The sequence below is a fragment of the Mirounga angustirostris genome, unplaced genomic scaffold (assembly GCF_029215605.1).
Source record: "Mirounga angustirostris isolate CCGP_5_RB_7025 unplaced genomic scaffold, mMirAng1.0.hap1 SCAF_6, whole genome shotgun sequence".
In the NCBI taxonomy this organism is placed as follows: domain Eukaryota; kingdom Metazoa; phylum Chordata; class Mammalia; order Carnivora; family Phocidae; genus Mirounga; species Mirounga angustirostris.
This window is the reverse complement of record NW_026991714.1, coordinates 47,457,124-47,579,019: the sequence shown is the minus strand read 5'-3', so window position 1 is coordinate 47,579,019 and position 121,896 is coordinate 47,457,124. Positions and strand designations below refer to the sequence as shown.

The window sequence follows — 121,896 nt, the reverse complement described above, 5'->3', positions numbered from 1 at the left end:
CCCACCCCCCGCCCCCAACTTCAATAAGCTCCACAGGTGATTCTGAGGCACACCCAAGTTCAGAACCTCGAGGACCCCTTCCCCCCTCCTCCTGCCTGCGCATCGCTAGGGCGGACGGCCCCCTGTCCTGCCCCCTACCCGGCCGGGGAGGTGGTCGGAGAGGTTCTCGAACCGCAGCCCCACCTCGCGTCTCCCAGCCACGTCGGAGGAGGTAGGCGCCGGCGATCCCCGGAGGGAGCCAACGCTGCCCGAGAGACCGGTCTGGCGGCCCCGCGCCGCCCGGTCCCCCAGCCCCGACCCCCGAGCGACCGGCCTGCCCAACCGTCCCACCGGCCGCGCGCCCCCGGGGCTGGGCCGCGGCGCCGGTCGCCCGCCGCCCGCCCTCGGGCACTGGTGCGCAGGCGCGCGGGCGCCTTGGCGCTGCTCCTCGTCGGCGGCTGGGCGGGAGAACCCCTTTGACTGTCCCGGCCCGCAACGGCAGCGCCCGCGCTGTGGGCGACACGGGTGAGGGGCGGCGCGCCACCTGCCTGCCGCCCGCCGGCCTTCCACCCCGCGGCGTGGGCAGTCGGGGTCGCGGGAAGGAGAGCTGCTCACACCTCCTGGGGCGGGGAGAGACGTTGGGGGCGGGGAGGGGACCCCTTGGCCCCGGCAAAGAGGAGGTCGTTGACCTGGGTAAGAGGAAGCGGGCGGCCTCCCAGTCGGTCTGGGCCGGAGCAGGTACGCTGGTGCGAGGTCTTCACCTGGAGCCCTCTCCGTGGGCTGGGGAAGGCGGTATTGCGTTTGCCTCCTTCCCGGGCCTTTTCCCAGCGTCGACGAGGGATGCTGTCTGATGCGAAGTTTGCGGTGTAGACTAAGACCCCAAACAAACCCTTGTTAATGCTTCAGCAAAACAAAGCAAAACACAAAACCCAACGAGCCCGGAACTTGGGACTTCGCACACATTAGCCAGGGGCGGTGATTTCTCAGGCGTGCAGCTCAACACAGGTTGAGATTTAGAGTTTGAATTGTGCGAGGGCTTTGCGAAATGCAGCGTTTCAGAGAACCCTCACGGTTTTGCTTCTGCTTTATCACCTTTAGAACTCGCTTCTTGGTTGTTTATATTCCACTATTGATCCTTTTAACACCCCCCGCCCAACTTGGGTTTGTTTGCTTTTCTCATGAGCCATGTTTCTATCTTAAATCCGGTAAGGTGCAATGTCTGAACAAGAGCGTGTACAGGAATGCCTGAGGAAAGAAATAAGGTCACTTCTCATTTCCGCCAAAGATGGTTTGACCCCACAGCAGTTGGAAAAGGAGTACCTTTGGATGGTTGGCAGCCATTTGCCATTCCGAATCCTTGGCTATCGGTCAACTATGGAGCTGGTGTTGGACATGCCTGATGTTGTCACTGTCTGCCTCAGTGGGGATGGTACTGTAATACTGAAAGGTAAGCTTAAGATTTAAGATCTATAAGCTAAGCAATAATGATTACTTAGGAAGGAATTATTCTAGCAAATAAATAGGTGATAGGGATTAAGGGGTGCACTTGTGATGAGCACCGGGTGATGCATGGTGTTGAATCACTATACTGTACACCTGAAACTAATATAACACTGGATTTAACTGGAATTGAAATAAAAACAGGAATTGTTATGGCAGTTATCCTGCATATAGCAATTATCCTGCATCCCAGTGAGGGGATTTTAATATTTTGAGGGGGAGAGGGTTCATGGTTACCTTTGAGGTTGTGGGAAGAGTGAAAGCTTTAGCAAAATCAAGAAATCTTTCCCCAGAAAAAGGTGCATTCACAAAAACTACAGCTTACATATGATTTCAGATTGCACCTTAAATTGGCAGAAGCATAACAGTGGGAATTTTAAATTATGAACTCATGTTTTAAATTTCATGAAACAAACATTGCAGGGAAGTTTGTTCATCTTGAGAGCTTCAGGTATTTCAGCAGTCAGCGGTAATGCTAAATACTGGGATTTATCTTTCTGTTTTCATTCTCTGGTAGAGGAGCTAACAAGTGGTTGTAAAGTACAAGAAATGGAGGAACCAAGGGTTCATGTTTATAATGCTACCTAGATACACAGCTCCTTGGAGAGTTAAGAATTGTCTATATAACCACAGATGCAAAGGATAAAGAAAGGAGTTAAGTTTTCACCTAAATATGATTTCTTTTTTCACACCTCCTTAGCCATTCCAGATGAATCCACCAAAGGAATAGCAAGTTTGGTTGCAAAACAGAAGAGCAGCCATAAGGTTCGAAACTCCGAGCAGAAGGGAAGGGCCAGTGTTTGCTCTGGGCCAAGCTCCCGTCGGCGAGTACCTTACCGAGGAAGGGTGCCCCCCATTCTTCCAGCTGTTGTGAAGAGTGAGTTGAAAGACCTCTTGGCGTTATCTCCTGTTCTCCTTTCTGATTTTGAGAAGGCATTTGTCAGACGATTTGGACGTTCATTCCAGTATGTGCAGTATGGATTCCTCTCTATGTTTGAAGTGCTTAATGCTGCTTCGGATGTCATTTCTGTAGAGCAGACCAGAGCAGGTTCTTTGCTGATGCTAAAGAAGAGCGTATCAGAGGAAAAGCAGAGAGGATGGCCAACAGGTAAGCATGCGAGCATTAGTCACTGTATTGTGGGTTAGCAGAATTTGGAGCAGTCCTGGCAGCTGTGGAAGTGGGTCATGTCTCAGCTCCCAGAGTTTGTCAAAAGGTGCATCCTGGCGCTCCCCCTTGCTGGCTGAGTGATTTCGAGCAAGTTACTTAGAACATCGAAGTCTTAGGTTCCTCCTCTAGAATAGGAATAATAATACTTGCCTCTTGGAGTTGTGCTGAGGATTAAATGAGATGAACTCAGACAAGTGCCTCGCATTTAGTAAGCTTATGATAAGTGGTAGCTATTACTATAAAAACACAAGATCTGCTTTCTCTGGAGCACTGTAAATGAACGTGAGTCCTGTGTGTTCATGTAAAGCTATAACGTGGGAAATGAAGAGATTAAAAAAAAATACTGGTCACATTTGCCATCTAATTTTTGCTGGCACAGATCTTTGATAACCTAGCAAGCACTGCAGTAATTTATGTAGTGTAACGGTAACCACCTTATTTAGCGTTTTACCTTGGATTCTCATTGCCACACCATAGAAGGGTGAATAACCCAATCTTAGAGATAAAGAAAAGAAAGCTCAGGAAAGTTAAATGACTTTTCCAAAGTTGCATGACTAGGAAAGTGTTACAGCCAGGGTTTGATACTCAGCTTTTAATACTGTTCAGTGCTTTTCTTACCCAATCGTTGTCCCTCTTGTTTTTGTTTTTTTAATGTATATATTTATTGAAGTATAGTTGACACACAATGATCCATTATTTTCAGGTGTACAACATAGTGATTTGACAACTTTGTACGTATGCTGTGCTCACCACAGTGTAGCTACCACATTATTACAATACCATTGACTGTAGTCCCTATGCTGTGCCTTTCGTCCCTGAATCACTGTCTCAAAGTCTCAGAAGACCAATGTGATCATTTGTATCGTGCCTCACTAGATCCTTGACAGTACAGAATCTATACACTGAGCGTATTTGAAGAATTTCTATGCCTATTTCAGTGATTTTTCTTTTTCTCTAAAATCTGTATTTCGAGTAATGTAGGTGAAACCATGAGAAAGTCCCAAGTGTAGAAACCAATACTTAAACTATGATAGGAAGTATAATTTGATGAAGATATCCTAGGGTGTTTACATGCTCTGGTCAGGGAAGACTGCAGGGGCCAGTGAGTATTCTTGAGTTGCTCAAACTTAGGGAGACAAACTCATCATGCTGTTAAACTTATAAGAGGTTGACTTGTATAAAGCAGTTTGCCAACTTATTGAATGGGGGGAGCGATATTCCTTCCCAGTGATTGGATTGTTCATGTTTCCCATCTGTGGACCCTTCATCCTGTCATCAGGATACATTGGAAACAATTTGTGTGTGTGTGTGTGTGCGCGCGCGCTTGATCTTATGGTAAAGAGCTAGGCTATAATGAAGTCTAGTGATAAATCGTTTGTGTTGTACATCAACATATATCTCTCCAGTGGTATTTTCCTCCTACAAATCTTGAAGAAAAAAATCTGTACTCTAGAATATCCTTTATTCTGTAGCTTTTTTATCCCCCTTTCTTCCTCCCATACTACTAGGTGATTGTCTGGTTTGAGAAGCATAATTTTAAGCAGACTCCTTATTTGGAGGCTTTTTGACCTCCTAATAAACAGGATACAGCTTTTTAGGTTTTTACCTATTGAAACCTGCCTCTTTGTAATTATATTCAGGTGGCCTTAAGTGGAGTTTTTTAGGTAGCCCCAACCTTTTCAGTAACACACTTAATGATCTCTTGGTTTTCGTCTATAGATGACGAGAATCTCTTCCATTGTATGTAGATTTTATTTGGCAATATGAAACCATAAGCTTACTTTCCTTAATTGTTATTTCAGAGTTGAGGGCAGTTAGGTCACAGTAGCCTCTATAGATAACCACCGGAAAATAAAGTAGAAATCGTTAGTGACAACTTTTCTCTGTTCTTTTATTCACAGAAGGAGGGAAGATGTTTACTCAGCCTTTTAGAATGAAGCAGGGGTCGTACTCCACAGGCTCCCCAGTTGCAAAGGCCCGTTTTTCACAACCCACTTCAAACATGGAACTACCGAGGCAAATATTGAACGTGGAAAAGACTTTTAAGTCAAATGCAGTAGAGACTTCAAGGCTGAATCACACTGAAAAATTAAACCAGGTAAGAGATCAGATTTTGGAGATATAAATACACCAAAAATGTGTTTAAATTTAGTATTTATTACTTAGAACTGATGGAAAAGCTTACCTTTTAAAATTATAAAGTCATTTCGTATTTGAGCATTTTCTATGGTTGTGTTGATTACTAGCTAGTAAGAGGTGGCACAGGGAAAAAAAGTACAATTTTATCAGTTCCTATGGTTTCTTTGACAGGTTTCCCCTGCTATTCGAAAGTAAAGTGTTCCTAGGAAAGCTTTCTTAAGTTGAACTGGTATAAAGCAAGGAAACAGTTACCATTAATTTATATGGAAATTATTTTGAACATTCCCAGACCCTCAAAATAATCTCTAGTGGGCATTTCTGATACCTTAAGACACATCTTGCTAATGGTTTTTCTGATACCTTAGGACTTATCTTGGTAATTGACGCACAAAATAAATAAATGGAGATAAAGCACAGCATCAAGCCACCATAGCTTGATGCTGAATGAAGTTCTTGGGGAAGGAGGTTGGCGGTGCCTCTCCGGCTGCTCAGAGTGCACATAGCCCCTGTAACCACTCATTGCAAAACAAATGCTGGATGCTGTTTTCACTTCTGAAAATCCTCTTTCGATTTCTTTGAATTAGCAAAACAAGAACTAACCCTAGATCCTTCATAAAAGCAAAGGGGCATAGCGTGAACTTTTGAAAAGCAAGGGGTACCTGTACTTTCTGCAGATGACCCTCACATCTCTCTCTAGTTCCAGCTTCTCACCAAAGTCCTAGAAGTATATTTGCAACTTACCTCATGGATATCTTCACTGGAATGGCTGGCCTGAGCACTACAGTGCTGGTATTTTTTTGACTATGTATACACTGAAGGATTTTTCAACAAAAGCTACTAGAATATAACCAAGAAAGGCCTGGTTAAATTAGCAAGATAACAACCTTTTTTTTGCATTAAAAATTAATTATATTTTATTTAAATTCAATTAACACAGTGTATTAGTTTCAGAGATAGAGTTCAGTGACTCATCAGTTGTATATAACAGCCAGTGCTCATTACATCACGTGCCCTCCTTAATGCCCATCACCCAGTTACCCCATCCCCCAACCACTCCCCTCCAGCAACCCTCAGTTTGTTTTCTATAGTTAAGAGTCTCTTAAGGTTTGTCTCCCTCTCTGATTTCGATTTGTTCTATTTTTCCCTCCCTTCCTCTATGCTCCTCTGTCTTGTTTCTCAAATTCCACATATGAGTGAAATCATAGGATAATTGTCTTTCTCTGACTGACTTATTTCGCCTACCATAATACCCTCTAGTTCCATCCACGTCCTTGCAAATAGCAAGATTTCATTTTTGTGATGGCTGAGTAATAGTCCATTGTATATATATACCACATCATCTTTATCAGTTTTTCTGTTGTTGGACATCTGGGCTCTTTCCATAGTTTGGCTATTGTGGACACTGCTGCTATAAACATTGGGGTACAGGTGACCCTTCGGTCACTATGTTTGTATCTTTGGGGTAAATACTCAATTAGTGCAATTGCTGGGTCATAGGGTAGCTCTATTTTCAACTTTTTGAGGAACCTCCATACTGTTTTCTAGATTGGTTTCACCAGCTTGCATTCCCATCAACAGTGTAAGAGGGTTCCCCTTTTTCCACCCTCTTGCCAACATCTGTCATTTCCTGACTTGTTAATTTTAGCCATTCTGAATGGTGTGAGGTGGTATCTCATTGAGGTTTTGATTTGTATTTCCCTGATGCCAAGTGATGTTGAGCACTTTTTCATGTGTCTGTTGGCCATTTGTGTGTCTTCTTTGGAGAAATGCCCATTTCTTAACTGGATTATTTTTTGGGTGTTGAGTTTGATAAGTTCTTCATAGATTTTGGATACTAACCCTTTATCTGATGAGACATTTGCAGATATCTTCTCCCATCCTGTCAGTTGTCTTTTTTTTTTTTTTTTTTTTTAAAGATTTTATTTGTTTGACAGAGACACAGTGAGAGAGAGAACACAGCAGAGGGAATGGGAGAGGGAGAAACAGGCCTCCCGCCGAGCAGGGAGCCCGATGCGGGGCTTGATCCCAGGACCCAGGGATCATGACCTGAGCCGAAAGCAGATGCTTAATGACAGCCACCCAGGCGCCCGTCAGTTGTCTTTTGTTTTTGTTGACTGTTTCCTTTGCCTTGCAAAAGTTTTTTATCTTGATGAAGTCCCAGTAGTTCATTTTTGCCCTTGTTTCCCTTGCCTTTGGAGACCTATCTAGCCAGAAGTTGCTGTGGCTGAGGTCACAGAGTTTGCTGCCTGTGTTCTCCACTAGGATTTTGATGGACTCCTGTCTCACACTGAGGTCTTTATCCATTTTGAGTCTTTGTATATGATGTAAGAGAATGGTCCAGTTTCATTCTTCTGCATATGGCTCTCTAATTTTTCCAGCACCGTTTATTGAAGAGACTGTCTTTTTTCCATTGGACATTCTTTCCTGCTTTGTCAAAGATAAGTTGACTATAGAGTTGAGGGTCCATTTCTGGGCTCTCTATTCTTTTCTATTGATCTATGTGCCTGTTTTTGTGCCAGTACCATACTGTCTTGGTGATGACAGCTTTGTAATAGAGCTTGAAGTCTGGAATTGTGATGCCACCAGTTTTTTTTTTTTTTTTTCCAACATTCCTTTGGCTATTTGGGGTCTTTTCTGGTTCCATACAAATTTTAGGATTATTTGTTCCAGCTCTGTGAAAAAAGCCAATGGTATTTTGATAGGGATTGCGTTGAATGAGTAGATTGCTTTAGGTAGCATAGACATTTTAACAATATTTGTTCTTCCAATTCATGAGCATAGAACGTTTTTTCATTTCTTTGTGTCTTCCTCAATTTCTTTCATGAGTATTTTATAGTTTTCTGAGTACAGATCCTTTGCCTCTTTGGTAAGGTTTATTCCTCAGTGTCTACGGCTTTGGGTGCAGTTGTAAATGGGATCGATTCCTTAATTTTTCTTTCTTCTGTCTCACTGTTAGTGTATAGAAGTGCAACTGATTTCTGTGCATTGATTTTATATCCTGCCACTTTGCTGAGTTCCTGTATGAGTTCTAGCAATTTTGGGGTGGAGTCTTTGGGTTTTCCATATAGAGTATCATGTCATCTGCAAAGAGTAAGAGTTTGACGACTTCTTTGCCTATTCACATACCTTTTATTTCTTTTTTTTTTTTTAAAGATTTTATTTATTTGAGAGAGAGAGAATGAGAGACAGAGAGCAGGAGAGGGAGGAGGGTCAGAGGGAGAAGCAGACTCCCTGCTGAGCAGGGAGCCTGATGCGGGACTTGATCCCAGGACTCCAGGATCATGACCTGAGCCGAAGGCAGTCGCTTAACCAACTGAGCCACCCAGGCGCCCCCTTTTATTTCTTTTTATTGTCTGTTTGTGAGGCTAGGACTTCTATGTTGAACAACAGTGGTGATAGTGGACATCCCTGCCGTGTTCCTGACCTTAGGGGAAAAGCTCTCAGTTTTCCCCCAATGAGAATGATGTTTGCTGTGGGCTTTTTGTAGATGGCTTTTATGCTATTGATATATGTTCCTTCTATCCCTACACTGTGGAGAGTTTTAATCAAGAAAGGATGCTGTACTTTGTCAAATGCTTTTTCTGCATCTGTTGAGAGGATCATATGGTTCTTGTCCTTTCTTTTATTAATGTGGGGTGTGTAACATTGATTGATTTGCAAATGTTGAACCACCCTTGCAGCCCAGTAATAACTTTCATTTAGTCGTGGTGAATAATCCTTTTAATGTACTGTTGGATCCTGTTGGCTAGTATCTTGGTGAGAATTTTGGCATCCCATGTTAATCAGGGATATTGGTCTGTAATTCTCCTTTTTGGTGGGGTCTTTGGTTTTGGAATCAAGGTCATGCTGGCCTCATAGAAGGAATTTGGAAGTTTTCTTCCCTTTTTAGTTTTTGAAACAGCTTCAGAGAATAGGTATTAATTCTTCGTTAAATGTTTGGTAGAATTGCCCTGGGAAGCCATCGGCCCTGGACTCTTCTTTGTTGGTAGATTTTTGGTTACTGCTTTGGTTTTCTTGCTGGTTATGGGTCTGTTCAGATTTTCTGTTTCTTCCTGGTTCAGTTTTGGTAGTTTATATGTTTCTAGGAATGCATCCATTTCTTCCAGATTGCCTAATTTGTTGGCATGTAGTTGCTCATAATATGTTCTTATAATTGTTTGCATTTCTTTGGTGTTGGTTGTGATCTCTGCTTTTTCTTTCATGATTTTATTAATTTGGGTCCTTTCCTCTTTTCTTTTTGATAAGCCTGGCCAGGGGTTTATTGATCTTACTAATTCTTTCATAGAACCAGCTCCTAGTTTCGTTGATTAGTTCTGTTCTTTTGGTTTCTATTTCATGGATTTCTGCTCTAATCTTTATTAATTCTCTTCTCCTGCTGGGATTAGGCTTTATTTGCTCTTCTTTCTCCAGCTACTTTAGGTGTAGGGTTAGGTTGTGTATTTGAGACCTTTCTTGTTTCTTGAGAAAGGCTTGTATTGCTATGTACTTCCCTCTTAGGACCGCCTTTGCAGCATCCCAAAGGTTTTGAACAGTTGTGTTTTCATTTTCATTTGTTTCCATGAATATTTTAATTCTTCATTAATTTCCTGGTTGACCCATTCATTCATTTAGTAGGATGCTCCCTAGCCTCATGTATTTGAGTTCTTTCCGACTTTCCTCTTGTGATTGAGTTCCAGTTTCAAAACACTGTGGTCTGAAAATATGCAGGGAATAATTTCACTCTTTTGGTACCGATTGAGACCTGATTTGTGACCCAGTATGTTTTCCATTCTGGAGAATGTTCTATGTGCACTCGAGAAGAATGTGTATTCTGTTGCTTTAGGATAGAATGCTTTGAATGTATCTGTGAAGTCCATCTGGTCCAGTGTGTCATTCAAAGCCATTGTTTCCTTGTTGATTTTCTGCTTAGATGATCTGTCCATTGCAGTGAATGGGGTGTTAAAGTCCTCTACTATTTTTGTTATTATTATCAATGTGTTTCTTTAATTTTGTTATTAATTGGCTTATATAATTGGCTCCTCCCATGTTAGGTGCATAAATATTTATAATTGTTAGATCTTCTTGTTGGATAGACCCTTTAATTATGATATAGTGACCGTCTTCATCTCTTATTACAGTCTTTGGTTTAAAACCTAATTTGTCTGATATAAGGATTCCCACCCCAGCTTTATTTTTATATCCATTAGCTTGATAAATGGTTCTCCACCCCTTCACTTTCAATCTGGAGGTATCTTTGGGTCTAAAATGAGCCTCTTGCAGACAGCATATGGATGGGTCTTGCTTTTTTACCCAATCTGATACCCTTGTTTTTTGATTGGAGCATTTAGCCCATTTACATTCAGAGTAACTATTGAAAGATATGAATTTAGTGCCATTGTATTACCTGTTAAGTCACTGTTTCTGTATATTGTCTCTGTTCTTTTCTGGTCTAAGTTGTTTAAATGAAGCTCTCTCTTCATTTAAAGGATCCCCTTTAATATTTGTTGCAGGGCTGGTTTAGTGATCACAAATTCTTTCAGTTTGTTTGTCCTGGAAGATTTTTCTCTCTCCTATTTTGAGTGACAGCCTTGCTGGATAAAGTATTCTTGGCTGCATGTTTTTCTCATTTAGCACCCTGACTATATCATTCCAGTCCTTTCTGGCCTGCCAGGTGTCTGTGGCTAGGTCTGCTTTCAGCCTTATATTTCTTCCTTTGTAGGTTAAGGACCTCTTGTCCTGAGCTGCTGTCAGGATTTTCTCTTTGTCTCTGAGATTTGTAACCGTCACTATTATATGTCCAGGTGTTGACCTATTTGTATTGATTTTGAGGGAGATTCTCTGTGCCTTCTGGACTTGAAAGCCTGTTTTTTCCCCCAGATTAGGGAAGTTCTCAACTATAATTTGTTCCAATATACGTTTTGCCTCCCCTTTCTCCTCTTCCTCTGGTACCCCAATTATTCAATATTGTTTCGCTTTATGGTATCACTTATCTCTCAAATTCTCCCCTCATGATCCAGTAGTTCTTTATCTCTTTTTCTCAGTGTCTTTATTCTCCATCGTTTTATCTTCTCTATCACCAATTTTCTCTTCCTCATTTATCTTAGCAGTTAGACACTCCATTTTTGATTGCATCTCAGTAATACCCTTTTTGATTTCAACCTGATTAGATTTTAGTTCTTTTATTTCTCCAGAAAGAGATTCCCTAGTGTCTTCTGTGCTTTTTTCAAGCCCAGCTAGTATCTTTATAATTGTTATTCTGAATTCTAGCTCTGACATCTTATAACCATATTGATTAATTCCCTGGCAGTTAATACTGCCACTTGTTTTCTTTTCTGGGGTAAGTTTTTCCATCTTGTCATTCTATCTAGAGAAGAATAGATGAACAAGAGAACAAAATACAAATATAGCAACCATGACCCCATCAAAATATATACTAAAAAATCAGAAGAGATCAGAAACCAAAAAAAGAAAGAAGAGAGAATATAATCCAACAGGTGGACTGAACAGAGCAATACCCTTGGTCCTGGGTGTATTTTGGTCTGTTAGAAGAATCTAGATCCCAAAATTGTCAGGAAAGAGAAATATATATATATATACATATATATATATGTGTATATATATATATATGTATATATATATATGTGTATATATATATGTGTATATATATATATATGTGTATATATATATATATACACACACACACACACACACACAAAAACAAAGTTGAATACAATGAAAGGAAGCCAAAAATAAAGAATATATATAAAAATGTAACTGTAAAATTGAAAATTAAACAAGACTTAAAGAGTTCATAAAATAATAAACAGTTGAAAAGGACAAAAAGAAAAAAAATTGAAATTAAATACTAAGGAATCATGAGAAGAAACCCCAAATCTACATACTATTTTATCCTAGTGCTGGAGTTTTGCAGTTCTGTGTGATCGGTAAACTTGGTATTAGCCAGATGTTCCTCCTGGTCTTCTGGGGGAGGAGCCTGTTGCACTGATTCTCAGGTGTCTTTGCCCCCTGGCAGAATTGCACCACCCTTGCCAGGGGGCCAAGCTCAGTGTAAGCTGCTTCACATTGCTCTATGTGGCTTTTGTTTCTGAAGGCTTTCTGCCCCACTTTGGGGATGGAAATGAACATGAAAATGGTGGTGCCCCGATCTCCAGCCCCGGAGCTGAAAATTTGCACACTCCAGTGTTTAGTGCACCCAAAAGGAATCACTCACTCTTGTGTCCCTGGTTTCTGTGGGCACTGTGTTCACCCAGCCTGTGACCGAGTGTTTATCTCAGGCACATGACCCTTATTGAGTTTCCAAACTTACAGACTCCTGCAGTGTGCACTGGGACTGCTCCTCCCATGGCAGGGATGGGGTCTCGCTGTGGTTCTGCCTCTTGATAGGCCCCTGCTTGGAGAGCAGTTGCTCTACCATGCCCCCGCTCAGGGTTAATGGCAACACCGAGCTGAAAGCCCACTCCTGGGCCCGAGGATAGCAGCCGGCTTCCCTGCTCTGATGCTTGGGAACTCTGCTGCACTCAGGCACCCCTGTTCCTTCTGTGACCCCGGGGATCCTGAGACCACACTGTTCCACCTAGGATTCTGCCCATTTGGCCACCTGAGCACCTTTCAGGCAGGGACTTCCCTCACTGGAACACATTTCTAAAAGTTCTAATTTTGCACTCTGCTGCTATATCACTTTCTGGGTAGCTGGCTCCCTCCCTCCAGGGTTTATCTTCTGATATATCTTCTTGGGTTCACTTCTCCACACCTCCTACCTTGCAAAAAGTGGTCGCTTTTCTATTTGTAGAATTGCAGCAATTCTTTCCTTAGATCTCCAGTTGAGTTCGCAGGTGTTCAGAATGATTTGATAGCTATCTAGCTGAATTCCAGGAACCAGATGAAATTAGGGTCCCCTACTCCTCCGCTGTCTTCCTTCTCAATCCATGCAAGATGACCGCTTAAGTAGAGTTCAGAATAAGCACATGGAAATTAAATTCAAGACATAAAAGTGCCTTACCTGTGTAACTTTAAAAAAAAAGCTTTAGTAACAATTTACGTACAGTAAAATTTGCCCATTTAAAATGTACAATTTGAGTTTTGACAATGTAGCCAAGTCATGTAATCACCATGAAAATCAAGAAACCATTTCCATCATTTTCAAAAAGTTCCATTATGCTGCTTTGTAATTGATCTCTTTTCCCAGCTATAGCCACAGATATAAAAATCACTGCTTTCTGTGAGTTTGACTTTTTAAGAGTTTCATCTAAATGGAATTAAATAGCATCTAGCTTTTGTGTTTAGCTTCTTAGCATGATGCTTTTGTTACTTTTTTTGTTGCATATCATTCCACTGTATTGATATACTTCAATTTGTTATCTACTCCCATTAGATGATACTTGGGTTGTTTCCTTTTTGGGGTATTTACATATAAAGCTACTTTGAACATTTGCATACGCCTTGTATGACTGTGGACTTCAGTTCTCTTAGGTAAATACCTAGGAGTAGGGTTGTTGGGTCATTCAGTAAGTATATGTTTCACTTTATAAGAAATTGCTGAACTGTTTTCTAAAGTGGCTGTACGATTTTACATTCCTGTGAACTACATAAGAGAGTTCTAGCTGCATCTTTGTTAACATTTGGTATTGTTAATTTAAAAAATACCAGTCATTTGAGTGGGTGTGTGGTGGTATTTCATTATGGTTTTAATTGGAATTTCTCTAATGATGAATAATGTTGGGTATCTTTTCATATGCATATTTGCCTTTTGTAAATCTTCCTTAAAGTATCTCTTCACATCCTTTGCTCATTCTTAAGAATTGAGATTTGTGTTGAGTTGGAAGAATTATATATGAATGGGTACAAGTCCTTTACCAGAGACATGTTATGCTTGTCTCATTTCCTTAGTTCTGTCTTTCATGAAGCAGAAGCCATTAACTTTGTTGAAATCTAATTTACTTATATTTTTCTTTTGATTCTTGCCTACCTAAACTTTGTTGAATATATAAGTCACAAAAATGTTCTGTGTTTTCTTCTAGAAGTTTTATGATTTTAATTCTTAGGTCTATTATCCATTTATTTTTCTTTCTTTCTTTTTTTTTAAAGATTTTATTTATTTTTTTGACAGAGACACAGCGAGAGAGGGAACCACAAGCAGGGGGAGTGGGAGAGGGAGAAGCAGGCTTCCCGCGGAGCAGGGAGCCCGATGCGGGGCTTGATCCCAGGACCCTGGGATCATGACCTGAGCCGAAGGCAGACGCTTAATGACTGAGCCACCCAGGCACCCCTCTATTATCCATTTCAAGTTAATTTTTATGTAAGGTACCAATATGGATCAAAGTTTTATGCAATGGCTAGCTAATTCCTTTAGCACTATTTTTTGTAAAACACTGTTTTTCTCACTGAACTACCTTATTACTTGGCACCTCTGTTAAATCTGTTGACCTCTTGTATATGTAGGTTTTAGGACTCTCTTCTGGTCATTGATTTACATGTTCTTTTGTCAATACCACACTATCTTATTACTCTAGTTTTATAACATCTTGAAATTATATAGTTAAGTCTTACAACTTTTTTTTTTAAATTGCTTTGTCTACTCTAGGTTCTTTGCATTTTCATATAAACTTAATTTGATATAAATCAGCTTGTTAATTTCTACCAAAAATAAATATGCCTCTTGTGATTTTCATCAGAATTACATTGGGTCTATAGATAAGTTTGTGGAGAATTGACATCTTAACAATATTGATCCATGGGCATAGTATATTTCTCCATTTGGGTCTTTTAAGTTTTCAGTACTGTTTTATAGTTTAAGTACCCAAGGCCTGCATATATTTTGTTAAATTTTACCCCCACATTTTTCATATTTTTGATATCATAAAGGATGTTTTCAATTTATTTTCTAGTTAATTGTTTCTAATATATAGAAAATTAATTGGACTTTTTTGTATATTGACCTTTATCTTGTGACCTTAAATCAAGTTACTTGATAAACTTATTTCTGTAGTTCAGATCATTCTAGTAGCTATTTTGTAGAGTTGGGATTTTTTAAAAAAAAGATTTATTTACTTATTCATAGAGAGAGAGAGGGGAGGGGCACAGGGAGAGGGAGAGAAATCCTTAAGCAGACTCCTGACCCTGAGCATGGAACCTGATGTGATTGGGGGAGTGGTGATTGATCCCAGGACCCTGAGATCGTGACCTGAGCCAGAATCAAGAGTCAGACGCTTAACCGACTGAGACACTCAGGTGCCCCAGAATTGAGATTTTCTGCATAGATCATCATACCATCTGGGAGTAGACAGTTTTACTTCCTTTTCAATCTGTATGCCTTTTTTTCCTTCTTAGATAGGCTGGGCTCTCTGGTATAATAATGCATAGAAGTGGTGAGAGTGGAAATTCTTGCCTTGTTCCTGACTGTGGGGGAAAAATATTCAGTTTTTCATCATTAACTCTGGTTTTAACTGTACCATTTTTATAAATGCCATAAACCAGGTTGAGGAAATTCCCTTCTGTTCCTAGATTCTGAGATTTTTTTCCTTGGATGTATATAGAAATATTCTCCATCCATTAAGATGATTATAGGATGTGATACTGTGATTTACTATATAAAAAATACATTCTTTTCTCTTTTCTGGCACAGAGCTCCTAAAACCCTTGGAATTTTTAAAGCGATGAGAGCTTTAAAGGTGTCTTTTATTGTTAATGATGTGACTTTTGGAAATCACCTAAGATGGGGGCTGGTTGCCAGTTGGAGCCAACAATGTGATTAGAGGGTTGGAACCTTTTAGTCCTACCCCCAATCTCCTGAGAGAGGAAAGGGGCTGGAGGTTGACTCATTGGCCCCTGGTGAATGAAGTCAATCAGTTATGCTGTTGGGACAAAACCCTCAAAAACCCCCCAATATGTTGGATTTGGAGAGCTTCCAGGCTAGTGAACAGTAGACATTTGGGGGGAGAGTGGCATGCCTGGTGAGGGTGTGGAGCTCCATGCCTCTTCCCACATACCTGACTGTATTAATCTCCTCCATTTGTTTCTGAGTTATATCTTTTAAAAAATTTTTTTATTGATTGTTTTAAAAAATTGAGATATATTTAACATATTAGTTTCAGATATTCAACATTGATGCATTGATATCATGTGTATAATATGAAATGATTGCAGTAGGTCTACTTAACATCCATCACAACACATAGTTAAAATTTTTTCTTGTGATAACTTTTAAGATTTACTCTCTTAGCAATTTTCAATTATACAATACAGTATTATTAATACTGTATTAACTATTATATAATGTTACTATAATTATATAATGTATGTTATGTAATATTTATTATTCTATATCATTAATACATATAGTATTAAATATATTTGCCATGCCGTACATTACATCTCTAGGACTTTTTTTAAAAGATTTAAAAAATATTTATTTGACAGAGAGCAAGCGCACATAAGCAGGGGGAGTGGCAGAGGGAGAGGGAGAAGCAGGCTGCCTGCTGAGCAGGGAGCCACACACGGGGCTCCGTCCCAGGACCCTGGGATCATGACCTGAGCCAAAGGCAGACACTTAACAACTGAGCCACCCAAGCGCCCCCCAGGACTTTTTATAACTGGAATTTGGTACTTTTTTACTCTCTCCACCTATTTTACCCACTCCCAAACTCCTGCCTCTGGATACCACCATCTGTTCTTGTATCTGTGAGCTCAAGTTTTTGTTTTTGTTTTGTTTTTTAGATTCTGTGTATAAGTGAGATCATACAGTGGTTGTCTTTCTCTGAGTTATTTCCCTTAGCATAATGCCCTCAAGGTCCATCCATGTTGTCACAAATGGTAGGATTTCTTTCCTTTTTTACGGCTGAATAATATTCCTGTGTGTGTGTGTGTTTGTATGTATGTGTGTGTATACCGTACTCACCCTCAGACCCCATCACAAAAAACATCACATTGGGTGTTAGGGCTTCAACATACGAATTTTAGGAAACAAAATTCAGTTAGTATAGTACCCACCCTAACAAAGCAAAGCTCAAAATGATTGAGTCCAAATAAATTAACTGTGTAAATCTCAATAATGAAAGATAAGTTTGCTTTGTTTTTTTCCAATGTTTGAAGTTCTTCTATCTTCCAAATTTATTGTACTAACTAAAAATTCCAGAAAAAATGTTAATAATAGTACAATTTTTTTTGCAACGACTTTAAACTCCATAGAATTTGGTGGGAAGACTCTGCCTGTAACTGTCAGAACCAGGCGATAACAAATGCACAGGACCTTTGATCCTGGCATGGCTCCACGGAGGGGATGAGAGGGATGCACAGACACTTTTTCTGTAACTGTTTTCCTTTGAGTTTCATGCAGCTCCAAGAATTCCTCATATATACAATCTAGTAACCACATTTCACTGCAAGTTGAAGTTTTTGCCACGGGAGCTGTTTGAATCTTGTTCCAAAGAGTGGGCTCTAATTCCTAAACTATGTATTTTAATTTGCTAGCAGGACAGACTCCACATAATTATCAGATCCTACATAATCGTATTTATAAATGTACAACTTGACATTTCTTCAGAATTACAGATGTAACAGTTTGCTCTGTGGTCCTACTCAGAACTCTACAAGTGTATGTATTAGTGTAGAAAAAGAACAGATCTATAACAAATTTAAATTATACATTTACAGACTTTTTGATACTCTATTTTGTTTTTCCACAGTGAACATATGCTATTTTGTCATAAGAAAATCATGTTATTAAAAAGAATAAAAATAAATTTCTCCTTTGTCAAGTGAGTATTAGTATTTTTTCATCTTTCACCTCTGAGAGTAACAGCCAGGCATGGTCTTTGGTCTGCTGCCCTTTGCTCATTGCCATGCTTTGTTTCACAAAGCAAATGGCTAGAACAGTTTAAACTCTGTTTTGCAAGATGTGAATAATCTTTATACCAAATTCTATTAAATTCCCTTTATATTGACTGAGAGGATGTTTACATGGAGAATGAAAATGTGAATGGATGAGTATGGATTAGCCATATTTTCTAGGGAATGAAACCTCAGATGCTCTGTCTGCGTGTAGTCTTAGATCACAGCTTACCATGGTGTTACTTTGCTTCCATTAATAGGTCATTGCCTGTAAGAATGTTTGATCAAGGAATAGGGATCTGGCATTTCTGGGTTCTCTAGCCTTCATACTGTATCTAAGAGTACCCCATCCTACTCCACTCCCATCTTACACATCAGAAAACTTCATTGTAACATTCAGCGTGAGGTTTAAAGTAGGTAAACCTGGAATTATAAAAGAAGATCTGATCTTAAATGAATTAAAAATCAGGGATGGGTGTTAGTTTGCACCTAACTTTTAATTTGCAACCAAAGAGTTGATAGTTTTTATGTGCATTATGTGGTGTGCTTGGTATTGGATATAAGAAAAGATGCTTTTTCATTTTCCTTGATTGACCTGGCCCAACTGTCTTTTAAGAGTATCCTGGACAAGCAACTGGGTATATTAAACAGTTACTGTCAGCAGGAGCTGTTTGATGGGTTCATTAATTCAATTTTTGGAAGTTGTGTTCCCTGGCCAACTAAAAGTAGCTGTTCCCTGTATGTTTTCTTGTGAGTTTGGATGAAATTTTCAGTACGGCAAGTCACATTCCATACTGCCCGGCTTCTTGTCAGATGAGGTACCTAGTAAATATTTCAGCAGTTGAAAACTTTGCTTCTATATGTGTCTGTGCCAGTTTTGTGATCTTTATCAGAAATGTATTTATGTTTCACCATATGGCCACGGGGCTGTAGTATATTCCTCTAAGGATGTCACTTCTGTTCATTTCTGCTTTTAGCTTCATGCATTTTCTTTCCAAAATGCTCCCACCCTCATGTTTCCAAATATCACCCAGGTGTCTGTTTTTTTTAAAACTTTTTATTACAAAGTAATAGAGATTGATTGTAGAAGATTTGAAATACAGGAAAGCACAGATGAAAAGAAAAAATCACCTATGCTTTTCTCACTCAGAAAAGTTGACTTTTTCTTTTAAAGTTTTTATTTAAATTCCAGTTAGTTAACATACAGTATTACATTGGTTTTGGGTGCGTAGTGTAGTGATTCAGCACTTCATACATCGCCCGGCGCGCATCACAAGTGCACACCTTCATCCCTATCGCCTATTTCAACCCATGGCCCCCGCCTCCCCTGTGGGAGCCATCAGTTTGTTCTCTACAGTGAAGAGTCCCTTTCTTGGTTTGCCCCCCCCCCCCCCCGTCTCCCTCTCTGTCTCTTTTTTCCCCCTTTGCTCATTTATTTTGTTTCTTAAATTCCACATATGAGTAAAATCATATATTTGTCTTTCTGACTGACTTATTTTGAAAGGTGTACTTGTACCCCAGTGTTTATAGCAGCATTTTCTACAGTAGACAAATTATGGGGAAACAGCCCAAGTATCCATCAACTGATAAATGGGTAAAGAAGATGTGGTAGACACACACACACACATGCAATGTAATATTAACCATAAAAAAATGAAATCTTGCCATTTGCAACAACATGGATGGAACTAGAGAGTATTATGCTAAGTGACTTTTTTTTTTTTTTTTTTTTTACTTTTAAATAAAGTTGGAATCATTCTGGCCCAGGTTTGTGACCTGCTTTTTTTTAGTCATAACTGTAAGTTGTGAACATCCCACATTATTAAGTATTGTGATGCAACATAATTTTTAATGGCAGTAGGATGCATCATAATTTATTTAACTTGTAACCTTGGTTAGGCATTAAGGCTCTTTCTAATGTTTGTTATTAAAAATAACTTTGTGATGAAAATCTTGCTCAAATTTGCATATATCTCCATTACTTCACAGGATAAATTTCTGGAGCGACAATCACTGCATCAAAAAGAATGTGTATTTTTATGTAGTTAGGTTGTCCTCCAGAAAAGTTGTTTCAGTTAGCACTCAGATAAGGTGTGTATGGAGTGTGCGTCTTTCCTGTACCTTTGTTAATACACAGTGTAGATGACCTCTCCCTCCCCACCAACCCAGTCTGTTAGATCTCCCATTTCTTTCCTAATGCCTTTGGGCATATTATTTCTTCATGACACTCTGTGAGTCTTTTCATGATATTTATCATAATTGCAGTTATATATTATATTTATGATTATTTCATGTCTGTCTCCCCGCACTAGACTACCAGGTTCCAGGAAGGCAGTGACCATATTGAGTTTATTTACCCCTGTATATCCACTGTGAAGCACATAGTATGTGTTCAGGACATTTTTGTTGAATAAATGGGCATTATTGTGAAAATAATTTTCCAATTTGATAGGCAAGTTACTATATTTGACTAATGTCTGTTTATTAGAGGTTAAGCGTCATGCTTCTATTGCTTAATTTACTATTAATTGCCTATTCATGTTTTGTCCGTTTTTTTGAGGAGTATCATCTTTTGATTCAAAGCTCTTCTCTGCCTCTTCTCTGATCCTAGAGGCTCCTATCTGAATATGGTATTTTTTTCCCCATCACTTTCCATCTCTGCTTATGCCCCTATAATATTTTTGTTCACTTGATTTATTATCCATTCTTTGTGTTTGCTAGGTAGGCATCTGAGACAAGCATTATTGAAGTCAGGGTCCCCTCTTATTTCCTGGTGTCAATCACTGATTACCTTCCTCTCTTACTGCCCTTCCCCTCATTATAACTTCTACCCTCCAGTTATAGATACCCCCAAGATTAGCTGAACTTTAAGAAATCTTCCCTACCCCATTCAGCTTAAAGTCAGCTTAATTTAGTGCTCTAGCTTGAGGCAAAAAAAATTTTTTTTTTCCTCCTCGAGAAGCATTCTGTCCCTAGCTAAGAGCCTATCATTTTGACATCTTAAGCCCAGGCCTGGCGACTATTTTCTTTAAAGGGCCACACAGTAAATATTTGAGGCTTGAGGTCCAAATGGTCTCTGTTGTAAACACACAATTCTGCCCTTGTGGGGTGAAACACAATCATGTAGATAATGTATAAATGAGTGAGTGTGGCATGTTCCAGTAAAATTTTTTTTATGAATACTGAAATTTGAATATCATATAATTTTCATGTGTCACAAAATATTCATTTTATGTTTTCCTCCCCAACTATTTAAAAATGTTGAGACTATTCCAAGCTTATGGGCAGTACAAAGACAGATGGTGGGCCAGATTTGGCCCCTGGCTTTCGTTTGCTGACCTTGTCACAAGCCACACTCCAGAGAGAAAAATCACATTTGTAATTCTCATCCTGTCATTTACCTCCCAGTTCCCCAAACTTTTGGAATTTGTTAAAAACCAGCAAAAACCTACCTCTGTGTTCCAAGGTCCTTTAGATTTCCTCCTAAAACTTGCCGTCTTTGAGGCTGTTTCCCTGGGTCTCTTATTATTCATCCCTTTCGAATCAGCCCCTGCACTGGATTCTTTCCTAATTTCTATGCATTCCGCATTCCACCTTTATAATGTCCCCTCTTTCTAGTCTTACTCCCTAGTCTAAGACTCCCATCCAGAGAGTTGCACTGGGCTCCCCGTTGGTTGTCCACCTCTAATATCATTTTCTGCTGACAGATTAAAATTCTGATAGTGTCTCTCCCTTGCTGAAAATCTCAAGGTTTTGTCTACATAACCAAGTAAAACTCATTAGTTTGGCGCCTAAGGTATTCTGTAGTAACTTCCTTCTCCTTCGGTGTTCTCTTCCACTACTTCCTTAGTGCCTTCAGGCAAGTTATTTTTTTCCCCTTTTCCTGTGCTTATGATGTTCCTTATGACTTCATTGCCGTCTCTACCACCCTTCTTTGCAGTGTCCCCCCACCCTTCAGGGTCCTTCAAAAAGGAAACTTTCCCTATATTTATAACCTAATGTGATAATAGGTCCTTCTCTGCTTCTGTCCCTCTTTGGTGATGCCCAAAGTCACCCGTAGGTTATAGCAGTTTATGCTTTTATCTCATTTCCCTACTTAGTTTTAAGTGGCTTGAGAGGGATGACACTGCCGTGACCTTTTTTGGTCCCCTGAAACAGTGATAATACAAGAAGTTGTACTGACTCTTCTAATGAGGGGAGCATGTCGGGATGTGAAGAATCAGTTCTCTTTTGATTCTCTTAACTGTTCACTGGGAGAGCTTTGGCAAGTTCTCTGATGGCAGATGCAGAAGAAGTATGAAGAACATAAGCCCCAGGGCTGAGGCTTTTTGTGAAAGCTAGCGATATAATCCTAGGAATCTAATCTCCCTCCCCCCAGCCCCTTTTCCTATAATCTTACAAGATACTGAAATCGTCTTCATTTTCCAGGTGAAGAAACTGAGACTTAAGAGGTTATACAGTTTGTAAGTAATGACAGGCCAAGTGAAAACAAGAAGAAAGATGAAAAAATACAAAGTTTAGAAGGAAAAAATATTCATAGTGATTCTGTCTATGTGATAGGATTTTAGGTAATGTGTCTTTCCTAGCCTCTATTTTTCCTGCTTACTATCTTTAAACATACATTATGACTCTTAATGCTTTAAATCATCCCATTTCAGATGTTGTGGTTTTACTGGGAGAAATGCGAATCCATGGTCTTTGATTCACTTAGGCCTCCCCTGACGTGGCTGTTCGCCTGGTGGGGTTGTCTGCATGTTCGTCATGCTTCTCTGACCATAACTGCCTGAGCTTCTGGCTTATTTTTCCAAATAGTCCTGTACATCATCTTCTACCTTATTGGGATCTCTTTGCCTTTGGCTTGTCTCAGCTAAAATCCTTAGAGCTCTGTTGTCTTAGCTTATGCCTCTCCTGTCTTTACTCCCTGCCTGTTGCTTTTGGATAATCCTCCATCGTTTTCTCACCTTACTTTTCTGCTTTCTCAACTGCCTGAACTGTCTCCCCTTTCCCTCTAAGTCTTAGGAGTGGGCCTTGCTGCTGAACTCAGGATACTGAAGCCATTAGTCACTCTACCTTCTGACCCCACATTCTGTATCCCACCTGGTTCTTTCTCCCTTCTTTTCTGTTACAACAGAAGAGCTTTTCCTTCCTACCCTGGCTCACATTCCTTCCTGCCTCCTAGGACCTTCCACCATTCAGTCCCTTCCTTGCATTTGGCATTCACTAAGCATATGTTTAATAAACATCTAATTTTTATAAACAGAAGAAAATTAGTAACAAAAACCCTGTCTGGGTAAGAGTAGGAGATTGAGTAGGAGTTTGAAAAATGGAATACTCTAGAATCTAATTGTTTCAGAGAATGTTAATTATCCTGGAAAATTGCAGTGTTGTTTTATAGATTCCATCTACTCTAAATATATTTTATATGGTATGAAATGTTATAGTGCCTCTTAAGAATTTACCCATTTGATTGAAAGACATTTCCTGTGGTAGAGGTTTCCTTTTACATATTGTTCAGATTTACCTTTGATCTTTTTCTTTTTGGATTATAACTTGAACTTTTTTTTTTTCCCCATAGTTGGAGAACACATTCAAATCAGTTATTGCACAAATTGGACCTGGAGGGACTATCAATCCAGAACTAAAGCATAAGATAAGATTTGTAAGTATTTTCTGTTTCTGGGAAATGAATATGAAAATTAATTATACATTTAGATCTCATTTGTGGTTAAATTTACTTTGCTTATGAGTGTTTATTTTATAATTATACCTGATCTTTTCAAATATATTGCAAATGGAGTGGCTATTCTTTTAAGATCAGGAAAAAAAAATTACTCCTAATAATTTTTTTTTTTTTAAAGATTTTATTTATTTGACAGAGAGAGATATAGCGGAACACAAGCAGGGGGAGTGGGAGAGGGAGAAGCAGGCTTCCCGCCGAGCAGGGTGCCGGATGCGGGGCTCGATCCCAGGACCCTGGGATCATGACCTGAGCCGAAGGCAGACGCCTAACGACTGAGCCACCCAGGCGCCCCACTCCTAATAATTTTTAATGTTCTCAAAATTATTTAGAAAATGGAATTCTTCCATAAATGCTGTCCTCCTTTTTTTCTTCCCCTTACCCCTGTAAATCATTGTTAGCAAACAGTTCAAGATCTTTCCAGTATCAGTTTCATATATATGTATGTCAGATATTATTCTAAACATTACATGGCATTTCATTCTGCCAGTGCACTTTCGTTTATGAGATCTGCGATTGATTAAATTGGGGTTGTTTCTAGCCTTGGATATTAAAAAAATGTTACGGTTAATGTCCTCGAATATGTATCTAGAAGTGGACTTGTCAAAGGCATTGAGTAATTTAGTTTTGGTCATTAATACTAAATTGCCCTCTAAAAGGTTTGAACAGATTTGCACTCCCACTCATGGTGAAATGTTATTTTCCAATAATGTTGTAATTTATACCTCTTGACTTTTACATCTGAGCATCTTTCATATGCTTAGTAGCCATTTATATATTTTTATAATTATTTTTATGTTCAGTTAGCCACTGTATAGTACATCATTAGTTTTTGATGTAGTGTTCAATGATACATTGTTTGTGTATAACACCCAGTACTCATCACTACATGTGCCCTCCTTAATACCCATCATCCAGTTATCCCCTCCCTTCTGAGATCCTTAATTCGTTTTCTGGGGTCTATATACATATATATAGGGGTCTATATATAAATATAAATATATAATATATATAAATTTATAATTAATTATATATATACAAATATTTTTTTAATAGATAAAATTTCAATGTAGTCCTTTTTTCCCTATTCAATGCTACCTTTATATATGTACCTGTTTTATTTTCCCTGTAACTCTGTGAAGTAGTGTCCTCTAACAAAGAGAACAAAATACACCCAGGAAGTACTGAAACACCCTACCTTGCCCACATTGAGAGATTATAGCCCCTCTTCCCCTTATCCCCCCCTTTTAAAAATTTTTTAATTTTTAATGTTTTTAAAATTTTTTTAATTTCATAAATTTTATTCTTGGGTTTCATTTTGGCTTTGCTTTTTCGGTGGTGGCTTTTGACTGCTCCGGATTTTCCCAGGCTGCATCTTGCCTGGATTGTGGTTGATATTTAGGACTCTGTACATTTCCTCAACCACCCCTCAACAGAATGACTAGGAGGAGGAACTCCTAACAAAGAGAAGAACCAGAGACAATGGTTTCTCCTGCAGACCTAATGGATATGGATATAAGCAGGATGTCAGAGATAGACTTCAGGGTAGCAGTTATGAAGTCAATAGCTAGGCTTGAGAAAACCATTAGTGGCGATATAGAATCTCTAAGGGCAGAAATGAGAGCCAATCAGGCTGAACTTAAAAATGCTATGAGTGAGTTGCAGTCTAAACTGGATACTCTAACAACCAGGGTAGGTGAGGCAGAAGAATGAATTAGTGATCCAGAAGATAAACTGATAGCCACTTATATTTCTTATGTGAATTACCTGTTCATGTCTTTGGCCTAATTTGTTGTTTTTCCTTGTTAATTTGTGAAAGCTCTTTGGCTGTTAATGTATCGGGTTGAAGGGTATGTACACTTAAAATTTTGGTGGGAGCTATTCTTACTTGAATGATCAGAGTGCTGTTACGACTCTTACTGCTTTAAATTATTCCATTTCGGATGTTGTGGTTTTACTGGGAGAAATGCAAAAACCATGGTACATTCAAACCCTGTTTTTTTGTTTGGACATTGACTGTGTATCCAACAATTATTTATTTAAGAATGTTCAATATGATTTCTTATGGTAACAAAAAATTAAAGGAAAATTAAACATTCATTGGTAAAGGATTGGTTAAATTAACTACTCAAACTAGACAGTATCATGAGGCTCATAAGAAAGTTTACGTATATCTCAATTAATTTTCATGGAAGTATCTCCTTGATCTATTGTTTGACTTTAAAAACAGGTGTTATAGAATAACAAGTTTAGTATTGTCCTTTCATGTAAAATTATGTATAATGTGTGTGTCTACATAAGAGGTTTCTGAAAGGATGATTTATGAAAAGCAGCAACAGTTATCTCTGGTCACAGGATTTTGGAATCATTTTTATATTTTTCTGAAGCTTGATTTAGCCTTTTTAATGAAACATGTAATATTTGGAAAAATCTGGGACAACACAAAACTTTTTACACTTTATTGGGATAGAATAAGTCTGCTTTTAGGAATTTTTCCTAAAAGGTAATTGGACAAGTGTGCAAGATGCAAATATGAAAATAATTATAATATTTGTGACAATAAAACACAGGACACACCCATAAATAGAGGATCAAGTAAATAAATTTATATGGAATAATTTGATAACTCTATAGCCAGTATACATGTTGATCCATATTTACTGACATGGAAAATTGTTTGTGGTATGATAATAAAAAACTTGTTTTGGAAATGATGACCTTATTTTTACATTAAATATAGGTATTTTTATGTACATATGGGCAACAATGACTATGATAATTTTTTCTTTGCTCAATTCTGTTTTTCAAAGTTTTCTATAGTATCCATTTTATTTCTTTTCTACCATTTAAAATGCTTGAGGGATGCCTGGCTGGCTTGGTTGGTAGAGCATGTGACTCTTGATCTCGGGATTGTGAGTTTGAGCCCCACACTGGGTGTTGAGATTACTTAAAAATAAAATCTTTAAAATAAAATGCTTGAAATTATGCTGTAGGATTTTTACTTTATGTGAGCTAAAGCTAAATATATTAGCTAAAGAATTGTAGGAATTTCTAGAGACCTGCGGCATTGCAGTATGGTGCAAGAATGATTTCTCGACTCTGGAAATGTTGGAAGCCTTTTTGTTGTTGTTGTTACATCCTTTTTTAAAACTGGAAACTGATCTAAAAATTATTGTGACTTTTAATTCATTCATTCAGTAATGTTATTTTTTTTTTTTTTACCTTTTTTACTATTTAAGTTTATATGGTTTTATTTTGATATTTTGTTAGCCAGCATCCTAATAGTGTCTATTTATATTGTATTTTATTTTCTGTTAGGTTGTATCCAAGTTTCCAGAGGGTTTGCTTATGTCTAAACTGCTCAGAGAATTTGAGGTGAGTATTTTCTTTTTCATCAACCATGGTTTTTTTATGCCTTATGGTGGTGGATAGAAATTTTGTGTCTATTTCTTGGATCTCCCACCTATGCTCTAGAATTTCAATATTTTGTTTTGCATTTTGCTATCATTTTCTTTACTAAAAGAGTTAAGAATATGATCCTTTATAAGTACTTCATTATATATAGGTTATCTTTACCATTTAATAGTATTATTAGAATAAAAGTTAATTAATTTATTTTTAAGATTTTACTTATTTGACAGAGACACAGCGAGAGAAGGGACACAAGCAGGGGGAGTGGGAGAGGGAGAAGCAGGCTTCCCGCTGAGTGGGGAGCCTGATGCGGGGCTCGATCCCAGGACCCTGAGATCATGACCTGAGCCTAAGGCAGAAGCTTAACGACTGAGTCACCCACGCGCCCCAAAAGTTAATTTATTTTTAAAGTCTGACAATGCCAAGTGTCAGTGGGGATGTGGAAAAACAGAATATGTCATCCACTGTTCGTGGGACAAAACCCCTTTGGAATTTTGACAGTAGCAAGTAAAGTTGAAGACAAGCACCCCCAGTGATCCAGCATTTCCACTTCTACATACATACTTTAGAGAAACTCTTACGTGTGTGCACATGGAGATCTGCATAAGACCCGTGCACCTGGCAGCAGAATGAAAAACTGGAAGCAGATTAAACGACTGTCAATAGGAGAATGGATAAATAGAGATTGACATTTATGTGATGGAATAGTAGATAAAATGAACTAGGTTTATTCTGCAACATGGAATCATCGTCTGTTTAGTGAAAAAATCACGTTGCAGAATGGTAATTTAGACACTGCCTTATATCCAATTTAAAAAAATGGTAAGATCTGTATACATGTTAGCTCTGTGCTAGGCTCTATTCTGAATGCCTTTCATATTGTAATTCATTTGATTTTCATGATAGACTGAGGCACAGAGAAGTAACTTGCCTACGGGTCAGATAGTAACGGGTGGAGTCAGGATTTGAACCCCAGGCAGCCTGGCTTCAGAATCCTAAATCTTAACTTCTGTGCCATGAAAACTGTCATATATTTGCAGATATAAACACAGATTTTGTGAGCTACTACAGCATAATGGTTAATACCTTAACCTCTATGTGCTGGTTTATAAATGACACGTAAAGTCAGGATAATATTATGTAAGAGAGTTTTGCAAAGTTGTTTTTTTAAAGATTTTATTTATTTGACAGAGAGAGACACAGCAAGAGAGGGAACACAAGCAGGGGGAGTGGGAGAGGGAGAAGCAGGCTCCCGCCGAGCAGGGAGCCCGATGCGGGGCTCGATCCCAGGACCCTGGGACCATGACCTGAGCCGAAGGCAGACGCTTAACGACTGAGCCACCCAGGCGCCCCGAGTTTTGCAAAGTTTTAATGACTTAAAAATGAAATATTTAGAACAGTGCCTGCCACATAGTAATTATTCAGTAAATATTAATTCTTAGAAGAAAGAGAAGAAAGATTGAAAAGATAGGCATCCATCCCTTGGATAGTGATGGAGACAACTTAAGTTCCCATTGTTTTAAAAATATGAATCTTTTAGTGCCACACAGTTTATTTCAAATAGACTTAAAACAAGGGGTCTTGATTTTTTTTGATGAACCAGCAAATTAACTTACCTAATAATGAAATTCCAGAATAAAGTCTGTAATAGAATGACTTAATTACCATAAAATTTATGGGTAAAATTAGTCTCCTATGCCAGATTCACAACTCAGAGTGAATAGTTTTATACCACAGTCAAATGTAGCTTGTAATAAAAGTTCAAGGTGTTAAGGTTACAAGTCAGCAATCCTGGAGAAGTTAAAACAAACCTTTTAATGTTACAGCAAAGCTCTTTGCTTTTCTTAGTAAACAAGCAGAAATTCAGCTTCGTGATTAGAAGTATATAGGAAGTATAGATTTATTTTAACTTTTGTTCTGACTTGTAGAAACACTTGCTTAACCCTTTATTTATCCAGTGTGATGTAAAAGCTATACCTGTGTGATTTGCCCTCTTGAACTACCTGCTCAGTAGTCTGTCATTTGTTCAAAATGGCTTGTTCAATTGCTAATTGAAGGGAAGATAGTGCATTGGCAGCATAGGTTTTGGTTTTTCCTGAGGCTCCACATAAAGACAGAGAAACTAGATAGCAAAACTAAAAATCCGCTGACAATATCTACAACAAAATTGGGTAATATATTTTCTAAGAACAATTGTGTGGGGAGTAATTGCCAGCGGCCACAAGGTCTTCATGTTGCCAGTGTCTGTGTCAGGAGAAAACAGGGAAGCAGGGGAGCCAATTTCTGATGGATCTGGGGACAAAAAAGTTACAAAGTAACCATGAGATAATTCACTAGACAGTAGAGCAAGCCATTTTGAAAACAGCAGCCGAAACTGGATAATATCAGTCTAATAGCAGAGAGTGTCTCATGGTAAGGCTTGAATCAGGCTGGAGCATTTATAGCCTCTGTGAATTCTTGAAATGGACAGGCCAGAGGTCCCTTCCAGATAGGACCAGACAAGAGAGAAAAATTGAGCAGGATAGGGACCATAGAAAAAGAAGGGTCCAGATGTAAGTAGGATTAAGAGAAGAGAGCCAGAATATTTCAAAAACAAGCTACTATGTATGTATATATAAATGTTTAAATTTGAGTGTAGTTGACCATATTACTAGTTTCAGGTATACTTCATGGCAGCTCAACGTTTAAATATGATGCTATTCTCCCACAAGTGTAGCTACCATCTGTTACTATACAGTGCTATGACAATATCACTGACTATATTCCTTATGCTGTGCCTTTATTCCTGTGACTTATTCCTTCCATAACTGAAGCCTGTATCTCCCACTCCCTTTCACCAATTGCCCATCCTCCCCATCCCCTGCCTTCTGGCAACCATCAGTTTGTTCTGTGTATTTACAGGTCTGATTCTGCTTTTTGTTTGTTTATTCATTTCTTTTAATATTCCACATATGAGTGAAGTCATATGTTATTTGTCTTTCTCAGTCTGACTTGTTTCCCTTGCATAGTACCCTCTAGGTTCATCCATGTTGTTGCAAGTGGCAAGGTCCCATCCTTTTTATGGCTGTGTAATACTTGTGTGTGTGTGTGTGTGTGTGTGTGTGTGTGTACCACATCTTCCTTATCCATTCATTTAATGGACTCTTAGGTTGCTTCCTTTATCTTGGGTGTTGTAAATAATATTGTAGTAAACATAGGGGTGCATAAATTAAATAAATTAGTGTTCTCATTTTCTTTGGGTAAATTCCCAATAGTGAAATTATTGGATCATATGGTATTTCTATTTTTAACTTTTTGAGGAACTTCTGTGGCTGTATTACGGTACTGTATTTTTTAACAATATATGAAAATAGTAGAAGGAGGAGGTCTGAAGCAGAAAAGCCGTCCAGAATGTTCTACAGATTAGGAAAATGAATTTAATGTAAGATATGCAACAGAAGAGGATCAGGGCCAAACTTCTTCAGTGTGTTAAGAAAAAAGAATAAGGAGAAGAAGAATTTATCTATAGATAGTGAAAGCATGTCAGAAATGCATGCCTCTCATACAGATCAAACCTGAAGCCTGCTTTTTCAAAAAGATACGTTAAGAAAGTGATACAAAAAGATAGATTAAGAAAGTTGTTCTTTCATAAACAACATAAATCTGAAATATATGAATTTGGAAATAAAGTTATAATAGATGGGGCAAAATTAGAAACAAAAGAAAAAAATCATTTCCAAAATGAAGACTAAACTACAAAGATGACAAGAGCTAAAAATACAACAGATAATGCCCTCAGAAAAGAACAGGTAAATATGAGGAACATTTTGAAAATTAAAGGGAAATGAAGGAGGCACTGGGGATCTAGGCATAAAAAGTCTCTGTAAGATTTTGAAATCTAGTGAGAAACTCAGGCACACAAGTAAATTAAGATGGTATGTCTGAGTAGCCTGTATTGGAACAATCTTGAAGATAAGTATTGTAAATTCTGGACAAAGTTTAAAAAAATCACTGTCTGAAGATACTAGATCAATATCTAAAAGTAGGCAGAAACTGGACAGGATTCAGCATCTGGAAGAGGGAATGACACTTTTATTTGCCTGGATTTTGGCCTGATGGCAGGCCCCATCCAGTGTTTGGAATTTTGGATTTGGACAAAAACCAGAAGTTTATACTGGCTTGAAGAACCAAAGGATAGTGTTTAGAGGTATGTAAGCAGCTGAAAGAAGGGGAGAAATTTTAGGATGGAGAGAGCTACAGAGAACTCGGAGCACCAAATTCTGCACATAAATTCTTCCCAAATCTCTGGTTGACAGTTGAACTACACATGGTTGCAGCAAGGTCAAAGTAGCCTAGTAAGGCTAAAAGAACTGAATATATTTCAGCTGTTGATCATTACAGAGAGAGTTTAAGTTCGTCCCAACTGCCTGCTAAAACAAAGCAAAAAGCAATCGGCTTAAAAGGAATATGAACAATTCCAGAGTCTTCTTTTTTTTTTTTTTAAAGATTTTATTTATTCATCCGAGAGAGAGAGAATGAGAGACAGAGAGCATGAGAGGGAGGAGGGTCAGAGGGAGAAGCAGACTCCCTGCCGAGCAGGGAGCCCGATGCGGGACTCGATCCCGGGACTCCAGGATCATGGCCTGAGCCGAAGGTAGTCGCTTAACCAACTGAGCCACCCAGGTGCCCCAGAGTCTTCTTAATATATCATTCATCATGTCCAGGATACAAACCAATTTACTAGATATCTGTTAAGAAACAAATATGATCCTTGGTGAAGAGAAAAAGTAAGCAATGGAAATATTGGTGATGTAGATGTTGAAGTTAGAAAAAAGTTTTTTTAAAAAAAATATTTGACAGAGAGAGAGACACAGCAAGAGAGGGAACACAAGCGGGGGGAGTGGGAGAGGGAGAAGAAGCCTTCCTGCTGAGCCAGGAGCCTGATGTGGGGCTCGATCCCAGGACCCTGGGATCATGACCTGAGCCGAAGGCAGCCGCTTAACTGACTGAGCCACCCAGGCACCCCAGAAAAAGGGTTTTAAAAGAACTTTTATTGTCCTGTTAAAGGATATAAAGAAATATGTGTTCATATTGAATGAACAGATAACAGGTCTTACTGGAGAAAAAATATAAAAAAACAAGATTTACTAGAAGTAAAAAAAAAAAATTCACTGCAGTATCTTAACAAATTGGAAACGGCAGAAGAAAGCACCAGTGAACTTCAGGACAGATCAGTAGAGATGATTCAGTCTGAAGAACAGAGAAAATAAATGAAAGATAAAAAAAACAGAGTCTGAGAGACTGGTAGGACAATACCAGATGGTCTAATGTAGATGTAATTGGTAAGGAGAGAAAGAAAGGAGAGGAAATAGGAAAATATTTGAAAAAATGGCTGAACATATTCCAAATTTTTGTGAAAGAAGTTTACAGATTTAAGAAGCCCAGATAACCTCACACAGTGAATATAAAGAAAACTTTACACAGGCACATCATAGTAGCTGCAGAAAACCAAAGATAATTAGAAAATTCTGAGAGCATCCAGTGAAAAATGATTTTCAGAGAAAATCCTGAAAGCAGTGAAAGAAACAGAGGGACAATGATACGAATGATGGCTGACTTCTCATTAGAAACAATAATGACTAAAAGAGAGTGGAAGGATATCTTTAAAGTGCTCAAAGAAAAAATAATGTTAGGCCAATATTTTATATTTAGTGATAGTATCTTTCAAGAATGAAAGTAAAAGACATGGGTGCCTGGGTGGCTTAGTCGTTAAGTGTCTGCCTTCGGCTCAGGTCATGATCCCAGGGTCCTGGGATCGAGCCCTGCATTGGGCTCCTTGCTTAGCAGGAAGCTGCTTCTCGCTCTCCCACTCCCCCTGCTTGTGTTCCCTCTCTCGCTGTGTCTCTGTTAAATAAGTAAATAAAATCCTAAAAAAAAAAAAAAGTTTTCAAATGATCAAAAATTGCAAGTTAATAGTAAGCAGCCCTGCAGTATAAGAAATTCTAGAGAACATTCTTTAGGCTGAACAAAATGATGCTAGGTTGCACTCAAATCTGCAGGAAGAATTGAAGAGCACAGGAAATGGTAAATGGGTATATATAAAAGACTTTCATCACTTAAATATATGACTGCTTAAAGCAAAAATTATAACATTGTGTAATTGGGTTTGTAACATGTGGATATGTGGATGTAATACACACAAAAACCATAGCATAATGAGTGGAGCTATAGGTTGTAAGGCTCTTTATATTTTATGTTAGGTAGTACAGTAGTACTGAAAAGTTAAGGATGTATAAAACAGCCATAAAAATGCAGAGTTGCAGCTAGTAAGCCAGTAGAGAAATTAAAATGGAATTATACAAAAATACTCAGTAAACCCAAGGGAAGATAGGGTTTAGTGTTCAGCTTGTCTTGTTCAGCTGTCAGAAGAAATTAAATAGAAAAATAGTGGGATGCCTGGGTGGCTCAGTCAGTTAAGCATCTAACTCTTGATTTCAGCTCAGGTCTTGATCTCAGGGTTGTGAGTTCAAGCCCCGTGTTGGGCTCCACACTGGACGTGGAGCCTACTTAAAAAAATGGCAAAATGGTAGCTGTAAATCCAATTATATTAATTTCATAAATGTAAGTGGGTGAAATATTAGAATTAATGAAATTATGAGACCAGATGTAGAGGCAAGATGCAACTAGCTGACATTAACAAGAAACACACTGTAAATATAAAGACAGAGACTGAAAGTAAAAGATGAATAAGACAGTAAATGAAATAAGCATAAAAACAATTAAAAAAATTCAGATAAAACAGTTCAATGCAATATGTATTATCAGAGGACCATTTGGTAAAGGATCAGTTCTTAGGAAGGGCAAAGGATCAATTCTTAGGAAGACACAACATTTAAATGTGTATTTATCTAATATTTTAAAATAAATGATCCAAAAATTGACAAAATAGTGAATTCCATAAATAGATTTTCTTTTTCCAGCGATTAATAGGATAGCTAAAAAATGCATAAGGACATAGAAAATCTGAACCACTCTCTCTACCATCTTGGTCTATTTTATGGAACACTAGACTCAACACTGCAGAATACACTTTCTGTTCAAGTATATATGGGACATTTGCCAAGATAGAACATTTAGTTGGCTATAGAAATAAGTCTTAACCAATTTCAAAATATTGAGATCTTAGAGTATGTTTTCTGATTAAGAAGGGATTAAATTACAAATCAAACAGTAAATTATTTAAGTATTAGCCTTTCAGATAATTTGGAAATTAAACACCATTTTTCAAGTAATTATTAGGGAAGTTAGAAAGCCAGACAACTCCATTAAAAAAAATTGCAAAAAGATCTGAACAGTTTGCAAATGCAGATATGTGAGTGATTAATAGCACAAAGCACAAATATAAACTCTCATACATTTTTGATGCAAGTATAAAATGGTACAACTACTTTGGAAAATGTTCTGTTTCTTATAAAGTAATTATATATTTACCCCCTTGACCCAGGATTATACTCTTATTTTCCAAGAGAAACCAAAGCCTGTGTCCCCCTCCCCAAAAGACTTGCACATAGTATTTATAATAGCTTTATACTTAATTGCCAAAACTGAAAACAACCCCCATTATTCACCAATGGGAAAATGAATAAAGAAATTATGGTATATTTTTACAATGAAATACTTATTCACCATTAAGAAGAAATAAGCTAATACATGAACCAACATGGATGAATCTGAGAAACACTCGGTGTTGAATGAAGCCTCACACAGAATAGTGCTGTAGGATGTCTTCCATGTGAAGTGCTGGAATAGCCAAAGTTAATCTGTGGTGGAAAAGAGTTGTTTGTCTCTGGGAAAGGGAGAACTTGCTGAACTGATGGAAGTGTTCTGTATATTGAACAGGGCTTTGGGTTACACAGTTTTGCTTTTTTTTTTTTTTTTTTTTTGCACACAGATGTTTACAGCACCTTTATTCATAATTGTGAAAACTTGGAAGTGATTAGAATGTCCTTCAGTAGGTGAATGGGTAAATAATGGTATATCCAAACAATGGAGTATTCAGCTCTAAAAAGAAATGAACTATAGGTCCATTTCTTGGTTTATCTCTTCTACTCTAAAGATTTTTAAGTGCCATTTATATATGTATATACTTAAAAGTTTGAAATATTTCCAGGTCTAACATATTTTCTGGGGCTGAGTCACATCATGAGCTTCCTAAAGAGTACAGTCAATGATGTGCCCACTAAAATCCCAATTTACACAGTTTTGCTTTTATCAAAGCTAATTGGTAGGCTTAAGTTTTAAATGTTTCACTGTATGTCAATTTTACCTTAAAAAACTAACATATTGAACTCAGTTAATTATGTGCATGCTAACTCATTTTGGGGTGAAGGGTATTGATATTTGGAGGTTACTCTAAAAATGTATAAAAAAGATAAGATGGATTGGTAGGTAGATGGATGGATAGATGATAAAGCATATAGCAGAATACCAATAATTATATCATGAGGTGATAAATGTTCATTGTCCAAGTCTTTAACCTTTTGTTGTATTTGAAACTTTTTTTTTTAAAGATTTCATTTATTTGACAGACACAGTGAGAGAGGGAGGGAACACAAGCAGGGGGAGTGGGAGAGGGAGAAGCAGGCTTCCTGCTGGAGCAGGACCCTGGGATCATGACCTGAGCCGAAGGCAGACACTTAACGACTGAGCCACCCAGGTGCCCCCCCTTTTAAAGATTTTATTTATTTATTTATTTATTTATTTATTTATTTATTTATTTATTTGACAGAGAGGTATTTGAAATTTTTTATAAGAATATGTAAGGAAAAAATGAACAAAGGTAAAGATTTAAGAGAAAGTAACAGACTTTGAAAACATGGAAAGAATAGCCAACATATAAATAATAAAACTGAAGAGTAGAACAGAACAAATACTAAAAACTATAGTTTGAGTGAACTTTACTGAAATGGAAAATTTGAAACTGTGTATTGAAAGAACACATGACATATCTGAGAATGTTCACCAGAAAGACCCACATCAAATTATTGGACTTAAAAAAAAAAAATCCTTTGGGCACCTAAACAAAAAGAGTAAGTGGCTTATAAGGGAGACAGAATTAGGTTATGGATATTTTCACAGCAGTATTTTATGCTAGAAGAAAAGGGAGTAACCTATTTCATATACTCAAGGGAAAAAATGTAGGCTAAGGATTTTATAGTTAGCAAAATTAACCTTCAGCTATAGAGCGCCAGAGAAGCTGTTATCACCATGCAAGGATTCAAGAACTCTTGTTCCCTTGAGTCCATCTCAAGGAGTCTACTGGAGAATGAACTTCAGAAAACTAGAATTGTTGAGAGATATTGACAGAAGAACTGACAGTGAGTGCTACTTGTAAAACTAAGACCAAATGAGGGTTAGAAGGAGAGAATATAGTATGTAATGGCTATATAGTCTGACAATGTAGATAAAGAACAATGCCACAAAATGATAAGGGTCAGCATAGGCAAAAAAATTTGCTTTTATTGTATTGATAGTGGTAATGTTAGTACTGTTAATCAATTTTGAGACTGTTGTGTAATGTGGTATAGTGCATATTAATAATTATGGCATATGTGGAAGCAATTATGGGATAATTTTAATTGTATAAACATATTATAATATATTCCAGGAATATCATATCATTCTTGGAATGATATGATGAACCTGGAACATCTTATCATTCCAGACTAATAAGGAGGCTATTAAAGACTAGGTTCGCATCAGAAGGGCTTAGGAATCCACTTGAAGAGTTATTTCAGGTATCAGTGATGATAATACGTGCAGTGGTTTGAAGTTCATCAAATATGTTTAATTCTGTGAGTTCTTACGATATTAAAAACTAACTGGTCATCTTAGAGGTTGTTAGAGAACCAATTTATTTTCTTGAAAAAATGATAAAGAGAAAGAGCGAATCACTTATCCTGGCTTTGCTAAATGAACTGGTATGACTGGGTAACCAGGTAGCAGATGAGGGGAGCATATCTATAAAATGTTCCAACTAAGTAACAAAAAAGAATTGATAGAATTTTACTATGTTAAAACCTTTAATAGTAGATCTAGGTATGGACCAGGAATGGCTCCAGACACCACCAAAAAAGAGACAACCAGGCATTACGTGCCCTCTTTATAAACACAGTATCACTTAAAGTCATAGAGCATGAGTCTGACCAAGCCTTTGATTCAGCTACCAATGCAGAAAATAGTTTTTGCACTAGAGTATGTCGTCTGCAAAATCCACACGGTGAGGAAATGAAATCATGTAATAGGATATATTCATATATTAGAGGGCATAAATTTAAATTCTAAGTTAAAATTGAGTTGGAGGTGGAAGAGAAAAATGAAGGAGAGTGGGAGTAGAAATACATCAATTACTTCTTTGCTTATGGTTGGGAGTCTGTAAAGCTGGAGACATAACAAAGGAATTAGGAAGAAATATATCTGACATATCAGTCAGTGGACAAAACCAACTTAATACTGATTCTCAGAATCACAAAGCAAAACTCAACTGTGTCATGTACTGATATGGGATTATCTCTGTATTAACTGAAAAATGTACAACAGATATAGTCTATTATGCTGAAGCATGATGTGTGTTCAGATTTTGACAGTTTCTAGAAAGTTGCTCAAGCAACTGATGATGATGGTTAATGCAAGAAACTTGGAATGATTGGTTCCCTCCAGGGACATGATCTCCTGGGCCACTGAAGGATGGGAGTGGGTCAGAGACTTAGTTTTGCTGTATACTTTTTTGAGACTCCTAAATATCATGTATTAAAAAAATTAATGAAATCCTTCCCAGCCTAGTCTTGTGTTTGACTGACTTGCATATTCATAGTACTAGGCACTTTACAGAGAAGATGAACCATTAAAGAGACTAACAAACATAAAAAGAAAAGAAGCCATAATATGTAATGTGCAAAGAAGTAGAGATACAAGTATCATTCACCATCATCCTTCCCCTTTCTTCTTCCAAACTTTTCTCTCTTGGGATATTCATGACTAGCTATAGATGTGATATTAACAACCCTTTAAAACCATGACTTGGCTCATGCTGGGCCCCCGTTTTCCAAGTGTCTTGGGAGAAGTCATAAAGAGTTGAATTGGGTCTCATAGTGTCCATGAACAAGAAGGTATAGAGCAGTCCCGTCCTCTGTCAGGAGTTAGTTCTTTCAGAGTGTTTGCCTCTGTGTGCCTGTCAGTTTTCCCCAAGGTGATTAAGTCAGAGCAAGTGTTTATTTCCTATTTTAGTTGGAGGAACAGAAAAATAATTATGTTTAGCTCAACTGCTTTACCTTGCTTAGGAAGACAGAAGTTTAAGAATTTGAACATTTTAATGGGGGATCTCACTAACAAGGGCAAACTTCCAATTCATTGTGCAGTTTAAACCAAACATATTTCATATAAATCCCATATATATTTTTTCTATATTTGGTATAATTTTTCTTCTTTTGCAAGGCAAGAAAATCAAACAATACTGTAGGAGATACACTGACACCTGCTTATTAATCTCAACATCTAGGGTGAAATCATAAAATTTTAAGGAAATATTTTAAAATAGTATTACTTTATTGCATGTTGAAAGTGGTAGTGAATTCTTTATCTGAAAATAAATAGCCAGTAATGACTTTTGTATTTTGTGCATCCCCCCCTTTTTTAAGACTTTTGCTTTATAATCAAATATTGTTAAAAATGAGAGGTAAAAAGCCCTCCTAATTTTCACTTCAATTTATGTATGCTTTAAAAGGAACTTGAAACTGGCCTGGCAGGGATTCTAGGTCTCAAGGTAACTCACATATTGACTAAGTCCAAATTAAGGGACATTGTTTAAGGGCGTCTGTATATGTTATATTCCTTTTATCTAATGTTTTATGTTATTTCTGGTTTTTTTTTTTTTGACAGATAATCTTTAAAGAGCAACTTTCACCAAAAAAATTGGGCTTCTTAAATGTGACAGAACTTGTTGGAGCTCTTAGTGACATTCTCCGTGTTGAGTTCAGGGAAGGAGAACAAGACTTACTGGTGTTTGATGCTGATATGAAGCCACTACCACCTGGTGCGTTGAATCACAATTTGATGCAGACTTGATTTTTTGAAAATTGAAGTATAGTTGACATACAATTATATTACTTTTAGGTGTACAACATAGTGATTTGACCATTCCATACATTATGCTGTGCTCACCACGATAAGTGTAGTTGCATTTTGTCACCATACAATGTTATTACAATATGATTGACTGTATTCCCTATGCTGTATTTTTCATTCCTGTGACTTATTTTATAACTGGAGGTTTGTACCTCTTAATATTCTTCATCTTTTTTGCCTATCCCCCCACCACTGCCCTCCCTTCTGACAGCTATCAGTTCTCTGTATTTATGATTGTTTCCATTTTGTTTGTATTGATTTTAGATTTCACATATGAGTGAAATCATTGTGTTTGTCTTTTTCTGCCTGACTTATTTTACTTAGCATAATACCCTCTAGGTTTATCCATGTTGTCTCAGATGACAAGATTTCATTTCTTTTTATAGCTAATATTCCGTTGTATATACACTAGGACTTTATGTGGATAGACACTTAGGTTGCTTCCATAACGTGGCTATTGTAAATAATACTGCAATACATATAGGAGTGCATGTATCTTTTTGAATTAGTGTCTTCATTTTCTTTTGTTAAATACCCAGTAGTGGAATTTTACTGGATTGTATGTTATTTTTATTTTTAATTTTTTTTTTTTTTGGAAACTTTACACTGTTTTCCACAGTGGTTACACCAATTTACATTCCCACCAACAGTGCACAGGGTTCCCTTTTCTCCATATCCTTGCCAACACTTGTCTATTTCTTATCTTGATACTAGCCATTCTGATAGGTATAAGGTGATTTCTCACTGTGGTTTTGATTCTGCATTTCCCTCATGATTAACAATATTTAGCATCTTTTATGTGTCTGTTGGCCATCTGTATGGCTTCTTTCAAAAAATGTCTATTCAGATTTTCTGCCCATTTTTATTTGGATTTTTTTTTTTTTTTTGGTATTGAGTTGTAGAAGTTTTTTTATGTATTTTGGATATGAACCCCTTATTGGATATATCATTTGCAAATATATTCCCCCATTCAGTAAGTTGTCTTTTCATTTGGGTTTCCTTTGTTGTGCAGAAGTTCTTTAGTTTGGTGTAGTCCAATAGTTTATTTGTACTTTCATTTCCCCTGCCAGAGGAGACATACCTAGAAAAATGTTGGTAAGGCTGATGTCTAAGAGATTACTGCCTATGTTTTTTTTTAGGAGCTTTATGGTTTGAGGTCTCACATTTGGATCTTTATTTTGAGTTTGTTTTTGTGTATGGTGTAAGAAAGTGGTCAGTTTAATTCTTTTGCATGTAGCTGCCCGGCTTATTGAAAAGATTTTCTTTTCCCCACTGTATATTCTTGCCTCCTTTGTTATAGATTAAATGAACATATAAGCATGGGTTTATTTCTGTGCTCTCTGTTCAGTTGATCTATGTGTCCATTTTTGTGCCAGTCCCATACTGTTTTGATTATCACAGCTTTGTAGTATGTCTTGAAATCTGGAATTATGATACCTCTGACTTTGTTCTTTTTCAAGATTGCTTTGGCTATTCAGGATCTTTTGTGGTTCCACATATATTTTAGGATTATTTATTTAGTTCTGTGAAAAATACTGTTGGTATTGGAGCAACTGGGTGGCACAGTCAGTTGAGCATCCGACTGTTGGTTTTGGCTCAGGTCATGATCTCAGGGTCATGAGATTGAGCTCTGCGTCAGGCTCCTTGCTCAGTGGGAAGTCTGCTTGGGATTCTTCCTCTCCCTCTGCCCCTCCTCTCTTTCTTTCTCAAATAAATCTTTAAAAAAATTCTGTTGCTATTTTGATAAGAATTGGATTGAATCTGTAGATTGCTTTGGGTAGTGTTGACATTTTAACAATATTGGTTCTTCTAATCCATGAACATGGTGTATCTTTTCATTTGTGTCATCTTTAATTTCTTTCATTGGTATTTTATAGTTTTCAGAGTACAGGTCTTTCACTTGGTTAAATTTATTCCTAAGTATTTTGGGTTTTGTTTTTTTTTTTTTTTGGTGCAATTGTAAATGAGATTGTTTTCTTAATTTCTCTTTCAGCTACTTCATTATCAGTGTACATGCAACAGATTTCTGTATATTAATTTTGTATCCTGTAACTTTACTGAATTCATTCTAATAGATTTTTGGTGGAGTTTTTAAGGTGTTCTGTGTATAGTATCATGTTATTTGCAAATAGTGACAGTCTTATTTCTTATCAATTTGGATACCTTTTTTTTTCTGATTGCTGTAGCTAGGACTTCCAGTACTGTGTTGAATAAAAATGGCAACAGTGGACATCCTTGTCTTGTTCCTGAGAGGAAAAGCTTTCACTTTTTCACTATTGAGTATGATGTTAGCTGTGGATTTGTCATATATGGCCGTTATTATGTTGCATTATGTTCCCTCTATATCCACTTTGTTGAGAATTTATCATGAACAGATGTCGAATTTTGTCAAAAGCTTTTTCTGAATCGATTGAGGCAACCATATGTTTTTTTTTTTTTTAATATTTTTATTTATTTATTTGAGAGAGAGAATGAGAGACAGAGAGCACGAGAGGGAAGAGGGTCAGAGGGAGAACCAGACCCCCTGCTGAGCAGGGAGCCCGATGTGGGACTCGATCCCGGGACTCCAGGATCGTGACCTGAGCCGAAGGCAGTCGCTTAACCAACTGAGCCACCCAGGCGCCCAACCATATGTTTTTTAACTTTCATTTGTTAATGTGATGTATAATTGATTGATTTGTGGATATTGAACCATTCTGGCATTCCTAGAATAAATCCCACTTGATTGTGGTAAATGATCCTTTTAATGTATTGTAGAATTTGGTTTGCTAATACTTTGTTGAGGATTTTTGCCTTGTATGTTCATTAGGGATATTGACCTGTAGTTTTCTTTTTTTGGTAGGGTCTTTGGTTTTGGTGTCAGGGCAATTTTGGCTCATGGAATGAATTTGGAAGCTGTCTTTCCTCTTTTATTTTTTGGAATCATTTGAAAGAGTAGGGATTAAGTCTTTTTTATTTAAATGTTTGGTAGAATTCACCTGTGAAGCCATCTGGTCCTGTACTTTTATTTCTTGGGAATTTTTCGATTACTGATTCAATTTTGTTATTAGTAATTGGTCTGTTTATTTTCTATTTCTTCCTGATTCAGTTTTGGAAGATTGTATGTTCCCAGGAATTACCCATTTCTTCTAGGTTGTCCAGTTTGTTGGCATATAATTTTGTGTAGTATTCTCTTAGAGTTCTTTGTATTTTCGTGGTGGTTTGTTTTGTGTTTCATTTTTGATATTATTTGTTTGAATCCTTTTTTTTTTCTTAATGAATCGGCTAAAAATGTATCAGTTTTGTTTATCTATTCAAAGAACCAGCTCTTGGTTTCATTGATCTTCTCTATTGCTTTTTTGGGTTTTTTTTAGTTTTTATTTTTTAAAATTTTACTATGTTATGTTAATCACCATACATTACATCATTAGTTTTTGATGTAGTGTTCCATGATTCATTGTTTGCATATAACACCCAGTGCTCCATTCAGTACGTGCCCTCTTTAATACCCATCACCAGGCTAACCCATCCCCCGACCCCCCCCTCTAGAACTCTGTTTGTTTCTCAGAGTCCATAGTCTCTCATGGTTCATCTCCCCCTCCGATTCCCCCCCCTTCATTTTTCCCTTCTTGCTATCTTCTTCTTCTTTTTTTTTTTTTTTAACATATAATGTATTATTTGTTTCAGAGGTACAGGTCTGTGATCCAGTAGTCTTACACAATTCACAGTGCTCACCATAACACATACCCTCCCCAATGTCTATCACCCAGCTACCCCATCCCTCCCACCCCCCACCACTCTAGCAACCCTCAGTTTGTTTCCTGAGATTAAGAATTCCTCATATCAGTGAGGTCATATGATACATGTCTCTCTCTGACTGACTTACTTCGCTCAGCATAATACCCTCCAGTTCCATCCACGTCGTTGCAAGTGGCAAGATTTCATTCCTTTTGATGGCTGCATAATATTCCATTGTGTATATATACCACATTTTCTTTATCCATTCATCTGTTGATGGACATCTTGGCTCTTTCCATAGTTTGGCTATTGTGGACTTTGCTGCTATAAACATCACGGTGCACGTACCCCTTTGGATCCCTACATTTATATCTTTGGGGTAAATACCCAGTAGTGCAATTGCTAGGTCATAGGGTAGCTCTATTTTTAACTTGTTGAGGAGCCTCCATACTGTTTTCCAGAGTGGCTGCACCAGCTTGCATTCCCACCAGCAGTGTAGGAGGGTTCCCCTTTCTCAGCGTCCCCACCAACATCTGTCATTTCCTGACTTGTTAATTTTAGCCATTCTGACTGGTGTGGGGTGGTATCTCATTGAGGTTTTGATTTGGATTTCCCTGATGTCCGGCGATGTTGAGCACTTTTTCATGTGTCTGTTGGCCATTTGGATGTCTTCTTTGGAAAAATGTCTGTTCATGTCTTCTGCCCATATCTTGAGTGGATTATTTGTTCTTTGGGTGTTGAGATTAATAAGTTCTTTATAGATTTTGGATACTAGCCCTTTATTTGATATGTCATTTGCAAATATCTTCTCCCATTTTGTCCATTGTCTTTTGGTTTTGTTGACTGTTTCCTTTGCTGTGCAAAACCTTTTTATCTTGATGAAGTCCCAATAGTTCATTTTTGCCCTTGCTTCCCTTGCCTTTGGTGATGTTGCTAGGAAGAAGTTGCTGCAGCTGAGGTCGAAGAGGTTGCTGCCTGTGTTCTCCTCAAGGATTTTGATGGACTCCTGTCTCACATTTAGGTCTATTGCTTTTTAATCTCCATTTCATTTATTTCTATTCTCACCTTTATTTCCTTTCTCCTCCTAACTTTGGGATTTGTTCTTTTTCTAGCTCCGTTAAATGTAAGTTTAAATTGTTTATTTGAGATTTTTCTTTTTTCTTGAGGTAAGGCTGTATCCTTATAAACTTCCCTCTTAGAACTGCTTTTGCTGCATCACAAAGGTTTTGGATCATTGTGTTTTCATTTTCATTTGTTTCCATGTATTTTTTCATTTCCTTTTTGATTTCTTCATTGATTCATTGGTTGTTTAATAGCATGTTGTTTAGCATCCACCTGTTCGTGTTTTTTGCAGTTTTGTCTTGTAATTGATTTCTAGCTTCATACTGTTGTGTTTGGAAAAGATGCTTGATATGGTTTCAGTTTTCTTAAATTTACTGAGTCTTGTTTTTGGCTTGATCTATACTGGGGAATGAAAAGAACTTGAAAAGAATATGTATTCTGTTTTTGGATGGAATGTTATGTAAATATTTGTTAAGTCTATCTGGTCTAATGTGTTGTTCAAAGCTATTGCTTATTTTCTGTTTGAGTGATCTGTTCATTCATGTAAGTGGGTGTTCAAATCCCCTACTATTTCTCCCTTTATGTCTTCTAATATTTGCTTAATGTATACAGGTGTTCCTATGTTGGGTGCATAGATGTTTACAAGGGTTATATTTTCTTGTTGAATTGATCTCTTTATCATTATATAGTGCCTTGGTCTCTTGTTACAGTTTTTGTTTTAAAGTCTACTTTGTCTGTCATATTGCTACCTTGGCTTTTTTTTTTTTTTTTTTTTTTTGCTTCCATTTGCATGGTATATATTTTTCCAGTCCTTTACTTTCAGTATGCATATGTCTTTAGGTCTGAAGTGAGTCTCTTGTAAGGCAGCATATAGATGTCTTGGGTTTTTTTTTTTTTTTTTTAATCCATTCAGTTACCCTATGCCGTTTGACTGGAGCTTTTACTGCATTTACATTTAAAGTAATTATTGATAAGTATATATTTAATGCCATTTTGTTAATTGTTTTCTGGTTCTTTTTATGGTTCTTCTCTGTTCCTTTCTTCTTTTGCTTTATCTTTGTGATTCGATATTTTCTTTAGTGTTATGCCTGGATTCCGTTCTCTTTTTTTTGCATATCTATTATAGGTTTTTGTGGTTACCATGAGGTTCATATATAATATCCTATGTATGTAGCAGTCTATTTTATATTTTAAGTTTGTGGTTGCTGAAGTTTGAACACATTCTAAAAACACAAAATTTTTACTACCCCCCCCTTCCAAGTTTTGTGTGTATAGTGTCATATTTCATATCTTTTTATTTCCTGGCCCTTAACTAATTTTTTAGATACTGATTTTACTATGTTTGTCTTTTAACCTTTTATATTAGTTTTATAAGAGATTGATTTACTACCTTTACTATACGTTTGCTTTTACTCATGAAATTTTTTCTTTTCATAATTTTTTTTCTAATTATGGCCTCTTCTTTTCCACTTAAAGTAGTCCCTTTAACATTTCTCATAAGTCTCCTATAGTGGTGATGAACTCCTTTAACTTTTGTTTGCTTGGGAAACTATTTCTTCTTAAATTCCGAATGATAACTTTGCTGGGTATTCTTGGTTATAGGGTTTTTTCCTTTCATCACTCTGAATATATCATGCCATTCCCATCACAGCTGATACTCCTGTCGGGTTTCCTTGTATGTAACATGTTGCTTTTCTCTTGCTGATTTTTAGATTCTCTACCTTTAATTTTTGACATTTTAACTAATTTGTATCTTGGTGTGGACCTCCTTGGATTCATCTTGTTTGGGATTTTTGTGATTCCTGGACTTGGATGTCTGTTTTCTTACCCAGGTCAGAGAAGTTTTCAGCTATTATTTTTTCAAGTTATTTTTCTGCCCTCTTCTCTCTCTCTCTCTTTGGGACCCCCTGTAGTGTGAATGTTAGAATGCCTGATATTGTCTCAGAGATCCCTTAACTTACCCTCATCTGAAAAAATATTTTTTCTGTTCAGCATGGGTGCTTTCCATTACCCTGTTTTCTAGATCGCTGATTCATTCTTCTGTACCTTCTGATCTGCTGTTGATTCCCTCTCCTCTATTTTGCATTTCAGTTATTGTATTCTTCAGCTTTGATTGGTTCTTTTTAATATTATCTATCTCTTTGTTGAAGTTTCTCTGAGTTCATGCACTCTTCTCTGGAAGTCAAGTGAGCATCTTTATGATTATTATCGCGAACTCTTTATCAGATAGGTTGTTTATTTCCATTTGGTTTAGTTCTTTTTTGAGGTTTTGTCTTATTCTTTCATATGGGTCATATTTCTCTGTCTCCTCATTTTGTTTGACTCTCTGTGTTTGTTTCTATGAATTTGGTGGAAAACTACTTCTTCTAGACTTGAAGGAATTGCCTTGTGTAGGAACAGCCCCTGTATAGACTGTATGTGTCTGGCAGCTTTGGTTGGTTGGCTGGAGCTTTAGTGGGTGCAGGCTGGATGTCCCAGGGCACTTGCTTTAGGACCACTCTGGTGTGATGGCTGGAGCTGAAGTGGGTACAGAGTAGAGGATTCTGGTGCTCTCCATGCACAGTATGTCCTGGAGGTACAACTGGAGCTGAAGTGAGTGTGGGCTGGGGGTTCTTGGAGTGTTCTGCATAGTGGGTGCCCAAGTGAATTGTCTATAGCTAAAGTGGGGATGGGTCTGGAGTGTTCTGGAAGATGCAAACCTGATTATTATTTGTCCCTGAAAGGACAAGGAAAAATAAAGCATTGCTTACATAATATTCTTTATTGTAACCACATCAACCAAACAGATTACACATTAGCCTTGAAAACACTTTGATATGATGACCATTCTTTTTGGTGATATTTGTTGTAGTAAGGCTAACCTGTATCATTAATGAAGACCATCTAAATTATTTTTTAGGATTTATTTATTTATTTTAGAGAGAGAAAGAGGGAGAGACAGAGTGTGCCAGTGTGGGGAGGGGTAGAGGGAGGGCGGGAGAGAAGGCAGACTCTGAGCTGAGCACAGAGCCTGACTTAGGGCTTGATCCTACAACCCTGAGATCATGACCTGAGCAGAAACGAAGAGTCGGATGCTTAACCACCTGAGCCACCCAGGCGCCCCAAAGACCATCTGAATTTTTAAAATATACTTTCTTCATTATCCAGATATTTGGATAACTCTGAAGAAATAAATTTTCTAAAATAGTGATCTGATGGGGAAGCACCAGATCAGTGGTTTTTAACTCTGGCTGTGCATTAAAGCTTTTTAGAAATACATGGATATTCGGAATAAATGGGTGTGTATTGGGACCTAGCACTTGTATTTATTTTTAAACAAACTTTTTATTTGGGGATAATTTTAGGTTTATAGAAAAGTTGCAGAGATATTAATGAATTCTCATATGCCCTCATCCATATCCCCTAATATTAACATCTTATATTACCATGATACATATATCAAAACTAAGAAATTAACTGATACATTACTATTAATGAAACTCTAGATTTTATTTTGGTTTTACCATTTTTCCCATAATTGTTCTATTTCTGGATCCACTCCAGGATACCACATTGCATTTAGGGCACTTGATTTTTGTTTGTTTTTTGTGTTTTTCTTTTGACTTAGGTTTTTTTTCTTTTGAAATTTTTATTGAGGGTATTATATATTTATATACAGTTACTACAGACAAATGCAGAGAGATTCCATGTACTTTTTCCTCCATTCCCTCAATGGTCATGCTAAATTATAGTATAATATAGTTCAGTTGACCCTTGAACAACATGGGTTTGAACTGGATAGGTCCACTTATATATGGATAATTTTTGGTAAAATCAGTATAGTACTGTAAATGTAATTTCTCTTCCTTATAATTTTTTTTTAACATTTTTTCTTCAGCTTTATTATAAGAATACAGTATATGATATATATGACATACAAAATATATGTTAACCAACTGTTTATGTTACCGTAAGGCTTTTGGTCAGCAGTAGGCTATTAGTAAAGTTTTTGGGGAATCAAAAGTTATATGCAGATTTTTGACGGCATGGGGAGGTGATGTCTCTAACCCCTGCATTATTCAAGGGTCAACTGTATTTATATTTTTATAAGCTTTTTTTTTTTTTTAAGATTTTATTTATTTATTTGACAGAGAGACAGCGAGAGAAGGAACACAAGCAGGGAGAATGGGAGAGGGAGAATCAGGCCTCCCACAGAGCAGGTAGCTTGATGCGGGGCTCGATCCCAGGACCCTGGGATCATGACCTGAGCTGGAGACAGATGCCCAATGACTGAGCCACCCAAGCACCCCTATATTTTTATAAGCTTTTACAAGTGGTTTCGATGGATAGCAATTTTTTGTCCAAAATGTAAATGTATCTTTGCTGATTTTTCTGATTATTAAAATAACTCATGTTCATTTTGGAAAATATCACAGATGAGTAGAAAGTTGGAAGTGAACAATTACCATCATTTTAGTTCCCCCAAAAATGCTGTTAGAATTTTTAGTCTTCCAGATTTTTTTTCAACATATATGTAAGCATTGCTAGATTTTTAAAAACTTATAAAACATTTACTTATTAAACAATTCCAGCAATGTAGAATGGTAACTAGTAATTGTTTTAATGGGTCTTTTTTGGACCTTTTATATATAACATAGTTATTATATGTATAATTTTCTTGCACAAAACAGTATTATATAAATGTATATGTTCTTGGGATGCCTGGTTGGCTCAGTCGGTTAAGCGTCTGCCTTCGGCTCAGGTCATGATCCCAGGATTCTGGGATCAAGTCCCGCATCGGGCTCCCTGCTCCGCGGGGATCCTGCTTCTCCCTCTGCCTCTGCCTCTCTCTCTGTCTCTCATGAATAAATAAAAAAAAATCTTAAAAAAAAATGTGTATGTTCTTGCTTTTTATACCTCACATATTATGGATGTTCTATATCAGCATAAATAAGTTTATTTCATCCTTTTTAACTACATATAATTCTTTTATGTGACTACATTCATTTAATCAGTCTCCTATTGACAGACATGTAGAGTGTATTTATTTTTTATCATTATGAAAGATACAGATGTAGATACCTACATCTTTGTGCACTTTTATTAGTTTTTCTTTAGGAGCCACTATGGCTTTAGGTCTATCTGGAGTCTGTTTTAATGTGGCAACCTCTTATAATCATCATACACATGTAATTTGAACAAAATATGTAATTGATTTGGTAATTCCCTAAAAATTAAGGCACTGTATTATGGAATATTAAGTAGTCACATACATTGTACATTAAGCAACAGTGCACTTTCACTGCTAAAGTTGAACAAAAAATAAATTGAAGTCAGGATGTTGAAAAATAAAACCTTTAGTCAAAGTTCAAGAAACCTTACCAGACTTACCCTCTCCCTTGCCAACATAAATAAAGATTTGTTCCCTTCTAGAACTTCCTTTTATCTCTCTATACTGAAAGGTCTGCAAAGGATTCATGTCTCTCATTTATCATTATTTTCCCAGTGCCTGGCCCATAGAAATGTGCTTAATAAGTTATACAAATTATTGTAATAGCTATCCACAGGCTACTCTATTGATCATTTCAGATGGAGATATTTCATCAGTCAGAAATTCATGTTTAGTTCAATCGGATAAGAAAATAGAAGTCAAAGCTTATGTCTCCAGTCCCCCTAGAAATTCACTGTCTACTGCTGCTGTCGAGGAGACTGCCTGGGATTGTCCTCCTAAAAACCATAAGGAGCCAGAACAGAAGATTTGCAAGAAGCCTAATCTGGTGGTAAAGCCTTTACAGCTGGTAAGGTTTAACGACTTTGTATGCTGGAGATTCAGCATTATGAAAAGTAACTGAATGAATATTTCTTCAAACCAAAATTCTATTTTAGAAAAGTCTTATTTCTAGATACATGATTTCTTAGAGCAAAGCTTTGGTCTGAAGTCACCTTATGCAGCATTTATTCTGGTTTTCAATCTTTTGTATAACTGATTTCATTCAGATCTCATTTTAAAGTTTTCAGATGGCTTTGAAGATTTGCCAGCTTTTGCAAGAGGTTATAGCCAATACTTGGTCCATGTTTTTTAAAATGTAGGCTGGAAAACCCTTGAGGGCTTCAGAGGGAAGAATTGAGGAGCTTTTTTTCACTTTATGTCTCAACAACTGCTGCAGATTGCCCTGCACCTGTCCTCAACTATAGGGTGCTTTTCCTTTTTTCTTTTTCATTATATGTCCACACAGTTCTCCTTTTTTGTGCTCTCCTCTTCTGTTATTTATTTTGTTGTTGTTAAGGAATTAATTGCTTACTCTTCTTTTCTTCTACCATCTATACCTGGCTTCTTTCATGGAAGGAAAACATTTTGTTTGGAAAGCCTACTGCATATTTTCTAGAGGATAAGAGAAAGGCCTAAAGGAAAATAAGATATTTTAGAATAAGAGTGTTTGAGAAACCCTATTTTTGGTTGGAAGACTAGTGTGAAATTTAATGCATTCTTTAAAGTTACCTTTGTTGATAGAGTTGGGTGGGATGACAGTCTATCTTGGCTCAGCTTGAATATTTTAAGTACCATATTTGCAATTTTGTATGGGGTAGCTATATAACATACTCTTAATATCATAAGGCAGTCATTTTCATATATTAATGTAGGTAAGGATCACCTAGGGAATTTTTTTAAAAGATTTTATTTATTTGATAGAAAGCACAAGCAGGGGGAGCGGCAGGCAGAGGGAGAGGGAGAAGCAGGCTCCCCGAGGAGCAGGGAGCCAGACTCAGGACTCGATCCCAACACCCTGGGATCATGACCTGAGCCTAAGGCAGACGCTTAACTGACTGAGCCACCCAGGTGCCCACCTAGGGAATTTTTTAAGTGCATAACTGGAAGCCCCACTTCCAGGTATTCTGGATCAGTAAGTCCTGGCTAATGCCTAAGAAGCTTCATTTTTATAATTTCTCAGGTGATTCTGATAAAGATGACCCATGAAATATACTTTGAGAAATGTCATAGTTTGAAATGCCACTCAAAGTTTTATAGTGGTTTCTTTTCTTTTTTAACTTGTAGCAAGTAGAAGTTAACAAGTCACAGCTCAACCTGGCAGTGGCCAATCATGATATCCCACCAGATGCTGTACGGGACAAGAAATTATGCAGACTGCCACCATTAGATACCAGTACCCTTGTGGGGGTCTTTGTGGAGTATATCATCTCTCCTAGTCAATTCTACATCCGAATCTATAGCAGGGATTCATCCGAGTTACTTGAAGACATGATGATTGAGATGCGGTAGGAGCCTATTGTTTTCAGTGTATTTTTCATGTATCTCATTCTAAATCATAAGTTCTCAACATTTTGGTTTTAGGGCTTTTAAAAATTAAGGACTGGAAAACTTTTGCTTATTGATATTTATCTTAGACATTAAAACTAACATTTAAATTTTTTTTTTGTTTAAAAATAATGGTAAGTCCATTTGTGTGAATATAAATAACATAGTTCTGTGAAAAATAACTATTTTCCAGAAATTACAATATTGGCATTGTTCTACATTTTTGCAGATCTCTTTAATATCTGTCTTAATAGAAGAAAGTTTGATTTTAATATCTGCTTTTGTCTTTAATCTCTTGAGGTATATTGTTTTGGTTGAAGTATATGAAAACATCTGGCCTCACACAGATACATAGTTGGGAAAAAGAGTATTTTAATAGCCTTTTCAGAAAATTGTGAATCTTCTTTGATATTTTCAGAAAATTTTTGAACATTCCAAACTTGGCAAGTGGTGATTTTTTAAAAATTAGTTGCAGTGTGGAATTTGAACTTTTCATACCCTACTGTGTTAAAGTCCATTGGTCTTCCTTTGCACTTTGAATGAACCCAGGACTGGTTATGCAATTGCAGGCTCCAGTGCAAAATTAAAATGCAAAGTGCTGAGTTTAAAAATCATTAAGAATTTCAGGACAGCAATAGCAGAACATTAAAGCAAGCGTAAGGCCCTTCTAAGTGTGGACTCAATACAACTGGCCCTGAAAGGATCTTTTACCCCCATTAATAATGTTAAAACATCATGCAGTGGTATTTTGGAAAACACTGGTTTATTGAGTTATGTAGATCTTCCACATTTATTAATATCACCACTGATCTCATCAGAAAAGTATTACGTATTAGGGAGCTGTCAAGCTCATGGTGGTAGATGCAACATTTCCAAAATCCTAATTTTCACTTGAAAGCCTTAAATTTTATCTGTGATGACAAATACTGTCAGTGTTTTCCTTGAAGTGACAGGCTCATCTCATTTTTGAGAAAATGTGTGTCAGAAACCTAAGTCTGAATAAACATAGTTTGATAACGGTCCTTTCGAGCAAAAACAGTGTTCCATGAGAACAATGGCTAGTTCATTTTCCAAGTAAAAATGTTCCACAAAAAAAGCAGCTAGTTCAATTCACAACTCAAGTGCATAAGTGCTTTTCCTTAAGACAACTTGAGAAGTGTTTTTATGTGTATAGTACTTCCATTTTTGTCACACGGAATATTGAAAAGATGGTCACTCAGTGGTTGATATTTAATAAACTTAATTTTTATTACTTTATCAAGTTACATTGGCTTTTTTTTCTTTTTTCTTTTAATTGTGAGTGCGTGACAGTGATATATAAATGATGGCTAGTAAAGTTTGGTGCCACTGTCTTGATTTGGCTAAGGCCCCTTGCTTTTATACCATCGTTGCAAGTGTTGTTAACACAGTGAAAAGGGCAAATCACTATTTCACTCAACTACTACTACTCTAATCTCTTTTCTCTGCTGAAAAATGATGCCCTTTCTTAGTAAACACCATGAAAAATGTGTACATTTGCAGTCACTTAAGATTTATTCATGAACAACAGTGTCTGGTTTTTACATAGGTGTCACATATAAGAATAATTTATTACATACTTCTCCAAGAGCATTCCACTTTTTAATCTAATTTTACCACATTATATACTCCACTCCTCTCTCACCCAAGAACACTTGGCATAATGTAGGTCACATAATAATCACTTAGTAAAAATATTATCATATATCATATATATATCCTATATATTCCATTCCAGGATGCCTGTAAGATTTAGTACATGTTTTAAAGCACACTTACTGGATTTGTGATCTTCCTTACTTTAACTCTATAGGCCTAGTCTCCTTATCTCCAAAGTAGGGATACTAATAGTACCTGCCTCACAGAGTTGTGACGATTAAAGTACTTAGAATGGAGGCTAGCACAAAAGTTGGCTACTGTTGTTATCAATACCATATCTGCTGCGTGCTTGGGATGTTGAGGCATGAGGAGTACAAGGAGAAGACAGACATGGTCTTTCCTTTGTCAACACCACGATTATCTGGGAAGATAGGGGATATGTGGGGTATTGCATGAGGTGGTCATTCTGCCTGGGCAAGATGGAAGAGAGCTTCACAAAGCGGGTACTTGAGCTCGGCTTAAAAAACTAGTAAGAATTTGCCAGTCAAGGTGTGAGTGTGAATGTGCAGGTCCAGTCACGGGCACTGAGGCCAGCATTAGCATTAATGACGGGAGTAGCGCTGTGCTCTGGGAGCAACAAATAGGGCAGTGAGGTCACCACTGCATGAGCTTGGGTGGACAGTGACTGAATGTGAAACTGGAATACTAGGGAAGAGCTGGAGTATGAACACCATGGGAAGGAATTCTGACTTCTTCTGTGGACAACGAGGAGCCTCTGACGGTTTTTAGAAAGTAGGGGCATCAGCAGGTTTGTATTTCAGGATAACTCTGGTTTCAGTGCAGAAGGTGGGTGGAGTGAACAGGAGAGCATCCATTACTATGCTAGTCTTGGTAAGAGCATGAGAGTGGAAAGGGAGAGAGAAATTGGAGAGAATTTGGGAAAGTACAGTTGTCAGGTCGTGGTGACAAGCATGGGTTTGGGAAGGATAGGGGAGAAAGGGAGAATAGGAAACCTGTGTTGACTTTAGAGATTGGGTAGGTTTGAGCTGGGGTTAGAAGTTTGCACGTGGTGCCTCTAAGGTGACGATGAGGTATAGGGAATTGACAATGTTGAGTGGACAATATTAGTTAGGATTAGGTTTAGCCACTGTTACAAAGACATAACTTAGCCATAGTAGCATAAAGAAGATAAAAGTTGATTTCTTCTGCCCCTAGTAGTCCATATATAAACACTACAGACTAATAGGGTAGCTCCATGGTGTTGGGGATGCAAGTGTTTCTTGTCTTGCTGTCGCAGACAGTGTGTTGCCCCCATCTTCATGGTCCAGGAGGTAGCTCGCCACCACACCCAGCAGCTCCTCATTCTAGCCAGTGGGAAGGAGAAAGAGAAGAAGGTAGGAGGTTGGAGGCATGCCATTTTCTTGAAAGACAAGAGCTGAAATTTCTGTACTTGACTTCCCCCCCCGCCCCGGAGAAATGTACTCTTATTTATTTTCTTATTTTTTTTTCATTTTTTAAAATTTTATTATGTTAATCACCATACATTACATCGTTAGTTTTTGATGTAGTGTTCCATGATTCATTGTTTGTGTATAACCCAGCGCTCCATGCTGTACGTGCCCTCTTTAATACCCATCACCAGGCTAACCGATCCCCCCACCCCCCTATACTTGACTTTTTTTTTGTGATAGAATACACATAAAATTTACCATCCTAATCATGCACACTCTACTTTTTCTCACATCTCATTGCCCAGAGCTTAGTATTCACATCCAGATGTAAGGGAGCCTGGGAAATCTGAATGGCTATATACTCAGGCAAAATTTGGGATTCTCTTACTAGGGGAAGAAGAGAGGAGAATGAGAATTGGGGGACAACTAGCATCTTTTCCGTATAGCTGGAAATAAATTTTCAAAGTTCAGAAGCGATTCAGCGTCTAAAGATCCAGGTGGAGAATCACCAGTTTATCCATAGTGGTATAAGACATGAAAATGGGGGAGATGGTACTGTGTACAGCAAGAATATTAATAGTTGAGGAGTGCCTACTGTATTTGGACTCTGTGCCAAACATTCACATATTTGAACTAAGGTTTTATTATCCTCTCCATGCGCAACAAGTAAACTGAAGCACAGAAAGACAAAGATACATGGCTAGTAAATGATGGAGTCAGGATTTGAGCCCATGTCATTGGCTCCAAAGCCTGAGCTTTTATTATTGTATACTTCCTAAAAAGAGGAGCCCAGAGAACCCAGACGTTTAAGGCAATTACAGAGCCAGTATAGGAACAATTATTGACAGGGAAGAATTAGGAGAAAATAGTGTCTTGGAAACTAGGATAGAGATTGAAAGAGGACGGGGTCAGGGTCATGCTGCAGAGAATTAACAGGCCACTGATGTCTTAAAAATGCCCATTTTAGGAAATGCTGAGGAATAAAGTTGGATTACATTTTGTTTAGAGAGTATGAGCTTAAATGAATGTGTGACTTTCTATTTGAAGAAGTTTGTTGATGAAGAGAAGGGATTTGGGTAAGAAAGAGGAAAATAATAGTAATAAGCATTTACAAATCAGAAAAAGTGGGGATTCTTTTCCTTTTTGCCAAGACTTTCTTGCTCTTGATACATCAGTAAAAATGATGTCGGTATTTTCTTCCCCTATGTGATTCCCTCTATTACGGAATTCTGTAGGCGCTGCTATTCCAATCTGCTGGTTTCTGATCGGTACTCCATGCCAGAGTATTTCATCCAACCAGGACATCTCTGTTGTGTAAGGATTTCTGAGGATAAGTGGTGGTATCGGGTCATTATCCATCGAGTCCTTGGGAAGCAGGAAGTTGAAGTATTCTACCCAGACTTTGGAAATATTGGAACTGTTCAGAAGTCCTCCCTGAGGTTCCTCAAGTGAGTTAACAAATCTTACTAAATTATTCTTAAGTTTTGAGTCCTTGCGTTGAAGCCACATGGAGTTAGGATCACTCTTCCTTTTCTCTTGCCTTCCTCACTCCATCCTTCCCTCTTTGTTCTTAGTGCAAATGGACTTGGCATACGGTTCCTTAGTTTCACAGGGAGATTATAGTCTCCTATGTCGTCTTTCACATGATTATGAATCTGAATGGACCATGAGACTAAATTCCAGTCTCTTAATTAAGAAAATGATTTTTTGGGTCATGCTAAGAGTTGCATTTATATAGCATGAGGGTTGGTTTGTTCCTACCTCTATTTTAATTGCATGGTTTTCAAAGATAATTATGTCTAAAGATTTTACTTCTTAGATTGCTTCAAAGTGTAAGACATTAACTTAAAAATCCATGAATAAAATACTCTCAAGTGGTGTGAATAGCTCAAATCAAGAACGGATTAGAGATTCCATAAAATGCACTTAAAAATATGATTACATATTTGTGTATTTGATCATCTCTTGCAGGTGCTGCTACACAAAGCTTCCAGCTCAGGCTATCCCTTGTTCTTTAGCTTGGGTGAGACCAGTAGAGGTATGTTTGTTCCCCATTTAATCAGCAAATGTTTGATACTTAGAACAGTTCTAGGATCTCAGGATACAAAAATAAAACATGGAATGAGCCCTACGATGAGAAATCACTGTAGATAGTCTGGAAGATAGACGTGGAGACAGAAGTCAGTGTGCTGTGTTGTATTTGCTGTAGAGCTATTTATGGGGTATGCTAGAGGTGCAGAAGGAGGAGTGCACTTCTCTGTTGAGGGTAGTCAGGGATGTCCCTGTGGTCGAGGTGGCATTGGAGTGGAACTTCGAAGGAAGATTAGGACTGTAACTAGACAAAAAAAAGAAAGCTGTTCCAGCCAAAGGGAGGGTAACATAAAACATCTAAAATTTGAGAAATGATAAGTGGCTCAGTTTGCTTACATGGCAGCAGATGAGCTGGAGTTGGTGGATGGAAGTGATGTGAGAGAAACAGACAGGACCCTGAATGGGGATCCGTATCCGTGTTCAGGAGTCTGGACCTTGTCCTTTAGATGCTGGGGAGCAACTAAAGGACATACCTAGGGGACCACCATACTCAGTTATATGTTTTTAAAGAATTCTCTAGTAACAGTTGTGTGAGATGACTGGAGTGGGATGAAGCAAGAGGCATTTTTTTAAATTAACATATATTGTGTTATTTGTTTCAGAGGTACAGGTCTGTGATTCAGCAGTCTTACACAATTCACAGCGCTCACCATAGCACATACCCTCCCCAGTGTCTATCACCCAGTCACCCCATCCCTCCCACCCCCTCACTCCAGCAACCCTCAGTTTGTTTCCTGAGATTAAGAGTCTCTTATGGTTTGTCTTCCTCTCTGGTTTCGTCTTGTTTCATTTTTCCCTCCTTTCCCCTATGATCCTCTGTCTTGTTTCTCAATTCCTCATATCAGTGAGATCATATGATACTTGTTTTTCTCTGATTGACTTATTTCGCTTAGTATAATACCCTCTAGTTCGATCCACGTCGTTGCAAATGGCAAGATTTCATTTTTTGATGGCTGCATAATATTCCTGTGTGTGTGTGTGTGTGTATACCACTTCTTTGTTATCCATTCACTGTTGATGGACATCTAGGCTCTTTCCGTAGTTTGGCTATTGTAGACATTGCTGCTATAAACATTGGGGTGCAGGTGCCCCTTCGGATCACTACATTTGTATCTTTGGGGTAAATACCCAGTAATGCAATTGCTGGGTCATAGGGTAGCTCTATTTTCAACTTTTTGAGGATCCTCCATATGGTTTTCCAGAGTGGCTGCACCAGCTTGCATGCAGGAGGCATTTCCATCCATTTAGATACATTTGTTTATGTAGTTATGAATATCATGCACCTAACTTTGTGTTTTTCCCTCAGAACTCTTTTTTTAAGATTTATTTGAGAGAGAGAGAGAGCATGCACAGGGGGAGTGGCAGGCAGAGGGAGAGGAAGAAGCAGGCTCCCTGCTGAGCAGGGAGCCTGATGTGGGACTCAATCCCAGGACCCTGGGATCATGACCTGAGCCAAAGGCAGATGATTAACCCACTGAACCACTCAGGCGCCCCAAAACTCTTAATTATATATGCCGTGCACACTATACTACATTTTTCTTAACGTACCAGTTGCTTGCATATTACACGGATTATTCCTTTAAAAAAATTTATCTGAAAAACACAGTACAGAAGAAAAAAAAAACATTACTATTATTCTACTTTTCAAACACATTCAATTTAGAACTTTGATGTGTGTTTCAGTTTAGTTTACTGGATGTTGGGGGTCAGAGTTTTTGTAGGGTTTTCAGGATTACATAAAAGAGTAATATTATTTTATATTCTTAACTCAGCTTATTACAGCATAAATTATGTTACCTTGTTTTCAGTTTTAATAGATTCATAGTAATCTGTTAGGTAAATGTATATCATAGATTGATTAACTATCCCCTTATTGTTAGACATTCAATCTGTTCTGATTTTTGAGTATATAAATAATGTATGCAGTTAGTCTTTGTGCAAGTCAGTATTTGGGATTGTTTTTTAGGGTGCATTTTAGCCTTGGTTTTTTTCTTCCATGAGGAAGCTCAGGGCTAAAGTTGTGACCCACTTGGAGCCAATGTTCATTATTCTCATATTAGCCAGATGGCTACCATTTTTGTATCTTTTTTTGTTTTCTTATTTCCTTCCTGAAATGCTTCTGACCTTAGGGCTTTTGCCCTCTCTCTTCCTTGGAGTAGCTTGTTCAAAGCATTCTCATGGTTGGCCCCTTTTTGTCACTCAGATTTAAGCCCAAATGTTATTTCCCAAGAAGGACTTCCTTGACCAGCCAATTTAAAGTACACACTTCCACTTCAGTCATTCATTGCAATTTATCTTTATAACACTGTTATCTGGTATTATTGTAATTATTTGTTCACACACACAGTGTAAGCTTCTGAGATGAGGGGCATTGTCTGTTCACCACTGTATCTCTAGTGCCTAGATCAATGGTTGCATCATTGTAGGTGCTTAATAAGGGTCTTCAACTGAATGAATGAATCTCAACTTTTTGTCCTTTTTTCTGGTTTCAAAAGTAGTTAACGCATTTGGTAATGGCAGAGTAACAATAGAGTAGCATGGTGGGACTAATACTCCCATAGGCAAAATCCAAATCAGGCAGAAAAGCAGAAATCTACCCTTGGGAGTCAAGCTGCAGGGTGGTAAGATCAGGAAATTTTCAGCTTCTATCCTGGGGTCACTCCCCTGTCTATAGCCTTGCCGGCTTGAAAAGTTAGAGGACGTTGTTTGGGACTGGCAGAACAGCTAGGAGTTAAGGGAGAAATACTTGAAGGGAGGGAGCCACAGAATTGGTGTTTCAAAATCAGTGACTTGCCATCTGCCCAAATCCTTAGATGACTCCTAAACTCTGCAGGCATTAGGAGAACCCAGTGGCCCTAGTGAAACATCACTGGCTTACCTATTCTTTCTTTTTGTCACCTTGCATGCATTATTTTGAAGTTTTTTAATCATTCCACTAACACACTCTATTATTTTAGGGATTATTCTAGGAAATACAACACTTGTAAATAACAATGCAAAGACAGAATGCTTTCTTCTTTAACTTCCTCTTCTAATCTATTTTTGTTATATAATTGTTGTTGTTTTAAACCCCTCAAGAAATGGACCACATAAAATAATGTTCACTTAGATTTAGTCATGTATTTCTCAATTTCTTAGCTCTTCATTCTGGCCACTCAAACCCCTTGAGAACATTTTCCTTTTATTTGAACGTATCCTTTAAGATTTCATTTTGTGAGGGTTTGCTGATAGCCAAACTCATGTTTACCTGGACACATAATTTTGCCTTTATTTTTTGGAAGATACATTCACTAGAATTTTAGGTTGGCAGGTAATATGTTTAGTGCACTGAAGATATTATTATAGTGGCTTCTGGTCTCCCTTACCGTATTGGAGAAGTCAGCTGTCAGTCTGATGGATGTTCCTTTGAAGGCAGTGTCCTTTTTGTCTGTAGCTGTTTCTAGCATTTCCTGTTTGTGGCTTGTGTCTTCAGTTTTAGTATGTTTATGTGTGGATTTATTCTTATTTATCATACTTTGTGGTTCCTTGAACTCTCTTTTGTTACTTTATATTAAATCCGGCAAATTCCCAGCCATTATCTCTTCAATTATTATTGTTTTCCCCCCATTATTCATATTTATATTCCCTCTGTCTCTGTTTCTGCATCTCTTTTTCTGGGACCACAATTAAAAGTATGTTAAACTTTCTCAATTTATCTTCCATATTTTTAAAACTCTGTATTTTTCTGTATTTTACATATTTCTCTCTTTCCATATTGCATTCTGGGTATCTTCCACTTTACTGGTTTACTCTCTGTCTAACCTACTGAATCAGTCTTTTAGGTTTTAAGTTTTGGTTATTGTATTTTTACTCTCTAAAAATTCTCTTTGTTTTGTAATTTTGCTAGATGAATTTTTATAGATTGCTGATCTCTGCAGAAGCTTTCAAATTAATCTTTTTTTGTTTTTAAGTGTAGTAAGTTTAGTTGCTTTATAATTGTCTAGAAAGTTTTTGAAAGTTGGTTTGTTTATGTTGTTTCTCCTTGTTCTTACTTGTGATTAGTTGTTTCTTTGTATGCCTTTTATCTTTGCCTATATACTATTCATTGTCTGTGAAAAATTATTTGTAAGAATGTTTGAATAATATGGGCTAAGATTGCCTACCTCTAGAGAGATTTGCATTCGCTTCTGCCAGGTACCTAGGAATACTCCCAGTCTGGAACCACATTAATTTAAATGAACAACTTGAGGATTTGTGTACTATCCGGTGATGTGAAAATTGAACTGCAAATCCACGTGAAGGCTAGCTTCTTTCTTTTCCTTTTTTTTTTTTTTTTTTAAAGATTTTATTTATTTGAGAGAGAGAGAGCGAGCACAAGCAGGGGGAGGGGCAGAGGGAGAAGCAGGCTCCCTGCTGAGCAGGAAGCCCGAGGGGCTTGATCCCAGGACCCTGGGATCATGACCTGTGCTGAAGGCAGACGCTTAACTGACTGAGCCGTCCTGGTGCCCCTCTTTTCCTTTTTAAGGCAAAATATTTCCCACTTTCCCTTTAATTCTCTCCTGATAATTTGTTACTCTCTTGACAGTTCTTTGATGCTTTTGGACATACCTAAAAAATATTTTATCCAGAATTTTAGTGGTTTCTGTAGAAGGATTAGTCCAATAATTTAGCTTAGTCATTTCTGAAAATGAAAGTTTTTCACCACATAAATAATAAAGTTTTTTCCATAATCACATTTTTCATAATTTTTCCTTTATTCTGACTTTACTTATCCCCAAATCATAAATATCCTACAGTGTATAATTCTAGCACTTTTATGTTTTTTTTTTTAATTTTTAAAAAAATTTTATTTATTTGAGAGAGAGACTGAGAGAGAGAGAGAGAACAAGAGGGCGTAGGGTCAGAGGGAGAAGCAGATTCCCCGCTGAGCAGGGAGCCTGATGCAGGACTTGATCCTGGGACTCCAGGATCATGACCTGAGCCCAAGGCAGTCTCTTAATCAGCTGAGCCACCCAAGCGCTCTACTTTTATGGTTTTATTTTTCTATGAAAATCTCTAGTTCATCAGGAGTTTATTTTTATATGTGGTTACTATAATCCATGTTTGAATTTATCATCTGAATCTCATGTTTTGATTACATTTCAGGAACATTGGACGTCCAGAGCTATTTTGCAGTTCCAGAAGTTGTGTGGTTTGAAGCCATTAGTGGGGGTAGTAGATGAATATGTAGACGGAATCCTTAACATTTTTCTGTGTGATACATCCTCACATGAAGACATCTATTTCCATCATGTCTTGAGAACGGAGGGCCATGCTATTGTATGCCGAGAAAATGTCCCTTCTAAGGTGGAGCTGTCTGGATGTGTTCTGTAATATATTTTATTTACTCTGAACACTTCAAGGTGTAAGATAATTTAATAGAGAAGGTTATTTGATGTACTCTTTAATCTTAGAGACATTTATGAGATGCCTGCCTTCTTAATGCAGAGCACTCTCTTAATTTTCAAATGACCACAAAAAACTACCTTTGGCTGATGAGAGTGTGAATACTTTTAAGTAATAGAGTTGAGATTCTGTCTTACCTCAAATCATTTCTTTGAGGTCTTCTTAGAGAAGACAACACTCTTGTTTTGCAAATATTGATGGTGATGTCTGCATCACTGTTAATATTGATGTTGATATTTTTGTGACTAGGAAAAATTGTCAATATGGAAAATGTTTTAAATTTTCTAAAATTTTAAATTTTAGAAGATAATACATTCCTACAACATTTGAAAATTATGAAGTGCTAACTTTTTCACTTTTTCTCTAAGTAATTAAACCCTTCCTTCTTTTTTTAATCCCAGGGTTTCAGAGAACTCAACCCTTTAGCTTTATATACCAAATCCAGTGCAGGGCCAGAGGATGTGGTCCTGACGGAACTGGGTTATCCTTCCCAGCAGCACTATTTTAATGAAGACCGAGAGATTAGTCCACAATCTAAGGAGAGTGAATTATCTACCCTGGTGAGAGGTTTTTGTAAATATTATTATAATTCTTTTTATTATTGTTAACATTTAATGAGTACTTATTATATACCAAACACTATGAAAAACACCATAAGCATAATATGTTCTTTAATCCTCACAGAATGCCTGTGATACAGTTGCCGTAATTATCCTTATTTTATAGGTGAGGAAACTGAGGCTTTCCAAACCTAGGAAAGTTCGGGAACTTTATGCAACCATCGTAACAGTACCTTGTCTCTCATTATTTGCTGGTTTAAATCTTTGCTACAGTCACACTTTCTCCTGCATGATTTCTCGCATACACTAAATTCCATTCCTGCCTTGGTGACTTCCCCTACTCTAACCCGAATGCTGTTCTTCTTCACTCTGCTTACCTCAGATTCTTCCAGTGTTCTCATTTCTTACTTTCTCTGTAAGCCTTTCAGTGACTCCCACTCACGGTAATAACAATATTATTATTCCTACTATTACTGTTACATATTATTCCAGCCAACAGAGGTAATAATAAAAATTAAAAAAAATAACAGCAACATTTATTGAACTTGCACTAAATGGGAGGGACTGTTCTAAACACTTTCATGTACTAGTTAATCTTTATGATCACTTTACCAGGTTGGTACTTTTGTATTCCTGCTTTAGATAGAAGTAAAATGAAGCACCAAGTAAGGACTTAAATGATTTTTGAACAAATAAATAAACATGTCCTCTGAGTCTTCTATCGTCATGCAACAAGTACTGGGCTAAGAATATAGGATGTGTTCGGTTGAGAGCCAAAGTGATTTTTGGGCCCAGTAAGGCTTTTTATTTTCATTGAATACATTTTATTTTGCTTAAATATGTTTTATATATCTGACTTGTAAAATAAAATTGTAGAGATGATCTTACGTTTTTAGTAGATATTTGCTAACTATTATATAAAAAGGGAAGGCCAGTTTGACCACTGGGAGATTAACCTGTTCTGAAAAGTAGGTATGAATGTGTACTGCTGCATGTTTGAAACAATATAAGGATGTTAGATTTCTAGTTTATGTTAAAATTAATTAGGCTCCTTTGGCCCATAACACTTTCTGAAGCCTGAATTTTTCTTAATCATTATTACTTGATTGGAATAATTATATTTTCTGATTCTTAAATAGTGATTTGAGTACAGCCTTTACAATTTTTAGAATATCCTATCATCACTGTGTTATGTGTTCAAACAATCATAGTTCAGTCTCAAAAATGAAACAAAGCCATCGTTTCTGCAAAAGAGATAAGACTTAAAATTCTTGTATCCCACCACAGCTTGTATCCCATGGGCTTCATACACATACACACTTACCCATCCACTGCCTACCTCTATATACTCCGTTCTCTGTAATTCCTACTCTTCTTTTAAGCATCCAGCAGTTTGTGTTACCTCCTTCATTGCAACTTTTTAAGGCATCTTCCTCTCCAGCAATATTTTGGTCATATCTCTGTGATGGCTCTACACTGAAGGTTGTACAGTGATTATCTGATTGTGTGTCTTCCTGCTATATTTTGAGTTCCTTTAGGGCTGCAACATGCTGCATTCATCTTTTTTTTTTTTTTTTAAAGATTTTATTTATTTATTTGACAGAGACACAGCAAGAGAGGGAACACAAGCAGGGGGAGTGGGAGAGGGAGAAGCAGGCTTCCCGCGGAGCAGGGAGCACGATGCGGGGCTCGATCCTGGGACCCCGGGATCATGACCTGAGCCGAAGGCAGCCGCTTAACTACTGAGCCACCCAGGGACCCCTGCATTCATCTTTATATCCACAGAGCTACCCTGTACACATTTCATAACGTGTGCTCAGTAAATGTTTGTTGGCTTGAACTAGTTTAGCAGGATAGGAAGATGTGGGGTCACGGATAAAGTTAGAAAATAATGTAGCATCCGTATGAACCATAGTGAAAAATTCCTCCCAGAATGTATAGGCATGCAGATTTTAGAAACAGCATTAATATGGAAAATAAAATAATTTCTCTTTCATATCTACTAGCAAGATATTAATGATGAAAAGGCTTTCACTCACCTTAAATCTGAATTAAAGGAGCCATTAAAGGATTCTGAATTCAATTCTTTGAAAACCCAAGATAAGCGCTGTGAAGAAGATCCAAAGTGGTCCATCCCAGAGCTAAAGGATCTGAAGGAAGAAAATGAGGTAGGAGAAGGAAAGAGTTTTTTAAAAATGTAATTCATATACTTAATTCATAAGTGAAGGGGACGGGAATAAAATAGCTCTTTAAATTCTGCTTTTACTGCCATCAGAGAATCTTTCACAGGTGGATTACATTTTCTCTTCAGCAGTCACTAACACCAAAGTTGAAGCAACATAGCCTTGATCACAAAAAATGAAAGGCATTATCTGGCTTTGATGTGTTAGTTTCTATCTCGTTGCTTCGGGCAGTCTTCAAGAATTATGTAGTGATTAGAAACTAGTACTGAGATACAATATCAGAACACAACAGGAAAAATATTGACAGCTTTTTCGGAGGATGTATTTTATTTTTATTTTAACCTAATGTTTATGTACATATAGCTTAGAGTGCCCCATAACCCCTTCCTCTACATTTTGTATTTCACAGGGCAACCATTTTCATCTCTTTCAGGGGCTGCTTTTGGGATTTACCTCTGTGTGTTTCACTATATAACATGCGTATGTTGTTATTTCCTGAGTTTTCAGTTTTACGTCCCTCTGGGAAAGAGGAAGGTTTACTTCTCTTTTCATCCCTTTGCCCCACCACACACACATGTATCCTTTTTGTCCCTGGTCCCCCATCTTACTAATGTCATTGTACCACCCTTTCCATTAGATCACCATTCAGTATTTACATTATAACCATAAATGCTATCAACAGGTAGTATGCTGCGGCAACTTTTTCCTTCCTGAATGACTTTTGTTTTCTCTAGTGTTAGTATTTCTTTCTTTTTTTTTTTTTTTTTAAAGATTTTATTTATTTGAGAGAGAATGAGAGACAGAGAGCATGAGAGGGAGGAGGGTCAGAGGGAGAAGCAGACTCCCTGCCGAGCAGGGAGCCCGATGCGGGACTCGATCCTAGGACTCCAGGATCATGACCTGAGCTGAAGGCAGTCGCTTAACCAACTGAGCCACCCAGGCGCCCAGTATTTCTTTCTTTTTAAATTAACAGTGAAATTGACTTTATTCTGGTGTATTGTTCTTTTTTTTTATTAACTTATAATGTATTATTTGTTTCAGGGGTACAGGTCTGTGATTCATCAGTCTTACACAATTCGCAGCGCTCACCATAGCACATACCCTGCACCCCCATCTCCCAGCACCCCCATCCCTCCCACTCCCCTCCACTCCAGCAACCCTCATTTTGTTTCCTGAGATTAAGAGTCTCTTATGGTTTGTCCCCCTCTCTGGTTTTGTCTTGTTTCATTTTTCCTTCCCTTCCCCTATGATCCTCTGGTGTATTGTTCTTAGCAGCTTTAAAACATGCATAGATTTGTGTAACCATCATTGTAATCAGGATGCAGGATGGTTCCATCACCTGAAAAACCTCCCTGGTGCTACCACTCTGTAATCATAGTCTTCCCACGTCCTCAACTCTTAGCAGCTGTTGATTTGTTTTCTATCACTGTAGATTTACCTTTTCTGGAGTGTCCTATAAATAGTCATAGAACGTGCATATAGTTTTTTGAGACTAGCTTCTTTCATTCAGCATAATACCTTTGGGATTCATCCAAATTGTTGCTTATGTCAATAGTCTGTTCCTTTTGATGGATGAGTAGTAGTTTATTGTATGGATGTACCTTAATATATATATCCATTCTCACCCATTGAAGGATACTTGGGTTGTTTCCAGTTTTGAGTAATTATGAGTAGAGCCTCTATAAATATTCATGTACAGATTTCTGTATAAATGTAATCAGGAGTAATGTGGTAAGTGCAGGCCAAATTGTTCTAGTTGTTTCTTATCTTGCCAGCACTAGGTATTATCAATGATGTTCACTTTTAGCCATTCATATAGATATGTAGTGGTGTCACAGTGTGATTTTAATTTGCATTTCCCTAATGACTGTTGTTGAACATCTTTTTGTGTGCTTACTTGCCATCCATATACATACTTCTTTGAGAAATGTCCAAGTCTTTTGCCCATGTTTTTGTTGGATTGTTTGTTTTCTTGCTAGCAGATTTTGAGAGTGCTTTAAATATTCTGAATACTAGTGCTTTGTCAGATATGTGATTTTCAAATGTATTCTCCTACTTGTAGCATGTCTTATATTCTCTTAATAGTGTTTTTCATACTGCAAAAGTTTTAATTTTGAGAAATTCCAGTTTATCAGGTTTTTTTTTTTATGTACAATGTTTTCAGTGTCAAGACATCTTGAGTTAATTTTAGTATAAGATGTGAGGTTTAGGTCAATGTTAATTTTGTTGCATATAGATGTCCAGTTGTTTTAGCATCAGTTTTTGAAAGACGATGCTTTCTCCATTGAATAGCCTTTGCAAACTTGCCAAAAATCAATTGTCTACATTTGTGTGTGTCTATTTCTAGACTCTGTATTGTGCTCCATTGATCTACCTGTTTTTTCAATATCACACTGTCTTGATTATGGTAGCTTTATGATACCTCTTAAAATCAGGTAGTATGATTCCTTCTACTCTATTCTTCTTTCTCAAATTTGTTTTTAATATTCATTTTTCTTCCAAGACTTTATTTAAATTCAGTTGATTAACATATAGCATATTATTAGTTTCAGAGGTAGAGTTCAGTGATTCATAGTTGCATGTAACACCCAGTGCTCATTACATCACGTGCCCTCCTTAATGCCCATCACCCATTTAGCCCATCCCCCCACCCACCTCCCCTCCAGCAACACTCACTTTGTTCTCTGTAGTTAAGAGTCTCTTACGGTTTGTCTCCCTCTCTGTTTTTATCTTATTTTTCCTTCCCTTCACCTATGTTCATCTGTTTTGTTTCTTAAATTCCACATACGAGTGAAATCATATGGTATTTGTCTTTCTCTGATTTATTTCATTTAGCACAGTATCCTCTAGTTCCATCCATGTCATCGCAAATGGCAAGATTTCATTCTTTTTGATGGCTGAGTAATATTCCATCATGTATATTTATATAAACCACATCTTTTTCGTCCATTCATGAGTCAATGGACATTTGGGCCCTTTCCATAATTTGGCTATTGTTCATAGTGCTGCTATAAACATTGGGGTGCATGTGCCCTTTCAAATCACAGTGTTTCTATCCTTGGATAAATACCTAGCAGTGCAATTGCTGGATCATAGGGTAGTTCTATTTTCAACTTTTTGAGGAACCCCTCCCTACTGTTCTCCAGAGTGGCTGCATCAGTTTGCATTTCCACCAACATTGCAAGAGGGTTCTCCTTTCTTTGCATCCTCACTGACATCTTTTGTTTCCTGAATTAATTTTAGCCATTCTGACAGGTGTGAGGTGGTATCTCATTGTGGTTTTGATATGTATTTCCCTGATCTTTTCATGTGTCTGTTGGCCATTTGGATGTCTTTTTTGGAGAAATGTCTGTTCATGTTTTCTGTCCATTTCTTAACTGGATTATTTATTTTTTAGGTGTTGAGTTTGATAAGTTCTTTATGGATTTTAGATACTAGCCCTTTATCTGATAGTCATTTGCAACAGTCTGCTCCCATTCTGTTTTGTTGATTGTTTCCTTTGCTGTGCAAAAGCTTTTTATCTTGATGAAGTCCCAATTAGTTCATTTTTGCCTTTGTTTCCCTTGCCTTTAGAGATGTGTCTAGTAAGAAGTTGCTACGGCCAAGGTCAAAGAGGTTTCTTCCTGTGCTCTCCTCTAGGATTTTGATGGATTCCTGTCTCACATTTAGGTCTTTCATCCATTTTGCATTTCTTTTTGTGTATGGTGTAAGAGAGTAGTCCAGTTTCATTCTTCTGCATGTTGCTGTCCAGTTTTCCAAACACCATTTGTTTGAAGAGACTCTTTTCCGTTGGATAGTCTTTTCTGCTTTGTTGAAGATTAGTTGACCATAGACTTGAGGGTCTGTTTCTGGGTTCTTTATTCTATTCCTTTGATCTATGTGTCTGTTTTTATGCCAGTACCATACTGTCTTGTTGATTATAGCTTTATAATCCAGCTTGAAGTCTGGAATTGTGATGCCTCCAGCTTTGCTTTTCTTTTTCAACATTCCTTTGACTATTTGGGGTCTTTTCTGGTTCCATACAAATTTTAGAATTCTTTGTTATAGCTCTGTGAAAAAATACTGGTGTTATTTTGATAAGGATTGCATTGTATGTGCAGACTGCTTTGGGTAGCGTAGACATTTTAACAGTATTTGTTCTTCCAATCCATGAGCATGGAATGTTTTTCCATTTTTTTTGGTGTCATCTTCAGTTTCTTTCATAAGTGTTCTGTAGTTTTCAGAGTACAGATCTTTTACCTCTCCAGTTGGTTTTATTCCTAGGTATCTTATAGTATTTGGTGCAGTTGTAAATGGGATCAATTCCTTGATTTTTCTTTCTGCTGCTTCATTATTGGTGTATGGAAATGCAACAGATTTCTGTATGTTGATTTTCTATCCTGCAAATTTGCTGAATTCATGTATTAGTTCTAGCAATTTTTTGGTGGAGTCTTTCGATTTTTCTAAATAGAGTATCATGTCATCTGTGAAGAGTGAAAGTTTGACTTCTTCCTTGCCAATTTGGATGTCTTTTATTTCTTTTTGTTGTCTGATTGCTGAGGCTAGGACTTCAGTACTATGTTGAACAACAGTGGTGAGAGTGAACATCCCTGTCATGTTCCTGACCTTAGGAGAAAAGCTCTCAGTTTTTCCCCATTGAGGATGATATTAGCTGTGGGTGTTTTGTATATGACCTTTATGATGTTGAGGTATGTTCCTTCTATCCCTACATTCTGGAAGGTTTTTTTTAATCAGGAAAGAATGCTGTATTTTGTCAAGTGCTTTTTCTGCATCTATTGACAGGAAGATATCTTATCCTTTGATTCTTAACCTTTTATTAATGTGATGTATCACATTGATTGATATGTGGATTTTGAACCACCCTTGCAGTCCAGGAATAAATCCCACTTGGTCGTGGTGGAATAATCCTTTTAATGTACTGTTGGATCCTACTGCCTAGTATCTTGGTGAGAATTTTTACATCCATGTTCATCAAGGATATTGGTCTGTAATTCTCCTTTTTAGTGGGGTCTTTGTCTGGTTTTGGAATCAAGGTCATGCTGGCCTTGTAGAATGAGTTTGGAAGTTTTCCTTCCATTTCTATTTTTTTGAGTAGTTTCAGAAGAATAGGCATTAATTCTTCTTTAAATGTTTGGTAGAATTGCCCTGGGAAGCCATCTGGCCCTGGACTCTTCTTTGTTGGTAGATTTTTGGTTACTGCTTCAATTTCCTTGCTGATTATGGGTCTGTTCAGGTTTTCCATTTCTTCCTGGTTCCGTTTTGGTAGTTTATAGGTTTCTAGGAATGCATCCATTTCTTTCAGATTGCCTAATTTGTTGGCATATAGTTGCTCATAATATGTTCTTGTAATTGTTTGTATTTCTTTGGTGTTGGTTGTGATCTCTCCTCTTTCATTCATGATTTTATTAATTTGGGTCATTTCTCTTTTTGGTAAGTCTGGTGAGGGGTTTATTGATCTTATTAATTCTTTCACAGAACCAGCTCCTAGTTTCATTGATCTGTTCTGTTCTTTTGGTCTCTATTTCATGGATTTCTGCTCTAATCTTTATTAATTCTCTTCTCCTGCTGGGTTTAAGCTTTATTTGCTCTTCTTTCTCCAGCTACTTTAGGTGTAAGGTTAGGTTGCGTATTTGAGGAGAACTTTCTTGTTTCTTGAGAAAGGCTTGTATTGCTATGTACTTCCCTCTTAGGACCGCCTTTGCACCGTCCCAAAGGTTTTGAACAGTTGTGTTTTCATTTTCATTTATTTCTGTGAATTTTTAAATTCTTCATTAATTTCCTGGTTGACCCATTCATTCTTTAGTAGGATGCTCTTTCGCCTCCATGTATTTGGGTTCTTTCCAGCTTTCCTCTTGTGATTGAGTTCCAGTTTCAAAGCACTGTGGTCTGAAAATATGCAGGGAATAATTTCACTCTTTTGGTACTGGTTGAGACCTGATTTGTGACCCAGTATGTTTTCCATTCTGTAGAATGTTCCATGTGCACTCAAGAAGAATGTGTATTCTGTTGCTTTAGGATAGAATTCTCTGAATATACCTGTGAAGTCCATCTAGTCCAGTGTGTCATTCAAAAGCCTTGTTTCCTTGTTGATCTTCTGCTTAGATGATCTGTCCATTTCAGTGAGGGGGGTGTTAAAGTCCCCTACTATTACTGTATTATTATTGATGTGTTTCTTTAATTTTGTTAGTAGTTGGCTGCTCCCATGTTAGGTGCATAAATATTTACAATTGTTAGATCTTCTTGTTGGATAGACCTTTTGATTATGATATAGTGTCCTTCCTCATCTCTTATTTCAGTCTTTGGTTTTAAATCTAGTTTGTCTGATATAAGGATGGCCACTCCAGCTTTCTTTTGCTATCCACTAGCATGATAAATGGTTTTCCACCCCCTCACTTTCAATCTGGAGGTGTCTTTGTGTCTAAAATGAGTCTCTTGCAGATAGCATATGGATGGGTCTTCCTTTTTTATCCATTGTGATCCCCCAAGTCTTTTGATTGGGGCATTTTGCCCATTTACATTCAAAGTCACTATTGGAAGATATGAATTTAGTGCCATTGTATTACCTGTTAAGTCACTTTTTTTTATATATTCTCTTTGTTCCTTTATGGTCTATGTTACTTTTGGGCTTTCTCTTCGCTTAAAGGATCCCCTTTAATATTTGTTGCAGGGCTGGTTTAGTGATCACAAATTCTTTTTGTTTCTGGTTGTCTTGGAAGCCTTTTATCTCTCCTTCTGTTTTGAATGACATCCTACCTGGATAAAGTATTCTTGGCTACATATTTTCCTCACTTAGCACCTTGAATATATCATGCCAGTCCTTTCTGGCTTGCCAGGTCTTTGTGGATAGGTCTGCTGCCAGTCTAATATTTCTACCCTTGTAGGTTATGGAACTCTTGTCCTGAGCTGCTTTCAGGATTTTCTCTTTGTCTCTGAGATTTGCAAGTTTCACTATTATATGTTGGGGTATTGACCTATTTTTATTGATTTTGAGGGGAGTTCGTTGTGCCTCCTGGACTTGGATGCCTGTGTCCTTCCCCACATTAGGGAAGTTCTCAGCTATAATTTGCTCCAGTGTACGTTCTGCCCACCCCCTTTCCTCTTCTGGGATCCCAGTTATTTTGATATTGTTTTGCTTTATGGTATCACTTATCTCTCGAATTCTCCCCTTGGGATTTAGTAGTTGTTTCTCTCTCTTTTTCTCAGCTGCTTTGTTCTCCATCATTTTGTCTTCTATATCGCTAATTCTCTCTTCTGCCTCATTTATCCTAGCAGTTAAAGCCTCCATTTTTTGATTACATCTCATTAGTAGCCTTTTTTATTTCGACTTGATTGGATTTTAGTTCTTTTATTTCTCCAGAAAGGGATTCTCTAGTGTCTTCTATCCTTTTTTTTTCCCCAAGCCCAGCTAGTATCTTTATAATTGTTATTTTGAACTCTAGTTCTGACATCTTAATTCATCCATACTGATTAGGTCTCTGGCAGTCAGTACTGTCTGTTATTCTCTTTTTTGAGGTGAGTTTTTCCATCTTGTCATTCTTGCAGAAAGTGGTCGCTTTTCTATTTGTAGAGTTGCAGCTATTTTCTTAGATGTCCTGTTGAGTTCGCAGGTGTTCAGAATAATTTGATATCATCTAGCTGAATTCCAAGGACCAGACAAAACTAAGGTCTCCTACTCCTCTGCCATCTTGGACTCTCCTACCCAAACTTGTTTTTAATATTGAAGTTCCTTTTCCTTTGCATGTAAATTTTAGAATCAGTTTGTATTTGAGATTTTTATTGGAATTACTTTAAATCTATAGATAAATTTGGGGACAGATAACATCTTTAATCTGTGAACACAGCATATTTATTTAGGTTTTCTTTTATAGTTTCGTTAGGGTGTTATAATTTTCAGTATACAGGATTTTTTTTTAGCTTTATACCTAAATATTTCACTTATTTTGGGAGCAATCGTAAGTGGTAACTTTTTGTTTCCATATTTTCATTGGTGGTATATGAAAGTTGAGTTTTGTATTTTGACCTTAATCCTGTGAACTAGCTAAATTCACTTACTAGTGCTAGGAGGTGGTCTGTAGATTCTGTCAAGATTTTCTACATAGAGGCGCTTGGATGGCTCAGTCGTTAAGCGTCTGCCTTCGGCTCAGCCCCGCATCAGGCTCCCTGCTCGGCGGGAAGCCAGCTTCTCTCTCTCCCTCTTCCCCTGCTTGTGTTCCCTCTCTCCTTGCATCTCTCTCTGTCAAATAAATACAATCTTAAAAAAAAAAAAAGATTTTCTACATAGATGATAATGCTTTCTGTGAATTTTGACAGTTTTATTTCTTCCTCTCCAATCTGTATGTCTTTATCTTTTTTCCTGCCTTATTAATAATTACAATGGCTAGGATTTCAAATATGATGTTGAACAAGAGTTGTGAGAGAGGATGTCTTGTCCTGCTGAATGGTTTTATCATGCATATATGGGTGTGAATCTTGTTAAATCATTTTTCTGTATGTACTGATATGATCATGTTGTTTTCTTCTTTATTCTCTTAATATGGTATATGGCAGTATTTGATCAAATATTGAAGAAGACTGGCATTTTTGGGATAAATCACATTTGGTCATGGTGTATTATTATTTTTCTGTATTGCTGGATTCCATTTGCTAATATTTGGTGAAGATTTTTATGTCTGTTTTCATGAAGGATATTAGTCCATAGTTTTCCTGAACAATCTTTGACAGTTTTAGTACCAGAGTAATGCTAGCTTCGTGAAATAGGTCTGGAAGTGTTCTTTTTTATTTTCTGGAAAAGATCATGTAGAATTAGTTTTATTTTTGGACAGCCACATGCAGAAGAATGAAACTGGATCATTTCCTTATACCACACACAAAAATAGACTGAAAATGGACGAAAGACCTAAATGTGAGACAGGAATCCACTAAAATCCTAGAGGAGAACACAGGCAGCAACCTCTTCGACCTCAGCCACAGCAACTTCTTCCTAGAAACATTGCCAAAGGCAAGGGAATCAAGGGCAAAAATGAACTATTGGGACTCCATCAAGATAAAAAGCTTTTGCAAAGCAAAGAAAACAGTCAACAAAACCAAAAGACAACCGACAGAATGGGAGAAGATATTTGCAAATGACATATCAGATAAAGGGCTAGTATCCAAAATATATAAAGAACTTATCAAACTCAGCACCCAAAGAACAAAGAATCCAATCAAGAAATGGGCAGAAGACATGAACAGACATTTGTCCAAAGAAGACATCCAAATGGCCAACAGACACATGAAAAAGTGCTCAACATTGCCGGGCATCAGGGAAATCCAAATCAAACCTCAATGAGATAGCACCCCACACCAGTCAGAATGGCTAAAATTAACAAGTCAGGAAATGACAGATGTTGGAGAGGATGCAGAGAGAGGGGAACCCTCCGACACTGTTGGTGGGAATGCAAGCTGGTGCATCTGCTCTGGAAAACAGTATGGAGGTTCCTCAAAAAGTTGAAAATAGAGCTACCCTATAAACCAGCAATTGCACTACTGGGTATTTAACCCAAAGATACAAATGTAGTGATTCAAAGGGGTATGTGCACCCCAATCTTTATAGCAGCAAAGTCCACAATAGCCAAAATATGGAAAGAGCCAAGATGTCCATCAACAGATGAATGGATAAAGAAGAAGTGGTATATATATACAATGGAATATTATGCAGCCATCAAAAAAATGAAATCTTGCCATTTGCAACGATGTGGATGGAACTAGAGGGTATTATGCTAAGCGAAATAAGTCAATCAGAGAAAGACAAGTATCATATGATCTCACTGATATGAGGAATTCTTAATCTCAGGAAACAAACAGGGTTCCTGGAGTGGTGGGGGGTGGGAGGGATGGGGTAGCTGGGTGATGGAAATTGGGGAGGGTATGTGCTATAGTGAGCGCTGTGAGTTGTGTAAGACTGATGAATCACAGACCTGTACCTCTGAAACAAATAATACATTATATGTTAAAAAAAAAAAAAAAAAAAGTAGTAGGAAGGAAAAAATGAAGGGGGGGAAATCGGAGGGGGAGACGAACCATGAGAGACTATGGACTCTGAGAAACAAACTGAGGGTTTTAGAGAGGATAGGGGTGGGCGGATGGGTTAGCCCGGTGATGGGTATTAAGGAGGGCAGGTATCGAATGGAGCACTGGGTGTTATATGCAAACAATGAATCATGGAACACTACATCAAAAACTAATGATGTAGGGGCGCCTGGGTGGCTCAGTCATTAAGCGTCTGCCTTCGGCACAGCTCATGATCCCAGGGTCCTGGGATCGAGCCCCGCGTTGGGCTCTCTGCTCAGCAGGAAGCCTGCTTCTCCCTCTCCTGCTCCCCCTGCTTGTGTTCCCTCTCGCTGTGTCTCTCTCTGTCAAATAAATAAATAAAATCTTTAAAAAAAAATTGCCTAAAAATTCATCTTTAAAAAAAAAAAAAACTAATGATGTATGGTGACTAACATAACATAATAAAATAAAAAGGTGCCTGCTTGAGGACGTGGAAAAAAAATAAAAATCATTTTATACTATGCTAAACTATAAAAAAAGAATTAGTTTTATTTTTAACTGACATTCTCATGGTAACTGAAGATTCATATGCAGTTATAAGACATAATACAGAAGGAACTTCTGTAATCCTTGCCTATTTCCTCCAGTGGTCACATTTTTTAAAACTATAGTACAGTATTGCAACCAGGATATTGACATTGGTAAAATCTGCCTATCTTCAAATTTCTCTCATTTTACTTTTATTTATTTGTGTATTTAGTTTTATATAGTAGAAGCACATGGTGGTTTCATGTATCCAGCATCACAGTCAAGATACCAAATACTTCCATCATCATGAGGATCGCTTGTATTATCCTTTTATAGCCACATCCACCATCACTCTCCACAGTCCCTAACCCCTGGCACCCACTAATCAGTTCTACATTTCTAAAATTTTCTCATTTTAAAAATGCTATGTAAATAAATCATACAGTATGTGACTTTGTGAAATTGTCTTTTTTTGCTCAGTATATTCCCTGGAGATTCATCCAAGTTGTTGCATGAATCAATAGTCTTTTTCCATTTCTTGCTGAGTACCATTCCATGGCACGACCATGTAACAGTCCTTCACCAGTAGCCCTTTGAAGAGCATTTGGGTTGTTTCCAGATTTAGCTATTACAAAACTATCATGAACATTTGTGTACAGGTTGTTGGGTGAATGTAAGTTCCCTGGAATAATTACTCAGGAGTGCAGTTGGGAGTGTGTGTGGAAATTACATCTTTGGTTTGATAAGAAACTACCATTCTATTCTCCAGAGTAGCTGTACCCTTTTATATTCCCTCCACCCATGTGTTGAGGAATCCATTTTCTCTACATCCTTATCAGCATTTGGTCTTGTCATTAATTTTTAGCCATTCTGTTGGTATGCAGTGCTATTTCATTTTGCTTTTTGTTGGCATTTCCCTAATGGCTAATGATGTTGAACATCTTTTCATGTGCTTATTTGCCATCGGTATGTCATCCTTCGTGGTAAGTCTTGTCTTTTTCCCTTTTTCTAATTCAATTTTTTGGTACTTTTACTGTCCAGTTGTGAGAGTTTTTTATATTCTGGATCCTACTCCTTTATTAGATATGTGGTTTGCAGATATTTCCTCCCAAGTGGTATCTTTTTGTTTCCTTACATGGGCATTTGCGAGAAAACATTGTTTTTAAGATCTTATTTATTTATTTGACAGAGAGTGAGAGAGGACAAGCAGTGGGAGAGGGAAAAGCAGGCTCCCTGCCGAGCAGGGAGCTTGATTTGGGGCTTGATCCCAGGACCCTGGGATTATGGCCTGAGCTGAAGGCAGGTATTTAACCAACTAAGCCACCCAGGTTCCCCCAGGAGAAAACATTTTTAATATTGATATGGTCCATTTAATCATGTGTTCTTTTTTTCAAGTTTATATTAGTTTCAGGTTTACAATATAGTGATTTAACAGTTCTATACATTACTCAGTGCCCATCATAAGTTTACCCTTTAATCCCCATCACCTGTTTCATCCATCCCCCCACCCACTGGTAACTATCAGTTTGTTCTCTGTAGTTAAGTCTATTTCTTGGTTTGTTTCTTCCCTCCCTTTTTTCCCCCTTTGCTCATTAGTTTCTCAAATTCCACATATGAGTGAAATCATATGGTATATATCTTTCTCCTGCTGACTTATTTCACTTCGCCTAATACTCTCTGACTCATCCACATCATTGCAAATGGCAAGGTTTCATTCTTCTTTGTGGCTGAGTAATATTCTGTTGTGTATATATACCACCTCTTCTTTAGCCATTCATTTATTGATGGACACTTGGGCTGCTGCCATAATTTGGCTATTGTAAACAATGCTGCAATAAATGTAGGGGTGCATGTATCCCTTTGAATTAGTATTTTTGGGTAAATACCCAGTAGTGAGATTACTGGATCATAGGGTAGTTCCATTGTTAACCTCCATACTGTCTTCCACAGTATCTGTACCAGTGTGAATTCCTACCAGCAGTGCACGAGGGTTCCCTTTTCTTCACCTCCTCTCCAACACTTGTTTCTTTTGTTTTGATTTTAGCCATTCTGACAGGTGTGCAGTGGTATCTCATGGTGGTTTTGATTTGCATTTCCCTGATGATTAGTGATGTTGAGCATCTTTTCACGTGTCTGTTGGCCATCCATACGTTTTCTTTGCGAAATGTCTGTTCATGTCTTCTGCCCGTTTTTAATTAGATTATTTGTTATCTGGGTGTTGAGTTGTATAAGTTCTTTATGTACTTTGGATTCTAACTCTTTATCAGAGATGTCATTTACAAATAAATTCTCCTGTTCAGTATGTTGTCTTTTAGTTTTGTAGGTTTTTTCCTTTGCTGTGTAGAAGTTTTTTATTTTGATGAAGTCCCAATAGTTTATTTTTGCTTTTGTTTACTTTGCCTCAGGAGACATATCTAGAAAAAAGTTGCTATGTCCAGTGTCAGAGAAATTACTGTCTCTTCTCTCTTTTAGAATTTTTATTTATTACTATTTTTAAAGGATTTTATTTATTCATTTGACAGCACAAATAAGGGGAACGGCAGGCAGGGGGAGAGGTAGAAGCGGACTCTGCTGACTAGGGAGCCCGATGTGGGGCTTGATCCCAGGACCCTGGGATCATGACCTAAGTCGGAGGCAGACGATTAGCCCAATGAGCCACCCAGGCGCCCCTCTTCTAGAATTTTTATAGTTTGAGGTCTCACATTTAGTACTTTTTTTTTTTTTTTAAGATTTTATTTATTTATTCATGAGAGACAGAGAGACAGGCAGAGGGAGAAGCAGGCTCCCCGCGGAACAGGGAGCCCAATGCGGGACTCGATCCCAGGACCCTGGGATCATGACCTGAGCCGAAGGCAGACGCTTAACCGACTGAGCCACCCAGGCGTCCCCTCACATTTAGTTCTTTAATCCATTTGGAATTTATTTTTGTATATGGTGTAAGAAAGTGGTCCAGTTTCATTCTTTTCCATGTAGCTGTCCAGTTTTTCCAACACTATTTGTTGAAGAGGATGTCTTCCCATTGTGTATTCATTCCTCCTTTGTCGGAGATTAACTGGCCATATAAATGTGGGTTTATTTCTGGGTTTCCTGTTCTGTTCCGTTGACTTATGTGCCTGTTTTTGTGCTGGTATCATACTGTTTTGATTACCATAGCTTTGTAGTATAACTTGAAATCTGGAGTTGTGATTCTTCCAGTTTGGTTTTTCTTTTTATCAGATTTTCTTTTGGTGGATTGTGATTTTGGTGTCAAGACTTGAGAGCTCTCTACCTTGCATAAAAATCTATCCAGTTGGGGTTAATTTTTGTATCAAATGTGAGGTTAGGTCAAAGCTTTTTTTTTTTTTTGCCTGTTGGTATCCAATTGTTCTAACATTTGTTTAAAAGACTACCTTACTTCATTGAATTGTTTATGCATCTTTGTAAAGAGTCAGTTGACCATAATTGCATGGGTCGATTTCTGGGTTCTCTCTTCTGTTTCTTTTTTTAAAGATTTTATTTATTTATTTGACGGAGACACAGAGAGGGAATACAAGCACGGGGAGGGGGAGAGGGAGAAGCAGGCTCCCTGCTGGGCAAGGAGCCCGATGCGGGGCTTGATCTCAGGACCCTGGGATCACGACCTGAGCCAAAGGCAGATGCCTAATGACTGATCCACCCAGGCTCCCCTCTGTTCTGTTTCATTGATCCACAGGTCTCTCCCTCTACCAATACTACCTGATTACTGTAGCTATATAGTAGGCTTGAATATCTGCCAGAGTGATCTTTTCACTTTATTTTTCTTTATCAAGACTTTTATCTAGAGAGGGAGAAGCAAGTTGGCAGAGGAGTAGGAGACCTGGATTTCGTCTGGTCCCAAGAATTCAGCTGGATAGGACCAAACCATTCTAAACACCTACGAACTCAAAAGGAGATCGAAGAAAAGAATAGCAGCAACTCTCTGAACAGAAAAGTGACCACTTTCTAGAAGGTCTTTTCTGATTTGTTTAGTGTTTGTTTTCTGGGGACATTGTTACCCTGTTACATTTTGTTCTCTCATTCATCTATTCTCTGGACAAAATGACAAGATGGAAAAAATCACCTCAACAAAAAGTACAAGAGGCAGTACCAACTGCCAGGGACCTAATCAATATGGACATTAGTAAGATGTCGGAACTAGAGTTCAGAATGATGATTTTAAAGATACTAGCTGGGCTTGAAAAAAGCATGGGAGTTATTAGAGAAACCCTTACTGGAGAAATAACTAAAATCTAACCAAGTTGAAATCAAAAAGGCTATTAATGAGGTGCAACAAAAAATGGAGGCTCTAACTGCTAGGATAAATGAGGCAGAAGAGAGAATTAGTGATATAGAAGATCAAGTGATGGAAAATAGGTGAGAAAAAGAGAGAGAAACAACTACTGGATCACGAGGGCAGAATTTGAGAGATAAGTGATACCATAAGATGAAACAACATTAGAAAATTGGGATCCCAGAAGAAGAAGAAAGAGAGAGAGGGGCAGAATGTATATTGGAACAAATCATAGCAGAGAACTTACCTAATTTAGGGAAGGAAACAGGCATCAAAATCCAGGAGGCACAGAGAACCCCTCTCAAAATCAATAAAAATAGGTCAACACCCCGACATCTAATAGTGAAACTTACGAGTCTCAGAGACAAAGAGAAAATCCTGAAAGCAGCTCGGGAGAAGAGATCTGTAATCTACAATGGTAGAAACATTAGATTGGCAACAGACCTATCCACAGAAACCTGGCAGGCCAGAAAGGACTGGCAGGATATATTCAGAGCACTAAATGAGAAAAATATGCAACCAAGAATACTATATCCAGCTAGGCTGTCACTGAAAAAAGAAGGAGAGATAAAAAGCTTCCAGGACAAACAAAAACTAAAGGAATTTGTAAACACAAAACCAGCCTCCCAGAAATACTGAAAGGCATCCTCTAAGCAAAGAGAGAGCCTAACAGTAACACAGACCAGAAAGGAACACAGACAATATACAGTAACAGTCACCTTACACGCAATACAATGGCACCAAATTCATATCTTTCAGTAGTTACCCTGAATGTAAATGGGCTAAATGCCCCAATCAAAAGACACGGGTATCAGATTGGATAAAAAAACAAGACCCATCGATAAGCTGTCTGCAGGAGACTCATTTTAGACCCAAAGACACCCCAGATTGAAAGTGAGGGGGTGCAAAACCATTTACCGTGCTAATGGACACCAAAAGAAAGCTGGGGTGGCAATCGTTACATCAGACAAATTAGATTTTAAACCAAAGACTATAATAAGAGATTAAGAAGGACACTATAGCCTACTTAAATGGTCTATCCAACAAGAAGATCTAACAACTGTAAATATCTATGCCCCTAACATGGGAGCAGCCAATTATATCAGGCAATTAATAACAAAAGCAAAGAAACACATCGACAACAATACAATAATAGTGGGGGACTTTAACACCCCCCTCACTGAAATGGACAGATCATCTAAGCAAAAGATCAACAAGGAAATAAAGGCTTTAAATGACACACTGGACCAAATGGACTTCACAGACATATTCAGAACATTCCATCCCAAAGCAACAGAATACACATTCTTCTCTAGTGTCCATGGAACATCTCCAGAATCGATCACATCCTAGGTCACAGATCAGGTCTCAACAGGTACCCAAAGATTGGGATCATTCCCTGCTTATTTTCATACCACAGTGCTTTGAAACTTAGACTCAATCACAAGAGGAAAGTTGGAAAGAACTCAAATACATGTAGGCTAAAGAGCATCCTACTAAAGAATGAATGGGCCAACCAGGAAATTAAAGAAGAATTTAAAAAATTCATGGAAACAGAGGAAAGTATACAGCAATACAAGTCTTTCTCAAGAAACAAGAAAGGTCTCGAATACACAACCTAGCCCTACACCTAAAGGAGCTGGAGAAATAACAGCAAATAAAGCCTAAATCCAGCAGGAGAAGAGAAATAATAAAAATTACAGCAGAAATCAATGAAATAGAAACCAAAAGAACAGTAGAACAGATCAATGAAACTAGGAGCTGGTTCTTTGGGAGAATTAATAAGATTGATAAACCCCTGGCCAGACTTATGAAAAAGAAAAGAGAAAGGACCCAAATCAACAAAATCATGAATGAAAGAGGAGAGATCACAACCAACATCAAAGAAATACAAACAATTATAAGAACATATTATGAGCAATTATATGGCAGGAAATTAGATAATCTGGAAGAAATGGATGCATTCCTAGAGATGTATCAACTACCAAAACTGAACCAGGAAGAAATAGAAAACCTGAACAGACCTATAACCATTAAGGAAATTGAAGCAGTCATCAAAAATCTCCCAAAAAACAAAAGCCCAGGGCCAGATGGCTTCCCAGGGGAATTCTACAAACATTTAAAGAAGAATTAATACTGATTCTTCTGAAACTGTTCCAAAAAATAGAAATGGAAGGAAAACTTCCAAACTCGTTTTATGAGGCCACCATTACCTTGATCCCCAAACCAAAGACCCCATCAAAAAGGAGAATTATAGACCAATATCCTTGATGAACATGGATGCAAAAATTCTCACCAAAATACTAGCCAATAGGATACAACAATACATTAAAAGGTTTATTCACCACCACCAAGTGGGATTTATCCCTGGGCTGCAAGGTTGGTTTAACATCCACAAATCAATCAATGTGATACAATACATTAATAAAAGAAAGAACAAGAACCATGTGATCCTCTCAATAGATGCAGAAAAAACATTTGACAAAGTACAGCATCCTTTCTTGATCAAAACTCTTCAGAGTATAGGCATAGAGGGTACATACCTCAATATCATAAAAGCCATCTATGAAAACCCACAGCGAATATCATTCTCAGTGGGGAAAAACTGAGAGCTTTCCCTCTAAGGTCAGGAACACGGCAGGGATGTCCATTATCAGCACTGCTATTCAGCATAGTATTGGAAGTCCTAGCCACAGCAATCAGACAACAAAAAGAAATCAAAGGCATCCAAATCGGCAAAGAAGAAGTCAAACTCTCACTCTTTGCAGATGATATGATACTTTATGTGGAAAACCCAAAAGACTCCACCCCAAAACTGCTAGAACTCATACAGGAATTCAGTAAAGTGGCAGGATATAAAATCAATGCACAGAAGTCAGTGGCATTCCTATACACCAACAACAAGACAGAAGAAAGAGAAATGAAGGAGTCGATCCCATTTACAATTGCACCCAAAACCATAAGATACCTAGGAATAAATCTAACCAAAGAGGCAAAGGATCTGTACTTAGAAAACTATAAAATACTCATGAAAGATATTGAGGAAGACACAGAGAAATGGAAAAACTTTCCACGCTCATGGATTGGAAGAACAAATATTGTGAAGATGTCAATGCTACCTAGAGCAATCTACACATTCAATGCAATCCCCATCAAAATACCATCCACTTTTTTCAAAGAAATGGAACAAATAATCCTAAAATTTGTATGGAACCAGAAAAGACCCCGAATAGCCAGAAGAATGTTGAAAAAGAAATGCAAAGCTGGCGGCATCACAATGCCGGACTTCCAGCTCTATTACAAAGCTGTTATCATCAAGACAGTATGGTACTGGCCCAAAAACAGGCACATAGACCAGTGGAACAGAATAGAGAGCCCAGAAATGGACCCTCAACTCTATGGTCAACTATCTTTGACAAAACAGGAAAGAATGTCCAATGGAAAAAAAGACAGTCTCTTCAACAAATGGTGCTGGGTAAATTGGATAGCCACATGCAGAAGAATGAACCTGGACCATTTCCTTACACCACACACAAAAATAGACTCCAAATGGTTGAAAGACCTCAATGTGAGACAGGAGTCCATCAAAATCCTAAAGGAGAACACAGGCAGCAACCTCTTCGACCTCAGCTACAGCAACTTCTTCCTAGAAACATCGCCAAATGCAAGGGAAGCAAGGGCAAAAATGAACTATTGGGACTCCATCAAGATAAAAAGCTTTTGCACAACAAAATAAACAGTCAACAAAACCAAAAGACAACTGACAGAATGGGAGAAGTTATTTGCAAATGACATATCAGATAAAGGGCTAGTATCCAAAATCTATAAAGAACTTATTAAATTCAACACCCAAAGAACAAATTATCCACTCAAGATATGGGCAGAAGACATGAACAGACATTTTTCCAAAGAAGACATCCAAATGGCCAACAGACACATAAAAAGTGCTCAATATCGCTGGTCATCAGAGAAATCCAAATCAAAACCTCAATGAGATAGCACCCCACACCAGTCAGAATGGCTAAAATTAACAAGTCAGGAAACGACAGATGTTGGAGGGGATGCGGAGAAAAGGGATCCCTCCTACACTGTTGGTAGGAATGTAAGCTGGTGCAGCCACTCTGGAAAACAGTATGGAGGTTCCTCAAAAAGTTGAAAATAGAGCTACCCTATGACCCAGCAATTGCACTACTGGGCATTTACCACAAAGTTAAAAATGTAGGGACCCGAAGGGTTACGTACGCCCTGATGTTTATAGCAACAATGTCCACAATATTCAAACTATAGAAAAAGCGTAGATGTCCATTGACAGATGAATGGATAAAGAATAAGTGGTGTGTGTGTGTGTATATATATATATATATATATATATATCTACACATACATATATATATATATACATATATATATAATGGAATATTATGCAGCCATCAAAAGGAATGAGATCTTGCCATTTGCAACGATGTGGATGGAACTCGAGGGTATTATGCTGAGTGAAATATGTCAATCAGAAAAAGACCTGTATCATATGACCTCACTGATACGAGGAATTCTTAATCTCAGGAAACAAACTGAGGTTTGCTGGAGTGGTTGGCAGGGGTAACAGCGATGGGGTCGTTGGGTAATAGACATCGGGGAGGGTATGTGCTATGGTGAGCGCTGTGAATTGTGTAAGACTGTTGAATCACAGACCTGTACCTCTGAAACAAATAGGACATTATATGTTAAAAAAAAAAAAAAATCAGGAGGGGAAGAATGAAGGGAGGGGAAATCGGAGGGGGCGATGAACCATGAGAGACTATGGACTCTGAGAAACAAACTGAGGGTTCTAGAGGGGAGGGGGTTGGGAGGATGGGTTAGCCTGGTGATGGGTATTAAAGAGGGCACGTTCTGCATGGAGCACTGGGTGTTATACGTAAACAATGAATCATGGAACACTACATCAAAAGCTAATGATGTTATACATGGTGATTAACATAACATAATAAAAAAATAAAAAGAAAGACTGTTTTATCTATTTTAGGGTTTGTGCCTTTCCATATAAATTTTAGAATGAGTTGTGTATTTCTGCAAAATACCTTGCTGGGATTTTGATAGAAATTACATTAAACTTGTTGATCAATGCAGGAGAATTTACATCTTTACTGTGTTGAGTCTTACAATATACAAACATGTTTCTACATTTAATTAGTTCTTCTTTGATTCCTTACATCAGCATTTTGTAATTTTCAGTATATAGGTCCAGTATATAGGTTATGTGTTTTAAGTATGTACCTAATTATTTCATAGTATTTGGAATTATTATAAATGGTGTTGTGTTTTTAATTTCAGTTCCGCATGCTCATTGCTGGTATATATCGGGGTGCACATTTGATTGGCATTTGATTTTTCTGTACAGTCCTGTATACTGTGACCTTGCCTACTCAGATTTTTTTGTAGACTCCTTGGGATTTTTCAAATAGACAGTTATGTCCTCTGCAAGGGACTGTTTTGTTTCTTCCTTTCTGATCTGCATGGCTTTTATTTCCATTTCTTGTCTTATTGCATTGGCTAAAGCTTCTAGCACTGTATTGAATAGAAGTGGTGAAAGACAAATTTGCATTATTCCTGATCTTGGGGAGAAAAGCATTATGTATAATTTTAGTTTTTTTTTTTTTTTTAATCAAGTTGAGAAGATTCCTGTCTATTCCTATTTTTCTAACAGTTTTTTTCACAAGTGGGTGCAGAATTTTATCAAATGCTTTTTCATTGATTGTTATAATCATATGATTTTGCTTCTTTAGATTGTTCATGTAGTAGATTACACTGAATTTCAAATGTTAAACCAGCTTTGCATAACTAGAATAACACCACTGGTCATGGTATATAATTCTTTTATATGTTGTTATATTCTGTTTGCTAATATTTTGTTGAGGGTTTTGCATCCTCGGTTCTTGAGAGATATTAGTCTATAGGGTTTTATGTTTGTTTTTGTTACTGTCTTCTATGGTTGTAGTATCAGGGTGATACTATCTCCATAAAAGGGGCTGGAAAGAAATGTTCCCTCCTATTTTCTGGAAAGATTATGTAAAAATCAGTTTCTTTTTGTGGGTGAGTGGAGGTTAATTCTTTAAGTGTTTCTTAGATTACTTCGGTGAAACTATCTGGCCTGAAGATTTCTTTTTTTTTCTTTTTAAGATTTTATTTATTTGAGAGAGAGAGAGTGAGAGAGAGCATGAGAGGGGAGAGGGTCAGAGGGAGAAGCAGACTTCCCACTGAGCAGGGAGCCCAATGTGGGACTCGATCCTGGGACTCCAGGATCACGACCTGAGGTGAAGGCAGTTGCTTAACCAACTGAGCCACCCAGGCGCCCTGGCCTGGAGATTTCTTTTTCAGAAGAATTTAAACTATAAATCAATTGTTTTAATAGATAGGAGTATTAAAGGTGACTGTTTCATTCTGGGTTAGATTTAGTATTTTGTGGTTTTTGAGGAATTGGCTCATTCCATTTCTGTTGTCAATTTTGTGTCTACAGTGTCTACATAGAGTTGTTCATAGTATTCCTTTATTATCCTGCATTGATGATCCCCTCTCTCATTCCTAATGTCAATTTGTGTGTTTTCCTTTTTTTCCATCTTACTAGAGGTTTATCAGTTTTACTGAATTTTTTCCAAACAGTCATCTTTTGGTGTCCTTGATTTTATATCTGTTTTTCTGTTTTCAAGTTCATTGTTGTTGTTCAGTGTTCATTGTTTTTCATTGCTCTTATGTTTTTGCTTTCTTTCTACTTTCTTTTTTTTTATTATTAGTTTTTAAAGATTTTATTTATTTGATGGGGAGAGAGAGAGAGCACAAGCAGGGGGAGCAGCAGGCAATGGGAGAAGCAGTCTCCCCATTGAGCAGAGAGCCCAAAGTGGGGCTTGATTCCAGGACCCTGAGATCATGTCCTGAGCCAAAGGTAGATGCTTAACTGACTGAGCCACCCAGGCACCCCTCTACTTTCTTAAGATGGAAACCTAGATTATTGATTTGAAACCTTTCTTTTTTCCTAATATAAGCATTTCATGCTCTAACCCTCTAAGTACCACTTCAGCTACATTTCACAAGTTGGATTACATTGTATTTTCATTTGGTTCAAATATATTCTGATTATTTTTGAGCTGTCATGTTTGACTCATAATTATATGACCCTAATTATTATTATATGGGTCCTATAACAATGGGTCATATAAGTATGGATTATTTGAAAGTGTGTTTCTAAGTGTTTGGACATTTTCCTGTTATGTTTCTCTTATTTACAGTTTAATTCTATTGTATGAGGACATATTTTGTGTGATTTCAGTTTTTTAAATTTGTTAAGGTATGTTGACATAGGATATGGTCTGTCTTGGTGAATGTCTCATGTGCTTTTCAAGAGACTGTGTTCTGCTTTTGTTGAATGGAGTGTTCTATAAAGGTTAATTAAATCCAGTTGATTGGTGGTATCATTCAGTTCTTCTGTATCCTTGCTGTCTACTAGTTTACTGATTACTGAAAAGAATGTTGAAGTCATCAACTATAATCTTGGATTATGTCTTTTTCTCCTTTCTTGTGAGTTTTTTCCCTTCTCTATCTTGGAGCTTTATTGTCAGGTGCCATGTATTTAGGATTGGTGTGTTTTCTTGATGAACTGACCCTTTTATCAGGATGAAATGTCTTTATTCATAGTTACATTCTTTGCACTGATGTCTACATTGTCTGATAGCAGTATAGCCACTCCAGCTTTATTTTTAATGGTTGACATATCTTTTTCTATCCTTTTACTTCTAACCTAGACTACCTATGTCATTATATTTGAGGTAAGTTTCTTGAGACAGCGTATAGTTTAGTCATTTTTTAAATCCATTCTGATGATCTGAATTTTAGTATGTTTAGACATTTTACATTTAATATCATTTTTGGTATGTTTTGATTATAGGTCTGCCATTTCATTGTTTTTATTTGTTACCTCTGCTTCTCATTCCTTTGCTTTTCTTTTCCTTCCTTATTTTAGTATTATTTAGTGTTCTTTAGTAGTCCATTTTACTTATTATATTTTTATTATATCTACCTATATAGTGTTTTGACTGGTTACTCCAGGAATTACAATATACATCTTGACTTTTCACAGTTTTACCACTTCAAGTGGTATGTATATATCTTACCACCATCTAGGTGTTTTACCCCTTCCCACCTCCTTTATGCTATGTTTACATATGACAAGTATATATGTTGAGAATTTATAATGTTACAGTTTTTCCTTTCCACCTTCAAACATTCAGCACAAGAATAGTCCATTATACTTCTCCAGATATTGATCATTTCTGTTACTCTTTATTTCTGATATTCCAACTTTCCTTCTGGTATCCTCTCCTCTCTATCCAGAGAACTTCCTTTAGCAATTCCTTTAGAGTATATCTGCTGACAATGAATTTTTTTAGTTTTCTTCATTGGAAGTGTATTTATTTTATCTTCATTCTTGAAAGATATTTTTGCTGGATGTAGGATTCTGGGTTACCAGTTCTTTTATTTCAGGCCTTAAAAATTTCATTGCACTTTCTTCTGGCTTTCATAATTTCTGATGAAAAATCTGCAGGTTTGTAATTGTTCCTCTATAATAATATGTCATTTTCCTTTGTCTATGTTTAAGATGGTTTGTATTTAGCTTTCAGGAGGTAGGTAGATTATAATCTACTTAGACATAGATTTCTGTTTGAGGTTTGGCACGCTTTTTGAATCTGTAGGTTTATGTCTTCCATCAAATTGGTGACGTTTTCAGACACTGCTTCAAATACTTTTTCTGCACTGCACTCTTTCTTTTCTCCTTCTGGGACTCCCATGAAGCAAGTGTTAAACCTTTTGGTATTGTCCTATAGGTCCCCAAGTCTCTGTTTTTGCTTTTGTTTTCCCAATTTTTTTCTCTCTGTTGTTCAGATTGGATAATTTGTATGGATCTCTCTTCAAGTTCATGCATTCTTTTATCTCCGTCCTGCTATTGAAAACAGACCTAGGGATTTTGATATTCGGTATAAAAACTTTTGCTGAATTCCCCTGTTTTTATGCTTGCCCACTTTCACTTTTACCCTCCAGAAGACCCTCTGGTTTTCCAGCAGGAAAATAACGTGTGGCTTCCTTTTTATATGGAAGAGTAGGGTTGGATATCTGGAGATCTAACTGCTTCTTACACAGACCTTCTACCAGTGCTTTTGTCTGTTTCCACTTTACAGTCTCACTTCCAAAAACCATGTAGTAGCAATTTCTGAGCATTTGCAGTATCTGGTATAAATTTGAGTTGCTTCTCAGTTTTTCCTGCTATAAGCTCAGGATTCTCCTTTCTCACGACTGCTTAGTAAGTTGTCACTTGTCTTCTTTTCTGTATCCAGAACATAGGTGGTGTTGTCTTCTGTTCTCTCTAACAGTGGGTTTGTATCTAAATCTGAATATTTTGGTGACGTTTCAGGAGAGAGAGGGTAGTCAGTTATGTATTCAAACTGCTGTCTTTCCCTGGAGTCAGGAAAAAAAATTGTAAACCTAAATTTTAAAATGTACTCCTATAGCAACTCTAAATTAAAGGTTTTCTTTGTCTTCTGATACATTCTAGGATGAGATCCCCACTGGAATGCCATGCCTGGAATCAGTGACTATTGGTGATGATGTTTGGGATGAGAACTGGTTACCTCTGCAGGCTAAAATGGGAAAAGGGGGTGATGCTGCCTCCCACTTATTTACCTCAAGTCTTGGTGGAAAGAAACCCTACCCATCATGTAAAGAAATGCCACAAAAGGTTAGATCCCTGGGAAAACAGCAAATCATTACTGAAAAATGGAAATGTAAATTTCCTCAAGAAATCTATACACTCTGGAATTCAAGACGATTTATCACATGATAATCCAGAAGAATTCATTTTTTCCCCCCCAAGATGGTAGTGATAGGGAGGAGGACAAGTTGAAACAGGAAAGAATAAATCATGGACTTATTGTCCCATCTAACCTTTTAACCATTATGATTTTTGTTTTATCATTGGAATCTTAGGCTTTGGGATCTATAAATAAGCTGTTTTCACTAATTTTGTTTTTATTGCATTAACTTTATCATATATTCTCTGGGTCTCTGTACTGAGAATATTAGCTAATATTGGGCCTAGCTATATGTTTAAAATGTAATTTACTTCCCACTGGTTATTAGAAGAAATATCTACAGTTAAATTGCTCCTTATTATTTATGCCATTTAAACACTAGATGATCATGAAAAATCATCTGGCCATGAAAACAGTATTGAAGAAAATACTATAAACCAGAGTTGTATTTGTTTTTATGACACCTGTGTGTTCCAAGGAATTCAAGATATTGGATATGGACCAATAAAACAAGGGGGGAAATTCACACAGATATAGAAACTTAATAAACATATTTTATTTTCTTGTTTAATCAACTTTGCCTCCTAGCCTTTACCTTGCCCATATTATTCTCTATCTGGATCATGTGGCACTATGTCTTAGTTTATGCTTGCAATTTTTTCTCTTTAGGATTGGTGCTTTTCTGGACCCAAAGATATATGGGATGATTCGTGGCAGACTTCAGGCCTTGTGAATGGAATGAAAGTAGAAGTTCAAAAACAAGAGGGATTGGGTGCTCAGGAAAAAAATACTGGCACAACCAGGATTCAAAAGGTAAATGTCTCATAAATGTTATTGACAGATTCTCATGAGGAAGTGCTTTCGTTTTTAGAAAGTAAAATTCTGGTTAATGATCCCTCTATAGCATTTGATGGAATACATATACACAAAATGTAGGTTGATTTTAAAATTAATTTCAATCAACTTAATTTATCTCTTCAGAAGAAAATCCCAAGCTTAGAATTGAAAGATTGATAACATCTCTGTGTAAGAGGTATAGAAAACAGGTATTTTCATATAATTGAGCCAAAAATATAAATCTGTATTTTTTTCTTTTATGTTGCTGTGGCAGAAAGCACTAATCCTGTAACAAAATATATTTGCTCTGTGTTTCTCAAATATATTATGAGCATCCTGAAAACAGCAGGACAGTTTGTGTGAATCATGAAATCTGGCCACCAGGCCTCTGCACTTTTATTTTTATGTGTCACATTGAAAATAAAGGACTCAAGGCTGGGAGACTTATTGAAAAGCAGATTTGTGGAAGATGATTTTTCTGAATGATGTATTTCCTATAAAATATGGTTATTTTGTATGAGAGCATTGGTAAAGTATGCTATATTACATAGAATACTCTGTTCCAGAAATGTGGGTTGCTTAGCAGCACAGATTTAGTTTTAGGATAACACCTCAACCCTTCAAAAAAAAAAAACCCAGTACCCATTAGCAGTCACACCCATTTCCCATCCTCCCATAGCCTGAGGCAACTACTAATCTGCTTTCTGTCTCTATAGATTTGCTTATTTGGGGCATTTCATATAAATGTCATATAATATGTGGTCATTTGTGTTTCCTTTGTTTCCTTTGCCTGCAGATTTTTAGTTTCATGTAGTCCCACTTGTTTATTTTTGCTTTTGTTGCTTTTGCTTTTGGTTTCATATCCAACAAATGATTACCAAACCCAGTGTCCTAAAGCTTCCCCCCTATCTTTTCTTCTGGGAGATTTATAGTTTCAGTCTTATGTTTAAGTCTTTAATCCATTTTGAGTCAGTTTTTGTGTATAGTGTAAGATAAAGGTCCAGTTTCATTCATTCGCCTGTGGATATCCACTTTTCCCAGCATCATGTGTTGAAGACACTGTTCTTTCCCCGTTGTGTAGCCTTGGCACCATTATCAAAGATTGGTTGCCTGAATATGTGTGTTTTTATTTTGGGGCTCTCGATTTTATTCTTTTGGTCTATATGTCTATTTTATGCCAGTCCCATAATGTTTTTATTACTGTAACTTTGTAGTATATTTTGAAATCAGGAAGGGTGATCCCTCCTCCCCCCCCACCCTTAAGATTGTTTTGGCTCTTTGGGGTCCTTTATGGTTTCATATGAATTTTAGGATTGTGTTTCTGTTTATGTAAAAAATGCCATTTTGATAGGAATTTTGATAGGAATATCTTTGAACCTGTAGATCACTTTGGGTAGTATGGAAATTTTAATAATATTAATTCATCCAATCCATGATATGGAATATCTTCCCATTTATTTATGGTTTCTTCCATCAATGTTACATAGTTTTCAGTGTACAGATCTTTCACCTCCTATTCTTTTGATGCTATTGTGAATGTGATTGTTTTCTTAATTTCCTTTTCAAGTAATCTCTACACCCCGTGATGGGCTTGAACTCACAGCCTCCGAGATCTAGAGTCAACATGCTCTACCAAATGAGCCAGCCAGGCACTCCTTAATTTCCTTTTCAAGTAGTTCATTGTTAGTATATAGAAATGGAACTGATTTTTGTTTGCTGATATTTGAGTTTTCTCTTACTAATCTAGCTAAAGATTTGTAAATCACAAAACTAGCTCTTAGTTTCATTGATTTTTTTTCTATTGTGTATTTCATTAATTTTTACTCTAATTTCTGTTATTTCATGCCTTCTGCTAATTTTGGCCTTAGTTCTTTTTTTAATTCCTTAAGGTGTAAAGTTAAGTTGTTTGTGATTCTTTATTTTTATGTAGGCATTTACTGCTATAAGCATTCCTCTTCATCTACCTTTGGCTCAGGTTGTGATGCCGGAGTCCTGGGATCGAACCCCCGCATCAGGTTCCCTGCTCAGTGGGGAGTCTGCTTCTCCCTCTCCCTCTGCCCCTCCCCCCGTTCATGTTCTCTCCCTCCCTCTCTCTCAAATAAATAAAATCTTAAAAAAAATTCCTCTTAGTTCTCATTTTGCGGTATCCCATCAATTTTGGTGTGCTGTTTTCCTTTGTCTCAGGATATTTTCTAGCTTCTCTTTGATCTCTTTTTCGACCCATTGTTTGTTCAGGAATATGTTGTTTAATTTCCCAGGTTTCTGAATTTAATCTTCGTTTTTGATGGATATTTTCCCTGAGCATTGAATTTTAGGGTGGCACTTTTTTCAGCCCTTTGAAGATATCCTACCATTATGTTCTGGCTTCTGTTGAATTGTCAGCTGTCAGGTGTCATTGTTCCGTTGACAATGATGTCTTTTTTCTCTGGCTTCTTTTAAGATTTTTCTGTCTTTTGCTTTAAGCTCTTTGATAATTATATATCTAGATGTAATTTCCTTTGGATTTACTCAACTTGTGGTTCACTGAGCTTATTGAATAAGAAGGTTGATGCCCTTCATCAGTTTTAGAAAATTCTGGCCTATTTGTCTAATCAAATAGTGCTTTTCCCTCATTACCGCCCTCCTGCTGGCATTCCAGTTACCATGTGCTAGCACTTTGGCTGAGTCCCACATGCCTGTTGGGCTCTCTTCTCATGTTTACATTTTTTCTTTTTTCTTTTTTTCCTGTGTCTCACTTTGGTGATTTTCTATTGATTCTTCCAGAATACTAGTCCTGTCATCTGTGGGATCTGTTCTGCTGCTAAACCCACACATTGAATTCTTAATTTCAAACATTTTTCAGTTCTAGAATGCCCATTTAATTCTTTTTTAAAATAAATTTGAATTCTCTGCTTAAATTCTCTACATTTTCATCAATTTTTTTCTGTCACTTCCTCTACATTCTTAATCATGCTAATCACATTTATTTTAAAGTTTTTTTTTTTTCCAGATAATGCCAATATCTGAATGTTCTTCCCCGCCCCCGCCCCCCATATTTGGTCTTGTTCTTTGATCCTGTTTCTGCGGGGGGGGGGGATGTGGAGAAAGTGGGAAGCATACCTGATTTTTTTTAATTGAATATTTGACATTATGGATAAAAAATTATAGAGGCTCTAGATGAGTTGTCTTCCTCCAAGGCAGACTGAGATGTCCTGTGGCTGACAGATACCAGTCAGTCACCTTAACACACACAATGAGGTTTGGTTTTAGGCTTTGTTAGGACTGCTCTTTTTCACTTTTGCCCTTACTCCTTAGATGTGGCTGTTATTTCTAACATGGGATCCTTTGGGGATCTCAGCTGAAACCCTTGGTGGGGCTCAGACTCCATCCTCCGCTCCTCAGCTTTTATAAGGTATAATTCATGTTCCATAGTTACCCATTTAAAGTGTACAGTTTAATGGCTTTAGTATATTCACTAGTCCATTAGCTTATTGCGCATTCATCCCACAAGCAATTGTAGAACATTTTCATTATTTCCCAAATATACCCTGCGTCCCTTAGCTGACACCCTACCCTTTATCTGCCAGATACTCATCTACTTTCTGCCTCCATTGATTTGCTTATTTTCTGTGACATTTCATGTAATTAGAATCAGTACAATATGTGATCTTTTGTGTCTGGCTTCCTAACATAATATTCTCAAGGTTGATCATGTATCAGTACTTTATTTCTTTTTATGGTTGAATAATCCATTGTATGGATAGACCACATTTTGTTTATCCATTCATCAGCTGATGGATATTTGAGTTATTTTCAGTTTTTTGCTATTATGAATAATGTTGCTGTGACATTCATGTACATGTTTTTATGGAGACATGTTTTAAATTTTATGAGGGTATGTACCCTAGGAGTGGAATTGCTAGGTCATATGGTAACTCTTTGTTTAATGTTTTGAGGAATTGCCAGACTTTCCTAAATAGACATTCCCACTGGCCATATAAGAGTGTTCCAATTTTTCCATGTCTTTGCCAGTACTTGTTATATCTATTTTTTTTTTTTAAGTCATAGCCATCCTTGTGGGTGTGAAGATATATGTTATTGGGGCTTGGGGCTATGCTTCTGATTACATATGTTAATCATGTTTCTTGAAAGTCTGTCATTTACCTCTAGTTCCATGAGGTGAATTTTCAGATAACTATGATGGAGGGAGTCATTGATAACTACAGAGAGCTGAATCTGGTAGTATGATGCTACTCAAAGTATAATGTGCTTACACATCCCTTAAGAATCTTGTGAAGCTGCAGGATCTGAGTAATTTGGGATGGGGACACAGGTTCTGCATATCTAGCAAGCTCCCAGGTGATGCTGCTGGTTGGTGAACCACATTTTGAGCAGCAAGGCTGGAGAACACTCTTCGGAGAAAGAACCTTGACTGTCAATTAAATGCTCAAATTGCCTGTGGGCAGTTGCTGTCAGAGTGTCATACAAATTTAGAAAGCATTCACCTGTGTTTTTTCTTTTTTCTTTTCAGAATAGCCTATCAGAATGCATCTTAAATATATTTTAACAATGCATCTTCAAAATCATACTTAAGAGGAAAGAAAAAGGATATAGCCTCAAAAATTTGTTTCTGATTTCAATTTTTGTTAAACTACTGAAAATAGACAGCGGGACATAGTGTAAAAAACACTTGGTCTGGCTGGTCTGCAATCTACGGCTTAGCCTCACCACAGACTAAAATCTACAGGTTGGCACAAGTTACCTTTTGGAGCCTCAGTTTGTCCATTGGCAAAGACCGATGTAGATAGTGATCTTTTCAGCTCTGAAAATTTATCATATAAATATTTATTTAGCTGCCTTTGGAGCCTTATTGAAAGAACTCACTGATGCTTAGCCTCATTCTGAGAATAAACTTACAGGGTAACTAAAACACACATGAATTGCATAAGCCAAGTAAAAATTTGAATCTGCATCTTTGATTTCCTGAAGTAGCATATTGTGTGGCCAGTATAGCTAATCTGAAATGTGAGTTTCATTTTTGCTGTCAAAAAAGGCTACCCACATAGCCCTTTGTATATTGCATAATTGTATAACTGCATTCATGCCAGCCATGTTTGAAAATGAGCAGGATTTTTTTTGTTGTTATGGAACAAAAAGGGAATGCCAACTGATACTAGATGTCTACTACATATGAGGCTGAAGAACATACAAAGCTACATTTTCTGTTTGTATAATTACTGGTTTAGTTCACTCAGGGCAGATCCCAGACTGTTGGCAGCCTAGTCGGGGTAGGGCTGGCTCCAGTCATATTAATGCCAGTTACCATCACAGAAGGTGAATGCTAAGTTACCATAGATTGTGTCTGCTTCAGCAATGACTGTACGGTAGGACATAGGATCTCATGGTTAAAATTTGATATTCTATTCACTTAAGTCCAGTTTAGTCTCCATAGGGATGTTCATCTTTTTTTCTCAAACCCTGGTTCTTAATACTCCATTTTGTCTCTTCTTCTGAGGAGGCTTCCTTTAACTAGTTTATGTTCTCTTGGTGTGTTCACACTGCAGAATGCGGGCCAGGCCTCCATTCATGGCTGGCTGCAGGACACACACTGTTTCTCCAACTGAGGGCTGTGAGCTTGGGGACAGGGATCCTGTCTTACTGGGAGATGGTGAGAACAGGGACTGGGCTGAGTTCCCATCTTTGCTTTGTCACCTACTGGTTAACACTGGATAGCTTCGCCTCTTGTGAAAAGCGTTCTGCTAATTGAAAGGGCCCATGGTGAGGACGACAGAACCCCGAAGCTAGAGCGGTCGTACTGAGGTTTGAATAAAGAAGCACGTGCAGGTAGCCTGGCCGTGTGCCGGACATGAGCACTCGCCGCCTTCTCTCGCCTTTCCCGCCGCCCTTCCACAGCTCTGTGCGGCCGCTTTCAGCACCGTGTTTGCTCGTAATGTGTGTTCAATAAGTGTTTCTTGAATTGAATTGATGGTCACTAAGTTAGAAAAGGACTGTTTTTTTCTAGAGAGGAACTAGGTTCTTAAAAGTGAGTAGTGGTATTCAGATATGAAAAATATTTGTCTCTATAACTAAGGAACCAAAACAGGGTTAATTCTTCCTGTTACACTAACAACTACTTTTCATGCTTTTGCCCTACTTTTCTCATACTGCAGCAGCCAAACCTAGAGAGTTCTTCGGATTCTTCCACATTGCCCAAGTTGGAGGAGTTCTACATCTCTCTGATTCGGTCACAGCAGTCAGCGGAAGGGAGCCAGCACGAGGCCAGCAGTGTCCAGACTCCGGCCAAGCCCGTTCAGCTGTCCTCAGCAGCCCTTAATGCAACGCCTCCGGTGCTTGATCCTGCAGAAAAACGCTCTGGTTCAGGTAGCTTTACATTTAATTGACAAACACAGTGGTTTGTCATCCTGCTAAAAAGCCTGCATTGATCTTTTCAGAACCTACCTTGAAAAATTGCTGACTTTAGCCTTGGTCTCAAGTCCTTACTGAGCTCAGTTGTCCCTTCTATTTGCCACTCCTCTTTTTATGTGCAGTTTGGTTGGGGGGTGTCTGTTTTACATACAGTAGAATTTGCCAGTTTTGATTAGATGGCTCTGTGAGTTTTGACACATGTATACAGTCTTGCTGCCACCACAGTCGTGACCTAGAACAACTCCACCAGTTCTTTGCTTCCCTCTGCAGTCACTCCCTACCCTTGCTTGCTGGTTCCCGCATGTTACTTTCTCTTTTCTAGAATTTCATAGAGTCATGCCTTACATGGTTTTTAAGTCTGACCTTTTTCACTGAGCATGATGTTTTAGAGATTGATTTATGTTGTTGCCAGTGTCAAAAGTTCTTATTTGTTGCTAAGTGGTACCCAGTTGTATGGATATCTCTTCATCAGATGAACAGATTTGGGCCTTTATGAATAAAGCTGCCGTGAACAGTCATACACACAGCTCTTTGTGTAGACATAGTCAGTACGTACCAAGGAGTGAAATTGCTGGGTCACGTGATCACTGCACGATTAACTTTTTGAGAACTGCCAAAACGTTTTCCAAAGTGGCTCTTCCATTTTTGATTCACACAGGATTACATGAAATCTGATTGCTCCATCTCCTTGCCAACAAATGATACTACCAATCTTTTAAAATTTTGCTATTCTAGTGCATGTGTAGTGGTATCTTATTGTGGTTTTAATTTATATTTCCCTGTTTGCCAGTGAGGTTGACCATCTTTTCATGTGCTTATATGCAATCTGTAAATCTTCCTTAGTGAACTTACATGTTCAAATATTTGCTCATTTTTTATTGGATTATCATCTTTTCATTGATTTGTAAAAATTATTCTGGACAAAAAGCTTTGTCAGATATATACACCTATATGTATGTGATATATATCTCACAAATATTTTAAGTGCGTGACTTCCTTAGCAGCATCTTTGGAAGAGCAAAAGTTTTCATTTTGATGAAGTCTGAATGATTTTTTTCTTAATAGAAAGTTTGAGCTTTTTGTGTCCTATTTAGAAATCTTTCCTAACCCAAGTAACTGATTTGCTCTTTTTCTTATGAAAAGTTCTGTAGTTTTAGGTCTTAAAATTAGATCTGTGATCCAATTTGTTAATTTTTGAGTTACGGTTTGCATTAATATTATGATGTGATGTAAGGATCAATGTTTATTTTGATTGCATATAAATATTCAGTTTTTCTAGCACCATTTGTTGAAAAGACTATCCTTTTTTAAACTGCCTTGCTGTCTTTGTCAGAAGTCAGTAGGCTGTATATGTGAGGGTCTATTTCTGCACTTCCTATTATGTTTTATTGGTTTATATGGCTTTATACCACTGCCTTGATTAGTGTGGCTTTATATGTCTTGAAATCATACAGTTTTGTTCTTTTTCAAATTGTTTTGGCCATTTTAGGTAATTCAAGAATGAATTTTAGAATTAACATAAATGTACACAAAGCCTGCTAAAATTTTTATTGGGATTTTTTTATACATTGTAATATTAGTTTCAGGTGTACAATATAGTGGTTCAACAATTCCATACATCACCTGATGCTCATCCCCACAAGTGCCTCCTTAATCCCCATCACCTATTCAATACTTGCCCTCCCCTGCTTCTGGTAACGTTACAGTTCTTTTTTTTTTTTAAGTTTTTATTTAAATTCCAGTATAATTAACATACAGTATAATAGTGCTTTCAGGTGTACACTTTAGTGATTCAGCACTTCCATACGTCGCCCAGTGCTCATTACAACAAGTGCACTCCTCAATCCCCATCATGTATTTTACCCATCCTCCACCCACCTCCCCTCTGGTGACCATCAGTTTGTTCTCTGTAGTTGAGTCTATTTCTTGGTTTGCTTCTCTCTTTTCTCTCCCATGCTCATTTGTTTTATTTCTCAAACTTCACATATGAGTGAAATCGTATGGTATATGTCTTTCTCCTGCAGACTGATTTCACTTCTCATAATACTCTCAAGCTCCATCCGTGTTATCACAAATGGAAGATTTCATTCTTTTTTATGGCTGAGTAATATTCCATTGTATGTATATATGTGTGTGGGTTTTTATATATATATCATCTCTTCTTTATCCTTTCATCAGTCAGTGGACACTTGGGCTGTTTCCATAATCTGGCTATTGTTGATAATGCTGCTATAAACATCAGGGTGCATGTATCCTTTTGAGTTTGTATTTTTGTATTCTTTGGGTAAATACCTAGTAGTACAATTGCTGGATCATAGGGTAGTTCTATTTTTAACTTTTTGAAGAACCTCCATACTGTTTTCCAGAGTGGCTGCATCAGTTTACATTCCCACCAACAGTACAAGAAGATTCCCCTTTCTCCACATCCTTGTCAACACCTGTTGTTTTGTGTATTGTTGATTTTAGTCATTCTGACAGGTGTGAGATGATATTGCATTGTATTTTGATTTACATTTCCCTGATGATCAGTGATGATGAGCATCTTTTCATATGTCTGTTTGCCTCTGTATGTCTTCTTTGGAAAAATGTCTATTCATGCCTTTTGCCCATTTTTTAATTGGGTTATTTGTTTTTTGGGTGCTGAGTTGTAGAAGTTCTTTATATATTTTGGATACTAATCCTTTATCAGAGATGTCATTTGCAAATATCTTCTCCCATTCCATAGGTTGCCTTATTTAATTTTGTTGATTGTTTATACCTTTGCTGTGCAGGAGCTTTTTATTTTGATGAAGTCCCAATAGTTTATTTTTGCTTTTGTTTCCCTTGCCTCTGCAGACATATCTAGAAAAAAGTTGCTATGGCTGATCTCAGAGGTTACTGCAAGTGTTCTTGTCTAGCTAGATTTCTAGCTGCCTCTGCTCTTGTACTTTTTCCCACAAATTCTAGGCACCTTGGCCTTCTTGAATTCCAAACTCTGTCTTTTCAACCCACTAAGATCTCCAGGCTCAGTTTGGCTTCTTCCTTCTTGTACTGAAGCCTAGAAACTATTCCAGCAGGAGCTAAGGTCGTTGTAGCACTTACTTCATTTGTTTCCCTTGTTTTAGGGATCACTGCCTTGCATGCTTGTTGTTCAGTGTATGAATCTGCTACTGTTTCAGACATTCTGCCCAGTTTTCCAGTTGTTTAAAGCAGGAGGGGTTGTTTTTCAATCACTGTTGAATTAACATCAGATCTGGAAGCAGAAGTTTTGCTACTCTTTTAAATTCTTTGATCATGTGTCCCTGCTTTCATATATTTATACCTTTTAAAATCTGAGCTCACCAAAACTGTGTAAAACTTATTTTATTAGAACTCACCAGCTCTTTTCCTCTAGTGAGCATTAATTATAGCTTTATGATCAGAGTTTTATTTTTTGGAATACCCTGTCAAATTCTCCTTGAATATAATTCATCACAAATGTATGGAACATATACCACATGCTACTATGTTAGTTGCTAAAAATGCGAAGATGAATAAAGTACTGGATTATGTCCGTGTTTTCTCTAGATTTTTTGAAATCTGTGTTTTTAAGGTCTAGAGCAGTACTTTTCAAAATGTAATCATACTGGTATCAGTCTGCAAAGTGTTTGTGATGATGGACAACACATTAGCACATTATTTAGCTCACCTGCATTTTTTTTTTTTTTAACTAAAGCAGAATTTTCTTGAAAGAAGCAGTGTGTTGGCTTAGATGCTGGCAAAAGCTCCTTCTTTCATTGTAGGCAGGTAATAAAGAGTTCATGGTCTAGAGTATACGTGTGACAATGCCTAGCATCCCCTTCCTTGGCTGTTTGGAACTTTTGGCACTAATTCCTCAGGAATTTATTTTATGGCTGATAACCCGTTTTTGGGACTTATTGTCCCAAACATCTTGGTCAGTTTTGTTTTTACACTGGTACACTCAAATTGAAACCACTTTGGCAATAGAAACACCATTGTGCTCTCTGCTGGAAGGAAATAGGAGAGCTTCAGGACTCCTCCCTGGAATTGGAATTCTATCCAATTTCTGATGTCCTAGAAAGAAATTTTCCCTTCCCTGTTCATAAGTACCTTTTTTCCTCTCTTCCCCCCCCCCTCATTCTGACAAGGATTTATTTCATCTCAATTCCCCGTTCTCATTTCCTTTCCATTTGTTGACTGATTTCTGAGTCTCACCCTCTCTAATTGTCACAGAAAATGTCACCACCTAAAGAAAATGATTGTCACACACACTAGTAAAGATTTAGAATGGGAAAGAGAAGGCAGTGAGTGTGAGAACCCCTTGAAAAGACTTGTGTTTTCTTTCTTTTTCAGTGGAGAGCTCTCCAGAGAGCCTAAAGAATGATTTCTCTAGTAGCCATGCTATTACAGTATTCAAAGACAAGAGTCCCGGAGCCCTGGACCAGCTCTCTTTGATCTTGTCTCCTGAGCACCAGATTTCCCAGAAGCTCTACATCCCTCGGAGCACAGCCACTGCGGCCTTGGGGGCTGCTGCACGGTTAGCCACCTCCAGGAGCCTCTTACACTGGTACCCCAGTGTGAAAAGGATGGAAGCATGAGGGAGGGGGAGGGGAGAAAATAATAAGCCAGGTGCTTTAGGGCTTGGTGATTTCCCAAGGCCAAAATGAGGAGGTATTGAGACAAAACAGTATTTTGGTAGTTGATGCCTTTGTTTTTCTGTGTGATCGTATGTTAGCTTTATTTTGCAAACAGTGCACTTTGTTGTGTAAGTATTGATATTTAATGTTTTAATTTTTATTGACAGCGTTTCTTATTCCGTATAAGTTTGTTCACCTTAATGTAGTAGTTTAAAGGAATTTTTATTTTTTGTTGTTTTTGTGTGTGTGTGTTTCTATAAATATTTTTCTTGTACATATGACTGATAAATGAAAACTGAAAAACTAATGTTTTGTGATCCATATTTAGTAAGACAAAAATTATCTCAGATTCTTATTTCCAGAAAAAGGATGTCTGAATTGTAAAGGCTGCTTTTTCTTTTTCATTTGAAATTTTCTATATCATAGGGATAATTCAGGCCTCCAGTTCTTACCATTATTATTTCTTTGAAATGCTAGAATCAGCCAGAAAATCCACATCCTGAAGCTTTGGTCATGTAAACACTTGCACATTTAAAAAAATGTAAGTAGTCTTTCAGTACAGTTTCCTGAAGACTAATAACAAAATTCTAGAGACTGGTTGTTGAAACTTGCCTGCACCGTCTCTGTAGGCCTCACAGTTCCCAGGAGCTTCAGCGTTTAAGCATCTGTGGGACATGGTGTTCTCTGAAGTCAAATTGTGTGAAACACCATATTGCTAAAGGTATGAACTATCAAGAATAAACAAGAGACCGAAAGGTGAAATTGAAGAATATGAGTGGTACTAGTTTAAGTTCTTTGTGGTAAAATACTGGACTTATCCCCAAATTTAAAAAAATTGAATACAGACGCATTTCTTGAAGTAAAATCTGAGAAAGAGCTGTGAAATACTTGTGTGCTGAATATAACTTGATTCTCACCTTCCAGACCCCTCCTCTAAGGCCTCCTGTTTCAGCATTACATGGCAGAGCTGGCCCCTACTTCCTTTCTCTCTTTCTACAGTAAGGGATTTCTCCTCATCTCAACAACTTAATCAGCAAAATATCCACTGAGGAAGGGAGTGAGATGATATTAAATATGAAGTAATTTAAATTTAGACTATAACTGACTGAAACTTCTTTCTTAGAATTAAGCAATTATGAAACAAAGTTAAACCCTGAGTCTCTAACTACTGACGTGTTTTGGTTTAAAAACCTTAGAGAAAACATATTTAATACAATAAAATTTAAAAATCCAGATTCACCTTAAATTCCAGTATATCTGTAAGAATGATGATATTCTAATTAACAACAAAAAAAGGTAATCTGGAAACACCACTGATAGCTGATCCAACAGAAAGAACAGGTTTCCATTTGGGTTTTTGTGATTTTATATCAGACATCTTTATTGGAGAAGACAGTGGGAAAGTTATATGAAGGGTCAATGAACAGTTAAATATAGGACAGTTAAATATCATTTATGATAATCAACTATGTTACGAATTGGAAAAGTTCCGTTTTTCATGTAGGTTTAGGTAATTACCCACAACTTGTTTCTAAAGAAGAAAATTCATTTTGGAATGTGCTTCTTAGAATTCTTCCTTTAAAGAAGCCAGGTTTGAGTAATATACTTCACTTCTCCAGATGGGCAGTCACTGGGTTGGGGCAAAGTGAATCTGGTAATATTTACATATTTAGTAGGTCATACTATAACTCTCTCTGTAATAGCATGAGCTACCAGGAGGAACTCTGCCAATGCTGGGTAACCTGACAGCAACTAATTTTATACTTTGCCAGTTAGATGGGGGTTATGGAATCAGTGTGCTAATAAGGCTCATTGTAATCCCATCCATTTGCAAATGGCCAGATAGACAATCATTTTAGACAGGGGCATCTCAAACTCATGAGTGTCAATACACTTTGAAAGAGGCCTATTTATAAATTAATAGTTAACATCCTGAGTGAGAAGAGTGAAGAATGAACCTCTGAGAGGCTTGGACATATTTTGACTACTTGGCTTTGACAGCCGATCTACCAATTTATTTACCTACCTTCTCCCATAAGGTGGGTTTTGCTTGGTAGTTAACTAAAATAGCCCAAAGCATCAAAAAAAAAAAAATGTACTAGATCATTTGAACTTGAGTAAATAGATTCATGGATATGGGCAGGAATAGTAATAAGAAATGTTAAAAAGATAGGTAGATGCTCTGCAGTTTAGGGTTAAGTTAATTGTACAAAGATGGGTTGACATGTGTTATACTTACAACAGTCCCCCTCCCCATATTTTTGTTAAGGATCCATCAGAAGTAATGGAGTTCCCCAAGAAGTGTTGACTGAGAAGTGGGAGCTTGAGTGTGTGAGAGGGAATGGGGATGAGAACATAAAGGAAAATCCTGGTTATAAACTCTTTAGGGATGGAAGGAGGAGTAGCTTTACTAATAGCCACTCAGGTTTTAAATCCAGTGGCTTGTAGCCAGTACTCATCTCCCATCTAAAAACACATCATGGGATATCAAGAGAGGGACCCTTGCAGCTGCAGTCAGCTCTGCCTGTACCCACCCTCTGACTCTCACAGCTGAGATGCCAGTTGCCCATTTCAAGGCGTAACGATAACTAGAGGCTTCTGCCTATAGTCAGATTCTGTCTAACCTGAAGACTTAGAATTACAGTTTTAATCTAAAGAGGACCTTAGATGAAGAAATTTGAACCCAAGAAAGACTGACTCATCTATGGTCACATGCCTTAAATTGCCTTATGGGCTGACTCTTAGCACTCTTTCCACAGGAAAATATTGCAACTCTGTCTTGTGTAGTTTAAATGATTTGGTGCCAGAAGACATAGTTTGGTAGGTAAGTCCAAAAGAATGGTGGTTCTGATAGCTGAGGAAACCCCTGGTGTTGGAGGGGAGAGAGATTGATTTTTACAAGATATTGTATTCTTGAATGTGGCTAGCTTAAATAACAGTGGGCCAATTCTGTGGCTAAAGAATCTGAATGGTGTGGGAGGCATGGTAAGGGATGAGAAACCAACATCTTACAGAGCAGTTTTAAGTTTCCTGCTGACATTTTTACATGTGTAGCCAGGCTTTTCTAACAAACTTTTGATATCTTTTCAGAATTAAATTCATCTTATTTGTGCATACAGTGTCATGGACAGCATTATTCATAATTTTGCAGGAGCCATCACTAAGACAATTCAAAATTTTCATTTCCTGGAGCCTGTTCAGATCTTGACGTTTTCCAAGATGCCAACCAAAGTGCATAGCAACTTGATCTGCCTGTATTCTTTGAACATAGCCCTATTCCTAACAGTTAGGTGTCATTTGTCTCATTTAGTCAGTCACCAGTCAGCCTAGGATGCTCTTGGTGTCATTAGCCTATTGGAACCAGAATACTTTAAATTCTGCTATTTTTAACCAGGTAGACAAATTATTTTAACTTCTCAGTCAAGGTGTTCTCTAATCAATTAGAATCACAGTTGACTTGTGTGCCACTTTTCACATGAAATTGAGTGTTTGACCCACTTCAAACCTGAGTGGAGAATTTATTCACAGCTAAAATTTCTTGGTTGTAAGCATAGTTTTCAAGAAATGCTTTTGGGTTTCTGTTTGGTATAAACTTTGTTTTAAATTTTGGTTAAAATTTTTAAAAATATTTTTTAATTTATGGAAAAATGTTTATAAGAAACAATGTTTACTTGATTATTATGTCTTAGTAATAATTTGATGAGGAAACCAAACTTAGGACTCTTTCTCTGCTCTCTAAACTTTTGTTATGGAACTAATGGGAACTTAACTGGGATCAAGGAATTATGATTGGCCTAATGTTTGGAATTTGTAACAGCATTTTGCTTGATTTATATATTTATGAAGTTGGAATTTGTTTTGTCAAAAAATGTCGAGGTGTTTTTTTGTAACTAGTTTTTGTTGTGATGATTCTGCAGGAATGAACATTTCACTTAAATATGTGACCCAAAGAACTTAGTTGAGTAAAATACAAAATCTGCTTATACAGTTGTGCAAACAGAGATTTGACACTTTTCTTGGATAAAATATTTTTCTTCATTTTTAGCATGACCTTTTTATTCTTGACCTTTGTAAACCTTTGCTATGTTGTAGGTAAATACTTGTGTTCCATGAAGTTGGAATTCATTCACACTGGAGCCACGTCTTAAGTAGCTGACCACCACATTTTAGACTTGTGTTATTTCTCCTGTTAATAGCAATATGTCAAACCCTTCTCAGCCATGTTCCAGTTTCTTTCTTTTTTTTTTTTTTAAAGATTTTATTTATTTGTTTATTTGAGAGAGAGAGAGCACAAGAGGGGGGAGCGGGAGAGGGAGAAGCAGACTCCCCACTGAGCAGGAAGCCCGATGCGGGACTCGATCCTGGGACTCCAGGATCATGACCTGAGCCAAAGGCAGTCACCCAACCAACTGAGCCACCCAGGCGCCCCCATGTTCCAGTTTCTTAAATTCTCTTCTGAGACTTTCCACACACACAATACCAAGCCTGCTCTCCACTTGCAGCTATAATTCCGTGCTCTTTCAGCTGCTCACTTGATTGCCCAAGTCCCCATTCAGAGCCTTTGTTTGCTAAAGCTCTTCTGCCCGGAGCAGATTATTTCTAGGTGATTCTCAAACCCCATTCAGGTGGTTTGGTCAAATTTATCCTTAATCTGTCATTCCACGGGACGTAAGTAGGACATCCCAGCTCAGTTCATTTCTTACTGCAACAAATGACTCCTTGAAAAAAGTATCCTGTTACTGCAATTGTCATTCATATGTTCTGATGAAAAATCTCTTCTGATACCATATATAGGAAAATACCTGTCAGCTAAGTGAGACTCTGTGTGTACCAGGATATCGACTATGAAGCAAAGTGTATCCCCACAGGATGTTCCCTGTTTCTTCCCCATGATGCCTGTCTTCCTCCTTCATAATGGATACCTGTCTTCCCTTCTGCTTGGAAGAATGAAACTTAAACATATATGATATGGGCCAGAGTCAAAAGTTTACCCTTTCTTTTCTGAATATTAAAAGTAACAACATTCCTGTACTGATCTGGACTAGGATAGTTAAATTGGGAGTAGGGGGGTGGAACATTTGGCTATAATTGATAGCATACTTTTCACACCTCATGTTTTATTTTTTATTTTTTTTTTTTAAATTTTATTGTTAGTCACCATACATCATTAGTTTTTGATGTGGTGATCCACGATCCATTGTTTTCGTATAATACCCAGTGCTCCACGCAGTACATGCCCTCCTTAATACCCACCACCAGGCCAACCCATCCCGCCACCCCTCTCCCCTCCAAAACCTTCAGTCTGTTTCTCAGAGTCCATAGTCTCTCATGGTTCGTCTCCTCCTCTGATTCCCCCCCTTCATTTTCCCCTTCCTTCTCCTAATGTCCTCCATGTTATTCCTTATGTTCCACAAATAAGTGAAACCATATGATAATTGACTTTCTCTGCTTGACTTATTTCACTTAGCATAATCTCCTCCAGTCCCATCCATGTTGATGTAAAAGTTGGGTATTCATCCTTTCTGATGGCTGAGTAATATTCCGTTGTATATATGGACCACATCTTCTTTATCCATTCATCTGTTGAAGGGCATCTCGGCTCTTCCCATAGCTTGGCTATTGCAGACATTGCTGCTATGAACATTGGGGTGCATATGGCCCTTCTTTTCACTACATCTGTGTCTTTGGGGTAAATACCCAGGAGTGCAATTGCTGGGTCATAGGGTAGCTCTATTTTTAAATTTTTGAGGAAACTCCACACTGTTTTCCAAAGTCGCTGTACCAACTTGCATTCCCACCAACAGTGTAAGAGGGTTTCCCTTTCTCCACAACCTCTCCAACATTTGTTGTTTCTTTCCCTGGCCATTTTTGCCATTCTATCTGGTGTAAGGTGGTATCTCAGTGTTTCACACCTCATGTTTTAGGCAGTGGAGCATCTATTTATGATTAGCTAGAATGATCTTCCATCACCTTTTCTACAATTGATGTTGATTTATTTTTGCTAAACTTTCTAAATTCAGAAACAACTCTACCAAAACTTTTTGGTCTTTATGTAGTTTTTGCTTGGAATTGACTTTATCCAGATTCATGAGGCTCAGCAAAGTTGTCTCAAAACCTTAAGAGAAAAATGGCGAGTTTTTCAATAAAAGCCAAATCAGGTGAGCAAACATCAGTGTAGTTAAGTATCAGTAAACCTGTCTTCTGTATTAGCTTTGCTTAGGATCTTTTCAGATTTAGAGTCATTCAACATTGTGGAATCAATTTGTATCAAATCTAGAGTTCTGTGGAATTTTTGTTGTTTGGCTAAGTTGAAAGAAATTAGAGCTCACTGATACTACCTTGTCCTTGTACCGGGTCATAAGCATGAAATACTCTGAGATGTAGCCTATTAAAGACCATTTGTTTGAGCAACTTGGTAGAATCGTCTGTTTGACATGAATATAGTGTCTAAGAATTTCCAGGTTCTATATGCAATGGACCAGTGATCCCTGACCTTTTATGGGGTCATTTATTTTATTTTAAATGTCAAATACTGAGGGCTGTTCTCCCAAGAAAGTGTACATTCATACAAAATTGTTTCCTAATTTCTGGGAGTCCATGCCCCCTGGAACCTACCCTACACTCTCTTGAACAGGAGGAGTTCGGAAAGACTGCCCTCTTCCACCTCCACTGTCCCCTGCACCCCTGCACCCTCCACTAGTTACCTCAGATGAAAACCTAAGAGTAGAATCATCCTTGACTGCTCCCTGCCCTTCATCCCCACATTTGATCCATTATCAAATCCTGTCAAATTCTACCTCCTAAGTATCTCAGTAACCCACCTATTTTTCTGTAAATCTGCCATCACCTTAGGCCAAGCCACCTTTATGTCTTTTCTGGCATGGGGTAGATGTTCAGTAAATTTTACTGAGTGAATGAGTAAACAAGATAGAATAGGGTATAAGTAAGGTTCATAAAAGTCTTGATCTTTTTTCTACAATGCTATGTTCTGAATGTCTATAAAACAGAAGGCTTTATTGGGAAGAGTCTAATCAAACATGAGCAAACATCCTTAAACTGCTTAAGGTTGAATAAAGAGCATGTTCTCCAGATAAGAGAACTGAGTAGAAAGACCAAATATTTTGTCTAGGTTATTCGTCTACACAAACCATACTTGGTTATTTTTCTGGTTTGGTTTGTGAAAGAAAATGGCCAAAAAAAAAAAAAAAAAAAGGCTGTTTGATATTTGCAGCTGAGTTCTTAGCAATCAGCCTCTATAGCCTCCTTCCAGAAAAGTTTATCAAATTGGCTCTTTTTAGTTTATCGTTCTGTATTCGTGGAGGCATACCTCTGACATCCCAGTTCATTTTCCAGAAAGTCTTTCAGCACCACAGACCCAGGTTCGGTGATGAAACAAATGCATTTAAAAGTGCTCTTTAGGCTTAATATATTACTTTGGACGTAAACTGCTTTTCATGGACTTTCTGGTGGCTTCTCGAGTTTTGGGGCTAAATTGAGTTGTAATGAAGAGGGTGGGGCAGGCCTGTGGCAGTGCCATACCCTGCCAAATAATGATTCCAGGGACAACAGTGAAATGAGGGATGCCCGGGTGGCTCAGTTGGTCAAGTGTCTGCCTTCGGCTCAGGTCATGATCCCAGAGTCCTGGGATCGAGCCCCGCATCGGGCTCCCGCCCGGAGGGGAGCCTGCTTCTCCCTCTGCCCCTCCCCCTGCTCGTGCACGTGCGCTCGCTCGCTCTCTGATAAAATCTTTAAAAAAAAAAAAAAGTGAAATGAAAGAAACTAAAGAATCTGCTCTCCTTACCAAGAAACCCCTTTTGGTTTTTTGGTGAATCTTCTGCCATTCATTCTTTTTAAGAATATATTGATGAAGTTTTCTGTTTTGAATTCAGTGTGAGAACATGTGATCTAAAAACATTCAGGCAAGTAAAGAAAGGAGCAGGGAAACCACCACTAGCTTTAAATGTGTTCGCTGGTAAAAGTAAACTTACGGATTCCCACTGACAAATGCAATGCTGGTGAAGGACCATGACCACGCATTGCTGAGGCAGTAGTTTGCAAGCCTGGCCTTGTATTTTAATCACCTGCAGGAGTGTTCAAAAAGCCCGCACAGCTTGGATCACTTCGTCCCCCAAAGGCCCTGATTTAATCGGTCTCCCGTGGTTCAGTGAGCAGCAAGGCCCGGAACGACTGTGCAGGAGGAGGATTCCCAACTCTGTCCTGACCGGGAAAAACCACCCACACATGTCCCGCCCTTCCTCTAAACTTTAGAGGGGTGATTCTCAGGGCAGGGGCTAGAGGAGCAGATGGCTGGTGAGGAGAGCACTTTTTCAGAGGAGTCAGGCTTCCCGCTCTGGCTTGCCATCTATCTCCTCCTTTGCCTTTTTGCCTCGTGCTAGTGAGCCCACCGTCCAGCCTCCCCTCCCTGCCTCCCAGGCATCCCTGGTGCAGGCCACTGCTGGGACAGACAGAAGTTGGGAACTCTTGCGTTAGATGCAGGGTCGTGACAGCCTACAGCAACTGATTTTTTATGTTTAATTGTGTGGGTTTTTTTTTTTAAGATTTTTTTTAAATCTATTTGACAGACAGAGAAAGCGAGAGCAGGAACACAAGCAGGGGGAGAGGGAGAAGCAGGCTTCCCGCGGAGCAGGGAGCCCCACGCGGGGCTCTGACGCGGGGCTCGATCCCAGGAGCCTGGGATCGTGACCCGAGCCGAAGGCAGTTTAATTGTAAGAATGCAGGAGATTTTCAAAGCACGGTACAATATTAACCATAGGCCCAGCGTCGTACAGCAGACCTCTAGAACTTACCCATTGCGCATTATTGAAGCATTAACCCCACTGATTAGCAACTCCCCATTTCCCACACACTGATCTTAATTTGGTCATCATGTTCTTTTCTATCCCACGGTGGCACCTTCCCACTAAACACTGTGGGCTTAAATGTGGGCTTGAACTGTGGTGGCCTTTCCCCCGCTCTCAGTAGGGACCAGATGTGATGGCAGCCTGGAAAGTGCTGAAGCCACGCGCCCAACAGGGGAGCCAGTGTGAGCCTCGCTCTTCTATTGTTCGCTAACCAGACAGCAGTCATTTTATCTGGGAACCTTGATACGAAACCTGAACAAAGCTGAATTTCTTGCTGTCTTTGGAAGGAGTGTGCAGGAATGTTAGCGTGGTCTGGTGTCAACACAGGGCTTTAGCTGAGGGCTTGGGTGATCGTGCCGGGGCTTGCTTTCTAGACGACACAGCTGAGCTTTCAGGGGCAGCTGCTGAAACGGGAAGCGGAAGTAGTGCGTGGACACCTCGTGGGAGTTTTAATTTAGGGATTATAAGCCTAGGATTTCTCTACTTGAATTGCTCCTCGGAGTAGAGCTAATGAAGAGAGTATTTCACCAATGCTGGATTTAAAAAAACAACAACTTTTTGTTGTTCTCAAAGTGAAAGGAAGCCTTCTTCACCGAGGCGGTTTTGCCCGCTCCTCACTGCCAGGGGGCGCTCTAGGACAGGCGTTCTGTTGCCAAGCCCTGCGCCAGATCCTTTGAAATACTTCCTACCTCACCGCACAGTTGAATTGTTGAGTTGGAAGTGGAGCTTGGAGCTCACTTCTTCTAACCTCTCTTTTTACTTGGGAAAAAAAAAAAAAAAAAAAAAAAGCTGAGTGACATAAAGTGAATTTGGGGGGAAATAAGGGTCTTAGAGTAATTCTCATTGGGTGATCTTCTTTCCCACAGTTTAAAATTTCTCCCATTTGACCTTACTCATGTAAGCTGCTTTTTTACACAACTTAGACTTTACTACTTTGTGGCTATTTTTATCCCTTGAGGGCAGTGGGGAGACACCAACAAGCCTCATATTCAGAAGCAACAACTACTAATTCTATCTTGCTCTGTTGAAAAAATTCTAAGAAAAAATAAATCACCTTTCCATCTTTATTTTGGACTTTCCAGGGCAGACAGGTTCTTACCTCCTTTATAAGTTTCTGTTGTAGGGAAAAGAAAGCAAAATTCTTATGATTTAGGCACCCTGTTTGCTTCTGGGCAGCACTGCATTTTGAGTCTTTAAATAAAGGGATTTTCTTATTCCGGTGTGTTGAATTTTGTGTGTGTGTGTGTGTATGTTTTCTGGGGGAAGGTTCCTCAGATTCTCAGAAATGATTAAGAATGCCTGCAGGAGTTCTGCATCCTGTGTTACAAGACTGAAGGCTCTCCAGGTTCTCCAGGGAGATGGAAAACAACCATTAACCCTTGTGACTTCACTCTCAAGAAAAGCAAGGTCCCTGGTGTAGAGAGTGGGTTTGACTCACGATGAGATCTTGAGTCCGTTATAATAACCGTCACTTGTGGAGGGCTTTACACGTTGCAACGCAGCAGAGACAGCTGCCATCAAAAGTTAATGAGTTTAGATCGCATTAGACAAGGATAGTATTACTCAAGACAGGAAATTATTTTATAAGTTCTGCACCCTGTTTGCTTCTGGGCAGCACTGCATTTACAAAAGGGGTTGACCAGCATTCCTAAGAGAATTGCTTGGATAGTAAGAGCTTTGTTGCATTGATACAATGTGCCACAAGCTGTTGGTTCCAAGTGCTTTACGTAGATTATCTCATTTAATCCTTGTAACAACACTATGGGGTAGGTGCTCTATTACTCCCATTTTACAGATAGGGAAATTGAGACACAGAAAGGTTAAGTATCTTACTACACTGACCGAACTTAATACCGTGTCAGAGTAATATCAGCTTAGTAAATACTTAGGATATGCTCTACCTTTTACATATTTAATTTTCACAGCATCCTTATTACTCTTTCTTTCTCACAAGAGGAGAAACTTGTAGCTCGGAAAATGAAGTAATTTACTCGAAGTCACATCTAGTAAGGTGCAGGAACTAAATATGTCTGATTCCTCCAAAGGGTCATCTCTGTTGTTTTCCGTCATGCTTTTCCTATTCCCTCTTAAACCCACTCCTGTTCTGCCTGCGCCATTCTGCCCAACGTGTTCCTGGTCAGGTGTCCAGCGATCTCTGCGGAATTCAGTAGTCAGCCCTCAGTCCTCACTGTGTCTGACCTGTCAGCAGCATTTGACACTTCCTCTCCTTCAGGGACATCACATTCTCTAGGCTTCCCTCGTACTTGTAGGTCAGTCCTCCACACCTCCTTTTCTGGCTTCTCCTCTTTGCCCTGACCTCTTACTGCTGAAGGGCAGCAGGCCTCGCTTTCTCGCTGAGTTCCTTCAGGCTCATGGCTTTAATTACCATCTACATCCTGGAGATTTAGATTTATGTCTCCAGCTCAGAACTCTATCCTGAGCTCCATACTCAAATTCCTATGTGACCTTTCTGCTCAGATACCCAAATGCCATTTCAAGCTTAGCAGGTCCAAAATGGCACTCATAATCTTGGCCCCACCTGCACCCCCCACCACACCACCTCCAGAGCCTTCTGTAAACTAGTTTTTGAACTCCCTGCATCTAACTACCCAGACCCAAATCCTTGGAATCGCCGGCTCTTCCCTTTCTCTCATATCCTGCACCCAGTGAGCCAGGAGATCCTATTGGCCGTACCTTCAAAATGTATCTGGGTTGCACCTCTTCCCACTGCCTGTGCTCTTCTCACCTAGTCTGAATCATGGTGTTTGGCCTGGGTTACTTCAACTGCTTCATCTAGTTCCCCTGCTGCCTACAGTGCTCTTTCCTCAGTTCTCCACAAAACAGAACCAGTTAAGCTCTAAGTCGACTGGAATCCCTCTTTTGCTCAAGACTGTCCAAGGGCTCCCAGTCTTCCTCAGAGTCCCTGCAATGGCGCTCAAGGGGTGGTATTAGCCAGATAAAACACAGGATGCCCAGTTCAATTTGGATTTCAGATAAACAATAATTTTTTAGTATAAGTGTGTCTCATGCAATATTCGGGACACAATTATACTTTTAAAATATTATGAATCTGAAACTCAAATTAACTGGGAATCCATGTTTTTATTTGCTAAATCTGCCAAGAGTACCCACAAGGCCTGACATGATGGCCCCCCATTGTGTCTCTGACCTCGTCTCCCACAACCTCCCCCTTGCTCACTCCATGCCACCCACACTGACCATGCTTTCCTTGAGTACAACTAGGCAGCTCCCACCTTTGACTTTGCCTGGCTGTTCTCCCTCCAGTATCTGCATCTTCTCAAAGAGGTCATTTTGAAAATTACTACTTAATCCCCACGCCCCTGATCGCCCCCTCCTGCCACTTACCTGCTCTACTTTTTTCCCCATAGCACCTAACTTCTAACACAGGATAGACCTTTTAATTCTGTATTGTCTGTGTCCATCAACCAGCATGTAAACTCCCCACAAAGCAGGTATCTTTGCTTTGTTCAGTATTGTATCCCGAGAGGCTAAAACAACAGCACACAGGTACATGATAAATATTTGTTGAATGAGGGAATGATTTCAAAAGCCTGTGTTCCTTTCCCTTGCATTATATCCCCTCCGTTTCAGCTTGCCTTTGGACAAGTATTTGCAGAACCCGAGAGTGTAGAGGCTGGAGAGATTATTGGCCGAGATGGGGTGCACTTACATCCCAGCTGCCACAGCCCTTTGGTTCTGGGACATCCTGAGTCAGGGCACGGGACTGTCCACACTTCTCTGCCTGGGCAAGTCCGGTGTTCCTGGACGCTTGGCCTTGCCCTCTATTTAACAAAAAACTTGTTTCTTTTCTATGTGCCAGGACTTACGCAAAACCCCAAGGATCCGAGGATAAACAAGACAATTCCTACTTAGAAGGACCTTACGGTGAGGTTCCTGCCTGTCTGATCAAATGAAAGGGAATGGGGCCCCACGGGCCCCATTTGCCCCTTTCCAAAGAAGGCGCCACAGCTTTCCAGGTGCCCCTTATAGCCTGTCATCTCCCCGTGGGTTTTTTCCTCCTCTGGTAACCCCCAAGAGAAAACCCGAGCGGCTGCGAAGCAGAAGCAGCGCGAAGCACATCTGCTCTACCCTCCGGGTGACCCCGGCGCCGCGCGGATCAATTACAGCGCGCGCAGGAAGCCGGTTGGCGTCAGTCTGCGATGACGTCAACAGGAAGGCGCCGCGGGCGAGCGGGGACCGGCGCCGGGAAGCGGGTTTGCTGCTGAACATCACTGCCCCCCACCACATCCCCGGAGCAAAAGTCGTGACAGCGGGGATACTGATGTTTACTCAGTGGCTTTGTATACATTTTCAACCCGCCTGATTTCTGCACTCTTCTACTGCTGAATTACCGAAGAGAGAAATGGCCGTCTTAACATGCCGCAGCTAACTAGAAAAATCTAGGGCAGTTCGCGGAAATGTCGTGGTAACATGGCTGAAGTGCATTAGAGAAGGAAGTATCTCTGCGGGAGGATGGTTTTCTCGTCTTTCTTCCCCCCTGCATTCTAGCTGGCCGGGCAGCGTGTCTCTGTCACTAGATGAGAGGGCTGTCATTTTCTAATTCAATGAAAATTCATGATGGGCCTGTTTGACACAGGCTGTGTAACTTCCTGTTTCCATGGTATTAAATTTATTAAAAGAGCTCATCCTTTACTCAAAGAAGATAGCTTCCTAGTTGCAACTGACCAGGCATGCGGGGGGAAGAAAAAAACCAACAACAAAAAGCAGGCCTTGGGATCAACTATATGCCAGTGGCAAGAACTGGTTCTTTCTTTCTTGAAAAACAAAAAATAAATGACCAGATGCTAGCTGGAACTCAGGACACCTCCCAGGACGGGACAGCCCAGGGATGTGGAGGGGAGCCCGGACCGGCGACACTGGGAATGGGCCGTTCTGATTCAGCATTCTCTCATTTTCATGCTCAGCTCTTCCCCCTCTAATTTTGCCCACTGTGCTCCACGACCGGCCACGGAGTGCCCGGCCCTGTCCTGACCCCGTGCAGCTGGGCCCCAGCTTAGCAGCGCTGACCCTGGGGGCGCCTCTTAGAGTCAGGATCTAGCAGCTCAGTTCAAACTTACCCATTACTCTTAGTAACTCTTTGTGTCTTCTAGTGAAATCTATGTCCCTTTTCTTCTTTGCAGTGTGTGTAAAAAGGGGACGGCATCCCTGCTCTCTGAGCAGTTGCTTCAACAACCTGAAGGTTTTCCCATCAGTCTTCATCTTCGGTTTAATATAATACTTTTCTCTTCCTTGGTAATAATGTTCTATGAGGAAATATTATTTTATTTTATTTTTTTAGAAGATTTTATTTATTTGACAGAGAGAGACAGTGAGAGAGGGAACACAAGCAGGGGGAGTGGGAGAGGGAGAGGCAGGCTTTCCGCTGAACAGGGAGCCTGATGAGGGGATTGATCCCCGGACCCTGGGATCATGAGCTGAGCCGAAGGCAGACGCTTAATGACTGAGCCACCCAGGCACCATTCTATGAGGAAATATTTTAAACTTATTTTGACACTGTACATTTATTATTCCTATTACCTGGAGGAGGTGGGAATCTGGAAATAAGAATTGAATTGCAAAAAAAAAAAAAAAGGTTTTTAAAAAATGAAATCATTTTACTGGGAAAAAATTACACTTTGAGCACCAAAGCAAGAACACTGTTTTCAATCGGTTTGGTAGATCATGTCGCAAGAACAAAATGCTCAGTGTGGGCCTGGCAGACTGTCCATAATGATCAGGAACGTTCAGGCCGTTACTTTTATTTTAAAGGTTGATAAAATTTTCACAGCTACAAAAACTAGGATCTTACAGGATTCACTTATAACTTTATCCCCAACCCCACTCTTCTTCCCTATGAAAATTCCCAGAAAACTTGGCTATCTAGCAGGGGAATGTGACAAAACCAAATCAAAAGGAGCACCCACGACTATAATAGTTTATATAACCCTTTATGGAGTGCCTGCCTTATGGAGAGTCAATGAATGAATACAGAAAATGAGGCTCTAAGTGCCTAGGACCAGAGAGGTCCTTCTTAGATCTTCTGCTTCAAAGTGATATGAGAATTAACTGAAATCCTGAGAATTCTACCAAAGGGAAAGCATTCCATTGACCCTCATCACAACTGAGTCAGCTTACAGTTCTTAATCAAGCCTTCCCTGTTCCAGACAAATTTCAGTGAGTAACTAGTTTCCCTGTTTCTAATTACTCATAGAAGGTGACACAAAGTGGTATTATTTTAACTAGGAAAAGATGTTAAATTTCTTCGTCATGTTATTAAAAAATGTATAATCACACACAAAATGAAAGATGGCTATTAAAGATTTCTTCCAAGATATGTTAAATCTCCAACTCCTCCAAACCCATTTTTAAACTGAGGAATCAGCTCTAAGAGGAGACACTAAAACCAAGTGTTACTAAGTGTCTGGATGGTTCTGGATGGCTAATGCTCACCTTCTTCATTCAATCAACATTTATTTGCCAGGGAACTTCTGCGTGCCAGGCATTGTATTGTGCTAGATCCTAAAGACAAAAGATTATTCCTGTCTTCAAGGATTTCACAGTTTGGTAAGAGGGTGGACAGAGTGGAGAGAACTGGCAGGTAAGCAACCATAATAGGATGTGATAAGTGCTCTAGGGCGCATGTGCAGGGATCCTTGGCAGCAAAGAAGGCTTGACCCAGCCTAAGGTTGGAGGGCAGTAGATATTGCAGGGATTTTTTTTTTTTTCTCAGAAATTGCCACTTAGGCTGGGTTTTCAAGGTCATACACGTGTCTCTAGTTCTAGTGCATAGAAGGTATTTCGAAAGCACTTAAAAGATCCTTCAACAGGAAGAAATGAGGCATTGGGAAGTACATTCCAGTTGGCTGTGGGAAAAGAAAATCGGTTGAAGGAAAATTACCCCAAACTTATAAAAGTGTAAAAGATGATTTTATGACCTTTCATGTTAAGCTAAGAGCATTTTCTAATAAGCCTACCTAACTTTATTTGCACAACCAATCATGGCCTAAACATTTTACAAGTCTGTAAAATTTATAATGTAATTTTCTTTTCTGCCAATGTAAAGAGGATAACTCCGAGGGTTATGGTTTATTGTCCTGTAGAGCATTAACCAATTTGAAACTAGTGTAGCAAATTTCTTTCACTATTTCTTTTTTTCTCTTCTTTCATTATAAATACCCCAAGTTTTCACATTGTCGTTTTTTTTTTAAGTTTTGAATGATTTAATTTTTTTTTAAATTGTGAGAAAATACACATGATATAAACTTTACCATCTTAACCATTTTTAACTGTACAGTTAGTGATGAGTACATTTACATTGTTGTGCAACCAATCTCCAGAAATTTTTCATCTTGCAAAGCAAAAACTACCTAGTAAACAATTCCCTATTTCCCCTTCCTCCCAGCCTCTGGCAACCACCATTCTACTCTTTGTTTCTATTAATTTGACAACTCTAGGTAACTCCTATAAATGGAATCGTAGAGTACTTGTTTTCTGTGACTAGTGTCACTTGGCATAAGTAAAGGTTCACTCATGTTGTTGCATGTGTTCGAATTTCTATCTTTTTTAAGGCTGAGTAACAATTCATTTGCATGTATAGATCCCACTTGGCTTATCCATTCATCCATTGATGGACCCTTGGGTTGCTTCTGCCTTTTGGCTCTTGTAAATAATGCTACGGACATGCGTGCACAGAATGATTTATTTTCAACACACAAAGAAGCACCAGTTTAGGAGTATTTTTATCATAACCGAACTTTTGGACGTTTGCACGCCAGAGCTCGGGTACCCTGTGAAACCCCTTGGGAGTGTGTCATGGAGATGGTGGCAGGAGAAGGGACTGAAGGCATCAGTTACCTTCCAGGCCCAGAGGTGTAGCTTAGAACACAGCCACCTCCCGGGGCAGCTGGGAGGATTAAAGGGAATAGCAAGTAGCAAGCTGCGGAAGGAAGGCACCAGGAGTGTAGTAGGAATTCCACATACTTGCAATCCCTTTACTTCCCTTTGGACTTGCCTTGCTCCGAGTGCAGGTGGCTAGGGAATACACAGGACCCATGGTTGCTTACAGTGCATCAAATATTCTGAAAATGATTAGATTGCAGATTCTGCCTTATGTATAGTCAAAACATTTAAAATACCATTAAACCTCTGCTTTCCCAGCTCTGTGGGTTCCTGCAACCTACAGCTCACAAAATTTCTGTGTCTGCAGGAGTTCATAATATACTCTGGTCTTGATGCTGCGCTGTGCATTCACATTGTCTTTGAAAATAGCTTTGACATCCTGCTGGTGTCATCATTAAAGAGTTAAATAAAACTCTAAAATGAGCTCACTGTTTTTTGTTTAAGAATCGAGTTTTTAAAATTTTGAGAACTACACTTTGATGGATAGATATGAGCAGAAGATAAACAGCTCATTATAAAAGCAAATGCTATATACAAAGTGTTTATTCGATATAGGTTTTTCATTTACTGATATTACCCAACCCTCATTAGCTACATTATCCTCTGTTTTCCCATCCTAAGAAAAATAATGATATTCACTAATGCCCTAGACTCAGCACTTTTATCTAAGTGTCAATTTCAACTCTTGTTCTGTCATCTCTGTGCACTAATAGGGATAGTTTTCCCTCCTTCATCTAGGGCCATCTGTGGAAATGTTAATTTGTGTTCTTCCTTTTGATTTAAAAATACTCTCAGAGGGTTGCTGGAGGGGAGGGGGGTGGGGGGATGGGGTAACTGGGTGGTGGGCATTAAGGAGGACATGTGATGTAATGAGCACTGGGTATTATATAAGACTGACGAATCACTGAGCTCGAAACTAATAATACATTATATGTTAATTAATTGAATTTAAATTTAAAAAATTAAAAAAAATACTCTCAGAAAGCATATACATTCACAGAGATTAATTTGAGAACATCAGAATCACATAGTACCATGTGGCAATTGAGAAAGTGTATACGTGCCGAGAGACCCCCTTCTCTCCTTCTGGAAGTCCTGCAATACCAGGTTGGGATACTTTCTACTGCACTTGCCCATTGCAAAATCCAAAACTTTTGATATGAATTTAAACTGAGTAATTTTTAAATTAGTGCATGGATATTTTTAAAGGAGTTCATTTTTTCTTCACATAATTAATTGCAGTAAGATGAGTAAGATGGAGAGTGGGTACATACCAAGCAAAGAGACTGCAGGGCAGAGGCACAGAGATGTGGGAAGCAAGGGCATAGTGTGTTTAAGGAGCTTCAAATAGGCCAGTCTGACTGAATCATTGAGTACAGGTAAGGTAATGGAGAAATAATGCTGCTCAAGTAGTCAGGGGCAAAATGAAAATGGGCCTTTCAGGCCATGCAAAGGAGTGGTGATTTCTGCAGGCAATAGGGAGTAATTGAAGGAATTTTTTTTTTTTTTTTTAGTTTTTATTTAAATTCCAGTTAGTTTGCATACAGTGTAATATTAGTTTCAGGTATACAATTTAGTGATTCAGCACTTCCATCCATCACCCCGTGCTCATGACAACACATGCCCCCCTTAATCCCCTTCACCTACTTCAACCCACTCTCCCCACCAACCCCTCTCTGGTAACCATCAGTTTGTTCTCTAGAGTTAAGAGTCTGTTTCTTGGTTTGCCTCTCTCTTTTTTCCCCCCTATGATCATTCGTTTTGTTTCTTAAATTCCACATATAGTAAGATCATATGGTATCTGTCTTTCTCTGATTGCCTTATTTTGCTTAGCATGATACTCTCTAGCTCCATCCACATCACTGCAAATGGCAAGAATTCATTCTTTTTTATGAATTGAAGGATTTCAAAGCACTTTATAAAGATCACTTTGACAGCAAATATGAAGCATAGACTGAAAGATGAAAGATAGGAAACAGGGTCATTGGTTAAGAGATTTTTGCAATATCCTTAATTCATGTAGAATTAATGAAGGCCTAATGGAAGGCATAGGGCGTAGAGAGGATCAGGTTACCTCCTTTTGAAAAGGAAACGCTCCTTTTCCATGCAACTCTTTTCCATGTCTTGTCTCCACATCTATTTGTATGAAATCAAAGAGACAACAATAAAATCCCAAGCAATAATTTTATCTATGTGTCTTGAGTCTATCCAGAGGACAATATCCATTGACATTTGGCTTCTCCAGCTATATCTAATACTGTATGTGTATTTAAGCACTGAAAGTTCATGGAAATTTCCCCATATTTCTAGGAAGAGCACCCTGAGAAGAGTTAGTCTTATGGGAGGAATATTGAACTATAGTTATCTCTCTTCCAGTTTTTTGGAAACAGAAGTTTCCATTTTCACAATTCCAGTGAATCACTTATAACTAATCAAAACTCCTTTTCTTAAAAAATGCATCATTTTCTTTTGCTAAATTTGGTATTATCTTTGGCATGCAGTGGAAAGGCACATAAGTTTTCTTAGAGAGAGCAGGGATACCAAATTACTTAAGAATGAGAAGGAGACAACTGAAGAGCCCAGGACCCAAAACCCATCTGAGAAAAAAAGCCATCCTCTTTTTCATATAAGCAATGAAAACACTGGCAAAATTGTCAATCAACTTCTTCAAAATTCTGGAAATTAACCAAAGGCTTGCGACAATCTAGAGGATATTTGTTCAAGAAAAACTTGGTAAGAAGAGCAAGCTTTGTGGCCTTTTACCTTGCCCTTGTTTCCACCCCCCCCCCTTTCCCTAGCATTTCCCCCTTAAAACCAACAGCCCACAAACAGTGAAAATCAGCAGGCTGGCAGCTATTTGTGGGGGGTGGCGGAATACAACAGAATTGGAGTTCTTTCAAAGCCCTATTACCAGAGAACTTTCATTGTTTGACCTGTCTAGTGGTCCCCTGGAAGACTCCACTAGCAAGTATATTTTATTTGACCTGATTTGGAGTTTAACCAGTGTAAACAGCCTTTTCTCTGGGGGTATTTATTGAAAATAATAAGAGGTAATTGTTTTACATCATGAATGGCTGAGTAGTGGATAATAGTTGGGATTATAGGTGAACCAAAAAGCTTGAATGTAAGGAATGAGATATACATTTACATATATATGAAAAGCTATTCATATATATAAACATATATATAATATATATAAACATATATATAAACACATATAATATATATAAACATATATATAAACATATATATAAACATATATATATAAATTCTGGAGGTGAAAAGTAAAATAACTGAGATGAAAAATTCACTAGAGGGGCTCAACATTAGGTTTAAGCAGACAGAAGGAAGAATCAGCAAACTTGAAGATAGTTCAATTGAGGTTATCCAGCCTGAGGAGCAGAATGAGGAAAAAGGAACAGAACCTCAGAGACTTGTGGGATTCTGTCAAGTGTATCAACATAGGCATAATGGGTGTCCCAGAAGGAAAGGAAAGAGAAAAAGAAGCAGAAAGAATATTTTAAGAAATTTTAAGAAATAATGGGCAAAATCTTCCCAAATTTGATTTAAAAAGTCAAATGGATTCAGAATAGCAAAGCTCAAACACTTCCCCACCTAGATATATCATAATCCAAACTAGACAAAGAATACTGACAGCAGCAAGAGAGAAGTGATTTATTACATACAAGGGTTCCTTAAAAGAGTAACAGCTGATTTCTCATTAGAAAGCGTTGAGGCCAGGGGCACCTGGGTGGCTTATTTGGTTAAGTGTCTGCCTTTAGCTCAGGTCATGATCTCAGGGTCCTGGGATCCAGCCTGCATCAGGCTCCCTGCTCAGTGGGGAGTCTGCCTCTCCCTCTCCCTCTGTGCTTTCCCTCTCTTTCTCTCTCTCAAGTAAATAAAATCTTAAAAAAAATAAAAAGAAACTGTTGAGGCCAGAAGATGGTGGTATGACATATTCACAGTGCTGAAAGAAAAAGATTGCCAACCAAGAATTCTATATCCAGCAAAAATATTCTTCAAGAATGAGTGAGAAATTATGACATTTCAGAATAAAAACTGAGGGAACTTGTTACTAGAGGACTTGTTCTGCAAGAAAAACAGAGTGAGTCCTTCAGGTTAACATGAAAACAAATTAGACAGGAACTCAAATCCACATGAAGAAATAAAGAGCACTGGTAATGGTAACGACATAGGTGAATATAGAAGATGGTAAAAAATATACATTCTTGGTGACT

General features: G+C 38.1%; 1 protein-coding gene across 1 annotated transcript; it reads left to right on the top strand.

Annotated features, from left to right (window-relative positions):
* Positions 1-448: 448 nt before the first annotated feature.
* TDRD5 (tudor domain containing 5) lies at positions 449-101,752 on the top strand. Its single transcript, XM_064594247.1, has 18 exons — positions 449-504; positions 1,190-1,426; positions 2,180-2,587; positions 4,555-4,745; positions 23,187-23,270; positions 26,667-26,723; positions 38,676-38,829; positions 49,269-49,477; positions 50,734-50,954; positions 55,298-55,510; positions 56,034-56,100; positions 61,278-61,478; positions 61,979-62,137; positions 64,144-64,305; positions 88,764-88,946; positions 89,689-89,832; positions 96,006-96,216; positions 100,594-101,752. Exons 2-18 carry the CDS (start codon positions 1,195-1,197, stop codon positions 100,836-100,838), a joined length of 3,141 nt encoding a protein of 1,046 aa, XP_064450317.1. The 5' UTR covers positions 449-504; positions 1,190-1,194; the 3' UTR covers positions 100,839-101,752.
* Positions 101,753-121,896: the final 20,144 nt, after the last annotated feature.

Bases quoted from the DNA above. Each gene is read 5' to 3' on its own strand.
- TDRD5 (XM_064594247.1), top strand. From the start codon at position 1,195: ATGTCTGAACAAGAGCGTGTACAGGAATGCCTGAGGAAAGAAATAAGG. The intron at 55,511-56,033 runs GTGAGTTAACAA...CATCTCTTGCAG, and splicing joins TCCTCCCTGAGGTTCCTCAA to GTGCTGCTACACAAAGCTTC. The intron at 61,479-61,978 runs GTGGAGCTGTCT...TTTTAATCCCAG, and splicing joins GAGAAAATGTCCCTTCTAAG to GGTTTCAGAGAACTCAACCC.